The 132,066-nt window shown below is 40.2% G+C and overlaps 2 protein-coding genes across 2 annotated transcripts; one reads left to right on the top strand and one right to left on the bottom strand.

The window, feature by feature from the left end:
* Positions 1–20,420: 20,420 nt before the first annotated feature.
* PARM1 (prostate androgen-regulated mucin-like protein 1) lies at positions 20,421–67,379 on the bottom strand. The gene is made up of 4 exons (XM_083377940.1): positions 67,137–67,379; positions 26,620–27,285; positions 25,088–25,166; positions 20,421–22,077 (listed from the first exon to the last, which is right to left on the bottom strand). The coding sequence occupies exons 1-4, from the start codon at positions 67,192–67,194 to the stop codon at positions 21,993–21,995; spliced, it is 888 nt and encodes a 295-aa protein (XP_083234066.1). The 5' UTR covers positions 67,195–67,379; the 3' UTR covers positions 20,421–21,992.
* A 26,772-nt stretch (positions 67,380–94,151) lies between these two features.
* BTC (betacellulin) lies at positions 94,152–112,451 on the top strand (the record flags this gene model as incomplete). The annotated part of the gene is made up of 6 exons (XM_083378990.1): positions 94,152–94,197; positions 102,492–102,590; positions 106,028–106,145; positions 107,865–108,011; positions 111,083–111,190; positions 112,348–112,451. 5 exons carry the CDS (start codon positions 94,152–94,154, stop codon positions 111,186–111,188), a joined length of 516 nt encoding a protein of 171 aa, XP_083235116.1. The 3' UTR covers positions 111,189–111,190; positions 112,348–112,451.
* Between the last annotated feature and the right edge of the window lie 19,615 nt (positions 112,452–132,066).

Genomic DNA, 132,066 nt, shown 5'->3' on the forward strand with positions numbered 1-132,066 from the left:
AAGTCTGTTTGACTCCCACACCTGGGGTCAGAATTGTATAACTATGCAGGATTGTAGACTGAGGTTCAACCAGCTACCCATATAATCATGCCCTCCCTTCACAAAGTCTGCAAGAAATTTTCTGAGATGGAACAAGGTGGGGTAGAGGTGAAGTGCATGTATAAAGTCAAATCTAAACACACAAGCATTTTATATTATATTGGGAAGAGGGGCTGCATATAATTTTAATAAATAAATATTGAGGAAGGGGAGAATGCAGTTTCTTTCAAGCTGCTTTATTCTTTCTTTTCTTCGAAATGTCAAAATTATCTGTAAGGAGTCTAGGCCAGACAGCACTTGGTTAGTTTCTGGGCATATGGAATATGGTTTGGTTGGAGTGAATCATAGAATAATAGGGCTGGAAGTCTTCTAATCCAATTCCCTGCTCAAGGCACTAGCCCTTATACCATCCAGGTCAAATAGTCCAGTCTATTCTTGAAACTCTCCAATGATGGAGCACCACAACTCTGGGACACAAGTTGCTTCATTATTAATTGTTCTCAAAGTCAGGAAAATTTTCTTATTTCTAGGTTGGATCTTCCTTTAATGAGCGTCCATCCATTGCTTCTTGTCCTAGCCTTAGATGGAGAATAATGGTACTAATATACTATGTATCAGTCTCAACAACTTTAAGTCAGAGCCAGGGAATTCTGACAATTAAGGTCCACATGTGTTAAAGTACTTAGTTGACAAACACTGCCCTAATGTGGCGTGAGGATGTTTATTTACTGTATTTCCAACAGTTGAAAGATAATTTATACACTGTCTGTCTGTCTGTCTGTCTGTCTGTCTGTCTGTCTGTCTGTCTGTCTCTCTCTCTCTCTCTCTGTGTAGGCATGCAAATTTTGCCATACTATTATATTTTTAAATAAACAATATTTCTCCTTAGGCTGTCTGAATTATAGTTTTTGTTTATTAGAAATTGAATTCTTATAAAGGAAAAGCGAAGTGAATTCTATTCCTAATTATTATTTGTTCATCATTAGGGCTTTATTGTATGCATAGTTACAGTAAAAGTAAGCTTGCTTCATTGAAATTACTGGGATTTGAGAGTAAACCAGCATTCTACAATTTCTATCTACAAACCCTCAATCTTAGGATACTTGACATTTTGATTTGATGTAGCTGATCAATAATTGTTAATGATTATAAATACATTCATAACAATAGTTATTGTAAACTAAATGCAAGTAAAAACCCATTTCACAAAGAATAAGTTGGTGGTGCCACAAAACAACTTACCTGCTCAGAAATATTGTTTGATTATAGGCCAGATTCATGTATTCTACTAAGCCAGTGTTTAGTGTGATTTGTTGAGTACACTATAATCATTAGGTTTGCGTAAGATGCAGAGACAGCGACAAAGCACTCTCTCTCTCTCTCTCTCTTTCTCCCTCTCTCTCTCTCTCTCTCTCACACACACACACACACACACACACACACACACACACACGACAAAGCTTTACAAAATGCAGTGATATAACAGGGGTAGAATCTTTTGTTTTGTTTTTCTATGTGATTTTGCAGTGTAACAACCAGGGTGCTTAGATATGGGATATAAAGAATACCACTATAAGGATTTAAAGTCACTAGTAGATATACTAGGAAGTCTGTGAAACCCAAAGGTAGCACATTGTTTCCTCAATTTTTCAATCAAAAGCCAAACAGACCTTGGCAGAGGGCATGACATTTGATAGTTGCTCAGCACTTGGTCTATCTATCTAGGAAAATGTATAGCTCAACTTTCTCACTCATCAAGGTTCCTCTTTAAGCTGGTTGCATCATAGTGTTGATGACAAAGTATGACTGATGGTGGCGAGGAGTTGATTTGACTTACAAATCTGCACATATTTATCCCTGTGTTCTCTTTCTTTCATTTTGTTTTGTTAGAATGAGTACAGTATTCTTCATATTTTCTTTGGATTTTCCTCTTAGACCTTAAAATGAATGTAACTGCTATAATAAGAGGGTTTTCATTCTTGCTTCTAAACAGTACCTCAGACAATAATCACAGCTCAGTAGCATGTAATTTCCTAATTCTCCAGTTATCTCAACTGAGAAAATGCTGGATATGTCTGCTGGCCGATTGTGACTCAGCAATCCAATACTTAAATTCTTAAGCCAATGAATGATGTATGAGTATTATTTTCCACAATTTTGCTGCTACTGAATGTGATAGAATATTACAAAGAATGTAGAAAGCCAGGCTACAGGGCCACATTGCTTGAAAAGAACAGTGATATGAACAGCAGCTTTTTATAAAAGAAAACATAATGCTCAAAGTATGCTGAGTACTTGGAATTATCTTAATTCCCCTCATGATTTCTGAATTACAAATATGTTGGTTTATTTTCCAAGCCCTGAAATTCCTTTCCTTTCCACCCAACTCATTTTTCAAAACATCTGTAGCACTAATTAGCCCTGAAACTCCCTTTCCCTTGAACTATTATTTGGGGTAATAAAAGCTAGCCAGATAGTCATTTCATTACAGTTGTATACCAGTACAAGAAATGTGTTGATGAATGATCTGTGAGTACTTATACATCTACTTTAAGAAATCAGTAACTAAACCTTGACACAAAATTAAAAGACAAACAAAGAAGATTAGAGGGCTGCAATTTAAACACATGAAGAATGGTTGCGGGAATTGGGAATGTCTAGTGAAAAGAAGAACTAGGGGTTCCAATATCTGAGGGGCTGCCAGAAAGAAGAGGGCGTCAACCTATTTTCCAAAGTACCAGAAGGCAAGACAAGAAACAATGGATGGAAATAAATCATAGAGAGAAGTAGTTCCCCTAGAACTAAGGAGAAATTTCCTAACGGTGAGAACAACTAACTAGTGGAATTGTTTCCTTTCAGAAGTTGTGGGTAATCCATCACTGGAGGCTTTTAAAACGAGACTGGACAGCTACTAGTTTGGAAAGGTATAGGGTCCAATCCCTTGAGCAAGGGATTGGACTAGAAAACTTCCAAGGTCCCTCCAACTCTATTATTCTATTCTGTTCTGATGTGTCTGGTTTTATACGATTCAACACCTCTCTGGCTGCCCTGGTATTCGTAGTACACCAACACAACAGTTTAAAGGTGTCAATTCTTCTTCGATCAGCCATTCTTAATCTTGAAATCTCACATGCATACATCAATATAGGGAAAACTATTGCTGTAACTAGCCTGCATTTTGTATTTATATCAATATCTCTGCTTTTCCAGATCTTATTCATGTTATCTATTGCAGCACCACCTAAGGTTATCCTGCATTTAACTTCACAGGGTAGAACTGCCATTGTGAACAATTTTGGTTCCAAGGAAGATAAATTCTCAAATTAATTCAGGGTTGTCAAACTGCTGGCCAGCGGGCCGGATACATCACAAGGAAACCGCACTCACCTCATTGCCGGCAATGGGGGAAAAGTTCCGATATGTCACGCAACATCACATGACGTCGCAAGTTTGACATGTCTGGAACGGTAAGTATAGAATAAGAGCAAGGGGCAGGGTGGAATAAAGAAGAAGGTTGCCTTTTATTTGCACCTTTGTAATTAATTTACTTTCACTGTGGTGACCACCAGAAAAGCTGCAAAATGTGGTGTGGGAAAAAGAGGATCATTAGAGCAACTGACAAAATAATTATTCCAGAAAATATTACCCCCAAAAATGAATATGTCTAATGCCTTTTAAGTAAACTTTTTGCTTTTACTTCATCCCATTTTATTTTATTTTGTTTTGATCTCTTTTATTTTTCTGCTAGAGACCTGTATTTTTACTATTTTACCTGAGACTAATATTTTTATCATCTCTGCCATGGGGAAAAGGAAGAAGAGGCAGAGTTCACATTCTGCCTCTCTGATTTCACCCAAGCCTACTAAACATTTTAAAGTTGACAGATATCTAACACGTTAACAGCCATGTGCTATAAATAACAAACCATTTCTATTTTTCTTGATAGTGTCTCAAGCACATATGACCCCCTGGAATGGGAACTACAAGCAGAGATGAGAACTCCCAACTTTTATATTTTTCTGCTTCTATTGCTGAAGAAACTTTCCCTTCTCAGATCACAGTATTTTGTCCTTATGCAATAAGGGGATGAGGACTTAAAAAAACAAAATATTACTGACAATGCCTACTGACAGCACAAACATTCCTGTAAATTTGTTAGCTTCTGACCATAGTTAACAACAAATGCTCTAAAAGAGAGTGTATTAAGCTCATTAAACACTGCTACGTCAGTGAAAACAAACTCATGCAGAAACAAATGTGATTCAAAATCAGATAATACTGGTGGAAAGGTGAATCTTAATTTAGAACCTTAAAAGAGAATGAGGAATAAGCTAAGAGATTTAGCCCTACTAATAACTCATCTTGCCAATAAGAGTGCTTCTACTTTAAAGTACAATTGTAGCAACAGAAAAGCTAATAACTCCAAGGATCTTCTATCCCCATTGCCCTTGAAAAGAGAGAGTTTGAATAACAACCTGTGACTCCCACAGCAAGTCAAGTTCTCTGAAAAATAAACTTGATTAACTCTGCCAGATACTGAATAAAGGTATTATAAAAAGGCTTGATGATCTGTGGAACTTATTGGCAACAACATGCAAAGCTGCTAAACCTTTAATAGTGCTGATTATCCCCAAATACCCAAGAAAATGACGATTTTGAGAAACCATCTGCTGGTTCAACCCCTATTTCAGCATGGAATATATGCATGGAAGAGAAAAATAAAGAATCCTTGATAATAATGTCCATCTTATCTCTCTAAGGACTAACACCACATAAGGGTTTTAACTGGACCCCTTTCCCAATTTTGAACCAATCAGTGGTTCCATGTCCAGATTTTGATGCTTTTAAATCATTTTAATATTAATAATTAGGGATTTGGAACAGAAGACAGAATTTAAAACTGAGTTATGTATCAATGATGAACTTGTAATTGTCAGAATGTATGTAGTCTTTCTGAAATCTGATATAAAGCATGAACAAGTGAAATAGTTTATGATAAAACAGGCTAAGAATTTTAGATATAACTTATTATTGGAAAAGTGGGAAATCCTGTAGTTGAAAGGATTGAAATCACAGTTTTTATAAAAGGATGTACTGATATATAGATAAATTATCTAGAATATATAAAGGTATTTCAAATTAATGTCAGAAATGTGGACACCATGAAGTGTCTTTTATTATGCTTGAAGTGTCTTTTATTATGCTGAGAAGTGTCTTTTATTATGCTGAGAAAAGCCAGAAAATTTTTGGTTTGAATACATACAAGGATTTTTTAAAACACGAATTCAACTGAAATCAGAACATTTTTTGTTAGGTTCAATGGGCAGACAAATAGAAAAAAAAGGCAAAGCAGATTGTTTTATTATGATCATTGCTGCGATAGTTATATGCACAAAAATGGAAATACCCACAACAGAGGAATGAATGATTGGTGAAGATAATGTATCTAGTAGAGATGGTAAAACTAACTTCTTTGCTTAAAGAAAGTTCAGTTACTACATTTATTAGCGATTGGAATCTCCTAATGGACTTTTTGCTGAAAAAAATGAATTAATGATTTCTGGCAGCTTATGGAAAAAAAGAAATTTTGATGTAAAGTTGAGATACTGTAAATAGGGTAAAATATAAATGAGCTTAGAACTGTTATTAAGAGGACCAGAAACCACTTCTTTATTCTTCTTTTCTTTTTATTTTTTCTATACTTTTCACTTTTCTACTACTTTTCTCTGTTTCTGTTATCTCCAACACATTTTGTATTGTTTTACTCTGTGAAAAACTTTTTTAGCCCGCGCGCGCACACACACACACACACAAAATAGTAAGTCCCTCCTCCCTCTATGTATGATTTATTAATGCTGCCTCCACTTTGCAATGGAAGTATTTTTGTGGATTGGGATCAGATCCATTACTTTTGTCCTGAGATAGAGCAAGTTGTAGGAACAACTTATAAAACACTCATTCCTTTGTGATCTATTTACTGGAAAGTTGGGTGACTGTCAATGGATTTATTGATGTTTGAGTCCTATACTGTCCTGAGGATAAAATTGCATGATAAAGACTGGCATAGTTCAAGATAAAAGATTGGCAGTAGAACTCCAGTTGTTTTGTTTTGAGGTATTCCCACCTTAGACACAAAGCCAGCTGGGTGATTTCTGGCTACTCGCTTTTGCTCAGGAAGGAGGCAATGCCAAACCACTTCTGAAAAACCTTGCCAAAGAAACTACTGGGACTTTTTGAGGCAGTCCCTGAGAATTGAACATGATTGAATGTAAAGGGGAAAACCCTTCATCTAATAGTTGTAATATATACTGTAGAATATTTAAGAACATATTGTTTCTTAATCTACCTTAATGATTTGAGCCTCCTTTACCTTTTCTTTCTTGTTAAAAGATTGCTTTGCACTGCAGCTGTAATACCTTCAGTCATCAGCTGGTGTTGCTCAAGCACTGGTAACACATACCTAATAGGCTGCGCAATTGCAGTTTTCAGTCAGCTGCTTTCATTTGGCTATATACTTTTTAAATCTGCCCATGAATTTTGGGCATGTTCAGGATTGTACCCTATTGTTTTCAGCATTTTATTATCATAACTGGCATACTGTGAGCAAACCCCAAAGGTCTTACTCTGTGGTTAGCATTGCTTGTACCATCATGAAATATTTTTATAGAAGAAATATTCAGACATCATTGCCCTTTTATATTTGTAAACATCCCATGCTTTCCTTTGGCTTCTTCAATCTTTTTCTTATAATTCAAAGTGCATTAAAGTTGAAAAGATATGCTGATATGCTTGGTAAGACTAGCAGCTCTTGATCAGGAAGTATCTGATGTGGAAAAAATGAAAGAGTCATACCTCAAATCAGGCCATGATTTACCCTAATTTATTGACTGACTGGCCATATCCTTACCATAAGGTAAGCCATAAACAATGTCTCCTTTTAGAGAAATGCAACATGTCCATGTAGATTTCTTGACAAGACTGTGGTTTTGATTGTGGTTGTGGTCTTTGAGAATATCCTTGAGAGATAACAATAGGAGGAAGAGCCACAGACTAGGCAATGGTCAGATAAGAGGAAGTTTGGCCTGCAGAAGGAATAGGGATATGGCAGACATATCAGAAGGGACCCTCTATAGTTTCTTGGACTGTAAAGATGAAGGGGCAGAGATGTACTTAGGGACTTGCAAGATTGATGTCACTCCTTCAGGATAATTCAGACAAGAAGCACCAAACACGAGACCTTTCACTACTTTTACTGTAAAGACAGTAACACAAAAAACGTTTGAGAAAGTGGAGGTGGGATGGAAGAAGAAGGAAGGAAGATTTCCAATGTTCCCTACCAGCTTCCCACAAGGAAACTCAATGGGGGAAGCTGTAAGGGATGCAGTAATACCAAGACCTAATCTTAGCTTCTGAACCCTGGCAACATTAGCCAAAGGCTGCTGACTGCTAAGAAAGCATGAGCTATGAACCACAGTGATTACATTTCATAAATGTTAAAACAAAATTGAACCACATATTGGGTTAGCATGATGTACGAATCCAACTAGCATATCCTGCTCTTCTGATTGTTTTAATCTGTTTTTATTATGCTGGTTCCATTGATCATTTTTGCAATTGTCCAGAATTTTTATTAGTCACAGTCGCATCCTCTCCTTTTTTCTTTCTTTTAATGACCGTGTAATCCCTTGCATCAGGATGGAGTTGGGGCGGCTGATTGGAGGTGAGCATTTACTGGCCGGATGCCCTTCCTGACACCGATGCAGAGCTCATGGCAGATATTTTCTCTTTGTGTCCAGAGAGAGAAATATCTGCTGCTACCTTGGATTGAACTCACAGCCTCCTGATTGTGAGGCGATCACCTCTAGGCCACCATGCCAGTCAGTCACAGCCTCTCCATTTATTTATTTATTATTAGTAAGTATAACAATAAAGGATATGATGAAGTATAGCCAAAAATATAACCTCTAATAAAATCAGATAAGGATTTACAGAATGGTGATTACATGAATAACATTTGTAGAAACTAAAAATATATCCATAAAACTTTAATATAAAGCTACATTATAGCTCTAACATGTTATTAAATCTAACCATATAGACTAATGCTCCATCTTCTCAATTTTGGGGATCTTAGTAAGCCACAGTCTCCTTTTTATCCCCCTCCCACATATAATAGCCTTTAAGATAACTGATTTTTTCATAGTTTTGTATTTTAATAACTTACTTTGTACTATTCAGTGAAAGACTTGCAGCCTGTAATAGCAACAGCTGAGGTGTTATGTGTGGTCTGCTATTTTCTAAGAGCCATTGTTGATTTGTTCTGGTCTGCTCATGTAACAATATCCCCATGCTCAATCGCATTAGTCTCCATTCAGCTGCTTTTGGAAAAGTGCATTCCAGCCTATCTATCTACTATTTTTAGTTGCTTTTTTGTTGAAATCAATTTCGCTAGGAAGACATGTGTATGTATTCATAAAATATACCTAGCAATTTTTAAATTTTTATTTCTATATTTAAAGGTACTATTGAACTGTGGAAAGATATATGATTAGTCTGTTTGGAAAGAAAATGTAATATACCCACTTTTGAAACTTTGCTTTTGTTATTCAAATAGAATAGCAATAAGAAAGGTGTAGAATTCAGAAGATTACCCAGAACATTTGGAAAAGATAGTATTTTCGTCTGGTCCAAGCAAAGAAGCAATGTCATATAAAATGGCAGACCTCTTCCTTTATCTCTAGAATTAGGCTCGGTCCCATCCAGCTGTTTGTGTCTTTTATATCCTCCAAAGTTATGGCTGTGAATCTTTGAGAACTTAGAATTAATTTCAATCATTCTTGATAGCAGCCTATTATGAGGGGTTCCTGTTGGAACCCAAATTGGGGGAACAGGGAGTAATTCTTCAAAAATGAAAGTCAGCTGTCCCCATCAACCCCTGAGGAGAGCTTGGAAAGTATCCTTTTCAGCTGGCTGACAGCCAGTTTGCATATTTCAAGAACCAGCTGTATCCCCTCCAGCCTTATGAAAATCCTGAAACTATAGGTGGAACCTTATAATGGAGATTAGGTCAGTGTTTTCTAACCTCAACATTAAGATGCCAATTGTGAGGTTGAAGCCAATTCTCGGAGCTGAAGTCCACACATCTTAAAATTGCTGAGGTTAACAAACACTGATCTAGATTCCATCTTTGTAATTCTATATAACTATGGAAAGATAGTTCCATAGCACTATATTTAATGTGTGCAGGCCCCTATTTATTTATTTTTTTAAAAAAATCTAGTTTAGTGGCTCATAAAAGAAGAGTTCTCCACTTCCAGTTCAAACCTTTTGGTGACCTAGTTTGAAATAGTTTAATTATAAACTACAAACTCATAGTTAAGACTGAAATCCTATACATAGAGCTGTTCCTCGTAACATTCCTCTGGGGCTTCAGTCAGCAGGAAAATATAGCAGTGTAATTTGTGCTACTCTGTTGACAAAACTTCATTCATCTGTTTCATTAACAAAGTCCACAGTAGTTCTTCTCTCTTGCTTGGTTATTATGCAAATTTAAAGATGGCGATTATCTATCTATCCCCTGGCTTTCTATCCCCTCTAGTTGTAGAGTGAGAAAAGATGAAGGCTATTGTCATTTTTCAAGGTGCCTAAATCACTGCTACTCACTGGTAATCTGTCATTTGGGGTATTTCTGAAGATGAGCAAATGGGAGAAAGACCAGTACAACGGGGTCCAAAAATAACCCATGTGACAGGTAGTTAGGGTAGAAGAGGGTGTGGGAAGGAACTTATGGGATGTATTGAGGGGCTTTCTGGCATTATCAGAACCTCTCCTTCAACCCATCCACATATCAGTTGGACTAACTGGGGTGCAGAAATGTATGAGTCTTCCAGAAGACTGATGAACAGATCTGCCAGTTTTCCTATCATTTGGATAGGAAAGAAAATATCAACTTGCCATTAAGACCTGATAGAAGCCAGTCTCTGAATGCTTTATTATCAAGACTTTGAATGACGTGACTACAAATTATTCTACCAGATTTTTATCAGTAGAAAATGGAAAACACTATGTTAAAACTAAAACAGCTAAAGATGAATTTAGACTGCCACTATGGCAGCTTGAGATCAGATAAAGGCTGTCTCTTGAAGCTGTGCCCTTCAAAAACAGCTTGTGGAGATTTTCCAACTACTGAAGTATCTCTAGTTATTTAAGCTTAGATTCCAATAAACTCAGTGGGATTCCTATATGTCGGATGTATTGAATATATTACAAATTCACTAGGAAATTATATTAGAATATTCCATTGTATGGTAGGCATTTAATGTGAAGATATTTGGGGTACTAGCAGCAAAACCTCACAGACTGCTTTTTTATGGAATATTATCTCACATTTATTCACTGAACATCTGAGAACTGTACCAAGATTAAATAAATAATGGGTAATGGTAGTCATAGTTTGGTAATGTGTAGACTCATTTAATGTAATCAAAGTGCCAAATTCAGTTTTTAAAATTAAGGAAATACTGAAATAGTATAAGTTTAGCTGCCTAAATACTAACGGGAAAGAACATTTTCCAGATAGTTCCCTTAAATACTTATTTCTAAATACTAATATGATCACTGATGTAATTGTAAAACATATTGGTGTCCTAGCCAATTTTTATTTCGGAGTGACTGCAATTCAATTGTGCCTGAGGCACTTAGCTTGATAGGTGCAGCATGTGGATTGAATCCATAGCTCGGTACTCGGCTGCACAGGCCTTCCGGAGACTGCAAAATGCAGGCTGGAGCTCCATTCCCAGCTGCAGAATAAAGCTGCCACTTTGGCCGCAGAAGTGGGCTGGCCGGGCAGGGCTGTCAATGCCAGAGGTGAGTGGAAAAGACACCTCCCCAAAATAAGACCTGGTGCTTCTTTTGGAGACAAAAAGACTGGGTAGGTAGTCCTCCACTTATGACCACAATTGAGCCCAAAATTTCTGTTGTTATACAAGACATTTCAAGTGAGTTTTGCCCTATTTTATGACTTTTCTTGCCAGTTAAGTGAATCACTGCTGCTGTTAATTTAGTTACACAATTGTTAAGTGAATCTGGCTTCGCTATAGACTTTGTCAGGTCGCCAAAGGTGATCACATGGGACAGTGAAACTAAAAAATATGAGCCAAATTGCCAAGCATCCATATGGCCATGGGGATGCTGCAATGGTTGTTAAATATAAAAAATGGTCATAAGTCACTTTTTTCAATGATGAAAGTTTGAATGGTCACTAAACAAACTGCTGTAAGTTGAGGACTACACATACAGGCTATTTTGTGGCTGCTAAGAACTCTTTTAGGTAACAATTCTTCTGGGAAGGAGCTGATTTTGTGCTGAACTTTTCTGGAAGGTTCATGTGAAATCTGTTGTATTTAATGTGTTTTGTTTTCTTATAGGTTTTTAATGTAGTCCAAAAGCACTTGATTACATGTCTACTAGATTATATGACACAGTGTACTTACCAGCAAACATACAGGTAACCATTGTCTGTTAATTAGACAATGAAACTTTATGGATACAATGGAATCATGAATTGAATCAGTTTAAGAAATCCAGTGGAAGTATTGTATATTATCTTTGGGGAATACTCTATTGGACTAGTTTACAAATAGTTGAATGTACTACCTTATCAAAATGAGATACATGTCCTATGTAAGGCTGTTCCATTGGTCGTTGACGAAAAAAGCTAGTGTCTATTTGGCAATCTCCCAGTGACGGATCCCATCAGAACAGATGCAAGACCAAGAGATAAACAATGGCCTCAATTACAATTCTCCAAAGTTACTTTGATATACTATGCTTCTTTATGCATTTCAGAGTCCTGCTTCCGATTTTTCATGTAAAACATTCTGGTAAGTGGCTAGAACTAAAACTGCAGCAGTTGTTAGTAAGTACATATATTTTTAAATCTTGTAAGGTAAAGGTAAAGGTTCCCCCGCACATGCGTGCTAGTCGTTTTCCAACTCTAGGGGCCGGTGCTCATCTCCGTTTCAAAGCCGAAGAGCCAGCGCTCGTCCAAGGACGTCTCCGTGGTCATGTGGCCGGCATGACTAGACGCCAAAGGCGCACGGAACGCTGTTACCTTCCCACCATAGCGGTCCCTATTTTTCTACTTGCATTTTTACGTGCTTTCGAACTGCTAGGTTGGCAGAAGCTGGGACGAGTAACAGGCGCTCACTCTGTTACGCGGCACTCGGGATTCGACCCGCCAAACTGCCAACCTTCTGATCGACAAGCTCAGCGTCCTAACCCACTGAGCCACCGCGTCCCTAAATCTTGTAGTGATGATCAATAGGCTAGGTTTTCCAAATGTGAAGAGTTAGGAAATTCAACATCAGTTTAATTACTTAATGGACCCAATATATAAGAAGAGTTAGGTTAAATACAGTAAGATAAAGTTACAAGAGTAAACAAGAAAAAAAGAGAAAAATATCACATAACAAATTAGGATAAAAATAAAATAAGTCTTTAGTGCTTTATGCAATAATCTACATAGTACAGTAAAAAATCAGTCCAAAATTAAAGTAGAAAATGGTATTTATTTATTGAGCGGTGGTGACATGAGCTTTATGTGGCACTGAATTCAGAATTCCCCAATAACAACATTCCTTCCTTCTTCCCACCCACCCTTTCCTTCTTTCCTTCCTTCCTTCCTCCCTCCCTTCCCTATTTTATCTGGTTTAATCAGAAGAGCAAAATATTCAAAACAAGACCTAATTAAATGAAAACAAAACAGGCAAAACTACAAAATTTAGCTCCATAACCACTTTCTCCTTAAGTCCTGGGAAAATAACCAGATCCAATATTTTGTTCAATGACTAAAGATGGGAGCCACATGAATCTCTGGTGGGGCCAGGAATTGCAGCAGAGTAGGTGCAGCATGTCATGGGTCTCTTGAGATGATAACTGATGGGACCCAGTGTGCATCCATCTTGGTAGTCTGTACCAGATAGGTAAAAAGAACTGGAGATAGGTAGTCCCTAGATAGCCAGGCTTTTCCCTTGAATGGCTTTAAAGATGATAACCAGTATCTTAAATTTCATTTGAAAACTAACTAGTTACTAATGCAGTTTGCAAAACAGCAAGGTGATAATAATGTGCAGCATGTAGTTTCTGGATAATCTTCAAGGGCAGTCCCAAGTACAGTGCATTATAGTAATCCAGTTGTGAGGTAATTAAATTATGAGAAGGAACTCTTGATCCAGGAAAGGGTGCAATTTAGCAGAAGCTGAGAGTTCAAGAGGAACCACAGATTGTATGCAAGTCTCAAAAGAACACATGAATGAAATGTAGTAATGAAATACTATTGGATCCAAAAGATTCAAACAATCAGAGCCATTCAGTCTTGTCACAATTGAATATGAGTCTGTTCTTCCTCAGCTAGACCTATACAGACTCCAGGTGCTAGACAGGTATTTCAACTTTCCGGGCCAACCAAGGACATCCATTGGCAAATGACATCATCCAGTGGTTTCATGTAGATGTTAAGTAAAAATGTTGAGCCTTGCAGCAGTCCACACATAAAAAACTGTGGGCAAGATCTTTCTTCACTTGTCAATACTAATTGAACCAAAAATGTAGAAAGGAGGAGAATTGACTTCTGGTTTGCTGATGCGGCTGCAATGGACGTCTGGAATGCGAACTCTGTCTTCTGCGTCCAGTTTCGCTTCACTGGGGGACCCTGGAAAGGGTCGAAAGTCGCCCTGTAGGGGCGACCAGCCAGGAGGGGACCATGCTGGATCATGGGAGAGCAGTAGCTCTTCTGCTAGATCTGGTGCAGCCCTCCAAACTGGGAGACAAAAGACCAGCCATAGTAATATGGCTTGACACTAGGCTGCAGACAGCCAAAGTCACAATTACCACCAGGCTCCTACAAAGCAGCACAGATGAGACTGGGTGAGATCTACCTCTCTTAAATCCCATTATCTTTTTTTACCTGCATAAGCTGCCTAAAGTACTTTCCCCCCTGTGGAGAGAGGGAAGGGGAATCCTATCCCACCCTCTAATAACAGCAGCAACTGACTATCCAGGGGAGTTTAAAACATTGAAAGAATAACCTGATTTTAACTGGACTTTTATTTTCCTAAATTTGAGGACTAAAAGATTCCTTACTTTTTATTCTATTTTTATTGAAGATTTGGGTTTTTATCAATAAAAAAGAAGTAAAATTCCTAAATGGTATGGGTGACACACTGTGGCTAACCCTGATATTACAATTTGTTATTGCCTAATAGAGACTTGGCTCATAGCTCAGACTATAGATAAGACTCCTGTAACCTTGGCAGATATTAGCTCTGAGAAGCCCAGCTGTGTTCTATACTCAGTGACAAAACTACTCTTATTCTCTGACTGTAAAGCTTTTAGTTTTACGCACTATTAAGAAAACAGAGCCTTGGTGAGCAGTGGGCTAATGCCTCCTTAAGTAACACCAGCTGCCTGCAATTAGTGCAGGTTCGCATCCCACCAGGCTCAAGGTTGACTCAGCCTTCCATCCTTCCGAGGTAGGTAAAATGAGGACCCAGATTGTTGGGGGCAATAAGCTGACTTTGTAATAATGCCGCTCGGGGTGTGTGTGAAAGCCCTAATAAGCAGGCATATACATAGAATGAAGGCTACTGCTAAGCTTGTAAGCCACCCTGAGTCTTCGGAGAAGGGCGGGATATAAATGGAATTAAAATAAAAATAAATAAATAAAATAAAACATGAAGACTCTTTTTTTGATGAAAGCAATTATTAAAACTATACTTACAGCCACTGATCAAATAAGAGGCTACAGAAAAGAACAAGATGTCAGCCCAGATATACAAATTCAAACTCTGACTACAACTAAAGAATCAACTACACACAATATAATAGAAGTGGAACAATTAAACACTATTATAGAAGATTCAATTGATCAACAAATAAAGAGTTAATGGAAAATTCAGACAAGAGACTGACAATATGGAAAATGGAAAATACAAACCAGAAGAAACCTGAGGAAGAAGAGGAGCAGACTGAAGGGAAGATAAATATTTCAGGACAATTACATTAAGATGGAAAGAGAGAGAGATGATTTACTAGCATTTGTTCTAAAAAAGAGAGATGATTTGTTAGATTTGTCCTAAAAAATGTTGACTGGATGCCCTCTTTTGTTCCAAATAATATGTATAATAAAGAGAGATCCATCTGATGATTTGACAGCATGAAGATGGAAAGCGAGCTGGCCAAGAAAGCAAGCTAGAATAAGACTCTAGAATTGGGGTTTTGACATTAATGAAGATTAAAAGAGAATATACTTTAATAGATAAGATGTATACTTTGAATTCTATATTTTGTTATTTACTGAAATAAAGAAATTTTTGAGCATTTAAAACTGGAAAGTATAAATATTAAAAGTTAAAATTGAATATTGATTTGTCTACAAAGACTGAATGTAAAAGTAATTTAGACATATATAAAGTAAAAATCTATTGAAAAATGTAATGAACAGGATTTATTTAGCTGATAAAATAAGAATTGTACTAGCCTAATATGAGATAGTAAACATTAAGAGAAAAAGAGAGGAAGCATTTGATGTTGAAAAAAGAGAAATTCTGATTACTAAGGTTAAGATATTTGAAAATTAATAAAAAATAATATTATACTGTATTACTAATTAGATGATGTAAGATGGTGAGAAATAGAATATGTTTGAATACCGTAGATAAGATGTGTATCCTGAGTATTAGACTTTGTGATGAATTTGATAATGGGAATTTTGGTTACTAATGGGAAATTAAAAATTGGGAAAACTGATTAGGACACTGTCTATAAAGACTGAATGTTAAAATAACTAGGGTATGTATAAGTTAAAAATTATTAAAAACTGTAAGAATGTTGCTTTTATTCAGTTGGTATAATAAGAATTGCATTAATTTAAATATGAGACAGTAAATGCTAAGGGAAAAGATAGGAAATATTTAATGTGGTAATTTGAGATGTCTATCAAAGATATTTGTATTTTATTGAATTATCAGTTAACCCAGCCGCCATGTTGCTTTTTAAATATTTAAATGTAAAATTAGAAAATCAATAAAACTTAAAAAAAAAAAAACCACCACTCCCAGCACGTGGTCAGCCACCCCAGAAACATGCTGCTGTCACAGAAATTTCTGGCAACTAAATAAATAAGAACCTTCTTTCTAAAAAAAAAGAAAAGAAAAGAAAAGAAAGGAGAATCATTGTAAAATGGTCCCTCCCATGTTTTGCCAGTTATCTAAAGCTGCCAAGAGATTAAGGAACACAAGGATAGATGCAACAACAATCCAACAACCAACAATGCTGTATCCATATTAAACTTTGGTCTGAAGTTAATTGAATCAAGTCCCGATAATCCTTTTTTTACAAGGCCTTCTGGAGTTTTAGCTCAACTATCATCTCTACCATCTTCCCAAAAATGGGATGGTTGGAAACTGGACTGTAATCCTCCAGGGCCTTTCAGTCCAGTGATAGCTTGTTGAAGACAGGGTGTATTACAGTCTCTCTTATGGCCAATGAAATAACCCTTCACACAAAACAGTTGACTTCACTATTCGCAAAAGACAATTGGCAACCTCAAGTCAATCTCTGGGCATCATTAACCACCCGGGAGGATCTGAATCTAGAAAGCAGGTGGGCCAAACTGGAGAAACTCTCCACTTTCCAGGAAGTCATAGAATCAAACTCACTCCTTGGTGGAGCAGTGGGCTAATGCCTCCTTAAGTAACACCAGCTGCATGCAATTAGTGCAGGTTCGCATCCCACCAGGCTCAAGGTTGACTCAGCCTTCCATCCTTCCGAGGTAGGTAAAATGAGGACCCAGATTGTTGGGGGCAATTAAGCTGACTTTGTAATAATGCCGCTTGGGGTGTGTGTGAAAGCCCTAATAAGCAGGCATATACATAGAATGAAGGCTACTGCTAAGCTTGTAAGCCGCCCTGAGTCTTCGGAGAAGGGCGGGATATAAATGGAATTAAAATAAAAAAATAAAAATAAAAATAACAAAACAGGACACTATCCTGAGCATGTTAACTGGAAGTTAGCAGCTGGTGACCATCTTGGAATAGATCTGAATCTTTTCATCTGCCAAATAGCAAGAATACTCCTCAAAGAAAGTGTGAAGATGATCTTGTGGTCCATCACTTCCCAAATAAGGACCAGGTTGTCTCAAAACACCTGCTCTGCAGCTACCAGCACAATAAAGGCAGTTTTGCTACCCTTATCAACATGATGTAACCCTAATGTGGGTTCTCACAAATGCTTGTATGATCTACTTTTTGTCTTTCTTGAATATCTTCCAGATGCAGAGATAGTGAAAGAACAACAACTAGTTTTTACAAATGATTAGAAAACCTTTGTGGACTTTTTGGCGAAAATTAATAAAAATGAACTGATGATTTCTGGATTTGACAATTAAAAAGGGCTGTAAAGGGGCAGAAGGAAATAATGTTTTGTAATTATGAAATGAAGAAATGGCATTATGTATATTTATAACTGCTGTGATGAAGTCACTTTAAATATCTTTTTTTTGCTTTCAATAGTTTTTAATCTCCACCCCCCCTTTCTTCTATATTTTTATGCTTGTTTTTTAACTTTGCAAAAGTTTCTGCCTATCTACCTATGCATGTTCCTGGCCTCTGTTAACATACTTTATTTCCTACAACGCTCAAGGAACATTCTGGAATTGACACAGGGAGGGAGGGAGACTGCATAGGGGCAATCTTATTAATGCTTAGCCACATGCCCATCCCAGGTCATGATCAGCCTCAGCTGAACAGCTCTCCAGACCCTTGCGGCAAACCCTAAACTCTCTCTGGAATTCTACCAGCTCTATTGTCACCTGGGGTGAACTGCTCAACAGGCGAGGTGGATGCTTAGGAAAGTCATACATATATACCTGTTATCAAAGCACATTAGATTTGCAACTATTTAAAATAAACTAATCTACCATGCTTTTCCAAGAAGGCACAGACCAATACTTTATATCAGTCATAGAAAAAGATAAAGTAACAATGCCATCAGTTTCACCTTTTACAGCAAACAGCAATCTTTCACAGGAAATGCCCTTTCTACGTACATACATATATAACAAAAAGGATCACTCGGAGGCTTCTGTAGGAAAAAAAAAGGAGAGAGATTGATATCACCAGAACAGGCCAATCACATTTGAATGCCTCAAGAACCACAGTTCCCTGGTCTTGGACTACTGGCCAGAGGACATACTCTAAAGTGGCTATCTAGATAAATATTAACTTGATCTGATTTACATTTAACACATCTAACATCAAGCCAACACAGAGCTTGAACTGATGGCTCTAGTGAGACCCAAGTGAGACTCAGTTTAAAGTCCACCTTCAATCTCCGAGTGATTTTTGACCAATCACTCTCTTTCAAGCTAGGCTACCCGATAGGGGCATTGTAAGGAAAGGTGAGTAGACAGAGCATGCTGTATACCACCTTTAGTTCTTGAAGAAAAGGAAGAATGTAAAGCTAGAAATTTAATAGATAAATCAATAAAAGTTACATATAGTTCATGATTACTCTTCCATCATTATTTTCCCTATTCCCCCCATTCAAACTCATTTGGCGAAAACCCTGCAAAGATTTTGGGATCTATTGCCATGGCTTTCAGTGCACCCAGTGCACCCAGTGCAACAGTGCACTGTTGATGTATAGGTAGTCCTCGAGTTATGATCCTTAATGATTATTCAAAATTACAATAGACCTCCCCAGAGCTACTTACCACTTGCTTTCAAAGTTATGGCTGCACTCCCTCCCTGCAGTCACATGACTACATTTTAAGTGCTTGGTGACTGACTCACCTTTACAGTGTTTTTTTGCTAGTTTATGATGTTTACTTCAGGTTTCAGGCAAGAAACAGTGATTGCTTAATGTCTGTGGTGTTTGCGTAATGACTGCCTCTTTATCTTTAAAAAATTGGATTGACACATGATGCCTTGACTTATGACCATAATGACCTACCACCATAATTCTGGGCTCATTTATGGTCGTAAATGCCTGCATGGATAACTCAGAGCTGATTTAACAGGAAGTTGAAACATCAGGCATACTTGGCAAACATGACTGCACTTAATATAAGAAAACTCAGATGTTTGATTGGATCGTGTAGCTTAGGGCTTTCCAATCTTTTCACCCATTGTACCACTTTTAGGATATGGCAATATTCCTTCCTTCCTTCCCTCTCTCCTTGTCTTCCTTCCTTCCTTCCTTCTTTCCTTCCTTCCTTCTCTCCCTCCCTTCCTCCTTCCTTCCTCTCTCCCTTCCTCCCTTCTGTGCCCAGGAAGGGACAAGGGGAGGGGGACAGGCTGCAGCTGGTGGCTGTGCTGTGCAATTGCCATGGCTTGAAAGGCCACTGTAAATTGCTGGACAAGAGCCACACAATGTTAAGAGCAGAATGGCGGGAAGATATTTGTAAGGATGGAAGGAGAAAAACAGGCATCCCCTGAAGGAGATCAGCAAATGGTTCTTGCCCATTTCACACACCCATGGACTCCGGGGGAGGGGACACCGTGAGCAGCATGAAGTCCATGATACCTGTGCTACGCTGCCCAGACCCTGGCCTGGTTTTGGTAGGCAGCAGCGCTCTCTCACCGTGTGGAGCAGCTGGGCCAAGCAAGGCAAACTGGCAACATGCCAAACCTGCCTGGGCACACGCAGAGGCAGCAGCGAGCGCATGCGCCTGGCATCCCGGGTGACTGTTTTGCCACACAGGCTGACCATATTCTGAGTGCTTCCCTCTCACCCTCCCTCTGCTCTTAATGCTGTGCGGTTCTTGTTCAGCAATTTAACTTAAATTAAATAGGCTCCACCACGATGCCACAACATTCAATCTTCCATTTTTATCCTAAGATCAAACAAATCAGTCACCCTGTCTAATACTAACACTTTACCAACATAAATCTGCACTTGTAATGACCATTGTATTTTATATAATCAGTTTTAATGGTAAAATAGTAAGAAATAGCAGTCTTTAAAAACTTACTGTGAATATTGACAAAATTGAACCCAACTGACATTTTAGATAACAGCACAAAGCATGTACATAGAACGTCATGCAACCAAATGGTTTGTAGAACATTAAACAGAGCAATATAGTGATAAAATATGAAAGTAAACATTATGAATGCTGAGAAAATGTCAATTTTAAAATATTGCTATGCTGTTCAAACAACTATACCTCAAATATTGTTTATTGTATTATATTATGTAATAATTAGAGCATGGAAAGACACAAAAACCTTAAATTATCCTAAATATGTTCATATTTCTAACCTTATTTTTATATATGAAAGATATATTGAAGAATAGACGAGAAAGAAAAATCATAGAAATTCACAATCAAACCATTTTTTATTAATCCAAACTGGTAGCATATAAATTGGCAAAGGAAAATAGTAGTAGCTGTTATCTGAAGTAATGGACAATGCAAACAGATTAAAATCTTGAAGGGAAAACCTTGTAATGGTTTCATCTGATAATTTCTTAAATGAAGTTTTAAAAGATGACATTCATAGTTGTCACTGCAGATGTACTGCAGAGTAGGTCATGAGACAAGGACAAACTGTCTATTGAGAAGTACTTACTATCTGCTTAAAACAAGACTCATTACTTATTAGAGAGGGGAATGATCACCCACCTAAGTTGATGGTTTTAAAACTGATTAGATAATTAGATGTTAAATGAACGTATCAATGGAATCTAATTTATACCAAGGATCTGGACCAAAAAAGGGCTTTTGTGATAATGACTAGAAAGGAATAAATCTCATTTGGAATCCAACTGCACAAAGCTAGAGTTGATTCATTCATTCAATTGGACATCCATTTGTCTGGATGGTTTAAAACACTCCTACTTGTACAATAGGTTGGACTAAAAGAACTCAAAGGTCCCTTCCAGGCCTCTATAATTTCGATTCATTTTAGAGCTGCCTTTCTCCAAATTGGAATATAACTTTCTTAATTGCTTTCCAGCATAAAACATCAGTTATTGGCAAACATGACTACACTTGATATCACAGAGAACTCAGAGCAACGTTTGATTGGATCAACTAGCTACCAGAACATTCTCCTTTATGAACACATGAAAGGAAAATATGGAATAGTTAAAACATGGTACAAATCAGAGAGGTAATATTTTACTTTTACTGAATACCATTCCTTTTATATCAAATCTAGTAGTTTTTTTAGTGAGGGAGAATTATTCATTCCTTAAATGATATTTGTGTGATATCAGTGGACCAATAGAAGTTGCCTCTGTTAAAGAGCACTTAGGGTTTGCTGAATTGGTATGATGGAAAAAGAGGGAAGGCAATTGTTAAAGCAATTACTTAACAAAGTAGTTAACAAGAACTTCACTGAAGTATAAGATAGTATAATATTCAGTTGAAGGTTAATAAGAACACTCTTCTTACAGAAACAGCAGTGATGAAGGTAAATAAACAAGAGCAAGATTTGGTACCAATCTTCTTAGATTCCCATTAAGCAATTATTACCTTAAAGGTTTGTTGAGGGTCAGCTAAAGAGGCCATACTGCTTCTTCATACCAAGTCTGCCACTAAAAGTTCACCTGTCATAAGTTGCTAGGAATGCAAATTCCTAATAGCAAATCTGCCACTAATACTATCATGTTGTTAAAATTGCAGTTTTGTCAGAGTATTCCATATATCTTCATTTTTCCCCAGAAACTGTAGCAACTTATTAAATAAGACTTGAGTTATTTATTGTAAGTATTGATTGAATCTGATTCACGTTGTAGAGTTTGGTTTCTATTAAACTCCAAAAATTCATTGGGAAAAACAGCAAAAAAGAATAAAATATAGGAAATGCATGTCAAAAGATAGTGCTTTTGGTGAATTAGGTGCTTCATGACACAAGAACAGCTTTGGCTTGGATAATACTCTTAAATTAGGAATCATCATACAGAGGATTGTTGTAGTTTCCCCAGGATCCATAATCATTGTCATCAAAAAGTCTGCCATATGAGGAATGTCTAAGAATGAAAAAGAAACAGCATTTTACTCAAGTTAGCCATCCTTTTCACAGTGCCTTCATTACAGAAGTTTCTCTTTATCATACATAGAGTAAGACAGAAATCAATCAATATCCAAGTACATGAGGGTAGGTATGATATTGTTTCCAATAAACAAATTTGGTGGGAGGAGGTAGGTAGAGTTGTACTATATATAAGAAATAACTACATCTCTACAGAAATATAACAGAACCATATTGAAAACCACCTTGAATGCATTTGGGTCAATATAAAAGCAAAAAAGAATGACGTTGCCATAGGTGTACAATACAGGACACCTGACCAAGCAGTGGAAATAGATGAACTTTTTGATATTCAATTAACTAAGGTATGTAGGAAGCACATCATGATTGCAAGGGGGGTGGTCTTCACATGCCCTGGCATCCATTGGGAGACAAACTCTGTACCTAGTGGAAGATCAAACAGATTCCTGATAAACCAAGCAGTAAACCTGTCTCCCAAAAGGTAGAGGAGGGAACTACAGGGTCAACCGTACTGGACTTAATTCCAACAGAGATAAAATAGTAGAAGGCGTTGAAGGAACCTTGGGAGTGGCTGGGTAGTGATCATGCAATATTGGAATTCAACATTATGAAAGCACAAGCAATAAAACAAAATCAAAACAATCCAAGAAATTTGATAAACTTTTAAAAGTGAGATTATAAAAGTCTGATCTAGCACAATTCCAACAAAGAAGAACAATCTCAAAAGAAACCAACATGGCTGCACAAAGTACTCTCTGTTAAACTGAAAAACAAAAAGGACAAGTATAAAAAGTGAATAGAGGGGCATTTAACTAAAGCAGAATATCACCAGATAGCCCAAACCTGCAAAAATGAAATCAGCTAAGGTTCAAATAAATTAAGGCTTGCGACAAAAGTAAAAAAATAACAAAAATTCTTTCAACATGTAAAAAACAACAAAAAAGTCAAGGAAATGATTGGTCCATTAATTAGCGAAAATGGCAAGACAGGGAAGACAAGCAGGCAGAAAGCTGGCCTGCTTAATCATTTTATTGTATCCCTCTTTACATTAAAGGAAAAAATAGTCCAACCTATAAAAAAAAATACTGTAAAATGCAGATTAGAAATGCAAGTCGAAATAAGCAAGAAAATATTAACAGAATCCCTGTCCACTCTAGTTGAGTTCGAATTACCAGGACCATATAAGTTTTTGAAGGAATTGGCAGACATGATCTGTCGAAGTTCCTGGAGCACCGTGGAACTACTATAGGCCTGAAAAAGGGCTGATGTATTTGCCATCTTTAAAAAAAGAAGAAAAAAATGGATCTGGGAAACTACGCCCCTACCAGTCTGACTTCAATACCTGGGAAAATTATGGAAAAGATCATCAAGCAACAAATCTGCAAAAACCTAACCTGAAGCCAACATGGATATGTCAAAAACAGATCATGCAAGACAAATCTTACTGCATTCTTTGACAAAGTGACAAATTAGTGGATATAATTTACTTGAACCTCAATAAGGCATTTGATAAAATAAACTACAACCTACTACTTGATACGACAGAAACATGTGGGACAGCCAGTATCAGCACCAAATGGATTTATAAGTGGCTGATCAATCGCACTCAATGTGTAGTTCTTAATGGATGAGATGTATCAGAGGGAATATTTAAAAATTAAACATCTGTTTGAATGTGGTTAAAGAAATAGAAAGATTTTGGATATAATCCCTCTTATTTTAAGAGGGATGAACCCCCCCAAATAATACAGTATTTTTTTTCTTTATATGAGAAACGTAAAAATGTTTGAGATGGTTAATATAAAGGACATCTAAAGGTTAAACATATGCTTGTTTATGGTTAAAAAACAATAGAAAAAGTTTGGAAATAAATGTATATTAGTTTAAGTGGGATATGTATTTGAAGTAGTATACTATTTTCTTACTCTTTCTTCTTAATTTTCTTCTGTTGTTTTTTTAAAAAGATTTTAAGACATGAGATATGTAAAAGTGTTGGGATGGCTTGTATGAAGAAAATAGACTTAAATATTTAAATGTAATTAACTTTGAGAAAATCTTAACTAGTAAGAATGTTTTGAATACTATGGGGAAAACAAATTTAAATAATAATTATAAACAGGCTTTATGACGAAGCAACCAAGATGTCTAGATAGAAAAGAGGCATTATATGGATGTGATTATTATTTGTAGAAATGTTGGAAAAATCTTTATACTTAATTGTTACTTATCAAAATAATAAGAATTGTATTAGTTCAAGGTTGGCAAAGAGAATATTACTGGAAGAAGAGAAAATCAAGCAAAGATACTATGTGGATTATAGAAACTAATTGTCAGATTGTTTTGCAAATATAAACCCAGACAACACACTTTACCAAATATTAAGGTGACTATGTCAAAAAAATCAATAAAACATATTTAAAAAGAAAGAAGGAAGGAAGGAAGGAAGGAAGGAAGGAAGGAAGGAAGGAAGGAAGGAAGGAAGGAAGGAAGGAGAAGGCAGAAAGTTTTGCGGTTGTGCGGAAAAAATCATCACAATTAGGGTTGCAGAAAAATATCTTGGGTAGCACAATAGAACAGAGACAGAAAGAAGCAAGTGCCAGGAGTGCAACATGAGAAAAAGGTAAAGAGAAGGCAAGTAAACCTTCAAATGACCAGACAGCAGAGATATAGCTTCATAATAGTAATGGTGCAGCAAATAAAAGAGAGAGAGAGCGAGAGAAAAGGAAGGCTATGGACCATTGGGAAGTACAGTGAAGGAGTAATGTAAATGCAGAACAATGAAGGATTTAAAGTGAGAAACAGTTAATACTGTGACAATGTACAAATGGCTTTATAGTTATTTATACTGTATATAGAATGAGATAAAATCAGCAAGAGTATATGATATGGGAGAAACCCACTTTCAGTTCTAAAAACAATTACAAAGCCCATCTCAATCTTCCAAACAAATGATTGTTTCTCTTCTGAATAAGTTTGCCAAATCTTACCTGATTTTTAAAAATGCAGCTATGCCAAATACCAATAGAACCACAGCAATCACAGTTATAGTAATAGCTGCAATGCTTCCTACATAGAAAAAAAGAGTGCATAAATTGGATGAATTAATTATAATTTCAAGATATATTTTATTTTGGATTCATGTCGATACAATATATTTGCACAATGTGCTCTGAAATAGCACATTCTTGTTTTACTAAGCAATTTCCCTAAGCAATTTAACTAAAAAGGACTGTTTCTCTTAGTAATCATTTAAATCAATCAAAGAATAGTGCAATCCTAGCTGGGACCAGGGGGGCATGGCGCCGATGGGGATCTGGCTTTCCCTACTTGGGGTGGCTTTTGGCTTGCTGGGTGGGGCTGCCGCTCTGGGTGGCGGTGGCGGCCCACCACAGCCATGCCCACCCAGTGGGCCACCCCCCCATGCAGGCACCACAATGCTGATGCAGCCCTGGCACTTTGCGATAAATAAGTGGGTCTTGGGTTGCGGTTTGGGCACTCGGTCTCTAAAAGGTTTGCCAACACTGCAATAGAATAACTAGACTAATGTAGGGTTTAAATTGGGATGATGTACAGGAGGGAGAAGAATGGAAGGCAAAAACATAGTGGTTATGCAGATCATTATGCAAATTACATACAAAGCAAATTATAAGAACCTTAGGAATTAACAATGGTAATATGTTAAACACCTATTGTATTTCTTCTACTATCACCTGCAATCTTTTTATGAATGTGTGTTCAGCAATTTCTTGCTCAAGTGAGCTGATATTTTTTCCCACAAGTTTGACTACTTGTAGATCTAAAACAGAGCATCCTGAAATTTGCTGGTAATTATTGCTCACTATCTGAAAGTCTATTTTATAAAATAAAGTAGGATGTTAAAAATATTTTAAAATGAACATACTTTTAAATCCCTTTTCATATATGTGTAACTTTGTTTATATTAAACAACCAAAAAACTATTCTTTAAAAACCAAATTGGCTTTATTTTGGGATTAAGGAGTTCCTACTATATGCAAAAATTCAAATGAATTAAAAAAGCCATTCCATTTTCAAAAGATTGATTATCCATTATGTGTCCAAAGGTCGTCAATGAGTGATGGTTTCTATGTTGTTATTTTTTCTTGTTTATGAGCTGCCCATAGTTATGCTGTATGAGATGGAAGGCTACATAAATTTATAAAAAATAAAAAAGAATTGAAAAATACTTGCCCAGGTTCCCTTGAAAGTCTAAGTTATTTAAAGGGCATCTAATTGTGGAAAGCTAAATAATTGTCCACCTTACTCCTTCCATGGTTAGTGAGAAAATATGCTACAAGCAGGTCCAAATGACTCTGTATAGCAATATTATTATATTATGTCTTCTTTTCTTCCCATTACTTATCAGTGAGAAAGAACTTAAAAGATCTATCTATTATTCATATTTTATTTTTTATAAATTTATGGAGAGGGAGGGAGGGAGAGAGAGAGACAGAGAGAGAGAGAGAATGAATCTTTATAGTAGTTAAGTGTATTGGCTCACCTGAACTCAAACCCCGCTGAACCTCTTGCATGATTACCTCTGAGGATGTGGTTCTGCCAATAGCGGAGGTCTCAACAGCTGCTTTACTTGTTAAAGTACCTTCTGAATATGTAAACTTTTCCACAGAGCTTGATGGGGTGAGTGGCTTAGTAGTGACTCCAGAAGTGGCTCCTTCAACAGGGTGTTTCTTCGATGTCACAGGTACTGAGGACGCTTCTATGCTTGATAACTGGGTAACTGGAGAGCTGGTGTATTCCTCAGGAGCAAATGAACTGCTGCTGATGGATGATACACTCATAATACCTGAAGTGGTGGTGGCTACAGTTTTTGCAGGGGAAATATTAGCTGTTGTTGACATCACCGAGGCTGGCATGTGTTCTGTGCTTTGTAATCCAGTGCTTGACTGTGATAACAAATTAGTTGTTGATATGTGCATCTCTGATGTACTTGATATGTCATTAGGTGTAGACAATGGTATTGTAACCTTTTCAGTAGGTCTCAGTGTAGTTGTAAGGGAAAGAGTAACAGGACTTGTAGCTGTTTTAATAGCATCTACTGCTAAACTGTTGTTGAGTACAGGAGTCTGATTAGTTGATTCTACTTTTACAACGGAAGCATTGTTTGAGGTGGCAGGTATACTCATTGAAGAGGTGTAGATATTTAGCCCTGCATAGATGAATATGAACATTTATATTAGTAGCATTCAAGACAACAGATTTACTTACTTCATTGTCTTTTAGATATCTGGATTAACACAGGTACCATTATTAGTGGAGCGGCATGGTGACTTAGCGGTTAAGAAGTTGGGCTTATTATCTGGAAAGCTGGCAGCCCAGTTTGAACCTGAGTGCTATGTGATGGGGTGAGTTCCTGTCCTTACCCCAGCTCCTGCCAACCTAGCAGTTGAAAAGCATGCAATGCAAGTAGATAAATAGGTACCACTTTGGTGGGCAGGTAACAGCACTCCATGATGTCATGCTGGCCACATGATCACAGCTCAATGGCCTTGAAACAAGAGATGAGCACCAATCCTGATAGTTGGCCACGATTAGCTGAGTAAAATCTGCAGGGATTCCTTTACCTTTTTTACCACTATCAGTCTATTATAACTTTTTAAAATTGCCATGTGTTTTAATTTTATTTTCAGTAAGTTAATTATCATTATTAAACCTTGAATATTCAGTAAGTTAATTATCATTATTAAACCTTGAAGATAAACAAAGGACAGGAAAAAGATCTTTAAATAAAAGTTGCTATTTAGTCCTGTGGAGAAATAAAAGGGCAGTATTTGGATAAATTATTCAGATGAGAACTTTATCTTTTCATGTTAGTATTTACACTCATCAAAACAGGGGTTCAAAAATACTGAATACTGGATAAATACACTTAGCTATATTACTCGATGAAATAGGTGCATTCAGATGAAAAGCAGAGCTGCAATCTTATGAACTGTGTAGAACAAATGTTTCTCTAATTGGCATTAGAAAACAATTAGAATTTCTCCTATTTCCTTAAAAGACTAGCCAACTAGGAAATAAGATTTACAGCCAATAGCAATAATACAATTTCTGTTTCTCTTAAGCTTCTTTAGTGATAGTTTTTTTTGACTCTAACATGATTTGTCTGTTGCTGGAGCAATGCCTTCAGGTACCTCTGACTGCTATAAAATCCCAGTTCTTCTCTCTTCCCCAATTGAGGCTGAGAGTCATCTTCTCTATATAGCACCCCTGTAAACTCAAAGAATTACTGGAATTATTATCAGAGAATTAACCAATATATTCAGCATTTTCTCTCTCCTGCACCCCCCAAATTAAAAACAGAATTCACTTTCTTATCTAGGAGATTCTGGTAGGCTTTCATTCCTGTAGTTGCAAAACCAAGAGAATGTGAGCAGTGAGAAGTGACTCTGAAATTTAAGGAGTAAATAAATGAATCAGAGATGTTCTACCAGATGGTTATTAGAAGATCCAGAATCTATGGTAAAAAAATAAATAGCACCGCATATTTGCATCATTCAGGCAGATTTCAGCATTGCATTTTTCTCAGTGAAAAGGTTACATCTCTTTTTTTAGTAGAAACACCAGAATGGTTTCAATACTGGGGATGGATATATGTAGAGAGACGAAGCTGGAGAAGTTACTCAAAAACTGCTATAAAAACAAAATGCTCAAAAGCATGCCCTCTGATTTGGCTTTCATCCAAATTTGAAATATCCCAAATCATCTGGTTTTGCGTCTGTAAAATGGTGGCTGATCTAAAATGGTATGGCAAAATTTTTGGAATGTGATGATTTCTTTTACATTTGAGTCAAATCCCTATTTCATATGAACTTCTTGCGCCTTTTCATTTTCAGGCTGCCTTGTGTAACCCACAGTCCTATGAGTTGCTGCTTCCGAAGAATACAGGGAGATATAACCTCCCAACTCTGACATCTGCAGCACTTTTGCCTAGAGAGTGAGGTCAACTTCAGTCTGACTTTGCAATTTAATTGCATTATTACACTTGGCCTAACTGTGTGTTATTCCTCTTTTGATCTTGTCCCCTTACCTTTCTGCTTCAGGCAAACTGTTTTAAAAAATAAATTTAAAATGCATGCATGTCATAAGCTCACCTTCAGTCACTTCATTAAAACTAAACAAAACAAAACATAAAAGCTGATCTAACTAGACGATTGGAAGAGAAGCTGCATGAACCAAGTGGTCCCATTTTCATGGGCTTTTTTCATTGTGCTTAATTGTTACTTTATAAATTGATATATTTTTTGAAAAAGTATAAACAAAGGAAAGTACAAAGGGAAAAGAGGTAAAATACAGGTAATAAAAACATTTTGTGTTAAAAAGTCTATAAAACACTACTTCCAATTTATAATTAGCAATTTATAACATTGTAAATTATATCTATTTTTTGAATAAACTCAAGATCCCCTTCTTGATTTTCCAAATTGCTTCACTCAGTATAAAGGTAAAGGTAAAGGTACGTGCTAGTCGTTTCCAACTCGAGGGGCAGGTGCTCATCTCCATTTCAAAGCCGAAGAGCCAGCGCTTGTCTGAGGACGTCTCTGTGGTCATGTGGCCGGCATGACTAGACGCCAAATGCGCACAGAACGCTGTTACCTTCCCACCATAGTGGTCCCTATTTTTCTACTTGCATTTTTACGTGCTTTCGAACTGCTAGGTTGGCAGAAGCTGGGACAAGTAACAGGCGCTCACTCTGATACGCGGCACTCGGGATTCGACCCACCAAACTGTCAACCTTCTGATCAACAAGCTCAGCGTCCTAACAAAATTATATTTCACTTAAAACTATGAGCTACAATACATCAATACAATACTCAAAGATTATTCACCAAATTAAAAATATAAATCTATATTTAAGCTACTCTCCACTTCAATCATGGATGAAGAACAGATATACTTATATATATATAAGGTCTAACTACTTCGCTGCCCTCATCGCGTCCGCAGATAATCGCCCGGCCGCCCTGTTTAGGGTGACCCGCTCCCTCCTTAATCAGGAGGTGAGGGAGGAACCCTTGCAGGGTTGTGCCGAGGAATTTAGTCAACATCTGTCGGACAAAATCGCTCGGATTCGGACCGGTTTGGACTCCGACTGGGCAGTATCGGACGATCAGGACACGAGCGGTCTTGTCAATGTCACCTGGGAGGAGTTCGATCCTGTAACTCCAGAGGAAGTGGACAGGATCATGGGGAGGCTGAGCTCCACCACATGTTTATTGGACCCGTGCCCTTCCTGGCTGGTTTATGCAGCTCGGGAGGGGACACGAGGCTGGTTCCAGGCGGTTATATCTGCCACTCTGAGTGAGGGTAGTTTTCCCGCCGCCTTGAAAGAGGCGGTGGTAAGACCTCTCCTCAAGAAGCCTGCCTTGGACCCGGCTGTTTTGAATAACTTTCGTCCGGTCTCCAACCTTCGCTTTCTTGCGAAGGTTGTTGAGTGTGGTGGCGCATCAGCTCCCTCTGGTACTGGATGAAGCGGATTATCTAGACCCGTACCAATTGGGCTTCAGGCCCGGGTACAGCACGGAGACGGCATTGGTCGCGCTGGTGAATGATCTCTGGAGGGCTCGGGACAGGGGATATTCCTCTGTTCTAGTCCTATTAGACCTCTCAGCGGCTTTCGATACCATCGACCATGGTATCCTGCTGCGGCGTCTCAGGGGATTGGGAGTGGGAGGCACGGTTCTTCAGTGGTTCTCCTCCTATCTCCTGGGACGCTTGCAGTCGGTGTTGGCAGGGGGGCAGAGGTCGACCGCGAGGCCTCTCGCTTGTGGAGTTCCTCAGGGGTCGGTCCTCTCGCCTCTCCTGTTCAACATCTACATGAAACCGCTGGGTGAGATCATTCGTGGTTTTGGAGTTGGGTATCATCAGTATGCTGATGATACCCAACTTTTCATTTCGACCCCAAACCACCCCAGTGATGCCCTCGACGTGATGTCCCAGTGCCTGGAGGCGGTCCGGGTCTGGATGGGGAGGAACAGGCTTCGACTCAACCCTGACAAGACTGAGTGGCTGTGTGTACCGGCATCTCGGGATATTCAGGATATCCCACCCCTCATTATGGGGGGTGAGTCATTACCTCCTGTAGATAGGGCTCGCAACTTGGGAGTCCTCCTAGATTCACAACTCTCCTTAGAAGACCATATTGTAGCTGTGACTAGGGGGGCCTTCGCCCAGGTTCGCCTGGTGCGCCAGTTGCGGCCCTATCTAGACCGGGATGCCTTACGTACGGTCACTCATGCGCTCGTGACCTCTCGTCTTGATTACTGCAACACTCTCTACATGGGGCTACCCTTGAAGACCACTCGGAGGCTCCAACTGGTACAGAATGCAGCCGCGAGAGTTGTACTGGGAGTTTCCCGATACTCCCATGTCACACCTTTGCTCCGCGAGCTGCATTGGTTGCCAGTTGTCTTCCGGGTGAGGTTCAAGGTGTTGGTAATGACCTACAAAGCCCTTCATGGCATGGGTCCAGAATACCTTGGGGAGCACCTGCAGCCGGCGTCAACTTCCCTCCGCCCAGTACGCTCCCAGAGAGGGCCTCCTCAGGGTGCCACCGGTCAAAGAATGCCGACTGGTGGCCCCCAGGGAGAGAGCGTTCTCTGTGGGTGCACCGGATTTATGGAACCATCTTCCGGTTGAGCTCCGGATGGCGCCCGATCTCCGCTCCTTCCGGCGCGATCTTAAAACCCATCTCTTTAAACAAGCTGGCCTGGCCTGATGGGACGGGGTGGGATTTTTATAAACGACTTTAATTTTAAATTTGTATTAATTTTATGGGCATTGTTTAATCATGTTTTAATAATTTTAATTTTTGTACCTAGTTTTTATGTATTGCCCTGTTCACCGCCCTGAGTCCCCTGGGAGAAGGGTGGTATATAAATTAAATTAATAATAATAATAATAATAATAATAATAATAATAATAATAATAATAATAATAATAATATATGTTATAGTCCAATAATAGTTTCAAGTTAGAATTAAAATATACATTACATTTGTGTTTTAAATACAAAATTATTCTAGACATTGAAATATATTCCCACAATTAGGTTACTCATTTTCAAGGAAGAAATCAAATATTCTTTCCAGTAAAGGAATGTAAAATCCTTGCAACCATTAATGAGTACCCGAATCTAATTCAGTAATTTTAAATCAATATATAGTTTCATGAAATTCTATAAAGATATCTACTGTACAATGTTCAGTTCAGTTACAATACTCAAATTCTGTTTCATTCTACTATGGATAATTTTCCAGAATTGTTTGACTTTATAGTATTGGGACTACATTTGACAAAAGACACAAAAACAATCCAATCCATTCATTACCTTTCAAAACATTTTAAGGAAGGAATTGTTCATTTTAATAATTAAAACTGCAGTAATATGTCAATATCTTACCTTGAATTCCTACTGTCATATCTCTATTAGTGTATTCAAATTCTGCATCCATTTAATCATACAGACTTGGCCTTCTTCAGATTATGAACCAGAAAAGAACAGAAAAACAGAGTTGGAAGGGACCTTGAAGGTCCTCTAGTCCAACCCCCTGCTAAAGTAGAAGACCCTATAGCAGGGGTAGGCAACCTTGGCTCTTTTATGACTCGTGGACTTTAACTCCCGGCGCTTCCTGCCGCCCGGGAAACGCTGCGTGTCAAGGGCCAGCAGAAGCGCGGGAGCAGTGAGAGGGCCAGTCGGGCCTTCGCCTCCTCTGCGATGGACAGGGAGGGCAGGGCATGTAAGTATTTTCCAGCGTATAAGACAAAAAACCTTGAAAAACTTCTTAAAAGTAGGAGATCGTCTTATACGCCGGGTCATCTTATACGCCGGAAAATACGGTAATTGAAAAACCTGTGTGGGCAACCAGTAGTCCCAACATGCAGCCCTCAACTACTTTTTGCAGGTCTTAGACACCTATCTAAAAAGAAAGAAGAAACTTAAGTTTTTCCCCGGTAATTGATATGAAAACCAAATCACAATGTGATGCTAACTATAATATTTTAAATTGTACATTTTAAGTTCTAAAACTTACATATCACAGTGAAAAAAAATAAAAATCCACATTCTACCCCCTGAATGAATTGTCTCTACAGGCATTGAGTGGCCCTTTCCCCCTCTGTGGTTCCCAGGACCTTTAAAAATATTACGAGTGGCCTTCAGCTACTCAGTCTCTGTGAATGGAATTGTACTGTATATAAATTGTACCAATAAATAAAGGCCTTTTAAGAGGAAAGCCATGTTAATCTATGACAGAAATAAAAAAATCTAATAGCACCCTTTCAGTATAACAAATTTTATTAAAAGGTCTCAGCTTTCAGGATTCTTTCCAATAAGTCATAAATATTATTTGGATGGTACCTTTTCTTGTGACTTATAATAAATCCTCAGTGTTAAAAAATCTTATTTCCATTTTACTTGTGCATGTTTTCAATGTAAAATGTTCAATCTCCATATTTCTCTAAGCCCAGGGAAGCTGCCGATAGTCAATATGAACAATACTTAATATATTTCGGTTTCTTTGTTGTTAAGCTTTAATGTCTTTGCCATGGTTCAGCTCCTTTTAAATGCCAAAACCGTAATTAAGAATGTCTCTGACTAGAGTTATTCTGAAGCTGACATCTAAGAAGAAAATAAGTAGCGCCTACATTCAATCAGCCTAGCTTGCAGTTAGTTTTTTTTAAAAAAACACCAATGTTAATGATATTTATAAACAACCTTGTCTTTTTTAACCTGCTTTCTAGATACCTTTCAAGTTCGCTAAAATTCAATTTTAGCACATATCTGTTTTAATTGCAAGAAAGTGTAATGTTTTGCCCTGGGATTTATAATCAACTATAACCTCCAGGTCAGATTACTTCTAGGTCATTTTTGACAAGAGAGACTTTGAAACTGTTACCAGAGAAAAATAGTTTAATGCAACTTCAATTGCTTCTCATTTAGCAGTCTATATATGGTTTCTACTTTCATCCTGAGAAGCAGAATAACAGTTGGAAGAGTCCTGTCCAAGGCCCTGCTCAAGCAGAAGACCCTATTACATGGCTTTTCAAAAAGTGGTAAGGGTACCACCTGTGGTACATTGGCACCTGGCAGGTGGTACGTGACTCTCCTAGAATAGTAGTAGTGGGGGAGGGGAATGAGCTGAACCGGTGGCAGCACCGCACAAGCCTGAGCGAGAGATGGCTGGAGCTTCAGGGCTGTCAGGGCTCACTGGAAGCGCCAGGATCAGTGCCACTTTCCAGCTGATCGGCGCTTCTTTGGGGCTGTCAGGGCTCAGTGGAAGCACCAGGATCAGCGCCAGGTTCCAGCTGGAGCTCGGCGATGATCCTGGTGTTTCTGCTGAGCCTTGACGAAGCACCAATCAGCTGGAAAGCAGCACTGATCCTGGCACTTCTGCTGAGCCCAGAAGAAGCGTCGATCAGCTGAAATGTTGTAGCATCTCCAGGGTCTTGTGATTTACATTCAGATGCTTGGCAACTGATTCATATTTATGATGGCCACAGTGTCCCAAGATCATGTGAAGTGACCAAAACCTGCTGCAATCACCCAGCAGACAGGGAAATAAAACCAAACATCCCCACCCCACCCCACCCCTGCTGCCAATCCTCAACTGAAATGCTCACAACAATGAAAACCTCAGACAGGAGGAAGAGTGCCGCCGGGTGGGTGGGCAGGCAGGTGTCTTGCATGGATGTGGCCTGGGGGACACTTTTTTCAGTACCATTGTAACTTTGAACAGTCACTAAGCAAACTGTTGAAAGTCAAGGACTACCTGTACTTCATCACTCCCCCCCCTTTTTTTTTTGGTCTTCAGGTTTTTGACACCTTGCTAGGCAACTGGTGGTACTCGGGTGTTGCCATATCCTAAAAGTGGTACAATGGGTAAAAAGGTTGAAAAGCCCTGCCCTATTATACCATTTCAGACAAATGGCTGTCCATTCTCTTCTTAAAAACCTCTAGTGATGGAGCACCCACAATGTCTGGAGGCAACCTGTTCCACTGATTAACTGTTCTGTCAGGAAATTTCTCCTTAATTCTAAGTTAGACTTCTTGTTGATAAGTTTCCCTCTGTTACTTCTTTTCTTGCCTTCTGGTGCTTTGGAGAATAGGCTGATCCCCCTCTTCTTGTGGCAGCCTCTTGTTGATGTTGCTACCCAATTTGTGAAACTATTCTTCGTATGTTTTAGCCTCTAGTCCCCTAATCATGATTAATGATGATCATTTTTGTTGGTCTTCTTTGAACTCTTTCTAGAGTCTCAACATCTTTTTATATGGTGGTGAACAAAACTGGATGCAGTATTCCAAGTGTATTTTTCAGAGACATTATAAAGTGGTACCAATACTTCATGTGATGTTGATTCTATCCCTGTTAATCAATCTAGGATTGCATTGACTGATCACTAGGACTCCAAGATCCATGCATTCGAAACAATTTTCATCACTGTTCTGTTGTATTTCTGTAGAGATGTATTTATTTCTTATGTATAGTGCAATTCCATCTCCCCTTTTATTAGGCCTGTTTCATAATAATAATAATAATAATAATAATAATAATAATAATAATAATAATAATAATAATAGTAGTAGTAGTAGTAGTAGTAGTAGGAAGAAGAAGAAGAAGAAGAAGAAGAAGAAGAAGAAGAAGAAGAAGAAGAAGAAGAAGAAGAAGAAGAAGAAGAAGAAGAAGAAGAAGAAGTAGTAGTTGGAAGGGACCTTGGAGGTGATCTAGTCCAACCCCCTGCTCAGGCAGGAAACTCTATACCATTTCAGGCAAATGGCTGTCCAGTCTCTTCTTAAAAACTTCCAGTGTTGGAGCATTCACAGCTTCTGGAGGCAGGTTTATTTATTTATTTATTTATTCATTTGATTTATATACTGCCCTTCTCCCGAAGGACTCAGGGCGGTGTACAGGGCAATAAAAATAAGAATACAGAATATAAGATTTAAAATTAAATGATTGTGCAGTAAATTAGTTAAAAACGGTGTTAAAACCCCAAACCCATCAGACCAGGCCGGCTTGTTCGAATAGATAAGTTTTTAGATCACGCCGGAAGGAGCAAAGGTCGGGGGCCATCCGGAGTTCAGCCGGTAAGCGGTTCCAAAGGACTGGTGCGCCCGAGAACGCCCTCCCCCTGGGGGTCACCAGTTGACATTCTCTGACCGGTGGTACCTGAGGAGGCCCTCTCTGTGGGAGCGCACTGGACGGAGGGAAGTTGACGCCGGCAGCAGGTGCTCCCGTAGGTAATCCAGACCCATGCCATGTAGGGCTTTATATGTCATCACCAGCACCTTGAATCTCACCCGGAAGGCAACTGGAAGCCAATGCAGCTCACGGAGCAGAGGTGTAACATGGGAGTATCGGGAGACCCCCCAACAGAACTCGCGCGGCTGCACTCTGTACCAGCTGAAGCTTCTGAGTGGTCCTCAAGGGCAGCCCCATGTAGAGAGTATTGCAGTAGTCTAAACGAGAGGTCACAAGTGCATGAGTGACTGTACGCAAGGCATCCAGGTCCAGATAGGGTCGCAACTGGCGCACCAGACGAACCTGGGCAAAGGCCCCTCTAGTCACAGCTCCTATATGATCTTCCAGGTTGTTCCACTGGTTAATTGTTCTAACTGTCAGGAAGTTTCTCCTTAGTTCTAGATTGCTTCTCTCCTTGGTTAGTTTCCATCCGTTGCTTCTGGTCCCCACTTTGGGTGTTTTGGAGAATAGCTTGACTCCCTCTTATATCGCTCTAGCTGCACATTCCATTCATGGATTTCATCCCACCAAGTTTCAATAATGGCAACAATGCTGTATCTGCCCTCATTTGCAGATAAAATAGATGAACTTCCTGCTAATCAGTTAGCTAAGGTGTGCAGGAAGCACATTGCAATAGTAAAGGGACAATCTTGAAACTGTAATGGGTATTAATTCATTTACAATGAATTGATTGATTTAATCTCTATGAATGCTTGAAATGTTTCTTTCCAGATTCTTCATCTGGCTATGATAATTTGTTATTAATGAGGCAACTGACTTACTTGCTATCTCTCCATTGTTTGTGTCTGCATTGCTGAACCCCTAGCTTTCCATTGTGAGATTTTTTTCCCTTTAAATATTTTCTTAAAACATTTGTTATTTAACAGATGGAAGAGAATTCAGGCGTGTATCAATGCAAACTGAAGAATCAATCATACAAATGTAAAAGCATAAAAATTAGCATGACACATAGGTAATTAATATAATACAAATATATTAGAGAGATTGTGTAGCAATTTTCCAATCCCATTTTTGAATTATGGGGAAAAGCTGACGAAAGGATTTTTGCTGCCATGTGAAATGACATGGAACGCTGAATAAGAATTACTCTGACGTGCATTGTTAGTTTTCCCATGAAGGTTAAACTTCCTGGTATTTACTTCACCATTAAACAGGCACTCAAGGGTCAAGCAGACTTCTCCAGCCTGCACATCAGAGAATATAAGTGTCTGTCAGGAAACATATGTGCCTGTCATTCAGGAATGGTTGCATAGGTATTCCATTTACATTTGAATCTGGTATCTGAACTTTCTGAAAAACTGACACTGATGAGAGCACTCATGAAATTTATAACTCCTTTCCCTATGAAATCAATTTTGTCTGCTGGGAAACCTGGGTTCTGTAGTTTGCAAGGTGGAAACAAGGAACGATACAGTGAAGAGAGGAAAATATAGAAAATATATAGAGAAAAATTGCTTCCTTGCGGCTTTTCTGATTAAGTTTGTTGTTTCTCTGGTGTCTGACTTCACTTATGTTCATGCCTCTTTTCAGGCTTCAGCATGAAGATTTCAATCATTCACCAACATATTTGCTTTTGGGAAGTGGTATGCAAATCAAAGCTGGAAAGATGGCAACAGAAAGCTGTGATTCAAGTCCTGACTCTTTTTGTGTATATATCACTGCATGCGTGGCTAAAAGGGATGGTGTTTGCATCACAATGGTCCCTCTCCCTGGCATGCTGCTGTTCTATGACATTTTCTTTGGATGCCCCACTGTCAAAGTAAGACCCCCAGATCATTCCAAAATATTCTAGAAACTGTAAATGTAATCCAGATCGATTACATTCCAGAGTTTTGAAGGAGCTAGTAAACATGATCTTGGATCCACTGAACCATATCTTTCAAAGATCTGGAGCACTAGGGAACTACTAGAGCAGGGGTGTCAAACTCAATTTCATTGAGGGCTGCATCAGCATTGCGGTTGCCCTCAGGGGGCCGGGTGGGTATGGCCAGAGTGGGCATGGCCTACTGGGTGGGTGTGGCCAGCTCTACATCATTTGTATCAAGGGTGCCTATGGGGGCCTCGGCAGGAGTGGGACAGATCTGAGGGTCTCTGGCAGAAGGAGGGTCTTTGGGCCAGGGCCAAGGGAGTGGGGGCCATTCCCTCACTGTTTCCAGGATGGCTTCGCGGGCCACATGAAACCACTTCGTGGGCCGGATCCGGCCCCCGGGCCTTGTGTTTGACATGTCTGTACTAGAGGACTGGAAAAGAGCTGATGTGGTTACCATCTTCAAAATAGGAAAAAATGGATCCAAGTAACTATTGTATATAGACTAATCAGTCTGACATCAATACTTGTGAAGGTCAAGGAAAAAATATTCAAGCAACAGATGTGTGAACATTTAGAAACAAGCAAAGCTATTATTAGAAGCTAACATGAATTTCTCAAAAACAGACCATGCCAGACAAACTTTATTGTATTCTCTGACAAAGTGATTAAATTAGCGGAGCAGCGAAATACTGTGGACATAGTATACTTGGACTTCAGTAAGTCATTAGACAAAGTAAACCAAAGCCTACTTTTTGGTAGCACAGAAAACTATGGGATAACACCACTACCAGATGGATTTGTAACTGGCTGACCAACTGCACTCAGAGTATAGTCCTCAATAGAAATATATGGAGGGAAGCTTGCAGTGGGGTATCCTAACATTCTCTCTTGGATCCAGTACTCTTCAACATCTTCATAAATGATTTAGATGAGGGGATATAAGGGGAACTCATCAAATTTGAAGATCACACCAAGTTAGCAGGAATACTCCAGGCTCAAATCCAGAAAGATCATGACAGATTTGAACACTGCACTCTATCTAACAAAATGCAATTCAGTAGAAAATAAGGGCTTAGACAAGAAAAATCAAATGCCACAGGTACTGAAGGGGGAGGGGGAATCTATGAGTCCTTGTGGACAACCATTTAAATATGAGTCATCAATGTGTTGCAGTTGCCAAAAAAGCCAATGAAGTCTAAGCTGCATCAGCAAAGGGGTACTATCAAAATACTATCAAGATCATTTGAAGTGTTAGTGCAGCTTTATACTGCCTTGGCAAAATCATACTTGGAATATTGCATTCAGTTGTGGCCACCACCATATTAAAAAGATGTTGAGACTCTAGAAAGAGTGCAGAGAAAAGCAACAAAGATGATTATGAGGTTGGAGACTAAAACATATAAAGAATGGTTGCTGGAATTGGGTATGTCTAATCTAATCTAATCTAATGAAGAGAACAGCTTGAGCTGAGGGTTGGACTAGAAGACCTCCAATATCCCTTGCAATTCAGTTATTCTGTTAAATTCTTTTAAATCAAAACCAAGTTGTTCTGCATTCTGATTTGTAATGGAAGCAATGTAGAAAACAAATTGTTCTTCATTCGTAAAAATGGTCTTACTTGTAGAAAAGAGCAATTTCAGAAAGATAGCTTAGCAGAATTGATGGTAGAAAAAGGAGAGAATTGAAATATGAATCTTTTAATTTCAGGTAGAAGGAATTTTTAATGGTGTTGAATTGCCCTTCCCTATTAATTCCTGTCGACAAAAGTGCGTATAGTCAAGGCTATGGTCTTCCCAGTTGCAATGTATGGCAGTGAAAGTTGGACCATAAGAAAGGCTGAGCGCCAAAGAATTGAGGCCTTTGAACTGTGGTGCTGGAGAAGACTCCTGCGAGTCCCTTGGTCTGCAAGGCGATCAAACCTGTCAGTCCTAGAGGAGATCAATCCTGACTGCTCTTTAGAAGGCCAGATCTTGAAGCTAAAACTCAAATACTTTGGCCACCTAATGAGAAAGAAGGACTCACTGGAGAAGAGCCTAATGCTGGGAAAGATCGAGGGCAATAGAAGAAGGGGACGACAGAGAATGAGGTGGCTGGATGGAGTCACTGAAGCAGTAGGCGTGAGCTTAAATGGACTCCAGAAGATGGTGGAAGACAGGAAGGCCTGGAGGAATGTTGTCCATAGGGTCGCGATGAGTCGGACACGACTTCGCAGCTAACAACAACAACAACAAATTAATTCCTTTCAGAATACAAGAATTTGACAATCTTAAGTCTCGTTCATGACAATGGACTGCCACTGTTGCGGGACAACCTGTAAGGAATAGCACAAGTAGGAAAAGAAGCGCACATAGGATTATTTGTAGATATGTCCTTCTTCCATTGGAAATTTTATATATGTATGCCTAAGGTTCACCACTTATGATAGAAGCATCAGAATTATTATTAGATTGCAAGATTCAGAGGAAAAACCTCCAATCTGAGTGATCCATAATGCATTTAATCATAACTTTCATCAATCCAAGAGTTGGATTGTGTTGGCTGCACTAAATGTGGAGAATCCAACGGGCTGGGTAAGAATTGTGTATAGTAAATGAAAACAGTATTGGACAATCACAACACAAATTCTGACCCTTTTGCAGACACATCATGATGTTGCATGCACATATAAAAGAATCAGAGCTTATGTTGCAACACTGCTTTAATCAATTTGACAAAAACATTAGATCCTATGGATGTCTCCAAATGAAAGAGCTTGTTGGGAATTCTATCAGATTCTAACCTGAAAGAATCAAGGATTCTGGAATCAGGACCAAATTAAGCAAAGAAGCTAATCATATGTGATTATATTTAGCTTGCCAACACACCTGTAGAAACATTCTGTAGTTGACAGTACGTATGAAAAACTCAAGGTTGCAAAAAGAAAAAATAGCAGCTGTAGATCTGAAATGGAACAATTATGCAACTGTTGCTTGATGTGACTATTAGCACACACTTTCTGGTTTATATAGTAGAAACTAAAACATTCTTATCCTTCCAGCTTACAGAAGAAATATCAAGCAAAAAACTCCCAGTTATCTGTCTTAGCTGTATTTATGAAGGTCTTTGCCAGCAACTTGCTCAAGAAAATGTTTGTTGGAGGTAAGACTAAATTTGATCAGAGACTTGACATGCAGAGTGGGAATATTTAGTCCTTTACTCCTACACTGAATCCTAACCTAAAATTATCTTCCTAAAGTTATTACTTATTCCACAAGAAGGGAAGGGAAAAGTTTACCTGCATAATTTTCCTGCCAGCTTCTCTTGTAGGAAGGGATAGGAAGCAGATAAGTTTAGGAAAATACTGTAGCTTGGGAGAAAAAGTCTCACTCTTCTCACCATCCATGTCTTCTTAATCAAATTAATAATCTCAAACAATTTTTCTTAATTAAAAAAGGTAAGCAAACCAAGAATTTTGTTCTAGAACATTAAAACTAAGTACAAAACCCTAGGTTATAACCCCAAGTCACATATTCATCCACCCAGAAGAACAGTTAGGCATTGATTTGTGAGACCAAATGTTTTCTTTCCTTTATTGCTGTATATTTATGTATTCACCCATTGATATATTATCTCTTCAAGGCTTGACACCCACAAGCTTAGAATATTTTAAGAATATACTTTTTTCATGTATACATGGTTTTTCCTTTAAACCTCTGATGATCATTCCCATAAACAGTACTTAGGGTTTTAAATTCAATGACATCACTGCCTGTCATAATGCAGGAATCTAGTTTGGGAATCACAACCTTCTGTAGAATCTTGCAGTTTAACACTGCTGATTCCTATGGAAGCAAATAATGTTTTTTTACTAAAGATATTACCTGAAATTGTTAGATAAAGAAACTAATTTTCTTTTGGCAAAAGGATCTTATTTTGGTGGCTAACGATCTATTTCTTAGTCTAGGCCAGGCATGTCAAACTGCCAGCCCACAGGCCGAATGTATCATGCCCAAACCACCCCACCATATTGCTGGTAATGGGGGAAAAGTCGTGATATGTCACATGACATCGTGAGTTTGACATGCCTGGTCTAGGACCTTTTGTTGCAGTTATACAGGTAGTCCTTGACTTATCACACAATTGAGTCAAAAAATTCTACTGTTAAGTGAGACATTTGTTAAGTGAGCTTTGCCCCATTTTATTTATTCTTTCTTTCATTCATTCATTCATTCATTCATTCATTCATTCATTCATTCAATTTATTTGATTTACATACCGCCTTTCTCCCGAAGGACTCAGGGCGGTGTACAGGGCAATAAAAATAAGAATACAGGATACAAAATTTAAAATTAAATGATTGTGCCCGATGCAGTAAGTTAGTTAAAAACAATGTTAAAACCCCAAACCCATCAGACCAGGCTGGCTTGTTCGAATAGATAAGTTTTTAGATCACGCCAGAAGGAGCGAAGGTCGGGGGCCATCCGGAGTTCAGCCGGTAAGCGGTTCCAAAGGACTGGTGCGCCCACCGAGAACGCCCTCCCCCTGGGGGTCACCAGTCGACATTCTCTGACCAGTGCTACCCTGAGGAGGCCCTCTCTGTGGGAGCGCACTTGAATTTTGATCATGAGGTTGCTACAATGATGATGTGAAAAGCGATCAAAGTCACTTTTTTCAGTGCTGTTGTAACTGCAAGCGGTCACTAAAAGAACTGTTGTGTCGATGACTACCTGTATTAAGGGGGGAAAATAACAGTAAAACATATAAACTTTGAGAAGAGTCTTAGTAAAGAGAGAGATGCGGGAGAGAGGAGAGACTGGTATTGGCTCTTTCCTTTTTCTTCTTCCTCCCTTCTTCCTTCATACATAAATGAGTTTTAAGATTCTGTCTCAAACAAATTCTCTAAGGTTTAAAGTTCTTTTCCCTTTTAAAAAAAGATGATTGGTATAAATCATTACTATGAGTATTGTGGTTTGTAGCAGGTTATTTATTTTGTCATATTTATATAGACACCAATCTCACTAACAAGTGATTCTGGGAAGCACTGTAGTCAATGCAATGTTAATGCCAAAACATAGCTTATATGTTGCTTTTCTTATTCATTTCCTTTCATGTTTGTATGCTTTGCTTGCAGACAAAGATCTGTAGCTTATTTTGCATCCTTTACTGTCTTCAGTTTTTTTCATATTTCCCCACTGCCATATGCTATGGCAGTCTTTACCACTTGGGGTCCACCACCTACTGTAAGGAAATTAGTAGCCTCAGTGTTCCAAATCATTGACTGAATGCTGTTAATCTTGGCCTATATTAATGAAGCTTTTAAAACAAATTAGGAGTGAAATTCAAATATTTTTGCCCTATGTTTGTGTTTCTCTTTTTATATCTGAGAACCGCATTGAGCACAATTTTTGTATATTAATAAAATATAATCTTCAGTGGAGAAATTTATACTAATAATTAGAAGAGTAACCTAATTAAACTGTCCAGAAGAATTTGTAGAGATAATAAAAATATTAGCAAAGATGTAAGCAAACTACTGCTAAGCTTGTAAGCTGCCCTGAGTCTTCGAAGAAGGGCGGGATATAAATGGAATTAAAATAAAATAAATAAAAAATAAAATACCTTATATCTTCTTGGAGCAAAAGAAGACAAATTATTTCCCATTTTTACAAAATACAATATTAAACTATAACCGTCTTTATCTAGAACCTAATAGTACATAACCCACCACCTCATACATGGACTCAAAATAATAACTCTTGGTTAATTTCCCATATCATTAGTTAGTCAAGAAACATGGCCCTTACACAATAACACCACAATATCAGTTGCTTATTTTGAATTAATGTGGGCTGATCAGTTTCTATCAATCTAGAGAAACCTGCTTCTTGAATAGCTTAATTCAATGTTTCTTAAATATGGTTGTAGGACCCCTGGGAGTCTCACAACAGTTCTCAAGAATCCCCTTATAATCAAGATCATTTGCCATTCTCTGCTGAAAAATAATATAATCTTAAATATCCCATCAAACAATCATGAGAACTAGTAGCAGAAAACAATACATTAATTTTAATTTCAACAGGGCAAATATCAATAAATAAAACCTTTACAAAGAAAAGCTATTTGGGGTCCTCCATAATTTTTAAAAGTGGGTAGAGTTCTTGAGAGAAAAGACATTTAAGAAACACTGGCTTAATTCAAACTTACATCTCAGGCTGGGAGTAGTTCTACTGCTTTTCCATACACCATAAATTCATATATTTAGAAAGCTGGTTTTTATGGAGTAAAGATTTCATATTGATGTCCATTTGTTTTCTATAAGCACATTTTAAAAAACTTTCTTCAAGTCTGAGAAAGTATGGTCCAGACAGAAGATTACCACTTCACTGAGACATTGATCAGTGCCTCAAGAGTTTGATGGCCTTGAATGTTAGATGAAGGGATGTGGAGCATTTAAGATGCAGCCTGGGGATTTTGCTAAGTGATTCCGGTACAGAGCCATAAAAAGCCTGAACATGTTTCATTATACTGCAAGAGGTATGGGAGAAAAGTAGAGATTTCTAAGCTTCATTCTCCACAGTCTATTTGTTTATGATTTAAAACAGCCTGCATTCTCTCAAAGTAATTGGATTTCATCTACCAGGAGTCATACACATCTCTTTCTGCCTTGCATAAATCACCTCCTTCCAAGTTCTGCTGCTTGAGACAACATCCCTTCGCCAGATCCAAAGAACTGCCAGTCTAACAGGCTTCTCTGCCAGGCCTATTCTGTTGAGCAGAACAGTCTGCTTTGTGTCACTAAGTCATTCTGACAAGTCAGCTGACATTTCCACATGCAGTCCTTGGAGGTGACGAGGAATGACCTGTTGTTTTTTTTTTTTTACTATACCCGTCCTGTAAAACGGGTTAACATAAGCTATAGCAAAAGTGCTTTCAAATCCAATTGTGTTTTAAACATATTTAACAACCAATGTATTTTAATTATACTTTTGTAATTCATTATGGTCCTAGATCTCTATTCTACATAAAAGCAATAGTAAAATAGTATTGATCTGAGACTTGGATTATTGGATTGATTTTTTTTCTTTTCTTTTTATTTTTGAGCAAGCGAATGAAGAATTTTATTTCCTGGGATTTCAGAGAATACCAGAAACAAAAGTAAATGCTGAACAAGTCACCTAGTAGTCAGAGGAAGGAGTTTAGTTTGCTGCTCCATATAAGAAAACAGCAGAAATTATTCTAAATAACAATTGTTCCATAAAATAAATAATTAAATAAAACAAGCAAGGGTGATTCTACAGATTTGCATAGCTAGCTTAACTTCTATGGGTTACAAAAAGCAGATCTTTACTCTGTAATGAATAAGTGTAAATAACTTGTTATAGTTACTCTGACTGATAATTGCAGTATTGTAGATGTTAAATGTAACCTTGAGAGTACTGAAGCTTCTTTCCTGTGCAACAGCAACATTTCAAACAAAAAGACTGTTAATAATAATAATAAAAAGCTATCATGACTAGTTGTGTTTCCCAGTTGTGAGTATACAATGTGGAATCAACTTCAGTAAAATTAAGATTATGATCTTTGCAAAAAGACCTGAATTGCAATTCAGTCTTTTAATTTTTCCATAGAACAATATATTCCAGTAGCACTGAAGTTATATTCATCTAAGGCTCATGCACAACTACTCTTTGATGCTTAGCTGGGACCTTACTCCTCTTTTACTCCTCTGGAAAGTGTGCAATCCAAATTCCTAACAGCTACTGTATATTTCAGGTAGCGTGCTGTATCCCAAGTGTAGTAGTAGTAGTAGTACTAAGGAGGGAGACAGGATTATTTAAAGTAGAAACAGGTGTATGATTAAAATTACTCTTTCCCCCCTACAGGTTTGAGACAATTATGAATATAGAAGACAATTACAAATCAGTATGGTTTAGAACCATTTTACAAAAACTAGTATCTTAGCTTCTTCAAGGAAGTGCTTCTAATGATGGGGTATGAGCGTGTACTTAATGCATTCAAACAACACATCAAAGATATGGAAATCCAACAAGATCAGGCTGCTCTTTCCAAGAATGTTTTTCTGAGCAAACTCCCCTTTTAAAGCAGTGAGATACTGGGATTCAGCCAGTTCATACCAGTTCGGTAGAACTGGTAGCTAATTTTTTGTTGCCCAGGCCCTGAATGGATTTCCAGAAGCAGCATCCGCACAGAGAACCGGTTGTTCCCATATCTGTATCCCACCACTGCTTATATCACATAACATCTCAAAAATCTGAAGGGTATTAGCCTCTTATTCTTCTGAATAATGCCTCTGGATATCAATGCAATTTCAACCACCATTTCAGTGTGCTCAAAAGCCCTTAATTCTAATTTTCTGATGCAGAAAATACACACACACACACACACACACACACACACACACTCTAACCATTTAAAAAGGGAGTTTGCTCAGAAAAACATTCTTGGAAAGAGCAGCAGGAAAGACCAAAGCAAAGGCCTATCTCCTTTTACCTCTTAGAAAAAATGTCATTAACAAGGATTAGTCTTGTACAACCTGATACCCTCCAAAAGTGCTGGGATTACAACTCTCTGAATTCTCCAATTAGCATGGTTTTAGAACTCCTGGTTGGGGAATCTGGGGAAGACAATAGATTGGGGAAAGCTGAATGGGCTATGATATTTAATTTGTGTCTACACGACCACAGTTAGAAATAAAATTAAATTTATGCCTATCTGTGACTGAGGTACTCAGAAAAGAGAGAAAACCGTTTGAGAGTACAAAGTGGCTTTCTACAGGTCTTCATTGTAACTTGCTTCCTTTGCTTCTGAATTTTCTGCTATGTTGATGGACCAAAGATCTCATGGTGAAGCATACATTTTTCCTTTGCAAATGAAATATGGGGAATAAAGAGAGGAAAGTAACTGAAATGATTCCTACTCTATTCTGACTCTTGTTAAATTTTATATATATCCTATGGAAAGAGAGGAAAAAGAGAAAGAACAGGCCTGAACACTATTTCTCACTTGATTGTTTTGTAATGCACTTCCCCAGCCTCCTAATTCTCCAGATGTGCTGGAGTATAATTCCCATAATTTCTTGTTCTTTGTGGAATTAAGGCTGCTGCAAAGCTTCAAACAGAATTAAGCACAAGACTTAATTTATTTCATGTCTGAATAAAATTAATAACAACAATTCTGTCCTATGATCAGTGCACATAACTGGACTGGAAGATTTATTCTGAAACTATGTACAGTTGTATATCCAGTTTATCAGATCTAATTACCCACAGATTTAATTAGTCATAGTCCCTAAAATAACCATTTTCTTTGTATATTTCCCAAACTGCCAAGACACATGACTTTCTATCTTAAATAAATAAAAAGTGATATCAGTTCCATGATGGGTCTTTCTGTAGCACATTTAAAATTTAAAGTCAAGATCTCATTTCTCTATTAATTTTGAGGTAAATTGTGTCGGTTGAGGCAAGTTGCCTCAATGTTTGCCTTATCCTGCTAATTTTACACAAAAGAAGTATTGTGTCTATGCTGGCCTGAACAATTCCTCAAGAAATGTACATTAACAGAAAGTAATGAAATAATATCAAGATTAAAAATCGGGCTACATGTCAGCCTGCTGTACTACCTTAATTCCAACCATTTCTTATATTTATACTAAGGGTAGCACCATCTAAACTCACTTATCTTCTTCTCCTCTACTGCCATTTCAAAAGCTGGTCCTGCCATATGTTATCAAATAGGGTAATAAAGTTTACCTACTTACTGTTGCTATCACAACTTCCTCTTTAGCAGCATAGCTTTTTTAAGTAACCCAGACCCACAATTTCTGTGGCTGCCACTGCTGCCCCCTATCCTGGCTTTACTCATGCTGCCCCAATTTCTGGAACAGCCACAGCTTTAAGAGAACAGAATGGTCAATATCCAAAAAGTGAATAAATAATCCATCTACTTTTTTTCAAGAAGTAGGGCTGCAACCAAAACCACAGTTATGGCACTGCAGCAACTAGAGAAGCAGAAGTGGGAATGCCTCAGCAGTGCAATTCAAGGTCCAGAATGTGAGAGCACCAATCTGCTGTTTTCATATTGATGCTTGTGGGTAAGAACTTGACAGACTGGGACTTAAACAGATTTGAAGCATTTAAAGTAGATGATCTACCTGGGCCTGTGGAGTTATTATTCACCTGATTTCTGAAGCTGATGGAATCCTCTGATCCCAACCATTCTAAAGGAAAGTAGGAATGGATATTTTCAGAGCAATGCCCTAAGTTTGGAATTGTCTCCCCAAAAAGGCTAACTGTGTTCTACTAGGCAAAGTAATTTCTATTCCTTTCACTTTTGAGATTGAACTATTCCTTCAATGTGTTTTAGCCTAGAGGTCATGTGCAAACTACGAATTAAAATATTCTTAATACAGAAAGCAGAATCATACCAGTTAAAGGTTCCTTAATGGATAAAACAGGCGTCCCAATAATGAACTAAATACTTTCTAGAAAGTTATTTATCACAACCTAATTACAGCTAGGTAATTAGTGGGTTAAGAATGAGCCTCATTCCTGAACTCAAATTTGTATTTAAGTCAGCAATTGTACTTGCAAACAGACTGCCTATTATTAAAACTGGTGGTCATCATTAAAATGTGTGGCTTCAGGGATTCCTGAAACCATTGACAGCTTTAGCGCTCTGTCAGCTTGAAGAACACTGTCTGTCATTTTTAGTAATACTGTAGGCCAGGGGTAGGCAACCTCGGCTCTTTTATGACTCATGGACTTCAACTCCCAGAATTAGCTGACTCAGGAATTCTGGGAGTTGAAGTCCATGAGTCATAAAAGAGCAGACGTTGCCTACCCCTGCTGTAGGCAGTCCATTTGTATTTGGGGGTTGTTCTTAAGTCAGATGTTCTTAATCAGAAAACTGCATTTATATTATCCCTATGGCTATAAAATACTTTAACCCTTTGGGAGATAGCATTTTTTTCTAACCCTTCTGCAAAGTCCAGCAATTTTTTAAGCTGACATCAGTTGATAAGTCCCTATAAGGAACATTTGATGTACAGTTTGAAGCCATTTCAACATTATTTGAAAGTTTATGCTGTATATTGTGAAATCTTTGATGTCTTTGGTTTCTTCACAGTATCTCTAGACAATAAAAAGAATAACAAAGCTCCTAAAGAGAGCGGGGCCTAGAGAGCGGTTGGAGATCCAGCCGATCCGAATCCGATCGATTGCGACTAAGAACCTACACTAGGTCTTATCTCGCTGCGATAAGGGAGGCGAGGTCTAACCACTTCGCCACCCTTATCGCGTCCGCAGATAATCGCCCGGCCGCCCTGTTTAGGGTGACTCGCTCCCTCCTGAATCAGGAGGTGAGGGAGGATCCCTTGCAGGGTCGTGCCGAGGAGTTTAACCAGCATCTGTCGGACAAAATCGCTCGGATTCGGATCGGTCTGGACTCTGACTGGGCAGAGTCTGTCGAGCAGGACACGGGTGGTCTTGTCGATATCACCTGGGAGGAGTTTGATTCTGTGACTCCGGAGGAAGTGGACAGGATCATGGGGAGGCTGAGCACCACCACATGTTTATTGGACCCGTGCCCTTCCTGGCTGGTCTATGCAGCCCGGGAGAGGACACGCAGCTGGTTCCAGGCAGTTATATCGGCTTCTTTGAGTGAGGGTAGCTTCCCCGCCGTCTTGAAAGAGGCGGTGGTGAGGCCTCTCCTCAAGAAGCCTGCCTTGGACCCAGCTGTATTGAACAACTTTCGTCCTGTCTCCAACCTTCGCTTTCTTGCGAAGGTTGTTGAGAGTGTGGTGGCACATCAGCTCCCTCTGGTCCTGGATGAAGCGGATTATCTAGACCCGTACCAATCGGGTTTCAGGCCCGGGTACAGCACGGAGACGGCATTGGTCGCGCTGGTGAATGATCTCTGGAGGGCCCGGGACAGGGGGCATTCCTCTGTTCTGGTCCTATTAGACCTCTCAGCGGCTTTCGATACCATCGACCATGGTATCTTGCTGCGGCGTCTTAGGGGATTGAGAGTGGGAGGCACGGTTTTACAGTGGCTCTCCTCCTATCTCCAGGGACGCTCGCAGTCGGTGTTGGCAGGAGGGCAGAGGTCGACCGCGAGGTCTCTCATTTGTGGAGTTCCTCAGGGGTCAGTCCTCTCGCCTCTCCTGTTCAACATCTATATGAAACCGCTGGGTGAGATCATTCGTGGTTTTGGAGTTGGGTATCATCAGTATGCTGATGATACCCAGCTTTTCTTTTCGACCCCAAACCACCCCAGTGATGCCCTCACCGTGATGTCCCGTTGCCTGGAGGCGGTTCGGGTCTGGATGGGGAGGAACAGACTTCAACTCAACCCCGACAAGACCGAGTGGCTTTGCATACCTTCATCCCGGGTTTATTCGGACATTCCATCTCTTTCTATGGGGGGCGAATTATTACCCCCCGTAGATAGGGCTCGCAACTTGGGAGTCCTCCTAGATTCACGGCTCACTCTGGAAGACCACATAGGAGCTGTGACTAGGGGGGCTTTCGCCCAGGTTCGCCTGGTGTGCCAGTTGCGGCCCTATCTAAGCCGGGATGATCTATGCACAGTCACTCACGCGCTCGTGACCTCTCGACTAGACTACTGCAACGCTCTCTACATGGGGCTGCCCTTGAGGACCACCTGGAAGCTCCAACTGGCACAGAATGCAGCCGCGAGAGTTGTGTTGGGAGTTTCCCGATACTCCCATGTTACACCTCTGCTCCGTGAGCTGCATTGGTTGCCAGTTGTCTTCCGGGTGAGATTCAAGGTACTAGTCATGGTGTTTAAAGCCCTACATGGCAGGGGTCCGGAGTACCTCAGGGAACACCTGCTGCCGGCGTCAACTTCCCTTCGCCCTGTGCGTTCCCACAGAGAGGGCCTCCTCAGGGTGCCACCGGTCAGAGAATGTAGATTGGTGGCCCCCAGGGGGAGGTCTTTCTCTGTGGGCGCCCCGGAGCTATGGAACCAGTTACCGGTTGAGCTCCGGACGGCGCCCGATCTTCGCTCCTTTCGCCGCGATCTGAAAACATACCTGTTCGAACAAGCCGGCGTGGCCTGAGGGGGGATTGGTGGGGTTTTTACTATCATTTTATTGGGGTTTTATTAATGTATTTATTGTTGGGCATGTATTTAATTACTTTTTAATTTTTGTAGCTTTGTGTTTTATTCTTGCCCTGTACACCGCCCTGAGTCCTTCGGGAGAAGGGCGGTATAGAAATATTAATAAATTAAATTAAATTAATTAAATTAAATTAAAAGGTTATGAACCATTGCTTATAAACGTATAACTTCTAATGTAAAAGGATCTGCTGATAAAAAAAACAGCTTTAGCTAAAAAGACATTGCAATCTTTTAAAACCAGCTATTTAATTGTCAGGCCGTTCACTGAGTTTGATACACTCCAAGTTTTATCAGTAATGTTCTCTTAGCCAACCTTCAAACAGGGTACGTGAAAAAGAAAGGATAAAACTTTTCCTTTGTATATTTCTAAAATGGGAGGAATCAATTTTAATATCTTTGTGACTGAAAAAGTAAAATTCCATTTACAATCCTTGCCAAAGATCATATGACTTGTTTCACAATCTAAGGGCTCAGCTGGCATAAGAAATGGCTCCAAAATTTCAATCCATTCTCCAGCTTGATTCTTTTGGTCATATGTTCTGTTTGGAAGGACGTTATCATGGCTCTTGACAGGTGAATTCCCAGTTTCTCTGCCTCTCCCATTTGTGTCTGAAAAACAAGCCCCAATTGCTTTTCTTTCCCAGTTTCAGGACTGGTTTCCATGGAGAAACCTTCTGTCTCAGTCCCTCTTCATTGATTTCCCTTCAACTTTGACACCTTTTCGTTTGGCATACCCAACAGAACCTGAAAAACAACAGGGTTACCTTGCTCCCTGTCTCCAAAGAGAAAACTGGCAAAATTCTTAATAAAGTTAACTTGTTTTTTCAAAGATACCATTTCATAGGCCTATCAGTGAACAATGAAAAAAAAGCTCTCTAGAATTTACTAGTCCACAGATGGCAGGAAAAATGTCTAATGATAATATATTATTCCTTTCTGATTATTTATTACTTCCCTATGTTGCATGACTTGTGACTAGCAAACAGGAGCATTTTACTACATCACTTATCAAACATCTAGAAGGACTCATGTAATAAGCTGAGACTTGCCTCATAAAGCATAGCAGACTTCAGGTTTTACGTGGGATATTCTTCTCAGATAATGCATATACCTTGAAAATAGCTGTGATGTCAGCATGTAGAGGAGGGAGTGTGCTGGCAATTTCATAAACAACATTTAAGGCATGTTTTCTTTCAATGTTTATATTTTTCTGCTTCTTAAATGAATGGACTTCTTTGGTTCACCCTGCCTTTCTGAAGCCTAAACTTTTTTTTAAAAAAAAAGTACTTAAAACCTACCCATACTTGTTCTTTTGCTGTGTGGATTCTTAATATACTGTAAATATTATTTTAAGTGTATTTATCAACAAGATGTACCCTGACAGGTATGATTCTGCCCATCCAGCCTGATGTCCTAGAAAATAGTCTTGACCCCACATGCAATACAAGATATAGATTATGCATTAGGCTTTTTCTCCAACAGCATTTGTATTTTGAAATCCACCCAACCAAGTTAAATTTGACCTTGACTCTCCTTTCATTCCAAATGTTTCTAAAACTATTTTTATTTTGAGAGTCCTTCAGTTCCTGTTATGACTGTGGACAACAACCACGTTAGTTTTTGATCGTTTTATTGTGTTAAAAAAATCTGGGTGTTTTTTTTTAAAGAGTCACTTTGGTCTAGTGGTTAAGACACCAGGCTAGAAGCCAGGAGACTACAAGTTTTAGTCCTGCCTTAGGCATGAAAACTGGATGGGCCAGGCATTCTCAGCCCAGTTCATCTCACAGGGTTGTTGTGGGGAAAGGAAGAGGAAGAACATTAGGTATGTATATCACCTTGAGTTGTTTATAAAAATAGGAACAATGGGATACACAAATCTAAAAATGTTTTTGGTTTGCAAATATTTTTTCTCCATACCTGTTTGTGTTTGTGGAAATTGTAATTTGGTAGCATGGGTCAAAATGCTTAGACCTCTCCAAATTAACTACTAGGCTTAAAGATCTCCTGGAATTCCCAGTTAGCACAGGAGAAGGCATTTTCTTCTTTGGACCTTGTTCATATGACTTGGGGAGGAAGGTGTTAACACAATACAAGCTAAAAGAAGTAATTGCTGCATCACTTACTATTGCCTAGTTGGGTGGGGCAGATCTGCTGAAAGAAAAAGTTCATTTGAAAGGGCAAAGGACAGAAACATACCCAAGACAGGAAATGTCTGTTGCTGGATAAGAAATGAAACTATACATGCCTAGAAGAGAAACAATAATCTACAGCCCAAACCCTTCTATAAAATTAAGTCTGAATATTCTTGGATCACATTTACAGGTACTCAGAAATATCCTGATGACTGACAAATGCAGCATGTAAGAAAGCAATAAAAGATCTGGAATACTGTTAATAATATAATTTGGAGTAAATGATAAGTTGATAATCAATCAATCCACAGTTTTCTAATGTATTTAATAGTCACATACTACTTGCCTGGGAACTGATAAGATTTATGAACCTATAATTATCACAATTGGGGTATCTGTGGTGTGTCAAAAAAATTCAAGAGGGTGGTTGTAATTATATAACTGAAGCCCCACCCTCATTTATGTGTGACATGTAGCACACACGGAAGCCCTGATTTCAATGTTCACTTTTGCTACAGACTATTTTTGCAGAACTCCACTATTGCAAGAAATTACACTGATCTATCAGTTTAAAAGTATGAGATTAATGCCAGAATTAAATTATTGAGGTTGATTCTATTTTTTGTTTTGTTTTAAATATTACATTTTATTTGAGATGTTGTAAAATAGCCTTGAAAACTGACATTCTAGAAAATGGGTCTGTATTTAAAAGATAACAGTAATCAGGGATTTGTGAACTAGTCCTCTCTTTTCAGCTAAATAAGAAATGTAAGTGGACTGATTAGATATGTCCAGAGTTAGCTTCCTTAAATCATCTAGGAAACATATTTTATCTATTTTTATTAAAAATCAGATCTAAGCCCCAAAGAAGTGACAGTAACAGCAAGAAAGGAGCAAATAGTGATCCTTGACTTATAACCATAACAAACCCAGAAATTTTGATTACAAGTCAAAATACCATGTGACCAGACTCAATTTTATGACCATTTTTGCACTCTGTAAAGCCAATCACTGCAGTTAGTTGTAAAGTGAATTACAAGGTCATTAAGAAAACCTATTGTTCAAAATGGAAGGTTTTTGCTGTCCCAAAGATGCTTTTTTCATGAGGCAACTGGACTTTCTTGTTTTTCTTTGAAGACATTTCACTTCTCATCCAAGAAGCTTCTTCATATGGCCCAAGGGCTACTTAATCTCAATCAATCAATCAATCAATCAATCAATCAATCAATCAATCAAAACCTTCTTCAGATCTGACTGGATGGTAGAATGGAAGGATTTATACTACTTGCAGACAGCTGGTCATTTGCATTCTTTAGAGTCATTGATGCCATCTGGAGTTCATCTGTGTTGTCAGGGTCACCTGAGTATTGCAAATAGCTGTGGAGCCTTTTTGGAACTGTTGAAAAGTATCCACAGCCATTTGCACTGCTCAGGTAACCCTGTGGACACAGGTAAACCTCCAAATGGCCTCAATGACTCTCTTAAAGAATACAAATAACCAGCTGTTTGTAAGGAGTATAAATCCTTCCATTCCTCCTTCAGAGCTGAAGAAGCTTCTTGTTTCCAACCTGGCGGAAATGGCAAAGATCTCAGCGTACTTGAAAGACCATTCGCAACAGAGATATATTGTGGAGTGGAAAAAATGGATTGATTATATCCAGAATAAATATGGGACTAAAAAGTTTCACTTAGCATTTGAATAAGTATTGATGTGATATTTATATTGCTTGTAGTTATTTTATAAGAGTTAACGTGCGATAGATTTAATAGTTTATTGTTGTTTGCATATGGTAGACTATGATTGTTTGTACTTTTATACCTTGTATTTAGCTCTGGGAAGTCGGGGAGGGGGGAGGGGGAGGGAGGGAGGTGTTGGGGAGGGTTGGGAAGAGGGGAGGGGGTTGGGAGGGGTTTTGTTTTGTTTTGTTAAAAATAAAATGTACTGTTATAACTTTTCAATAAAAAAGAAGCTTCTTGGATGAGAAGCAAAACATCTTCAAAAGACAAATAAGAAAGTCCAGTTGCCTTGGGAAAAAAGCATCTTTGGGCTAACTTATGACTTGGATGACTGAGAATCTCCATAGGCAAGATTTTTGCTGGAAACTGGCAAAAAAATAGCAAATCATGGTCACATGACCAAAGGATGGTGCAAAAAATTACAAATGTGAGCCAGTTGCAAAACACCTGAAATGCAATAATTTGATCACAGGGTGGGGAATGGCAGCTGTAAGTTTGAGGATGGGTCATAAGCTTTTTAAAAGTCATTATAACTTTGCCCAGTAGTTAGAAAACTGGCTGTAAGTCAAGGGCTACCTTTAAGGAGTGAATAAACTGATTGTCCACTGCCATGGCCACTTACCCAAAGGTCTGTTTCTATATCTTTTTAAAATGGGACACATGAAGAGATTTAAGCAAGACTCACCAGCACCTACTTTCTCCCTAATGAACCTCGATCATAAACATATAGCAAATGTATTGGATGAAAAAAACCAAACACAGCAGGTTACAAAGTTAGCCAGCAAAAATTAAAACTACTGCATTATGTAAGTGCTGCATTTGAGTTGAAGCAAGATTCAGAACAAAAACCAAAGTGCCACTTTAAGTCTTTTGAAGCCTGGAACAAATGAATTTAAGGCAATAGTTCCATTCCTAAAGGCAGAATGGTTCATGTTTTCTCTTCTATGAGTTTTTGTTTCCCTCCTAAGAGAAAATATTATACAGAAACTTTTATGCAAGACAATGCATCAGGTCATTGTACTTCCTATACAGAAGACAAACTGTACAACTCTCAGATGCAAGGCTTTCCCCCTGCTTCTGAGGGCTCTTCGAACAATGAGGATAAAATATCAAAGAAACTTAAGGATGAATTATTATTTAAACTTCCATGAACTGCATATCTGAAAAAGCAAACTTCTATTAATTTTTTTTTGTCTGAAATCCCATCACATTTTCCAATTGCTTCAGAATTACCAGAGATGCAACCTTCTTCTACCTGATTATTTTGTAGATGCATTAGGGCTTCAAATGGTTCAGAATTATGGGAACTGCATTCATAATCTCTCTTTAGTGTGCCGCCTGTCATATTATTTAAATTATATTCCATCTTTTTATAAACAACTTTTTAATTTTCTTCTTTTCTCCGCAGCCACCCAGTATTATAATACTCAGTATTATTATAATATTCAGTTGGCAGATGGACACACGTACTTATCATAGTACAGATATAAACAATCTTTGGCAAGAGGCAATAAAATGCAGGCATTGCTAGATTAAACTCCATGCCATTCCTATGTTGAATCCAAATGTATGCAAGATAAGAACTGAGTGACAAAAGCAGATTATTTGAGAAGTATAACTAGTTATCTGTACTATTCTGTTACCTTATATAGCAGACTGGAGAGAAAGCAACCAGCCTTAAGCAAGCATGAACAATTTTTGGGGGGGGGGGTTCAAACACTGTTACACTCTTCATCAAATATGCCTTATCTCAAGCCTTCCTTGTTTACCAAGAATGCTTTATATACAAAACAGCAATATTGTCATAACATAGCAAAGGACCAATTAACCCAAATTATGGCAACAAGCAAAAAAGCTTCTTTTCCCAGGCAACCACAACATCTTTATAAATTTTAGCATAAACCCTGGAAGGATATAAAGCAATACCATTTGAAGTTTATTTTTCAGTTAATTCTCTCTTGCCTAGTTTTTCTTTGCTTAGTGCAAAAGCCAGACCTGGTGTAAAGGTTTCACAGATATATTTTCTAATCTTGTTTCAACCTTAAGTATTGAAAAGGTCTCTGTTTGTTTTAGAAGCACAAAGATGAGAAGGGGAATGGGATGCCTAACCTTGGTGTCCTTTCCTTGCTCCTAATCCTGGATTGAGTCTGAGGCACAGAAAAAGCCAGCATCCCCTTTTCAATTTATCTGTAAAAGCCACCTAAGCAAACAGATGGGAAGGCAGCAGGGCCAGATACATGTGCCCAGCTTTCTATTACAACTGTTTCTTGCCAACTGTCATCTGAGGCAACAACCACCTTAATGGCAAAATTGTTCCTCTCTCCACCTTTGCCTTATAGGCTGGAATACAAAAAATCCTAGGTAATAAACAACATTGGCATAATATAGCAAAAAACCAAAAACCAGAATCTGCTAACAGTAAACTCACAATTAAGACAATTGAAACCAGGAAAATGGTAGAGAGGAAATATTAAAAAATATTAAAAATGAAGAGAGATTAATTTCCTTGAACTGTTGCTCTAATAAAAACTTGCATACACCCTATCTTTTTTAAATAAACTGAACATCTGAAAGTGACTGAAGTGATAAAGTTATTACCCCCCCCCCCCGTAGATAAGGCTCGCAATTTGGGTGTCCTCTTAGATTCACAGCTCTCCTTAGAAGATCATATTGGAGCTGTGACTAGAGGGGCCTTCGCCCAGGTTCGTCTGGTGCGCCAGTTGCGACCCTATCTGGACCTGGATGCCTTGCGTACAGTCACCCATGCACTTGTGACCTCTTGTCTAGACTACTGCAACGCTCTTTACATGGGGCTGCCCTTGAGAACCACTCAGAAACTTCAGCTGGTACAGAATGCAGCTGCATGAGTTCTTTTGGGGGTCTCCCGATACTCCCATATTACACCTCTGCTCCGTGAGCTGCACTGGCTTCCAGTTGCCTTCCGGGTGAAATTCAAGGTGCTGGTGATGACATACAAAGCCCTACATGGCATGGGTCCGGATTACCTACGGGAGCACCTACTGCCGGCGTCAACTTCCCTCCGTCCTGTACGTTCCCACAGAGAGGGCCTCCTCAGGGTACCACCGGTCAGAGAATGTCGGCTGGTGACCCCCAGGGGGAGAGCATTCTCGGTGGGTGCACCAATCCTTTGGAACCGCTTACCGGCTGAACTCCGGATGGCCCCCGACCTTCGCTCCTTCCGGCGTGATCTAAAAACTTATCTATTCGAACAAGCCGGCCTGGCCTGATGGGTTTGGGTTTTAACATTATTTTAACTAACCTACTACATTGGGCAGAATCATTCAACTTTAAATCTTGTAACCTGTATTCTTATTTTTATTGCCCTGTACACCGCCCTGAGTCCTTCAGGAGAAGGGCGGTATATAAATCAAATAAATAAATAAATAAATAAATAAATAAATAAATAAATAACTGATTAAAAGGTTAGAGAATTATATGGCACGCCATGCATAGTGCATGCTATACAGCCACTTGCCATGAATTTTAAAAGTGCCAATTCTCAGCATCAAGAAAACTGTAATAATTCTTTTCTTACTTAGATGAACATTTTGATTCACTGCTATATTATTAGCAATTTTCCAATACTTACTGAATATTTTAAGTAAAACACATTGACAATCTATTCTTCAGGGGGAAGGAAAAACTTTCAAAGTATTGGGTAGTTTAATCCATTATTGACTATTAAGTTAATTGTACTTACCGTATATACTTGAGTATAAGCCGAATTTTTCAGCCCACTTTTTGGGCTGAAAAATTCCACTTCGGCTTATACTCCAGTCAACAAAAAAAACTTACCGAGGACTTGTGCGCGGCCGAGGCTTTGGTGCTTCCGGGATCGCCCGCACCTCTCCCAAGCCACCGCCGTCCGAGACCTGCCGAAGTTTGGGGAGGTTTGGGGAGGTGCGCGCGCACCTCCCCAAACTCCGCGCCTTGCCTGCCTGCTTCTTTCCGCAGCGGAAAGAAGCAGGCAGGCAGGGCGCGGAGGAACGGAGACTTGCCGACGTTTGGGGAGGTTTGGGCGTCTCCCCAAACCTCGGCAGGTCTCCGTTCCTCCGCGCAGACCTGCCGACGTTTGGGGAGGTTTGGGCGCCTCCCCAAACCTCCCCAAACCTCGGCAGGTCTCCGTTCCTCCTGCCGACCTTTGGGGAGGTTTGGGCGCCTCCCCAAACCTCCCCAAACCTCGGCAGGTCTCCGTTCCTCCTGCCGACCTTTGGGGAGGTTTGGGCGCCTCCCCAAACCTCGGCAGGTCTCCGTTCCTCCGCGCAGACCTGCCGACGTTTGGGAAGGTTTGGGCGCCTCCCCAAACCTCCCCAGGTCTCCGTTCCTGTTTGGGGAGGTTTGGGCGCCTCCCCAAACCTCCCCAAACCTCGGCAGGTCTCCGTTCCTGTTTGGGGAGGTTTGGGCGCCTCCCCAAACCTCCCCAAACCTCGGCAGGTCTCCGTTCCTCCGCGCAGACCTGCCGACCTTTGGGGAGGTTTGGGCGCCTCCCCAAACGTCCCCAAACCTCGGCAGGTCTCCGTTCCTGTTTGGGGAGGTTTGGGCGCCTCCCCAAACGTCCCCAAACCTCGGCAGGTCTCCGTTCCTCCGCGCAGACCTGCCGACCTTTGGGGAGGTTTGGGCGCCTCCCCAAACGTCCCCAAACCTCGGCAGGTCTCCGTTCCTGTTTGGGGAGGTTTGGGCGCCTCCCCAAACGTCCCCAAACCTCGGCAGGTCTCCGTTCCTCCGCGCAGACCTGCCGACCTTTGGGGAGGTTTGGGCGCCTCCCCAAACGTCCCCAAACCTCGGCAGGTCTCCGTTCCTGTTTGGGGAGCTTTGGGCGCCTCCCCAAACCTCCCCAAACCTCGGCAGGTCTCCGTTCCTCCGCGCAGACCTGCCGACCTTTGGGGAGGTTTGGGCGCCTCCCCAAACGTCCCCAAACCTCGGCAGGTCTCCGTTCCTGTTTGGGGAGGTTTGGGCGCCTCCCCAAACGTCCCCAAACCTCGGCAGGTCTCCGTTCCTCCGCGCAGACCTGCCGACCTTTGGGGAGGTTTGGGCGCCTCCCCAAACGTCCCCAAACCTCGGCAGGTCTCCGTTCCTGTTTGGGGAGGTTTGGGCGCCTCCCCAAACGTCCCCAAACCTCGGCAGGTCTCCGTTCCTGTTTGGGGAGGTTTGGGCGCCTCCCCAAACCTCGGCAGGTCTCCGTTCCTCCGCGCAGACCTGCCGACCTTTGGGGAGGTTTGGGCGCCTCCCCAAACGTCCCCAAACCTCGGCAGGTCTCCGTTCCTGTTTGGGGAGGTTTGGGCGCCTCCCCAAACGTCCCCAAACCTCGGCAGGTCTCCGTTCCTGTTTGGGGAGGTTTGGGCGCCTCCCCAAACGTCCCCAAACCTCGGCAGGTCTCCGTTCCTGTTTGGGGAGGTTTGGGCGCCTCCCCAAACCTCCCCAAACCTCGGCAGGTCTCCGTTCCTGTTTGGGGAGGTTTGGGCGCCTCCCCAAACCTCGGCAGGTCTCCGTTCCTCCGCGCAGACCTGCCGACCTTTGGGGAGGTTTGGGCGCCTCCCCAAACGTCCCCAAACCTCGGCAGGTCTCCGTTCCTGTTTGGGGAGGTTTGGGCGCCTCCCCAAACGTCCCCAAACCTCGGCAGGTCTCCGTTCCTGTTTGGGGAGGTTTGGGCGCCTCCCCAAACGTCCCCAAACCTCGGCAGGTCTCCGTTCCTCCGCGCAGACCTGCCGACCTTTGGGGAGGTTTGGGCGCCTCCCCAAACGTCCCCAAACCTCGGCAGGTCTCCGTTCCTGTTTGGGGAGGTTTGGGCACCTCCCCAAACGTCCCCAAACCTCGGCAGGTCTCCGTTCCTCCGCGCAGACCTGCCGACCTTTGGGGAGGTTTGGGCGCCTCCCCAAACGTCCCCAAACCTCGGCAGGTCTCCGTTCCTGTTTGGGGAGGTTTGGGCGCCTCCCCAAACCTCCCCAAACCTCGGCAGGTCTCCGTTCCTCCGCGCAGACCTGCCGACCTTTGGGGAGGTTTGGGCGCCTCCCCAAACCTCCCCAAACCTCGGCAGGTCTCCGTTCTTCCTGCCGACCTTTGGGGAGGTTTGGGCGCCTCCCCAAACCTCCCCAAACCTCGGCAGGTCTGCGCGGAGGAACGGAGACCTGCCGAGGTTTGGGGAGGTTTGGGGAGGTTTGGGGAGGCGCCCAAACCTCCCCAAACAGGAACGGAGACCTGCCGAGGTTTGGGGACGTTTGGGGAGGCGCCCAAACCTCCCCAAAGGTCGGCAGGTCTGCGCGGAGGAACGGAGACCTGCCGAGGTTTGGGGACGTTTGGGGAGGCGCCCAAACCTCCCCAAACAGGAACGGAGACCTGCCGAGGTTTGGGGACGTTTGGGGAGGCGCCCAAACCTCCCCAAAGGTCGGCAGGTCTGCGCGGAGGAACGGAGACCTGCCGAGGCTTGGGGAGGTTTGGGGAGGCGCCCAAACCTCCCCAAACAGGAACGGAGACCTGCCGAGGTTTGGGGACGTTTGGGGAGGCGCCCAAACCTCCCCAAAGGTCGGCAGGTCTGCGCGGAGGAACGGAGACCTGCCGAGGCTTGGGGAGGTTTGGGGAGGCGCCCAAACCTCCCCAAACAGGAACGGAGACCTGCCGAGGTTTGGGGACGTTTGGGGAGGCGCCCAAACCTCCCCAAAGGTCGGCAGGTCTGCGCGGAGGAACGGAGACCTGCCGAGGTTTGGGGACGTTTGGGGAGGCGCCCAAACCTCCCCAAACAGGAACGGAGACCTGCCGAGGTTTGGGGACGTTTGGGGAGGCGCCCAAACCTCCCCAAAGGTCGGCAGGTCTGCGCGGAGGAACGGAGACCTGCCGAGGTTTGGGGACGTTTGGGGAGGCGCCCAAACCTCCCCAAACAGGAACGGAGACCTGCCGAGGTTTGGGGACGTTTGGGGAGGCTCCCAAACCTCCCCAAAGGTCGGCAGGTCTGCGCGGAGGAACGGAGACCTGCCGAGGCTTGGGGAGGTTTGGGGAGGCGCCCAAACCTCCCCAAACAGGAACGGAGACCTGCCGAGGTTTGGGGACGTTTGGGGAGGCGCCCAAACCTCCCCAAACAGGAACGGAGACCTGCCGAGGTTTGGGGACGTTTGGGGAGGCGCCCAAACCTCCCCAAAGGTCGGCAGGTCTGCGCGGAGGAACGGAGACCTGCCGAGGTTTGGGGACGTTTGGGGAGGCGCCCAAACCTCCCCAAACAGGAACGGAGACCTGCCGAGGTTTGGGGACGTTTGGGGAGGCGCCCAAACCTCCCCAAAGGTCGGCAGGTCTGCGCGGAGGAACGGAGACCTGCCGAGGCTTGGGGAGGTTTGGGGAGGCGCCCAAACCTCCCCAAACAGGAACGGAGACCTGCCGAGGTTTGGGGAGGTTTGGGGAGGCGCCCAAACCTCCCCAAACAGGAACGGAGACCTGCCGAGGTTTGGGGACGTTTGGGGAGGCGCCCAAACCTCCCCAAAGGTCGGCAGGTCTGCGCGGAGGAACGGAGACCTGCCGAGGTTTGGGGACGTTTGGGGAGGCGCCCAAACCTCCCCAAACAGGAACGGAGACCTGCCGAGGTTTGGGGACGTTTGGGGAGGCGCCCAAACCTCCCCAAAGGTCGGCAGGTCTGCGCGGAGGAACGGAGACCTGCCGAGGTTTGGGGACGTTTGGGGAGGCGCCCAAACCTCCCCAAACAGGAACGGAGACCTGCCGAGGTTTGGGGACGTTTGGGGAGGCTCCCAAACCTCCCCAAAGGTCGGCAGGTCTGCGCGGAGGAACGGAGACCTGCCGAGGCATGGGGAGGTTTGGGGAGGCGCCCAAACCTCCCCAAACAGGAACGGAGACCTGCCGAGGTTTGGGGAGGTTTGGGGAGGCGCCCAAACCTCCCCAAACAGGAACGGAGACCTGCCGAGGTTTGGGGAGGTTTGGGGAGGCGCCCAAACCTCCCCAAAGGTCGGCAGGTCTGCGCGGAGGAACGGAGACCTGCCGAGGCTTGGGGAGGTTTGGGGAGGCGCCCAAACCTCCCCAAACAGGAACGGAGACCTGCCGAGGTTTGGGGACGTTTGGGGAGGCGCCCAAACGTCCCCAAACAGGAACGGAGACCTGCCGAGGTTTGGGGACGTTTGGGGAGGCGCCCAAACCTCCCCAAAGGTCGGCAGGTCTGCGCGGAGGAACGGAGACCTGCCGAGGTTTGGGGACGTTTGGGGAGGCGCCCAAACCTCCCCAAAGGTCGGCAGGTCTGCGCGGAGGAACGGAGACCTGCCGAGGTTTGGGGAGGTTTGGGGAGGCGCCCAAACCTCCCCAAAGGTCGGCAGGAGGAACGGAGACCTGCCGAGGTTTGGGGAGGTTTGGGGAGGCGCCCAAACCTCCCCAAAGGTCGGCAGGAGGAACGGAGACCTGCCGACGAGCCGCGGCTACACAGGGTATTCCTGTGTATTCAGGCTTGCAAAATGGCGGATCGAGCCTCTGCTGGCGGCAGAGGCTTGCAGAACGGCGGATCGGCTTATACTCGAGTCAATAACTTTTTCCAGTTTTTGGGGGTGAAATTGGGGGTCTCGGCTTATACTCGAGTCGGCTTATACTCAAGTATATACGGTACTTAACATCCAAGAGTAATTCTTCTAGCATTGCTCAAGGATCTGAGGAAAGTTCTGTTTCCAGATCAAAAATCACAATTATGGGAGTTACATTCTGGATAATTTCCACACACAGGTTGTATAAAACTCATTTTACAACTGCCTCGTTTAACAATTGTTGGCAGTTACAATGGTGATGATGAAAAGGTAACTTTACAGACAATAGTCACACTTACAATTTTCGCAAGTCTATAAAAAGCAAAGGAAAGCTGAAATAAGATCATAAGCATAGCTGAAGGTTTACTTAGTGATTGCTTCGCTTAACAACCAAATTGCCTTTCCCAATTGGAATCTCTAAATGAGGGTATGTACAGTACTTATCTTCTGCCAACCTAGCAGTTCGAAAGCATGTAAAAATGCAAGTAGAAAAATAGGGACCACTACGGTGGGAAGGTAACAGCGTTCCGTGCGCGTTTGGCGTCCAGTCATGCCGGCCACATGACCACGGAGACGTCCTCGGACAAGCACAGGCTCTTCGGCTTTGAAACGGAGATGAGCACCGGCCCCTAGAGTCGGAAACGACTAGCACGCATGTGCGGGGGAACCTTTACCTTTACCTTTACAGTACTTATGCTACCTGTAACTTCTCTTTCCCACTTCATTACTGTTTATTAAAGCAGTATGAGTGAGCAAAAGTAACACTTTGGGATTCTTAGTTGTTATTTGCATTCTTTTTTTTAAAACCAAATACTTTTCTAATGTTTCAGCACTTGCTGAAATCAAAGTTACTGAACAAGCTTTCTTTAAAGCCAGGACAGCTCCTTTGGTTGTTCATGATAAACAAAAACTCAAATTATGCAAATTCACTAAAAAACAAGGAAAGGTAGGCCAAGTTGTTCAAGCACAATCAAGTGGTGAAGACTGATGGTTGCCTATTTCTAGAGGCCCAAGTCCCTAGTACAACCCAATTAAGAAAAGCTTAAGCAATTAGATAGGTGATTAATGCTCACACAAGATAATGTTGTGCTCTCATAGATGTGATCTCTCCAGCCAAACTTGCTAACTATAGGATGGGGAGAGCTTTTCTACCTCTGTTACATACAATTCCATGCATATCAGCCTGATTAGCTAGCTACTCTTTATCCACTGATATAGCTTTCTCCAGATATTTTGCTCTTCAACTCTTCAAATTGTAGGAATATATGGGGAATTTGTCAAGTAGAAGAAAGGTGTGTTTCACATACAGGTAGTCATCTACTTACAACCATTTGTTTAACAACTGTTTGCAGTTACTATTGTGATGAAAAAAGTGACTTATAACCAGTCCTTGCACTTATGACCATCACAGTGTCTTACGACCATCACATTTCCCCATAGCCACACAATCAAAATTTGGGCACTTGGCAATCAGGAGGTATTTATGACAGTTGCAGTGCCTCAGGGTCATGTGATTGTTATTTGTGACCTTTCCAAGGGGCTTCTAACGAACAAGTCACAAGAAGCCAGATTCACTTAACAACCATGTAATTTGTTTAGCAACCATAGCAAAACAGTTGTAAAATTAGATATGATTCACTTAATGATAATTTCCTTAGCAACGTAAGTTCCGATCCCAATTGAGTACTAGCTGTATGTGCACATCAGTGTATTGATTGCAAAAAATGCTAGTGGAAATATAAGTGACACAACTGTTGTGCCGTAGTAGAATGGCACACATACACACATTCAGAAGTTTACACATATTTTCACAATTATGTTAGACTATACATATGCATTGTTTTATTATATAAAACTTTTAAATTGCTACAAACTAATCTGGATTTATAAAGAATAGATTATAATATATGCCTACAGTAACACACCTATTAGACAAAGCCATTCATATTAGTCAGTTCTCAGCAATTATTTATCTTAAATGGAGACCAAACAGAATCCTTGTACTTATTCTTCAAGTCATCATCTAGATCTGTTTTCTACCTCACTACTTGCCTGTCTCATTATGAAAGTAGTTTGGAATGGTTAAGTTTTGGTTTCTCCAATTTTATTTTTTCCACTTTCTTGTATATTTGTGTTGTTTCTTTGAAGATCTTGGCTCTCAATGCTCTGCCTCCTCCCTCACATCACACACACTCTTTGAAGACACTTGAAGTGGCATATTCATTTTATATTATCTCTTTAGTTCTAGCATTTCCATTAGGAAAGCATATTCTATTTGCTTGGTATTTCTAACCAACTATTTCAATGCCTCATACCACTATAGTATTTATGACGCTTAGGACCACAACTCATTTTGAAGGGCAGATCTCAATCACTGCACTTGAAAAATCTATACTTGCAGGCTTAAAAATGAAAACAGTGGGAGTATTTTCAGTTTTTTTAGAAGATAAATCAACTGAAAGGACCTTCAGATGACCCATGTCAGCTTCAAAAAAATCATTTATGTTATACAACCAGAGAATGGATGAGAATTTTCCAGGTCATCAAATCTATAGTACTCTATTTAATGTAAGAAATCCAGAAATACAACTTTTCCAACAGATGGCTGTTTTATTGAGCGGGAGGCAGAGAGATGCATCTCCTGTGGTAATTGGCGGCATCGCTTAACAGTTGCTACCACTATAAAGTGATTTTCCCCCTAACGGTCTATCTTGCCTTCTTTGCCCAGATCTGCGTAAGAGGCTTCGAATATTGGCAGAATATCTGCCATCCAGCCTCATCTTTCTACTTCTTCTCTCCCCGGACTTGATGAAGGCCACTTCACTTTCACCTTATAGGCTTTGTCCTAGCGGCTGATCATCTTTACGCTTTCTTCTCATTTGTTTTGTTTGTTTGCACAATCTTCTCTCATGGCACTGCACCCACTCGGTGCGGCAGGAGTCTTCAGGGGAGCTATTATTTCTAAAATAAGTTGGTCATAATTCAAACTAAATATTAGCTTTCCTTTTTTTTCGCCTGCATCGAACTGCTGACTCACGTTCAGCTTCTGATCAACTCTATTTATATCCCGACTTGGCCAGAATTGATGCCTCTGATCTTACTAATAGGCTGCAACTTAACACTGACACGCTAGTTGCGTTTACATGACGGCCTAAACCACAAATTAGCAAACGGTATTTAAGAACAGCTGATGTGCACTAAGCCAGCCGGTAATTTATGGCTCGTCGCCGGGTTGTGAAAATGCAGAAAACTAGTTGAAGCAAAATACGAATAAGTTAACATTAAGCGAGTCCTGCGAACATAGGCCACTTGCTATTGGTTAAATATAAGACTATGCGCGCGAGCGGCTAAGCCGATAAACTTTCTTTAACGAACTGCACTTCCCGCTTCCTTACCGGCCGCTATGACAATCAGGCAAAGGAGGGAGGGTGCCCGGCAACCTTCAGGAGACATGGTCGTGCCAACCCACTGGCTGGAGCCGAAGTCCTGGAACGGCAAGACGGTCTTGCTGGTTTCCCAGTCGCTTTCTTGCGTGGTTTTGAGAGGCGGGCAAAAATCCTATCACCCGAATTGTGAACACTTCCTCTAATCACTTCAAGAACCGCGTTTTTTTCTTTCCTCCAGGACTGCGGCAACGAAACGCCTCCCTCGCTGGGTCTCCGTCCACCGCCCACAGCCACTTACCGCCCTTCGTGGCTGCCGCCCGCGCTCTATTCCAGGGCGGCCCCTGCTGGACGGTGCGAACATATTTAGCAAGTGTCTGCAAGTCGAACCGGGCATTGGCAGGATAGTTGGTCGTTACAACGCCCTGCTACCTGCTCCGGCCGATTATCTCCTGGCATCTTTCATCCCCCGCCCCCTTCAGCCGGCTTCCCAATACATAGCAATATAATTGTCTGGCCTAGCGTTGAAAATATTTTTGAAAAACGAATCGTCAGTTGTCCCAACTGTTCATTCTTACAAATAAATGAATTAAATTTAGTATATACAGTTTATTAAGTCTATGCAAATCAAAATAACACGTCAGCATTTGTAATGTGAAATCGAAGACTTTGTCCCCAATTTGCAAGATTCAGCCTGCAAATGATGTTTGCAACAGGTTTCTCATCCTTTGCTGAAAGAGGGGTTGATTTTATGCATAGCATTGATTGCTCCAAATTTCTATAATATCAAATTTATTTTGCAAGTTGATACAAAAAGATTACTGTCTTCCCATATAAGTTTACAAATTATAACTAATATCCAGACTTGTAAAGCATAAGCATATAACATGCATATATCAGTATTGTCCCACAATATAATTTGGATAAATAGCAATACTTCAGTGCTACTTAATTTTTTTAAACAGAATAACAGAGTTGGAAGGGATCTTGGAAATCTTCTAGTCCAATCATCTTTTTAAGCAGAAAGCCCAATACGATTTCAAACAAATCGTTGTCCAATCTCTTCTTAACAACCTCCAGCGTTGGAGCACCCACAAGTAAGACATTCCGTTGATAAATTGTTCTGTCAGGAATTTCTCCTTAATTCTAATTTGATTTTCTCCTTGACTGGTTACCATCCATTGCTTTTTGTCTTGCTTTCAGGTGCTTTACAGCAGGGTTTTTCAACTGGTGGTACGCGTATGAGTTGAAAACCACTGTAAAAAAAAGGTGTTAAAAAAGTGTAAAAGTGTAGCATGGGGATGAGCTGAAGCAATGGCAATGCTGCACAGGCCTGTGGGAGAATTAGATGGAGCCGCAATATTGCTGGGGCTCTGCTGAGAACCCAGGATCCGTGCCAGACACCAGCTGACTGGCGCTTCTGGAAGCACATAGCCTAGGGTGCCCATGGGTGTTTACATTTGGCCTGGGGCCACCCTGGAGACAGCAAGAGACCAGCCCATTCCAGCCCCCAATCAAGGGAAAAACCTGAATCTAGCGGGCCAGAAGGCAGCCCACCCACCACGCCCCTCTGGTTCCTTCTCAGCCCCAGGGCCCAGAACCAGTTGCTGCTCCGCTCCATAGCTGGGGCTGGACTTGCAAGTACGTCTGCCTGTCCCACAGGTACCTCCTTCGGAACCTTCCTGATTCCGATGGGCCTGCCAGCATAGGTCTGCCAGCACTCCTGCTTGCTGCCATGCTGGCAAGCTCTGAAGGAGGTAGCTGCGGGGTGGGGGTGGGGGAGCAGAAGTCTTTCCAGCAGGTGCCGCCATGCCTGCAAACATAGCACTGCCCCTCCACTTTTCAACCCTGAAATTCCAGAGTAAAGTTGGGCAGCCTTTGAGCACCCGTGACAAACTGCAAATTGGACATAGCTTCAGCTGCTGTACCCTTCCTTGGCAGGGCAAGGCTGGAGCATGCAGCCTTTAGTTGGGGCTGCTGGCATGGCGGCAGGCGGGAGTGCCAGGTGAATGCTGCTTTGCAGGACGAAATGGGCAGACGTACTGACAAGTCCAGCCCCAGCTATGGTGAGGAGCAGTGACTGCGTCTGGCCCAGGAGCCGAGAAGAAACCAGTGGGTCATGGTGGCTGGGCTGCCTTCTGGGCTGCTGAATTCATTTTTCCTTTGATTGGGGGCGTATGGCCTGACCCTGGCCGAAATACAAATCCCTCTCTAAGCAGAGATTGGGAGGCTAAAGGCCTCTACCTTTGTGGCCATGCAGTTCTAAAATCGATGGGCTGCTGCTGCAGAGGAGAATCAAAATAGGGGAAAAGAAGCCTAATCCATCATGATTTATTGGTTGCAAAGTTTTTCCTGAGTTTTCCTATCCCTTTCTGGGCTATTAAAATCACATTGGCAAGGTTTGTACTGAACACCTGGCTGCAAATTACTCAACTGGATTTTAGCCTAGCCCCTTGTGCAGTTACAGGCCACATTCTGGAGTAAGAGGATGTAGTAACAGGAGAGAGCTGCAAAACTGATTTGTTAGTTATTCTTGCCTTTAGCAGAAATAACTGCATTCTTTGATGACTCTGCTAGGAACCTGCAGGCTGTGAAATTTCCTTTCCCCCTTGGGGAAAAAATTCAGAAATGCTAGATTTATTTTTCCTGCTAATTACAGTATATCATGTGGGTTTTTTAAGGAGCTGTGAGAAAAAGATGTGTCTGAAAATTAAAGGTTGTATGGATGGTAAGACAGAAAAGAGAAGTACATGGACTCATGCACTTCCAGTTGCTGACAGGTGTGCCACTAATATTCTGACTTGGCATTGGCGTGCTCTCAGGGCCCAAAGATTATCTTCATTCTTCATAGGGCGGTATTGTGGATTAACAAAATTTTTCTGGGTTCTGATTTTAAGATGAGTATCCTGAACTACGGAGGCCTTTGATCTTCTTCTTAAATGTATAATACAAAATAATGACAACTAAAGGCTCAAAGGGAAGGCAGATTAGAAAGAATGAGACCTTTTGGGGTCTTCAATTCCCTTCCTGTTAAGAGTTCCTTAATAAGGTTTGTTCTTCCTTCTTAACATCAATAAAGGTGATTTTCCAGAAAATATGTGAAGAGCTGTAATTAGCAATTTAATTGTTTTCTTTTTGGCTGTGTTTTAATTTAGAAATGTAAGGTCCCAGTCCCTTACTTAAACTTGAGATACTATATCAATCTAATCAGATAAGCCAAGTGGAGACCTCTTGATCAAGCAGCACTTTATTTGATCAAATTAAGCAGCTGGATGGCCAACAATCTGGAATGCTGGCAGTGACATCCAGAAGTGCCATGCCTTAGAAAGTTGGTAGCATTGCTTTATAAACTTTGTTAGCCAATGAAAATCAGATCACAGAGCCATTACATCATAAGGAAGACATCAATCATTCCTGTACACTCCCTTATTCCCTCCTTCAGTATATCCCATCCATGTACATGTTTCCCACACTTGTGTGAGATTTCTCTGATGCAAAAGCTGATTACAAAAAGCAAGAAAGCAACAGTTAGACTAAACAATTTCCCTTTGTTCTAAAACCTTTCATATATAATATATGTTTAATTGAGAAGGGCTTGGAGAGTTAAAAATGGCCAATATGGAGGCAGCACCTTGTCCTCCAGATCTCTCTCCCCTCCAGATCTCTGGAGAGGAGGAGGGGGTGGCAGGGAAGCTGTGTGAGGGAAGGCTGCCCCAACAAGCCAGCATTCTTACCACACATGATTGGAAATGGGAATTTCCTTTTGAGAAGGGCCAGCCACCCTTGTGCAGGACCCTGGAGTGCTGCTCCCATGCCGCCTCCTCTTGCTCTCCAGAGATCTGTCAAGACAGAAGTTGGATTTGGAGGAAACTGCTTCCTGCAATTTTTCTCCTCCATGCTTCCACATGCAGCAGTGTCATCCTCCACCTCCTACTTTGCTGAGTGGGGTGGGCACTAGACAGGGAAACACTAACGATGTCTGGGATTCGGAGAAGAACATCTCCTTTAGCGTGCTATGTGAGCGTGCACACATACACACAAACAAACATTCCAAGCTTGGAGACTTGTATCCACATCTGAGTTAGCAAACTGCGAATCATGCACGGGCTTGGGGAGAAGGCCCTCTCCTTCCTATGTGGATAAAAGTCTCCAAACCTGGAATGTAGTGTGTGTGTGTGTGTGTGTGTGTGTGTGTGTGTCTGTGTGTGTGTGTTCAAGTCCATGTGCTTGGCTGCTAGCAGTTTGGGGAGGTGAGTTTGTGTGACACCGAGTTGTCCCCACATCGAGTTAGCCAGTGTGATTTGTTCCATTCCGAGCCAGCTGGCTCCAGTCAACTGTGTCCATTGAGTGGCATCGAGCAGGCCATGCCCACTTGCTAGGTGACTGGTGGTACTCGAATATTGCCATATCCTAAAATTGGTACAATCTCTGAAAAGGTTGAAAAGCACTGCTTTAGAGAATTTGTGGCAGCTCCTCAGATACTGGAACACTGCTATAATGTCATCTTTCATTTCCTTTCATTAAATTAGTAAAGGTAAAGGTTCCCCTGCACATGCGTGCTAGTCGTTTCCAACTCTAGAGGCCGGTGCTCATCTCCGTTTCAAAGCCGAAGAGCCAGCGCTTGTCTGAGGATGACTCCGTGGTCATGTGGCCAGCATGACTAGATGCCAAAGGTGCACAGAACACTGTTACCTTCCCACCGTAGTGGTCCCTATTTTTCTACTTGCATTTTTACGTACTTTCGAACTGCTTGGTTGTCAGAAGCTGGGACGAGTAACAGGTGCTCACTCTGCTACGTGGCACTCAGGATTCGACCTGCCAAACTGCTGACCTTCTGATCGACAAGCTCAGCGTCTTAACCCACTAAGCCACCGCGTCCCATTCATTAAATTAGACCAGGGTTCGGCAACCTGAAAAAGCAAAAGAGCCACTGGAAACCGGTTCCATCACACATAAAAAAAGTGGGAGCCTCATGTGTGCATCCACGCACGCGCATGCACATAAAACAAAATGTTTTGCGCATGCACAAATGTTTTCTTTTTTGCGCATGTGCGTGCGTGGATACATGCGCGTGGTTCCACTTTTTTTATGTGGACACACCTGCACGCTAGCGGCAACGGATCTCTGTGGTGACGGGCGCTGGGTTGCGGCGCCGCCTTCAGCCCGGGTGTCGCCGGAGCCACCCCCGGGACCTCCAAACTGCCGCCCGAACACCCGTTTGGAGACCTGCTGGTGCAACACCAGCAGGTCTCCAAACGGGTGTTCGGGCGGAGGTGCACACGCACACACCTCTCCAAAGCTTACAACATCATAAAATAACAATATAAAACAATTTGAATGTTAAAAAAGTATTAAAACATCAAGCATTACAAGTGAAAACAACCGTATATAAATAAATAATAATAACTGAAGCTGGTCCAACTTTTTTTGTGGTCAGCCAGTCAAGCTAGACCAGGGGTTTACTTTACTCCAAAGGTTTGGAGAGGTGCGCGCGCACCTCCGCCTGAACAGCGGTTTGGAGACCTGCTGGTGTCGGTTTAGAAAGCTGCTGCGGGCCGCGGCAGCTTTCTAAACCGGCACCAGCAGGTCTCCAAACCGCACCTCCACTCGAACACCAGCAGGTCTCCAAACGGGTGTTCGGGCGGAGGTGCGCACACACCTCTCCAAAGGTTTGGAGAGGTGCGTGCGCACCTCCGCCCGAATAGCAGTTTGGAGACCTGCTGGTGCCGGTTTAGAAAGCTGCTGCGGGCCGCGGCAGCTTTCTAAACCGGCACCAGCAGGTCTCCAAACCGCACATCCACCCGAACACCAGCAGGTCTCAAAACGGGTGTTCGGGCGGAGGTGCGAGAGAGGTGCGCGCTCAGCTCTCCAAACCTTTGGAGTGGTGCGCACGCACCTCCGCCCGTTCGGAGAGGTGCGTGCGCACCGGGCGACTGGGAGCCGCAGTAGACGGCTCAAAGAGCCGCATGCGGCTCCGGAGCTGCGGGTTGCCGACCCGTGAATTAGACATACCCAATTCCTGCAACTGTTCTTTGTATGTTTTAGCCTCCATTCACCTAATCATCTTTGTCATTTTTCTCTGCACTCTTTCTAGAGTCTTAACATCTTTTTTATATTCTGGCGACCAAAACTAGATGCAATACCATTTTAAAGTGGTATTAACACTTCATGCAATCGTAATTCTATTCCTCTGTTAATGCAGTCTAGAACTACATTGGGTTTTTTTGGCAGTTGCAGCACACTGTGAGTTCATATTTAAGTGATTGTCCACTAGAACACCAAGATCATTCTCGTAGTTACAACTATTGTGCCAGGTACCACCTATTCCAGTGGTCCCCAATCTTTCTGGCTGCACATGTGTGCGCCACTTATGCAAATGGAGCTGCATGTACATTTGCTGCTTGCACAAATGGAGTTGTGTGCTTGCCCACCACTTGTGCAGTCAGTACCGGGCTGCAGCCTGGGGTTTGGGGACCCCTGACCTGTTCTATACTTGTGCAATTGGTTTTTTTCTTTTCTAAATGAAACTCACCACTGAATTTCATTTTGTTAGATAAGGCCCAGTGTTCAAATCTGTCGAGTTCCTTCTGTATCTTGAACTGATCTTCTGGAGTGTTGGTTATTCTTGCCAGTTTGGTGTTATCTGCAAATGTAATGAGTTCCTACCCCCTTGTCTAAATCACTGACTGGCCTAAATCCCCTTGTCTAAATCATCAAGTGGCCTAAGCAAGAGTCTTGGGGTACTCCACTGCATACTTCCCTCCATGTAGATGCAGTTCCATTAAGGACTACATGTTAAATGTGGTTGGTCAGCCAGTTACAAATCCATCTGGTATTGATGTTATCTAACCCACATTTTTCTATCTTATCAAATAGTAAGTAGTTTGTAGTCAACTTTACCAAATGCCTTATTGACATCCAAGCAAATTATATCCACAGGATAAGGATTTTCTTATTTTTCAAAACTGTCCTTTTGCATTTATGTACACAGACTTGTGTCTTTATGGAATTCACATTGACTCCTGTGTCCACACACAACATGTTGGACATTGGGAAAATTCAGCAACTGAGTGTCTTATTTTAGTTGCTGCTTGAAAAGAAATGCTGCAAAAATAGTATGTTTCATATTGTGAGCCTAGCTGCAGGTTAAATGTCTTGCCTTATCTATTTATTTAGAAGTTTATGGAATCAAAAAGACTCTGGCTCATAAGACGTAAATATAAATATAAATATAAATATAAAGCAACATTTATATATTTATAAATTTTATATGGCTGTCAACTCAAAGACTGCAACACCGGGTAGTGTACCATAAATCAAAAACAGAACAAGATAAAATCCAACCAGAACTCACATTCCTATCCTCCCCAGGATGGGGATCCCAGTCATCCTGATTATAACAGTAGAGGAAAAATGATTTTCAGAAGGGCCTACTCCCAGCTTGGAATTGTACCTGATGATGATTTTTCCTTCAACAGTTCATTTTAATAACAACAGGGTGGCGTCTGCATAAATCTCTGGAGAAGATGCTATCCAAGAGAGTAGACACTGTTGTATCCCATCAACTGGCATTATTTAATTGATGGGTTCCAGAGCATACTGATTCTGCTGGATCATACAGGATTGGTAGCACCGATGGAAGACAGGAGGTCCTCAAGTAACCAGGTCCTATACCATAAAGGGCTTTATACAGAGTGGATAACCTTTGAATTTTATTTATTTATTAAATTTATAGTCACCCATCTCACTATCCAAAGTGACCCTGGAAAGTTGTAGATGTTATGTGAGAATGGGGTGTGCTTTTGCATGTTTTTTTGGAGGCTCTGGAGGCTGTGCAAGAGTGGCAGATCATTGGCAGTTCCCTCCCCTCCATCCAGTACATAGCACAGAAGCATTGCTTGAACATGGTCCATAAGATTATCTGGGACAATACACATACTCTTCACGACTTGTTTTCCTTGTTACCTTCTGGGAGGAGGCTTCGTGGTATCCGCAGCAGAACATCCTGATTCAGCCATAGTTTCATTGCATCCCTTGACGCCACTGGATGACATCACCAGGGCTCGTTGCCTTGGAAGAGTGAGGAAAATTCTCAGGGATAACTCACACCCTGGTCAGTATCTCTTTACTCTCCTACCATCGGGTAGGAGATATAGGAGTATAGCCAGCCGTACCAACAGGCTGAGGAACAGCTTTTACCCATGGGCTGTTAGGCTCTTGATTGGGAAATAATTTTATAAACTTTATGTATGATTGACTTGCGAGGCCGGTGTGTTGTGCAATTAGCTCACATGGTGTAATAAGATGGAGGGTTTGTTGTCACTGTGAGATGGGGGTGGGGGCACGAAGGGAGGCTCAGCTAATCTCGATGTATACATGGTTGTACTTTGACAATAAAGGTTCATTCACATATTCATTCACATATTTACAGGGCAGGCTTTTGCAGCTGCAGAAGAGTATTCTCTGAAGCCACTTCAAAAACAAAGGTCTTGTGCAACCAGGAACAGCCTTGGGTAGGCCACAGAGTCTTGTCAATGGAAAGAGAACACTACCTGAAGGTAAGTGGCGTGCAGGTCCTGGAGAGCACTATGCCATTAGGAGGTAATAATACCATTCCCCAAGGTTTCTATGTTTTGAGGAGTGACATAAGATGACCTTTTTGAATGACAGCTGTGGCTTTAGGGCTGAAGTTGTGGCCTGAGCCCCTACTTCAGGCTCAGCCTTAGTGCTACCACTGAGTGCTGCTGTTCAGGGTGCCTAAATGGGGGTTACATAAAGAATTGTTTCTATTTTGTTTGGGGATGGAAGCTGTGACAAGTCAGCAGAGTCAAGTTTTTTCCAAAGATTTTTCCATATTTTTTTATCCAAAAGTTCAGCATCACAACAGATTCAGATGCTGCCTTTCATAGCATCTCCCAATGTCCTGAGAGAAAGGTGTGTAACTGAATATCTCACTTTTATTAGATATTATGCCTATCTAATTCCTCAGTAATTGGTCCTGTTGCATTACATAAATGTATTAGGCAGCATTATACCACAAGAATATAAAATGCAATAAAATCTATAATATAAAATAGCTATCATGAATGTTGCTGCTAGTCATATAGTTGAATCATATGGATTCCATGAGTGTCACCTTAAAAAAAACCCAAGGACATTTCAGGATAAAAGCACTTTTTTTACTTTTTTGTAACCCAGCCTTTCTCAACCTCATGAACTTTAAGATGCAAGGACTTTAACTTCCAGAATTCTCCATTCCATCATTGGCTGAGGAATTCTGGGAGTTGAAGTCCATGCATCTTCAAGTTGCTGAGGTTGAGAAATACCGAAAGGATCATTGGAAAGAAACCATCTAAGAAACTCTGGGAGTCTGTCTCTCTATCAGTCAGCAAAAAAGAAATATATATGGGATATGTGTAATTTGGATAAGACACTTAAGTGGCATAAAAGCACTTTATAATGAAAATAAATAAAGCACTGTAAGTGAAAGATCAAAACAGAAATACTGTGACTGCTTCAAACACTGTAGTAGGCTCTTCTCTTCATGTTAGCACTTTAGGGCTTTACTTGGTGAAGCAGCAGTTAGAGAAGTCCCAGCAAAAAGAAACTAAACACAGCTGTAGAGCTGTGTAAAAAATTCTGAAAGTTGAAATCCACACATCTTAAAATTATCAAATCTGAGAAATACTGCTCTAGAGGGCTTCAAGCTTGGCTACAGTTTGTGAACAGATGAATGTTTTTTTCACTGGTCCATCTGGTCTCCTGGCTACACAGACTATCTACAAGCACTCTCTCAGCTCTCAATAAGTCAATCCCCCTCTTTGTGGCACCTCAAGTACTGGAACAGTTATCATGTCACCCCTAATCTTCTCTTCAATAAGTTAGACATAGCTAAAATAAGGTAAAATAAAAGGGCATTAAATTGTGATTGTTTTTATATTTGTCTTCTAGCAGAAAGGCATTGCTCCTTCTGTGATGTTAACATACTTGGCCAATCTTGGAATCAGCACTTTGAAGTAGGGAATTCATTTAAGTTATTAAAAAAATAGGTAAGTGACTTTGGGATGTTACCATGCAAGCCACATGCTGAATTGCTCAATGCTGGTAACATTTACCCCTCAGTTCTCTTTACTGTTGACACAGTTTGAATCCCATCTAGAGCAGGATGACTCAACACCATCTTATCCATGGTGACCTTCAATTATTGGGGTTTATCAAGTCTGTTGTATCACCCAAATATTGATTCCAGTATTGCTTGCCCATGGCACCTTACTCTCTAAGTGATTTCACCCAATGCTTTTATGTAGGTGTTGATTAGCTGAGAGATAAATAGAACTTGTTTTTTCTGCAAAATATGAAAATATGAAAACTTGAAAGTGACCTGGTTAGTTGAGGTGCAAAGGAGGAGACAGTGGTGGCTGTGCTAGAAGAGGACTAAGGGCCCTGAAGCTCTGATTATATCCTGGAACCAAAGGATAATGAAGCTTTGGATAATGTATATGATGATAGTGAAAACAATATCATATTGCATTTATTTTCCTAATTTCAAGAAATTGATCTGGTTAATTAATTGTCTGATATTGCAACTAATCAGTGCAGTACTTAGGAAGTGGGTGCTTGCTACTATCTACTGTTTAAATTTTTAGAAATTATAGGTTTCCATAGAGCAGTGATGGTGAATCTTTTAGACACAGTGCCCAAACTGCAACCCAAAACCCACTTACCGTATATACTTGAGTATAAGCCGAATTTTTCAGCCCACTTTTTGGGCTGAAAAATTCCACTTCGGCTTATACTCCAGTCAACAAAAAAACTTACCGAGGACTTGTGCGCGGCCGAGGCTTTGGTGCTACTTTCAGAGCCTTCTCCGCTAATCAGCTGTCTGCCCATCAGCTGTCCATAGGGATGCTGCAAAGCTCTCCTTCTCTAGGCCTTGGACTCCCTCCTGGCTGAAGAGTAGATGAACCAAGCCAGCAAGGAGACAAAATGTTTCTGCAGCTGTTTTTCCTCTGAAGTTTTTTTTTTTTTAAAGTAATCTCCGAAGGTTATGCCAGAAAATGGAGGACGCTGGGTCTTTGCAAGCTTTAGCTGTCCGCCTGGCTGCCTGAAGGCCGCCCTTTTCAGGCAGTCTGACAGACAGCTAAAACTTGCAAAGACCCAGCGTCCTCCATTTTCTGGCACAACTTTTAGGTCTTTGCAAGCTTTAGCTGTCCGCCTGGCTGCCTGAAGGCCGCCCTTTTCAGGCAGTCTGACAGACAGCTAAAACTTGCAAAGACCCAGCGTCCTCCATTTTCTGGCACAACTTTTAGGTCTTTGCAAGCTTTAGCTGTCCGCCTGGCTGCCTGAAGGCCGCCCTTTTCAGGCAGTCTGACAGACAGCTAAAACTTGCAAAGACCCAGCGTCCTCCATTTTCTGGCACAACTTTTAGGTCTTTGCAAGCTTTAGCTGTCCGCCTGGCTGCCTGAAGGCCGCCCTTTTCAGGCAGTCTGACAGACAGCTAAAACTTGCAAAGACCCAGCGTCCTCCATTTTCTGGCACAACTTTTAGGGATTTATTATTATTCCTACTAGTACTATTACTACTACTACTACTTCAGGAGTAAAAAGTTGCAGAAAAAAATTCTCTCCTTACTAGCTTAGTTCCTCTACTCTTCCATCTGGAGCCAAGGTAAGATTTTAAAAAGGGATATTGGTTGGAAGCCCCTTCATGGATTACTGCCTTGTCGTGGCGAAGGGGCTTGCGTAATTCAATGAAGCTATGAGCTATGCCGTGCAGGGCCACCCAAGACGGACAGGTCATAGCAGAGAGTTCTGACAAAACGTGATCCACTGGAGAAGGAAATGGCAACCCTCCCCAGTATCTTTGCCATGAAAACCCTATGGACAGTACCAAAAGGCAAAACGATATGACACTGGAAGATGAGCCCCTCAGGTCGGAAGGCGTCCAATATGCTACTGGGGAAGAGCAGAGGGCTAGTACTAGTAGCGCCAGAAAGAATGAAGCGACTGGGCCAAAGCCAAAAGGATGCTCAGCTGTGGATGTGTCTGGTGGTGAAAGGAAAGTCCGATGCTGTAAAGATTTTTTCTCCATAGGAACCTGGAATGTAAGATCCATGAATCAAGGAAAACTGGACGTGGTCAAACAAGAGATGACAAGACTGAACATTGACATCTTAGGTATCAGCGAACTAAAATGGACAGGAATGGGTGAATTTAATTCAGATGACCATCAGGTATACTACTGTGGGCAAGAATCCTTCAGAAGAAATGGAGTAGCCTTCATAGTCAATAAAAGAGTAGGAAAAGCAATACTGGGATACAATCCTCAAAATGACAGAATGATCTCAGTTCGAATCCAAGGCAAACCATTCAATATCACAGTAGTCCAAGTCTATGCCCCAACCACCAGTGCTGAAGAGGATGAAATTGACCAGTTCTATGAAGCACTACAGCACCTTATAGAACTAACACCAAAGAATGATGTTCTTATCATCATGGGGGATTGGAATGCTAAAGTAGGAAGCCAAAAGATAACTGGAATAACAGGCAAGTTTGGCCTTGGAGTGCAAAATGAAGCAGGGCACAGGCTGATAGAATTCTGTCAAGAGAATACGATGGTCATAGCAAACACTCTTTTCCAACAACCCAAGAGACGGCTCTACACATGGACATCACCAGATGGTCAACACAGAAATCAGATTGACTATATGCTCTGCAGCCAAAGATGGAGAAGCTCTATACAGTCAGTAAAAACAAGACCAGGAGCTGACTGTGGCTCAGACCATGAGCTTCTCCTTGCAAAGTTTAGGCTTAAACTGAAGAAAGTAGGGAAAAGCACTAGGCCAGTCAGGTATGAATTAAATCATATCCCTGTTGAATATACAGTAGAGGTGACAAATAGATTTAAGGAATTAGATCTGATAGACAGAGTGCCTGAAGAACTATGGACAGAGGTTCGTGACATTGTACAACAGGTAGCAACCAAAACCATCCCAAAGAAAAAGAAATGCAAGAAAGCAAAATGGCTGTCTGAGGAAGCTTTGCAAATAGCTGAGGAAAGGAGGGAAGCGAAAGGCAAGGGAGAAAAAGAAAGATACACCCAATTGAATGCAGAATTCCAGAGAATAGCTAGAAGAGATAAGAATGCCTTCTTAAATGAACAGTGCAAAGAAATAGAAGAAAACAATAGAATAGGGAGGACCAGAGATCTTTTCAAGAAAATTGGAGAAATGAAGGGAACGTTTAATGCAAAAATGGGCATGATAAAGGACCAAAATGGCAGGGACCTAACAGAGGCAGAAGAGATTAAGAAGAGGTGGCAAAATTACACAGAAGAACTATACAAGAATGAGCTTAACGTCCCTGATAATCACAATGAGGTGGTCACTGACCTCGAGCCAGACATCCTAGAATGTGAAGTGAAGTGGGCCTTAGAAAAGCTGAGCAACAACAAAGCTAGTGGAGGTGACAGTATTCCAGCTGAGCTATTCAAAATCTTAAAAGACAATGCAGTAAAAGTGCTACACTCAATTTGCCAGCAAATTTGGAAAACTCAACAGTGGCCACAGGATTGGAAAAGATCAGTTTACATTCCAATTCCTAAGAAAGGCAGTGCCAAAGAATGTTCAAACTATCGCACCATTGCACTCATTTCTCATGCTAGTAAAGTCATGCTTAAAATCCTACAAGCTAGACTTCAGCAGTATGTGGATCGAGAACTACCAGAAGTGCAGGCAGGATTTCGAAGAGGCAGAGGAACTAGAGATCAAATTGCCAACATACGCTGGATCATGGAGAAAGCTAGGGAGTTCCAGAAAAACATCTACTTCTGCTTCATTGACTATGCTAAAGCCTTTGTTTGTGTGGATCATAACAAACTGTGGCAAGTTCTTAAAGAGATGGGAGTACCAGACCATCTTATTGGGCTCTTGAGAAACCTATATGCGGGTCAAGAAGCAACAGTGAGAACTGGACACGGAACCACTGATTGGTTCAAAATTGGGAAAGGAGTCCGGCAAGGCTGTATACTGTCACCCTGCCTATTTAACTTATATGCAGAGCACATCATGAGAAAGGCAGGGCTAGATGAATCAAAAGTTGGAATTAAGATTGCCGGAAGAAATATCAACAACCTAAGATACGCAGATGATACCACTCTAATGGCAGAAAGTGAAGAAGAACTAAAGAGCCTCTTGTTGCAGGTGAAGAAGGAGAGTGCAAAACTTGGGTTGAAACTTAACATTAAGAAAACCAAGATCATGGCATCTGGCCCTCTCAATTCCTGGCAAATAGATGGGGAAGAAATGGAGGTAGTGACAGATTTTATTTTCCTGGGCTCCAAGATCACTGCAGATGGGGACTGTAGCCAAGAAATTAAAAGACGCTTGCTCCTGGGGAGGAAAGCCATGGCAAATCTAGACAGCACACTAAAAAGCAGAGACATCACCCTGTCAACAAAAGTGCGTATAGTCAAGGCTATGGTCTTTCCAGTTGCAATGTATGGTAGTGAAAGTTGGACCATAAGAAAGGCTGAGCGCCAAAGAATTGAGGCCTTTGAACTGTGGTGCTGGAGAAGACTCCTGCGAGTCCCTTGGACTGCAAGGCGATCAAACCGGTCAGTCCTAGAGGAGATCAATCCTGACTGCTCTTTAGAAGGCCAGATCCTGAAGCTAAAACTCAAGTACTTTGGCCACCTAATGAGAAGGAAGGACTCCCTGGAGAAGAGCCTAATGCTGGGGAAGATCGAGGGCAATAGAAGAAGGGGACGACAGAGAATGAGGTGGCTGGATGGAGTCACTGAAGCAGTAGGCGTGAGCTTAAATGGACTCCAGAAGATGGTAGAGGACAGGAAGGCCTGGAGGAATGTTGTCCATAGGGTCGCGATGGGTCGGACACGACTTCGCAGCTAACAACAACAACAACAACATTGGTTGGAAGGCAGAGGGAGAGTTTAGTTTTAGCATCTAAAAAAAAGGGGGGGGGAAATCAGCGAGTACATCCCAACCAGCTTTTTATGTTTTTGTTATTGAAGAAATATGGGGGAGGGGGAGGGGTTCTGGGGTGGGTTGGGGAGGGGATAATATTGTAACTTCAATAAAAATTTTCAATAAAAAAAAAGAAATATGGCTTTCTGGGGGAAGGTGGGGAGGGCGTTAAGGAAGGAAAGGGTTTTTGGAAGCTCGTCCTGAAGCTGCCTTTTGTGCAAGGGGCCTTTTCTCAAAGCCTAGAGAGGCAGCTTTGTTGCCTCCCCGTAGACAGCTGATGGGCGAACACCAAAAGCTCCAAAAGGCTAGGGAACTAGTCCCAGAACAAAACGGAGACCTGCCTGGCGGCAGAGGCTTGCAGAGCGCGGATCCAGCCTCCGAGGCATGCAGAACGGCGGATCGGCTTATACTCGAGTCAACAACTTTTCCCAGTTTTTGGGGGTGAAATTGGGGGTCTCGGCTTATACTCGAGTCGGCTTATACTCAAGTATATACGGGTATTTATCACAAAGTGCCAGGGGTGCATCTGCATTGTGGTGCCCATGGGGGTGGTGGTGTATGGCCCACTGGGTGACCGTGGCTGCGATGGTCATGGCAGCCAGGGTGGGTGTGGCCACCTCGATGTTCATATTTTTAATAAGAAGGTGGTATTGACTGATATTAACATATCCTGATGGGCCAAGCTATACCATGCAGAACAATTCTTTTGAACACAGCCTGTATTATTTATTCAGTGCTTATAATATTTCCACAGAAAAAGTTTGAAATTTTGCTTTCTGTGTTCCTTCCATGAACAAATTCTAATTTATTGTTTTGCTGTTTCTGGTTAACCAGGGAATCGAGAGTGCTGTTAAAGTGAACAGAGTCCTTTCAAAGTTATCAGCAACCAGAGTCATAAATATGTTGTACATATAACACAGAAGTAATGTGGTATTAAAACAGGTAATGTCATGGTTTTGACTTAAACATACAGTAATAGATTCAACAATTTTTAAAAAGTGCTAATATTAGTTTATTTTAAATGCTTCTTCAAATGTACCACTTGTAAAACAAATTCATAGATTACCAGTGAACAGCACAATTTTCTGAATTTTAAAATAGTTGTACAACTGGGGTTCATTTTTGACCATACTGATTTTCTAAGGTTATATAATATGCATACAAAGTAAATCTGTATTTGTCTGGATCTCATGACAAATTTTGGATGCCACCTACTGGTCAAAGAACCTCACTAGTGTCCCATCATTAGGAATATTCAAAACTCAATACAATTATTTTATTTGAAAAGATTATTAATATAGTTACCTAGGAAAAATGCCTTAATTAAGAAATTCTATCTTAAGATAAGATGACCTGGCATCATTTTTTAATGTTTTCATATCAGAAGAATTAATCCTTTTATCCTGTTTTTTTCTCATGATGTTTCAAATTTATTTAAAATGTTTCTGCTACTTCCATCTGCTATTTAATCTGGTATATTTGTTCATTTTTTATTTTGTAAATAAAATCAGCTTCTATCTTAAAGCATTTTGATAGCTTTCAAATGAAAAAGTGGTCTTGAAGAGTTGGTCAGAATATTCTTATGAAAGTTATCAATTGTAATCCTGGATAGGAAGATGGGAAGCATATAAATTTAATAAATCAATAAACCCAATGACAATACTAACTCTACAAAATTTGTTAACATTGTAGAGAATAGTAGCATTCTCAGCTTCTGACACACCTGAGATACTAGAATAACTTATTAAATCCTCTACTGTCAGTTTCTATAGATATTTTATAGCAAATTAATTTGATTGCAGATATTAAGAAATGATAGGAATAAAGAAGTAGAGGTTCCTATATTTTCTAGACAATGGGGGAGTGTCTTAATTTCTAACAACAATAGTGTCAGTGGACTTCAAATTACAACATATACAAAAATATTGGACTCCATATTATATTTGTATAAAAAAGGACTGTTGTGAAAAATAGCATTTTGTTGGAGATGTAATAAGATTAATGCAGTTTGAATTTTTCCCCTTTTATGTTGTTATTTTTTAATTTCTTTTTTCTTGATATTTAATAAAATTGCATTAAAAATAAAGTGGAGGGGCATGCCATACTTTTACGTGCATATTATGACAATTTTTTTCTGTTGGACTAGGGAAGATTTAGTTTCTGCATGTTATTGTGTAAAACAATTGCAGAAGAATTAAAATGTAGCTGAATCACAATAATAGCTAAATTAAAGTTAATAGATCCAACAAGTGCCGTGGCTCCAAATTTCTACACATTCTTAATTTTAATAGAATAACAGAGTTGGAAGGGACCTTGAAGTTTATGTAGTCCAAGCGCCTGCTCAAGGAGGAGACCCTATAATATATGTCAGACATGTCAAACACAAGGCTCGGGGGCCGGATCTGGCCCGTGAAGTGGTTTCATGTGGCCCACGAAGCCATCCTGGAAACAGTGAGGGAACGGCCCCCACTGCCTTGGCCCTGGCCCAGAGACCCTCCTTCTGCCAGAGACCCTCAGATTTGTCCCACTCCTGCCCAGGCCCCCATAGGCACCCTTGATGCGAACGATGTAGAGCTGGCCACACCCACCCAGTAGGCCATACGGACTCTAGCCACGCCCACCCAGTAGGCCATGCACACCCTGGCCACACCCACCCGGCCCCCTGAGGGCAACCGCAATGCTGATGCGGCCCTCAATGAAATTGAGTTTGACACCCCTGGCCCTATATCATGTCAGACAAATGGACATCCAATTCTTCTTAAAACCTCCAATGATGGAGCACCCACAATTTGTAAAGGCAAGCCATTGTTAGGAAATTTCTCCTTTTTTCTAAATTTCCAGCTGTTGTGAAGATTTGCATTTTCAGAAAGATTCAGAAGGAAGGAGGTGTTGATTCCCTCTGAGCTTTGGCTCCTTAGGCCAATGCCTACTTAACCTTAATATAAAGCTGCTCCTAGGACCTTTTCTTGTGGTGCCCATCCCTTGTATATTAAGTATATCATCATTAAGAATAATACTCAGAAATATGGAGATAATTCTTGGTCTGGGGAAGCTAGGCAAGTGTCACTGTGAGGCTCAATTAATATCTCAAACAGTTCAGTGGTTTAAGGAGCAGAGCTGCTTAAAGAGAGAGATACTGGGGTGGGCAAGCAAAATTAGTTTGCTATTCTGTGTCCAATGTAGGGGAATTATTGTTTCAGTTATTATTCAGTTATTCAGTTCAACAGCTCTGGCTGAGGTTAGCAGATAAAGGCCGTTCCAAAGCAGGCCTAGTGAATGAACTACTTTTTCCATCATTGTGCTCCAGTGTATATAATGGACTCATTGCCCAATCAGTTCAGGTGGGCAAAACCTTTCGTAAAGACCAAATAAGAAGAAGACTTGGCTTATAGGTTTTAGTAGACTGGTTTGCATTCAAAAAGTTACATGCAGGTCATTTCAGGAGACTTGGAATATTTTTCACAAAAATATTTATTGAACTATCTCTAAAGAGGCAGAATTATAGTGCAATCCTGCTTGGGTTCCATGTAATAATGTAGATTACTTTGACCAAATAGTTTTATATCTCCTGGAATGAAAAAAGGACCATTATTTTAAAGGAAGGTAATTATGGTTAAAACATTTTCTACAATTAATTTAATTTAATTTATTAATATTTCTATACCGCCCTTCTCCCTGAGGACTCAGGGCGGTGTACAGGGCAAGAATAAAACACAGAAATGTACAAAAATTAAAAGATAATTAAATGCATGCCCGATTAAAATACAATAGATACATAGTAAAAATCCCAATAAAAATGATAAAAAACCCCCCAACCAATCCCCCCTCAGGCCAGGCCGGCTTGCTCGAACAAGTATGTTTTCAGATCGCGGCGAAAGGAGTGCATATCAGGCGCCGTCCGGAGCTCAACCGGTAACTGGTTCCATAGCTCCGGGCGCCCACAGAGAAGGATCTCCCCCTGGGGGCCACGAGACGGCATTCTCTGACCGGTGGCACCCTGAGGAGGCCCTCTCTGTGGGAACGCACAGGGCGCAGGGAGCTTGATGCCGGCAGCAGATGTTCCCTGAGGTACTCCGGCCCCATGCCATGGAGGGCTTTGAACACCATTGAATTTTTGATAGGCTACAGAGTTGCTGAATGCTTAATGAATGACGGCTAGGCATTTAAACATTTTTCTTTGTTCAATGTCTTGTCTGCTTACTGGGCATTTATGAAAAAAATCTAACGCTTTAATTTTAGATTAATTTATCAGCAGGTTTCTACCTTGCAGAATTCCACAAGGGATCATAATGTTCACCTTAGCCCTAATGAGACAACACATTAACTCAGGATTTTTCCCCCCACTGCTCCAAAATAATGAGCAGACCAAATGCAAATGGATGCAGACTTTTGGCAAAACAACCATCCAAATTCCAGTTTTTCCAGTTGTTATCTTTGGTGGGTTAATGCTGCCATGGTTCCTGGTATGTTTGACAGATGACTTTGTCACATGTTTCATCTGGTAGTACTTCTCTAAACTTTTAAGGTAAGCATCTTTCACGCCAAGCCACATCCTAATCTAACAGCTCAACCTAGTAGAATGGGCAGAATGGGCAGTCACTGGTTTGACCAGATCTCTAAGTTAGCCTTCAGCTGTGCCATAAAACCAGTGTAGTTGTTCAAGTCTGAGCAGCTCACAAAGAAAGGCACTTTACCCTATTATAGCTCCCTCAGTCATTAGGCAAATTATATATCTTTTATAAACTTAGATGTTAGGGAAGTTATTCTCAGGGAGACAGTTCATACTGAGTAAAGAAAGCAGTATAATTTGCTTGGATTCCAATCTTAATTGTTCTTAAAGGAGCTGTAACTTTTCTTTGGATGGCAGTCCCAGGAAAATACATATTTTACTTAAGAAGATGCCAACAGAATCAGGGAGAATGTAATTTCTTTAAATGAACGTCAGCAGGTTCAGCAAGCCAGCACATTAGTACAGTATCTTCTCTGAAGCACCTTCAGATCTAAAAGCTGCATATGTTATTTTAGATACATAGAAACAAAAATTAAAATAAGCAAGAAAATGATAAGAGAACACCTATCTGACCTTGACAAATATAAATCACCAGGATCCGACAGATTATATCCCAGAGTTCCGAAGGAGCTGGCAGATGTTATCTCAGAATTGTTGCACCACATATTTCACAAATCCTAGAGCACCAGAGAAGTACCTGAGGATTGGAAAGGGGCTGATATGGTTCCCATCTTCAAGAAAGGGAAAAAAAACAGACCTAGGAAACTAGTAAAGACCAATCAGTCTAATATCCAGTACTTGAGTGGCTGCTACAAAGAAGAGGGGGTCATCTTATTCTCCAAAGCACTAGAGGGTAGGACAAGAAATAATGATTGCAAACTGATCAAAGGGAGAAGCAGCCTGGAATTAAGGAGAAACTTCCTGACAGTGAGGACAATTAATCAGTGGAACAGCTTGCCTTCAGAAATTGTGGGCACTTGAAAATCACTGGAGATTTTAAGAAGAGGCTAGACAGTCACTTGTCTGAAATGGTATAGGTTCTCCTGCTTGAGCAGGGGGCTGGACTAGAAGACCTCCAAGGTCCCTTCCAGATTCTATTCTATTCTATTCTATTCTATTCTATTCTATTCTATTCTATTCTATTCTATTCTATTCTATTCTATTCTATTCTATTCTATTCTATTCTATTCTATTCTATTCTATTCTATTCTATTCTAGGGATTTTATATAACAATGATAGGATTACATTTCTATTAAATGAAATATGTGGTCTTGTTTATTATTTATTAAATTTGTTGTGCTTTATTAAATGTAGTATGTCAGTGGTCCCCAACCTTTTGGGCACCAGGGACCGGTTTCATCGGAGAGAGGTTTTTCCATGAACATGAAGGGGCATGGTTTCGTGTGCTGCCTGCATCCCACATTTATTTATTTATTTATTTGCTTGTTTGCACAGACTGGTTTTTCGCATGCCACGGCCTGGTGCTAGTCCACAGACCGGGGGTTGGGGAACCCTGTAGTATGTGGTCTCATGTTTAAAAAAGACCAAACATTTATAATGTATAGTAATGTTTTAGATATTGGACAAAGATTTAAGTCAAGGGTGTCAAACTCAATTTCATTGAGGGCCACATCAGCATTGTGGTTGCCCTTGGGGGGCTGGGTGGGCATGGCCAGGGTGGGCGTGGCCTACTAGGTGGGCGTGGCTGGAGTGCGTATGGCCTACTGGGTGGGCATGGCCAGCTCTACATCATTTGTGTCAAGGGTGCCTATGGGGGCCTGGGCAGGAGTGGGACAGATCTGAGGGACTCTGGCAGGAGGAGATGGGACCAGGGAAGTGCCAAGGCATGGTCCACCGGAGGAGCTTCACTGTTCCTCTCAGGCCATTGGGGGGGGGCTGGACGGTGGCGTGGAGGTCAAATGCCTAGCCCAGCCCTCAAGCACCCATGGCATAAGCCCAGCCCCACTTCCCCAAGGGGGTGCCCACCTGCATTTACCTCCTCCTCAAGGCTGCTGCTGCTGTGCTTGCTCTCCTTAGCCAGGTTGCTCATGATGGGTACGAGGGCAAAATCAAGAGGGAGGCCCATTCCCTCTCCATGTGAGGAGACCTGGCTTTGTATCCAAAGCTTCCTTAGCAATAGGGAGACCCCCCAGCGTAGGCCAGGAGGAGGGGGCAAGGGGATGGTGAAAGGGCAGCTGGGCAGGACTAAGGTAGGACATCCCTCAGACCTTCCCTCTCCTTCCTTCCTTCCAAAGAACAGAGTGGTGGGAAAATATTTGAGATGGGGGAGGGAGAAAAACAGGCAAGAAACACAGCTGGGGAAGTGTCATCCTTCGTGAGGAATGAAGAAATGCACCATTGCCTGGAAATGGCCAGCACATGGCCCTCGCCTACTTCACATACCCGGCTTGGTGGGCTCTATGGAAGGGGATGCCATGAGCAGCGTGAGAGTTGATGTTACCTGCGCAATGCTGCCCAGCCTCTAGCCTGCCCGGTTTTGGCAGGTAGCGGGGTGCTCTATTCACAGTGCCGAGAGGCTGAGCCGGTTGGCATGAATCTGAAGAGAAGCACAATGCTGCCCAACCCCTAGCCTGCCCAAAGTAGGCAGGGCCATGTGCTGGCCACTTCCAGGCGATGGTGCATTTCTTCATTCCTCACAAAGGGTGATACCTCCCCAGCATGTGCCGAGGGGGCAGTGCCGACACGGCAAGGGCCAGTCCCTCGCTGCTTCCAGATGGGCTTGTGGAGCTAAGACTGAATGTATTTCAGCATAGATGACCAACACGAAATTGTACATTGGCTTCTGGCCAGCCTGGGCCAGGGCCAAGACAGCGGGGGCCGTTCCCTTACTGTTTCCAGGATGGCTTCTTGGGCCACATGAAACCACTTTGCGGGCCGCATCTGCCCCCCCCGGGCCTTGTGTTTGACATGTCTGATTTAAGGGATCATGATTCAAGTCAGCCTTCAGTGAATGACTTTCAGCTAGTCATGCTTCCTCAGCCCATATTACATCACAGGGCTGTTGTAGAGTTAAAATGAAGAGAAATCTCTATCTAAATTACCGGTACTTCAAACTCCTGGAGAAAAGATGGGATTTAAATCTAACAAGTATAAATAATTAAACAACAGATGTAGACTACTGTACTCAGTTAATGGTATTATTTTTTTTAAGTTTTATTTTCTTCCAGCTCTGCAAGATTAGTGTTGCCAACAATCAGAGATCAAGTTATAATACAAGTAAATAGTATCTATTTACAAATTATAGGACTGTAAATTTATTTCTCACAAAATATAGTACAAAAGTTATATATTAATAAATGAAGTCTTACAATCTGGATTCATTATAAGCAAAAGCTTAAAAATTTGCACTTCGGCGTTTACTCAGAGATCTTCTGAATCTTCTGCACTGTCACCATCAATACACAGGAACAGAACATCGTCTCTTACAGAGCAAAATGATGACAGTACTTCAACTCCTAATAGAGAGATAATACATAAACAAAATTCTAGCAATAATGAAAACGAACCATCTTCTCCAGTGGAAGTTAAAATGGATAAGAAAACAAAGAGGCATCTTGAAGAAGAATTTGCTGCACTTCGGCGTTTACTCAGAGATCTTCTGAATCTTCTGCACTGTCACCATCAATACACAGGAACAGAACATCGTCTCTTACAGAGCAAAATGATGACAGTACTTCAACTCCTAATAGAGAGATAATACATAAACAAAATTCTAGCAATAATGAAAACGAACCATCTTCTCCAGTGGAAGTTAAAATGGATAAGAAAACAAAGAGGCATCTTGAAGAAGAATTTGCTGCATCCTTAGAGGAAAAGGACCAAATTATCAGCGTCCTGCAGACACAGGTATCATTACTGAAGCAACGATTACATAGTAATGAGACAAACATTGAACTACCGAATCCAAATGTTCAAACTCAGTCACAAGTTCAGAGTCCGGTAAAAGATCAGAATACGGAAAATACTTTGCAGTCAGTGGGTCCTGTTGGTAATGAGAATGCTGATAAAACAATAGAAACACTAACTCAGCGAGTAAAACATCAAGAAAACTTGCTTCATCAATGTAAACAAAGAATTAATGGTATTATTTTAAGTGATGAGATATAAGTCTTTTACCAAAAGAAAAAGATTTTAAATGTATATTTTTAGCAAAACGTATTCAGTAATATTTATCCTCATACTTAAAAGGAGGACCATCAAGAAATAGGGGAAGTAAAAGACTGGGAGTGAAAAATTATTTCTATCCATGATGCAGAATGCAGGGGTGCAGTCAATTACAGTATGTGTGCTCTGTATCACACCTCTGATTCACGAGTTGCAGAGATAAACAAAGAAGCAAACATAAATAAATAAATAAAGTTATTTGAGGAACCACCTCTCTCTGATTACATCAGCCCATCCCATTAGATCTGGCAGGCATGCTCTGAGTACCATTTGCTAGGGATCTAAATTTGGTGGGTCCTAGGAGATAGGCCTTCTCTGCCCTGGAGCAGCCTATCTATTATTTATATCCCCAAACCATGTTGCCATTGTTTAACTGCTGTTGTCCTTTAAGTCCTAATAGTCACCTAGAGGGTCTTTTAGAAAAGCTTGCCTATAATTCCAGTGTGAAGAGTTAAGGTACTCTGTTCACCAGAACAAAAATAAAGTATTTGAACGAAAATGAAGTATCCTTGGGATTATTCTTGACTCCTGATGATTTCATGCATATAGTGTATTTTGCAATAATAGAGGAAGTGGTTTTCCACTGGCTCTTCCACTGTGATTTTTTGTTTTCCTAATCCAATTTACAGCTATGATATATTTGGTAGTCTTCCATCAAAGTACTGATTAGGCCCAAATCTGCTTAGTTTCTGAGCTTAGGCAAGTTCACCCTGAAAAACAAAAAACAAAACCTTTTACTAAAACAAACAAGATCTCCTCTTACTTGCTCTGGCTCTCTGAGTTAAGCCTAAGGCAGGCTTTTGCTCCCAAAAGAAACCCAGAAATGAAGCATTAACTCTTTCATTCTCTTCTGTAGGGATCACATGCATTTTGAGTGCAGAATGCTATCCCAATTTTTCCCCTCCTGTTCCCCCCCAAAAAAATCTGTCAGATATAAGATCTACAACCCTTGCAAACTGCAGTAGAAAGTTTTATATATTGTAATATTTATATGTATATAATTAATATATAAAATACATACTATAAAAAATTATTAAATCTTTTTAAAAGGAAAATAAAAACATACAATCTAATAAAATATAAAGAAAAGGAAAAAAAGAAAGGAATCAAAGATGCAATGTAAGAAAGGGAAAAAAGTGAAAGAATAGAAGGGAAAGAAAAAGATACGGCTTCTAATATTCTTCACAGCAGTTGTAAGTACAATTATATCTGAATCTTTCTCTTTATTTATTCACTTCTTTCTAAAATGTGTCCTGTCTAATCATTTTTATGCAAAAAAGTCTATAAGGGATTTCTAGTCACCAGTAAATGTAGACATTGTCTTTTTCTGTAAGCAAATAAACTAGTTTACCTATCTCAGCAAAATCTTTAATTTTTTTTCAGCTATTCCTCCATAGTGGGTTGTATTCAATCTTTCCATCTTTGTGGATATGCAATAATTTTGCCTCAGTAATAATATACTGAAATAATCTTCTGGGATTTCTTTTGTTTATTCATTAGTCCTAAAAGTAAAAATTCTGGCTTCAACAATATTACTATCTGAAAACTTCTATATGAAAATATGTATTTGAATCCAAAACTTTTTACATATTCACCAAGGATGATAAAATGTCCCTTCATGCTGCTCACATTTAACTTTAACTTTAACTTTATTGTCACTTTGAATGTACACCAATCGGCATACATCAAAATGAAATTTCGTTGCATACAGCTCTCAAAGGGTCACCACCTCCGATATATACTCCTTGTTCGGGGCCCGCTCAAATTTCACATTGTCCATTTTAGTCTCTAGGGAGTAAACGATGGCAAACAGGACAGATGGAAATGGGGCTCCATGTGGATTAGCCCTCAAATTTGCTTGTATTCTGATAACCTCGCCTTCTTTCCTTTTTCTGATCCTGACTCTTCCACCTTTTCCTTAAAGAGGCCTTGCTTCTTTTCGCCCCTGGAGCCTCTCTCTCTTCCTCTGGGCCTGCCAACAGCCTCATCCAGTTCCTTCGCTCCATAAGCTCCAGGTCCTCTCCTACTCTGCCTCCTCTGGAAACAGCCCTGATTTGCAGTAGAATCCATCACTGGGCCAGCAGTCAGATCTTGCTGCTGGTAGAACAAATTCAAATAGCGCCAACGACTTTTAACGGTCTCACCAACAGTTCCAAAACAACAAAAAAACTTCAAATAGATTTGAAGTGCCTTTATACATTCTAATTTCTATGGTGTCATATACCAGTTACACATCATTTTATAAAAATTCTCTTTGAGGTTATAACATAATTAAAATTTCAGCCCCTTTCACCACATATTTTCCCATTGATCCATGGGTATATTATAACCAAATTTTTTAGTCCACTTTATCATACATTCTTTAACCTGGTCTTTCTCTGTATCTATATCAAATTTCAACAAAAATGTACAGTTTTTAACATCGGTGCACAATTATACTTCAAATTCTCCACTTTGAATCTTTTTGATAACTGCAAATGGGGAAACCATTGACAACTATACCCTTCTGTGATTAATTGCTCTCTTTATTTAATTAAAAATTCCCCTTGATGATCTTCTAATAATTTCCTATAGGTCGACCATTTGTCTTTGCCATTTCTCTTCTACAATATGCTTCTTGAGCTGAGATCCACAAAGGTGTTTTCGGGAGGATGGAGTCACAGCTGAGATTCATGGTTTTTTATTAAAGCTCCTCAGTTTAAATAATCTGAACAATCACAGTCATTCAGACAAAGGATTGACTTGCTCTTTCGGGCACGATATGACCTTTCGATCCCATCGCTTTGGTCTCCCGCCATCACAGTCAGGGCTGGACCCTCCCCCTGCCAGCTGAGCGCATCCTTAGGTCTGTTCTTTCAGTTTTCCTCCCCCGTCTTTTCTTGCGCCTGATACGATCGCTACGGAAGTCTTCAGGAATCCTCTGACTGGTGGCGTAAATACTTGAAGAGCAAGAAGTAATAGTCTTCTTCTTCTGGGACTGGGAAACATTTCCCTATATTCTTGAAGGAAAGAGGGTGATGCCAACCTCCGCCCCGTCCGTGCCAGGAGGAGTAAGATCAGCAAGGGTTGCCAGGTGTTCAGGCAATACCGGAGCGGTCGAAGTGGCTGAGGCTTCTTTTCACGCATGGGCGTTAAAGCGCACACGGACGGCGAACAATCAGCCCGGTGCCTTCCAGCCACGAGAAGCAGGAGGCGCGCGCGGGGGGGGGAACCCCTGTCTCAGGTTGCCGGAGAGGCTGCGCCTTTCCGTCTCAGCGGCGCCTCCTGATTTTTTCAGGTTGTGGGGCGGTGGCTGTTTCGTGTAAGTTGCTGTAGTCCGCTGGCTAGTGGAGGTGAAGTCCGGCTTTGATGACCCCAGACGCGCTTCTAGGCTCTGGCCCTCTGCTTCTCCTGGGTGAGGATTGACGTTTCCTTTCTACCTACCACGGTTGTCGGGTGGGTTCCTGGCTACTTGATGCTGCTCTTGCATAGAACACTCTTCGATAGCTTCACGGCAGGCAGACGTTCAACAGGTGCGTCCTTTTTTGACATACATGCAACTATTTTGCCCGGGGAACCTTGCCGGAAAAGAGAATGACATTTGTAACTCAATCCCGCTGTCAGTATTTTCTTCTCTGGCGGGAATTTCCAAGCAATTTATAAGGTTATAAGAGTCATCTTATAGGTGAGAGGGGCAGCATATAAATTAAATCAATCAATCATCAACAGCATATAAATTTAATAGTAAGTAAGTTGATAAGCAAAACCCCAGCAGGTTCAGCTTCACTTGCAGTGTTGTTGCTTGTCCTGGATAGGAACTCTGCTAGGAAAAGGGGAAAAAAAGAAATCAACTTATTAATGTCTTCTATCTACTTGAACAGCAAAGTGCTTGCAGTTATGACTCTTTGTGATTTTGTGGTACAACGAAAGATCAATTTATTTTAGAGAGGAAGCTCTGTGGAAAGATAGCTTAGGCTGCTGTTAAAAAGACTTCATCCCTCTTGGAATATGGTCAAATCTATTTCAGCAACTGGAAAGCCTTAATCTTTAATGATAAAGTTAGACTCCTTTCTTTCTTTCTTTCTTTCTTTCTTTCTTTCTTTCTTTCTTTCTTTCTTTCTTTCTTTCTTTCTTTCTTTCTTTCTCTTTCTCTCTCTCTCTCTTTCTCCCTTCCTTCCTTCCTTCCTTCCTTCCTTCCTTCCTTCCTTCCTTCCTTCCTTCCTTCCTTCCTTCCTTCCTTCCTTCCTTCCTTTCTCTTAATACAAAAGTACCTTGGGCATGTTTAGTTGAAAAATCTTAATTAATTCATTCTATACCCCTACCATGGTGCAAAATTCAGGTCTTTCTACTGAAACCAAGTACCCACTTTTTTATTTTTATTTTAAAGGCTGGGGAAATCAGAAGTAGGAGGATTTTTTGCTGTGCCAAGTATATCATCAATTAGACTAGATGCCTTTGCTAGAGCATTGCTTGGCAGGACACCCATTAAATAGAGTACCCAAGTGCCTATTTTTATCCTGTGTGTTTATTTTAAGGGGCCTTAGAATCCAGGACAGTTTGAAATAGTTAAAAGGTAAAGAAAGACTGCTCTGGTCTAATCACAAACCAGCCTAAATAGTTTGTAACATTTCTTATTTAAGTGTTTTTGCTATAATGTGGGCTTGTATGTTTATTAAATTATATTGTTTGTTAACTAAGTTTTAAAATACAGTTTTCCTTATTTTAAAACTTTTCAATAAAAAAAATGAAAAACATATAACTAAGTTTTGCAATCATATCACTACATATCACTAACAATCTATTACATTATAGAGAACTGAAAATAATTAATGGGTTAATTTGCATTGCATTGCAGTGTAACTTTGCATTATAAACTCATAACATTTCCTAGTATCTGTTTTTCAGCAAAAGAGAATCAGTGCAATTTTTAATCCACAATACAGTAATTAATGGGGGTATTTGAAAATATTGGCATTACAGAGCATATGTCTGGATTTGTTTATCTGACAGTAATAATGCCAATTAATTTTACTAAACATTACATTATTTATATTGATATCAATTTAAATGTTGGAATATTTTCTAGTTCTCTGGCACTTGCCTTGAAATATTGCAAGTGGTTTAACTGGATTACACGTTTTTCTGGAACTCCTGGAATGTTTTAATGCCAGTAGTCAAAACTTAGTGATGAAACACATGTTTAAAAAACATCCATGCCTTTCTTTTCATACTTACTTCCTTTATTGGGACATTCTTGTGTCGTTGCTTTGCCTGGAAATGAAATGTACTTTCTGGGCTAAGATCTGTTCTTAAATCTGGTGAGAATAATGCCCATTGTATAAGCATTCCAAGATAAAGTGCCCTTCAAGTTAAGTTCAACTCCTGGAGACAAAATTGAGAGATTCATATTGCTTCTTTGACAATAGAAGTGGTTTGCTGTATTCTAGAATATTTTTTTCCAGAATGCCAGAGTCGCAATCAAGGGTGAGGCCACACTAGCCGTTAAATTAAGGGTTTTTCTGGGCACCTGAACATTGTCGTAGTAGGGTGTCAGTGAACGAGCCTGATTGGGCTCAACTGGTTTGATGCACTAGGCATCCAAGTAACCGGAATCAACCGGACGCAAGTCATGAGTCTAGCAACAGTATGTGAGGAATTCGCAGATGTGTTTGACTCAGCCCTGGGGATGTACACACGCCCGCCAATAACATTTAAACTAGATCCTACTGTAATGCTGGTCAGGATTAAACCTCGTAGAGTGCCATTTGCTCTTAAACACAAGATAGACACTGAGTTAGATAAACTTGTAGAACAGGGAGTACTGCAGCCAGTAGATAGGGGTGAATGGGAGACCCCAATTGTAACGCCACTAAAAGCCAATGGGGAGGTCAGAATCTGTGCCGATTACAAATGCACAATCAATCGTGCACTCAAACAGCATGCATACCCGGTACCAGTAGTAAGCCACATCCTGGTGTCCTTGCAAGGCAGTACAATTTTTGCAAAATTAGATTTGGCTCAGGCCTACCAACAGTTTCCTGTTGACAAGGCCACAGCCGTGGCACAGACAATTGTAACCCACAGGGGGGCATTTAAAATTAAACACCTGCAATTCAGGGTCAGCGTAGCCCCTGGCATTTTTCAAGGCATTATGGAGTGGACGCTCAAGGGCATTCTAGGGGTTTGCCTCTATTTTGATGTTGTGCTCATTGCCGGTGAGTCCACCGAGGTACTAGCAAGGAGGCTCAGAGCTGTCCTTCAAAGGCTGCGCGAAGCAGGCCTCAAGCTTAAAAAGAATAAGTGTAGTATTGGAGTCCCCTCAACTGAGTTCTTGGGGTTCTGTACAGATGCCAATGGCATCCACCCTGCTGAGTCAAAGGTTAAAGCCATTCAGATGGCACTTAGCCCCAAAAGGGAGAGCTTCAGGCATTCCTAGGCCTCCTAAATTTTTACCACATGTCCCTTCCTAACAAGGCCACAGTGGCAGAGCCATTACATCGGCTCTTGGACAAAAATACTGTGTGGAAGTGGACTAGTGTTCATGAAGAAAATTTTCAGAAACTGAAGGCTCTTCTGTTGGTCAGTTCCACGATCACTCATTTCAAGGAATCAGTGCCTGTATGCCTAGCGTGTGACATGTCTCCATACGGGGTGGGGGCTGTCCTAAGTCACTTGGAGAGCGATGGAACTCAAGTTCTGATTGCCTTTTATTCCAGGACACTGTCCTCTGGAGAGCGTAATTACGTACAAATTGACAAGGAAGCATGGCCATAGTAGCTGGAGTAAAAAAATTCCACGACTACTTATACGGCAGGGACTTCACGGTCTTCACAGACCATAAACCGCTATTGGGGTTATTCACTACAGACAGACAGGCATCCCACATCTTATCTCCTAGAATGCTAAGATGGTCCATTTTTTTAATCGGTTTACAGTTTTAAGCTAATTCACAAACCCGGCAAGGGCCATGCAGATGGCCTGAGCAGGCTTCCACTGCCTCAAATTGAGCTAGATCCGGCCCCAGCAGCCCACATTTTGTCCATTCAGGACTTGCTGGAGTTTCCCCTCCATGTAGGGGACATAACTGCAGAAACAGCAGCAGACAAGACTCTAAGCAGAGTGCTATCTTGGATCCACACAGGGTGGCTAGAGAAAATCCCGGGTCCTGAGTTCCAGAGCTACTTCACAAGGAGACATGAGCTCTCAGCTCATAAGGGTTGTATTCTTTGGGGGAACAGGGTCATTGTTCCCACCTCATTAAGGGACAGGGTACTGCAATCACTTCATGAAGGTCATCTGGGTATTGTTCGCATGAAAGCTTTGGCACGAAGCTATTTATGGTGGCCAGGATTAGATAAAGCCAAGTTCATGGGTGTTACACATGCCAGCAGCCTAGGCCTGAAATGCCGTATGCGCCAGTCCACAGGTGGGAGGAGACACACACACCCTGGTTGAGGATTCATATAGACTTTGCTAGGTCCTTTCAGGGACAGCTCTTTCTTATAGTGATTGACAGCCACTCTAAATGGCTGGAAGTTATGCCAATCGCAAATACGACTACTGCTAGCACCATCCATGTGCTTAGGAAACTCTTTGCAATACCTGGGCTACCGGACATCGTAGTGTCCAATAACAGGGCCCAATTTACTGTGGCAGAGTTTCAGGCTTTTCTGATGGCAAACCTCATTAGGCATGCGACATCGGCTCCATTTCACCCATCTAGTAATGGTCAAGCCAAACAAATGGTACGCACCATGAAAGAATCATTGAGATGCATAGTGATTGGGGACTGGCACCACAGACTGGCCGATTTTTTGCTCTGCCAACATTCCACACTGTGCACAGCAATGGGTAAAAACTCAGCAGAGCTGCACTGGGGTGGGCGACTAATTACGAAACTGGACAGGTTGCACCCAGACCGGGTGGAAGCTGAGGCCTCTCGCCCAAAACCTCCAAGGGGGCTGCAAGTGGACGACGTGGGCCCGGAACTATAGGCATGGGAACTTGTGGGTGCCACGGAAAATCACCAAAACATCAGGCCCCCTCTCATATGAAGTGGGCCTAGAGGGCAGGCGAGTCGTTCATCGCGATATCGATCAGCTTAGAAAGCATTTTCCAGAACGGCCACAAAGCGAGAACTTCATCCCAGGTCCCATCCATGGACCGCAAACCGGCAGCCAGGCCGATCAGTCCATATGCTCTGAGGTCCCAAGCAGTCAGAGCAATGGGGAAGTGGCTGTAGGTGGGCAAAGTCCAGGAGTGCAACATGGGGCTTCTGATGGAGAAAGCCAACCAAAACACTACAGCTGCTGTGCTAACTCTGCGGAGCGATTGGACTCTGGGGTGGGCTGACCTGAAATGGCCAGTCAGAGAATTCCGAGTCAGCCAGACTCACTTGAACATATGGACCCTGGTCTATCCAGCCCGGTGGGCAAGCTGGTAGGGCAGGGAGTGCCTGGCTCTCCCAGGCATTCCACAAGGGTTCGCAAGCCTCCTGCATATTTACAAGATTTTGTTCCAAAATAACTGAGCTATAATGTTGTATGTGTCATTGATTTGCTGATAGCCAGGAGATCCTCTGTATTAGCAAGTATGGAAAAATGTGTACATTGCATATTACTTTTGCATCTCTGTAAAACTTGTAATTGCTGTAATCATCTCCTTTGTTGTTATAATGTGTGTACATTCTAGGATGTGTGTGTGTGTAATGTATTGGGCTTTGTCTTGCTTAGGAATATCACGTAGGGTTAATTGCTGGAAGGTTGCTTAAGCAGGGAAGCTGGCTAACACTTCCAGCTCTTCAGACAACCCGTCTCCAGCACCGCCATTGGCTGCCTCTAGGGCACCAATATGTTGCTTTAAAACTATTGGCCACCACCTAGAGGCCAGGGTATAAATTGCTGCATTTGCAGCCCTGTTTCTCAGTTCAGTTCCTGCAACCAAATAAACAATGATTTTTGCTGAACTCATTCTCCTCATCTCATCAATCAAGCAATGAACCCAGTATCTAACAATATCCTTCCTCAAAAAGATACCTGTTTTGAAATTTTAATGTGGATAAGTTTATTTAAACAATAGATCATATTTCTGGTTTTTGTGTTTTACACATATTTAGTTCAATATTTCCCCCTCATTATCTTACTTTCAAAATTGAATTAATTATCTATATTTTCTAGTTATTATTTTGAATAGTATATCCATTCTATATTTTAAAAATCAAATAAACCTTTCGTATTTAATAAGTCAGATGTATGAGCAGAATTATGCTCCTTTCTGAAGGTTGCAGTCCTTGCTTAGTTAAATACCTGCAGAACTCATTGGCTTTACCAGTAAATAAATATATTATTAGACTGTTTCCTTTACATAAGTCAAATTTAAGAAATTTAGTGATATCTAATATTTTAATCAATCCTTTAGAAACTTAATGGTAAAGGTAAAGGTTCCCCCAACATGCGTGCTAGTCGTTTCCAACTCTAGGGGCCGGTGCTCATCTCCATTTCAAAGCCGAAGAGCCAGCGTTTGTCTGAGGACGTCTCCGTGGTCATGTGGCCGGCATGACTAGATGCCAAAGGTGCACGGAACGCTGTTACCTTCCCACCATAGTGGTCCCTATTTTTCTACTTGCATTTTTATGTGCTTTCGAACTGCTAGGTTGGCAGAAGCTGGGACGAGTAACAGGCGCTCACTCTGTTACGCGGCACTCGGGATTTGACCCGCCAAACTGATGACCTTCTGATCGACAAGCTCAGCGTCCTAACCCACTGAGCCACCGCGTCCCTATTAGAATCTTACCAAGTTACTATTTTTTTGCACAAAATTTGGGACAAATTTTACATTTTTCTTACAGCACTTTGTAAGTATGCATAAGAGTATTCTCATTTTAAGTTACCAAATTATAACACCTCCCATAATCTAATATAGTTTTCCTTAAATATGCTGGCTAAGGATTCTAGAAGTTGTGATCCCAATGTGTCTGAAACAAGAAGGTGGAGAAGGTCAGACTATTGCAAACATTAATTATCTTTTGGTGCTATGTGTTCTTTTTATTACAGTGTTCTTATATGAGGCAGAATTCATGGCTTAAATAATTCTTGCTGACATTTAATATTTATATTATATTAAATATTCTTTATATTTGGCAGTTTTTATTTATTGAAGTTTGTATGGTGTTCTAATCTAGAAGGACCAAGCATTAAAAAGAGGTAGAGGGATACTCCTGAAATTGCCACCAATTTATCATTTTGCCCAATGGGAGTGGGAACATTGCTGCCAGGAATTCCCCCCCCCCTGCAGTAGCCATCTTTTTTACTTTTAGTGGCTTCTTCACACATGCAAATTTGTGGAAGAGCATGCAGGTGTGCAAAACTGGAAGTATTTGCACCCTGTAGGCAAGAATAAGGAGGAAAAAATTAATTTATAAACATCATTATCCAATCTAAGAAAGTTTTAGTAAGAGGGACTTGGTTTGTACAGTAGATATATATGTCTGAGCCTAGCAGTGGTTTTTTTTTTAAAAAAACAAGCTCTTTTGGAAAGAGCTAATAAAGGGGATTGAGGATTAATTCCAGGTCACCAGCTGAAGAAACTCTAACAAATCTTTACTTGAGGCCTCCTGTGATGAAAATATTATTTACTAATAGTGATTGTAGGTTTATATCCATGAAAAAGGTATCTTTGTGATTAATCTTAGGCATGCTTGTTTAGAAATTTAAGTGATCCAATGTAATTTGCTGTTCTATGTTGGAACTTTCAGCAGTGAAAATAGTTAAAGTTAGGTAATTTATACATAGTAACACAGTCTATTTTCTGTGGGAAAATGTAAGTTTGATAAATATTAATTTATTCAGCTGTAAACAAAACTCTAGTATATCTGACAATTTCATAGATTTTGGAAAATCAGCCTCAAGCATAAAAACCTACTTGTAGAGGAAAGGTAGGTAGTTCTAGTAATTTTAAATTGGACATAAAAAGGTAAAGGAGACCCTGCAGATTTTATTCCACTAGTTGCCTGACATCATGGAGCGCTGTTATCCCTATTTATTTGCATTTGCATATTTTCAAACTGCTTGGTTTGCAGGATCTGGGGCAAGGATGGGAGCTCACCCCGTTGCGTGGAACTCAGGTCTCAAACCTGGGCTGCCAGCTTTCCAGCTGACAAGCCTAGCATCTTAACCACTGACCCACTGCACCACCAGATAGATCAGAGTGAAAAAGGGAACTAATAATTTACAACAATCTAAATGGAACCTTAACAGAACCTAAGTGGAATAAATTATTGATATATCTTATTCTTTCTCCTTCTAAAATGTATTAGTTTATTGAACATAGGTAATGTAAATACTTGTCTAGAGTAGGAGTGTTAAACTGCTGCCCTGCAGGCCAGATGCGTCATGTGGAAGCCACGCCCATCCCATTGCCAGTAATGGCAAAACTGTCCCAATACGTTGCGTAGTCACGTGACGTCATGAGCTTGACATGTCTGGTCTAGAGTATTACAGTATGCCATTCAGAAATTTTTCAAACTGAAAATTTTCTTAAGGCATAGCAAAACTCACATTAGTTGTTAAAATTAAGATAACAAAACAGGAATTGTATCTTTAGAAAGAAGAAACAAGCGGTACACTTAGTAGAAGTATTATTGCAATTTGAATCTAGCTACTTGAAATATACTTTTAAAATGATTTGCCTTCTTCTCCTCCCTAACTAAAGGCATAGTCATTTTCAGCTCTGTGACTAGCAGTGAAAATGCAACAGCTGGCCCAGAAACCAGGAAGCCTCCCTGTGATTACATGAATGGAACTTGTACAGGTAACAGACGGATTGCAATTCCTAACAATGGCATTTTTTTCAATAATGGCCAGGAAGACTGTTCAATTGATTAACTGATGTAAGTAAGATGATAAACTGGAAACTAAGAGACTGGGACTTCTATCTGTTGTTTGAGCATGGTTGGTTGGGTGACTATGTGCCCATCATACTTCACAGATTTGTTATGGGGAAAATAAGCAGAGCTAGCATTATCTATGCCATCTTGAGTTGTATAGAAAATAAAGGCAGGAGAGAAATCTAATGAATAAATAATTTCCATTCTAATTACATGTAGCAATGTACAACATTTTAGGAAACTGGCAATCACAATTAGTAAGCTTTTATTTTGCAATATGTTAATTATAAATATATACTGTTTTAATGATTCTTTAAAGAAATATAGATGCATACATTCTGTTACTGACCATCAGTAACTTTTTATTTATTATGAAATTTGTTTGCCTCCCATTTCATGTCCGGTTATTAATAATCCCTTAATAAACAGAATCTATATTAATGTTACATGAATACAGTAGTGCAGTTTTTAACCCAAACCAGGGGACAGTTGTCAAGAATTGGAAAATATCTGGATTTGGAAGTACTATCCTTGGGTCTGAGGATGCAAATGTTTTTGAATTTTCAGATGTGTCAGGGTAGATGTAACACATGGAAAAAAAACAAAATCAAAATGTCAAAGACATGTAATTATTGCTATCCAGAGACTGACAGAGAAAGAAATATGTTCATGTTCTGTATATTCTCTTGCTGATAAGACCTCTAAGAACCAGTTCAGACTCTTTGCATAATGTAAGATCTAAATCTCTCTCAAGTTTTGCCTTGCCTAATCTCTCACTAAGTTCAGAGTTTCACTAGGCTTATTTCCCATCTTGATAAATCTCTTTTATTTTACCAGGTGTTTTTAAATTGCTCTTGTTGCACCTTGTCAATCTTCTTAATTGAACATAAAGCCGTTTCTCTCCCCTTCTTCTGCCCTGCTTTTCTCTGTTCCAGTTATTTATATTTCATTCTCTGCAGCTTGGACTCATCAGCTGTCTATGCTGTAACACCTTCCTCCAATTCTCCATATTGTAAGTTCTTTCAGCTTGGTTGTTGGATTGCAGATTTTAAAAAGCCCAGCCAAAAACCATCAAGCCCACTCCCATTCCCACCTGACAGGACAACCCACAAGAATATAAAATTGGAGCAAACCCTACTAGCACTGATGATGTTACATAATTTGGGTAATGAAATGACCTCATTTCAACCCTGATTAGCAAATGTTCTCTTCTGCAGATGCCCTGTTGCATAATATCTCACGGAGTTTGGAGGAGTGAGGATTGTTAGTTAGCCATTCTAAGCTTAAATCAGACAGGTGATGGTCATCAAGTTGCATAAAATGCATAAAAACAAGGATGAAAGCATCCTAGAATACATATAGATTAATAAAAAAGGGAAAAATGATGCCATAGATGCATACTATAGGCCATCCAACCAAGCAGAAGAAATAGATGAATGTTTTGCTAATCAGTTAACAAGTGTATGTACTACAGCAGTAATGGGGGATTTTAACTACACTGACATCAACTGGGAGACAAACTGCATTAGGTAGGAGATTTAACAGATTCCTGACCAACATAACTGATAACTTTGTCATCCAAAAGGTAGAGGAGGGACCTGGACCTAATTTTTACTAACAGAGAAGAAATGATAGAGTGGGGTTGAAGTTGTAAGAACTTTGGGGGAGATTGACCATACTGAATTCATATTAGAATTCAACACAATGCAGATACAATAGAATATAATCAAACCAGTGTCTTAGACTTTAAAGGAGTTGATTTTAGCAAACTTAGAGAGAACTTGGAAAGGATTACATGGATGAAAGTCTTAAAGGGGAAAACAACTCAAGCTTGGGAAACTTTGAAAAATATGATTATAAAAGCCCAGTCTAGCACAATATCACTGAAAAGGGAAAAAAAGAAAACCAAGAAGAAATCAGCATAGTTGCACAAAGAATTATATGATAAACTGAAAGACAAGAAGGATAAGTATAAAAATGGAAAGAGGGACACATACCTAAGGTAGAATACTAGCATATAACCTGAATCTGCAAAGATGAAGTTAGGAAAGCTAAGCTTACAATGAACTAAAACTTGCAACAAGTGTCAAAAATAGTAAGAAAAGTTTATTTCAACATATAAATACTAAAAAAGTCAAATAAACAATTAGTCAATTAATTGGAGAAAATGGCAAGGAAGTGACAGGCAGCAGGGAGGAATCAGAGCTGCTTAATTCCTTCTCTGCATCTGTCTTCACACAAAAAGAAAAAATAGTCCAACCTACCCAAAAATAGAACAGTAAAAGACAGTCTAGGAATTCAAATTAAAATAGGCAAAAAATGATAAGAGATTACGTGTTCTCTCTAGATCAGGGCTTTTCAACTTTTTCACCCATTGTACCACTTTTAGGATATGGCAACATCCGAGTACCACCAGTCACCTAGCAAGGTGTCAAAAACTTGATGACCACCCCAAAACAAGGAAAAAAGTGATGAAGTACAGGTAGTCCTCGACTTACAACAGGCAGGCAAGTTTGCTTAGTGACCATTCGAAGTTACAATGGCACTGAAAAAAGTGCCCCCCAAGTCACAGCTGAGCAAGACACCTGCCTGCCCACCCGGCAACACTCTTCCTCCTGTCTGAGGTTTTCATTGTTGTGAGAATTTCTGTTGAGGATTAGCAGCAGCTTAATGTTTTTCATCAAGTTTTCGGTTTTCAAAAACATTTTTTTTTCAATCCATGCATTCTTTCCCTTTCTATAATAGATGAGATTAAAGTAAATGCAAGAAATTGCTATACCTGTTATGTTTCAGGTTCGGACGAGCAGGAAAGATGCCAGGCAGATGAGTACAGAAGAATAGTTGCTTTATTCATAACTATAACTGTACTGAGGGTTAAGGGTATCCATGCAGTCTTTATATAGTCTCCCATAGTCTGAACAACCAATCAGATTGAACCCATTCATTCCCGCCAAGTTGACTGCAGCCTGGACTGGAAAGTCCTATCTGTGTTGCTGGAGAACCGTTAGCTTTCCAGCATACACGTGATAAGGAATTCCCAAAAGCTCAATACATAACAATACCTCTAAAGACCATTGCTCTTTCTAAGTTCCCCTCAAATCTGTAAGTGAACATTGCTTCTGAAAACCCTTTGGGCAATCCTTGAATGGGACACAGGATTGGAATGAAGACAGAATGCTCATGTGAAATTTTCCACTCAGAGTGACATTCAAAGAATTAAGAATACGATTACCGAAAACATTTTTCAAATGATGAAACTATTAAAAATAGCACAGGAAAAAGTTAGTCACAAGTAATCCAAGTGACTAAGTATTTTAAGTAGAACCTAATATAGTTGTTTTTTTTACTTTCTTATTTCTAGATGGTACCACCGATTTGAGACTGAGTGGACATTTTTCTGAGTGTCCTGAGGAATACAAGTACTTCTGTGTCAAAGGAAGATGTCGCTATGTTGATGCAGTACAAACTCCATCCTGCATGTAAGTTCCAAATCCAAACATGCCTTTTCCCAAGAGTTAAACCTGAGTATGACTCAAATATCTCCAAAGTATCTGTCATGCTTAGGCCAAGTATGTACTTATTTGAATCTGTTATCTACTAATGGCCAAATATCTTACTTATTTGAATCTGTTCTTTTCAGCTGTTCTTTCAATTCTGGAGGGAATATTGTAAAAACTCTTTAAAAATCATAATGCAATCTTCCAGTTATGGATTTCTCTCCAGGTTCTCTTTAATGTTGATGAGTAGACAAAATCTTATCTATGCAAGGTTGATTGCTAAAACCTTATTTATTCTTTATTAAGAAATCCATAAAATTTCTTAGGCAGTCTTTACATTGCATGAAGAATGCCCTTGAGGGAATCTCCCTAGTTTAGATGTTCACCTTGAATAGGACGAATCTGTGAGATTGAAGAAGAGGTGGAGCATCCTGATTTTTTTTTAACCTTTTAAATTTATGAGGTATAACTTTTAAAATTACTTTTCTTCTCAGATTAAAAAAGCCAATATCTTAGATTTGGTATTGCAAAATTCTGGACTTAATCCTATATATATTACAATCTTTATTTTATACGTACCCTCAACTACTGAACTGGAAAATGCAAGATTTTTTTAAAAAGATTTAAAGTTAGTATAACTTTATTAATGAATTTTTATATACCATCTTAAAGGATAATGTGGGTAATTGAATCTATCATGATCTTATAATTATGATATACGTTCTCCATTATTTATTAGTTGTGGTCATCGTAGTTCTTCAAGGATTGTTGACTGACAGAAAGTAAAGATTGTTGACTGACAGAAAATTTTAAAATATTAACAGGGATCCTCAATAATGCCAACCATACTACAGGAAAAATAGTTCTGGGTGTCCTTGTTGTTAATTTATTATTGTTTATCCTTATTTTTAAGATTCTGACAACAAAAAAACTCAGTTTGGATAGGATTTAAATTGGAACTGTTTTCTTCTGTGATGTGTTGTTCTGGTGCAATGTTTCTCAATTTTGGCACCTTGAAGGTGTATGGACTTCAAATTCCTTAGCCAGCATGCTTTCTGGGTAATTCTAGGAGTTGAAGTTCACATACCTTCAAACTGCTTAGATTGAGAAATACTGATCTGAAAATACTGATTTAGTCCAACTGATGGGGTGCTCAGCCACAGACTTCCTTAATTGAACAAGTGTGGAAAACTGGCATATATACCAATCTTCCACTGTGTGTTTATTTCCAAAACTTTTCCTAATAAACCCCAAGCATAAAGGGAGGCACAGAGCATGCTGGCTAGGGAATTCTGGAAGCTGAAGCCCACACATTATTTAAATTGAAAAACACTATCACGTTCAGGTGATATTTCCCTGAATGCATCTGCTGCCCTTCTAGATCAGGAATTCCATTGGATGGCAGTTTTCAAGCCCTAAATTTCATTTGCATGTGCAGTTTGTTTACAGATCTGTCCTAGGATTCCCCAATCTGTACCTTTCAACTGTGTCATGTTATGGTTCTCATAAACACCACTTGGCATGGCTAATGGTAATGGAGTTGTGATCCAACTCATCTAGAAGGAACCAGGCTAGGAAAGATTGCTTTAGTCATGAGTGTGTACTCTACCTGGGATAGGTGCTAGTTTGTAGAAGTAGACTTTAATCCTGAAGGGGGAAAAAACTGACTTGTAAAACATTTTTTAAAAATATTTTTTACAGCTGTGAGAGAGGCTACACTGGGGAAAGATGTGAGCGGTTGGACTTATTTCATCTAAGAGGAGATCAAAGTCAAATTGTTGTGGTTTCTTTGATAGCTGTTATGGTAATGCTTATCATCCTGATTGCGTGTATCTGCAGTTGCACTCAGTGAGTACACTGAAATGAAAGTTTGGCTTCTATATGGATTTTCATGAAACTACAAATGTAGTTATTAAGTTAATAAGTCTTTAGCAATTACAACTTTTGGAAGTTTCTTTTTTTAAAAAACATTTTTATTAGTTTTTTCAATTTATAACCTATTTCCCTCAACATTCAATACAACATATTTAAAATAACAGATTTATAAGAATAGCATGGTCAATTAAAAAAGATTTTATCAGTCCAATTTCAATGAAGTATATCTACGTATATCCTGTTGTTAGATTTTATCTAATTTTGATTTTAATTGTAGTTTTCAAGTTTAACCTTTGACATCTCAAATAGTATTCAGAACCCAAAATTCCCTTATTTTATTACACCAAAGATTGTATCATCTAACATACACCCAATAGTTAAATACATAGCTAACTTCTACCTAATAAACATTGTTTGTTTCCTATCCTGATACGTCACAAGTTACCAGTCAGAGAGCCTATATTTATTAATCTACTACTACTTATACATAACCAAAATTTTAACATCAAAGATAGGATCCATGCCAATTTTCTATTATGTCAATATATAAATTTATAATATTTAGAATAAGCCTAATAAGTACTTAAACACATTTTAATTCTATCTCACAAATATTTTCTATTTCAGATCCTAATAAGTCACTAACTACTAACAAAATGACCTACAATAGTTCTCTAGGAATTCATTTTTTTAACTCTAGGTTTCTTTTTTTGCCAGTGGGGTTTCCAGACAAAGGGATTTAAATTGCCAAGTAGGTCTTCCTTTGCTCGCATGCATATTATTTGCATCAGAGGAGGCCATCCAACCATCAGCGATATACAAAGGTTGAACCATTTATAGTCATTATATTGTTGCCATGTTAATTCCACTCTCTTTATTTGCTCTGACATCTCTGTCTGCAGTTCAGTCTGGCTTCTTCTTCCATCTGGGTTGATTTGTTTTAAGGAAAAAAATCTTATCCAGTATTATAGTTAGTAGTTGACTGTCCAGGCTTTCCACAAGTTGTCTTAGTTGGTCTTCGGCGTCCTCTATGTTGGCATCACTATCTTGCCTGTAGTATACTTCTGAAGTTATAGGCTCTTTAGAAAGGATCAAAACTTGGGTATTAAGTTTTTCTTTAGTTTGTTCTTGATCTTTAGGATTGTCTGTCATAATAATTGTAGGTTCTTTGAGTAAAGTCAGGTTTTGGATAATAGTTTTTTCATTATTTTGTTGTTTTTGCTTATATTCCTCTGTCTCAATAGTAGTATCTTCCAAATTTGTTATATTCTGAAGTGTAAATTCTTTATTTGCAGTCAGGGTTTTAGTTCGTAAATTAAAGTTGGCATGTAAATTATTTAATCTGGAAATAGACATCTCAGTGACGTGACTCTATAGATTGTTTCAAATATAAGATTACAGTCAAGCAAGGTTTGTGGCTTATCGTTCTCCATTTTGTAGTAATTATAAATAGTTCTTAGTGGAGGCTATTTTTCAAATAAAAATCAGTAAGTGTCCACCTCCACAAGTCTAATCCAAATTCATACCCAGCTGTTTCAGGTTTTTATCTCAATGCCAAGGTCAGTCCAAAATGTAAGCAAGCTTGTTTGCCAGTGGTATTCACTTGCTGTAACATATTTTTCTTTTTTGTCTCCTTTTTTAGATTGATAGGTAGAATAGTCCATTTCTATTAATATAAGAATTAGAAAGTAGAAAGGCAGTTATAGCCAAGATTGTGTCTAATATCAATTTGTAGTTAAGTGGTGGGATATAGTCATCCATTTCGTTGGTGTTTACAGCTAAGTCTTCCATGGAGGCTATTTTAATAAGAGTCAATAATTTTCCACCTCCAATGCTCCTAAAAGTTGTTTTCAGTGCCAGGTGTTCCCACACTTATCTTTGAGGATAGTATCAAGAACAACTCTGTTATTCAGTCAGCTCTCACAATAAGCAAAAGGTTTACTTGCAATTCCAGGTTTAGCCACAAGATGTCATCAATAGCATATAGAATAAGTTGTAAAGTTCTTTTTTTCCAAATTAATATAAACCTTTTGTATAATTAGTCCATTTTTTCCTTAATTCACATCTTAAACAGAAAATAGGGTAGTAGATCCCCACAAAAATAGGAGCTTTTTAATGAATAGAAATAATATTGCTTAATTTCTTTGCTTAATCAGATGATTTTTCCCCTTCCACACTTTAAGGCTTAAAATGTTATTCCCCACGTATACAAATGCTGCTGTTTCAAAAAAAAAGGGGGAGAAAATTTTCAGAAAAGTCCCACAGGCAGGCAGTTAGGGGGATAAGAAAGGTAAGGTCTCACCCAGGTCCTCCAGATTGCTTCGTTGTGCTAGGTAGTGCTTTTGGCTTTTGGCAGGGAATGGCTTAATGGTTGGCCATCTTGATGGCCGGTCTCTTCTTCGGGCCAAAAGGAGCTGCTCTGGATTCAAGCAGAGGGTTGCCACTCTTCCACGATCACAGGAGGGCCTCCTTGTGGTGGTCGCCCTTCCAGGGTGACTTTCGACCCTTTTCAGGGTCCTCCAATGAAGAAGGATCAGATGGCAGGGAGAGAGCTCTTCCTGTGCATCCAAAAGCGCTGTGCGCGCAAACTGGAAGCCCTTTTTTATCATCAAGTTTTTGACACCTTGCTAGGCGACTGGTGGTACTCAGATGTTGCCATATCCTAAAAGTGATACAATGGGTAAAAAGGTTGAGAAGCCCTGGCCTAAAGGTTAAAACAACTGCCTAACATGCAGACAGCTCAAGTTCAAATCTCAGAAGGGTGTGGCTGACTGATGAGAGCAAAAAATCTTGAAATAGCTATATCATTCTCCCTTTAATTCTTTGTTGGCAAAATCCAAATTTGATACAAAAAGTTTGTGGCAGTTGCGACTGCCGCTGTGGACAGCCCTAGTTTGGGGGCTGATACAGGCAAAAGAAGAAAAAAGACTCATACTTGGGTCAAAACAGAGTGTTTTTATATATTGATTTTAACTTAGTTTTACAACGTCAATATATTGGTTTATAAACTTATAAACTTAATTTTTTTTAACTTCCTTTCAAAGTTATTGTCGGAAAAAACGTAGAAAGAGGAAGCAGGAGAAAACCAGGACTTATGATAATCGGCAGCGAATGAAAACTGATGATATACTTGAGATGGATATTGAATGAAGGTAAAGAAGGTTCTGGAAATGTGAAAATGTAGGGATAATTTATTTTATTTCCAAAATTAATTACATTATTTTAATTTGAATTCATAATGCTTTTCTTTAATGCAAGTTTGTTTTAATTTAATGGATTACTATACTGAATGATACTCACCAAATGAATGTTTTATGGTCATGTAATGAGAAAGCAGTATTTCTCTATGTGGACAGGCAAGTCATTCATAGTTAACTGATTTTTTTCACAGGTATCTTAACTTATTGACATAGTGGCTATAATCTCCTTTTTACTAGCCAATACTGATGAAGACCTAAACAGGACATGGCTTCATTTTGTTTCTTAAGATATTTTTCTAGATTGAGGGTTGCTTTTCTTCCTAAATATTACCTTCTTTCACATAGGAGAAAGCAAGTCATCACAGACCAAATGGATTATGTTTATATACATTACACACATATGTTCCATGGAGAAAGTACACCATGAAATTAAATGAGAAAATGAGGAATATTTTTTTGTTATGATGGCAGAAAAAAAGACCCCTGAGAAAGAGTCCATCAGGGTTGTTTCAATTTCAGTATTCAGGGGAGGGGGGCTCACATAAAGAGAAACCTGTATTACCTCTCCCTTTTGTGAACCATACCAAGGGATTTTGCACATATGCCCTCTGCTCAGCTTAATTTGTAAAGGCTCATGAAAGCAACTGAGAAGTTATTCTTCCAATATACGCAAAAGCTCTGGAAAAGTGAGTAGTCAAAGTGGATGTAAAAAAAAGGGATATTTTTTTCCCTCTTTGAGCTTATGACAAACACTTTAAAAAAACAAGCATGTGGATGACAGTATCACGTTCAGCCTGAATTCACCTGAATTCACCTTGCCACTGGTTTTTGACTTTTTCTTCATCAGAGGTTGAAAAAAAGAGTAGTTCTTATGAGCCCAATGATTTGCTGAAAAATTACACTATCGTGCTTCCACTTTTTTTGTTATAGGATAATTTTCAGAAACCTTTTCATCTTATCATACATTATATTGCACCAGTATGATGAGAAATGTCTTAGTTCTCTGTATAACTTACCCATAATAAGCAACTGCAAAGAACAGAGGGATTTACATATGCTGAGTATCTGAACTCCACAATAATAATTCTAACAACTGCTTTCTTTCTTAGGTTAAGAAAGGCGCCTGCTGGCAGATTCCAAAGACTTGTGCCCTTTTCCTTTTGATGACTTTCCTGAGGACTAGTGATATGAAAATAAATAAAGATAAATAAACATGGGTATACAACGTCCAGTCATGTGCGATATCTGACATAATAATATCTTAATATTATGGGAATAATAGTAATAATATTGGGAATCCAGGAATTTTATTATATGACAGAAAGATTTTAGAAGCATGGTATTTGACATTTAACTCATGTTGAATTGTTGAACTGTGGAGTCCCTGATACTCTCTGAGCTAGGTGTTTGCTTTCAGGTAACATTCTACTGTATATAAACAGAGATCAAAACCCCGCTCTCTTCTGGCAATGAAGAAGTTACATATTTGAATAACAAAATGTCTGCAAGCAAACAAACAAGCTCAGAGAGTACCAAGGATTCCACAGCTATAATTTTAATGGATGATTTAATGTTTTATGTGGCTTTTTTAACTACCTATTTCCTTTTACATTTAGCTTTGCTGTCATCTTTACTGAGAAGTGGAATATAACCATATTAATGTGGCTTTGCAAAATTTCACTGCTCTGAGTCTATGCTTTAGATTGGACTTAGGATATCATCATGCAGATGAGGTGATACATAGCCTAATGGTAAATTGGTTGCACATTAGTAATGTACTTTACTCTCCATATTGCACTCTAAAGGTCTAGGTGCCTACTCTTTCTGCCCCAGTTAATTGGGGAAGGGAGTATCTTTGTAGCCCCTCTATGAACTCTAGGATTTAGACTTCAATAAGCTAAAAGCTTACTAAGCAATGGCAAATGGGCCTATCAGGCCTGAGGCCAGCCCTAATCTAGGTTTTGTCTCATTAGGGCTTAGACCTCTCCCAGACAACCTTTGCCTGGCTTGCAGCTGCACCTTTGCAATGGCTCACAGTTGTGATGACTGCTTTCAGCAGCTTCTGCCACAGGCCACATTGGCAGATCTCAGTTGCCACAGTTGACCACCACTTCCCCATTGACCTGCCACTGGGCTTCTTTGTTGGACTTTGATTGCTGCACTATGGGCAGAGACTCAGTCCATAGACTTTTTAATCAGAATGGTTCCTTCCCAGGCACGGGACCCCTGCTGAACTGCAAGTAGGATTCTTTCTGGCCTTGACAGGTCTTATCCTTGTTACAACAGCTTTAGGCCAGCTCAGCTGGGTTGCAGTTTTCCTTTTGGCTCTCAGCTGCTCAGCTTGTATCTCTGTTCAAGTGTTGGCTGAAACAAAAAACTTCCAGCTCTCTTTACATCTCATTTCAACCAGCTGTAATCTAAATCATCATCATCATCATCATCATCATCATCATCATCATCATCTTCCCTGGTCTCTCTTCTGGGGTATAAATTTTTGCTCTTCTCTTGGTTGATGTTCTCAATCTTGCTGTATAGCAGGGCTGCTTAAAAGAAACATAGGGAGGGGCTGCAGGATACTCATTTCTCTGCACCAAACAGAATGAGAATACAGAATAACAGAGTTGGAAGGGACATTGGAGGTCCTCTAGTCCAATTCTCTGCTCAAGCAGGAGTCCCTATACCATTCTAGACAAATGATTGTCCATTCTCTTCTTAAAAACCTCCAGGGATGGAACATCAACAACCTCTGAAGGCAAGTTGGCCCACTGATTAATTGTTCTCACCGATGGACCATTTCTACTTTGTTCTAGGTCGGATCTCTCCTTAATAAGTTTCCATCTGTTACTTCTTGTTCTGCCCTCAGGTGTTTTGGAGAATAGTTTGACCCTCCCTTCCCTCTGTGACAGCCCTTCAAATACACTGCTAACATGTCATCCCTAATCCTTCTTTTCGTTAAACAAGACATACCCAATTCCTACAACTATTTTTCATATGCTTTAGCCTCCAATCCCCTAATCATCTTTGTTGCTCTTCTCTTTCTGCACTCTTTCTAAAGTCTCAGAATCTTTTTTTGTATCATGACCAAACCTAGATGCAGTATTCCATGCGTGGTCTTACCAGTACTGTATAAAGTGGTAAAAAGCATAAATAAATTTGTATAAAGTACACTTTTATGCAGATTTGTATGCAGTATAAAGTATAAACATATTTGTGCAGCTTAACATTTTTGCACCTGAAAGTGGAAGTGTGGAGTATTTTTATTTTTAGTCTGATTGAGAAATATAAGGATCTAAAAAGTTGTGGTCTTATTTGATGTTGGGAGTTAAATTTGTAACTTTGGACTATTTGTTGTGACTGGTTAAAATCTGATTTTAATGAATTCTGATTGGCCAGGAAATACCAGTTGATTTATAAAAGTCTATTCTTTAACTATAAGAGGGAACTAAAAAATAGAAAATGAAGAAATATTGAATGCATCAGGTCGCCAAAGTTATATTCAAGAAATATTTAAATAAAAAAATCAGTTTATAGATCAGTTATGTTCTAAAGAGGAGCAAGAGAAATAAATTACTCAAGTAATTGGAAGAAAGTTGAATAATCCAGAGATGCAATTATATGCAGAAAGTTAACCAAATTTTCGAGGATATTCCACAAGTATTTAACAATGCAAGAGGACTTAATTGTAATTTTGGAATACAAATCTGGCACCAATTATGCTTATTATGAGATGGTTTAAATATAAGCTTTCCAATGCAAATAAAAGAAAAGTTCCAAGTAAATCAAGAATCCTCAAGAGAAGAAGTGTGGGACTTCTTCGTTATGAATACTAACAAGGTTAAGAATCTCCTGAGCAAAAGTTTATATTAATATAAAAAAGTTTATATTAATTTGATAGACATTCCAGAGAAAAAAAGATTTTAATTTATGAGAACAAGTTGGAAGGAGCAACTTAATAAGCTAACTGGAGTTAGGATGGATTTTTACTGGTCTGATATATGTAACTGAAAAAAATTCCAATGTTTGGTTTCATGTTTATAAAGTGAATTTGATTTTTTTTCTTTTTCTTATATGTAGTGCTTAAGTAATTTCTAAATGTAGTTAAATTTTATTGAAAGAGAATTTGAAAGTAGGTATGTTAAGAGGAAGTTAAAGAAAAGATGCATTAGAATTTGTTGAACTTAGAAATATTTTTAAAGAAACGTTTGGAGTTTTAAAATGGATATAAAATAAGTTTAAGGTTAAAGAAATTGGAAGAGTATAGTGAATTTTGTTAATATGAATGAAAATAATCTACAAAGATTAATAAGCCTAAATAGAAATATATATTACTTTTCACAATAAGGAAAAAAAAGAAAGAAAAAATGGATTGGTTAAGATTGTGATGTAAATTGTTCTAAACCAGGGGTGTCAAACTGCCAGCCTGCAGGCCGGATGCCAAAACTGCACCCACCCTATTGCCGGGAATGGAGAAAAAGTCACAATAAGTTGTGACACATCATGTGACGTTTCGAGTTTGACACCCCTGTTCTAAACAAAGAAAATTTATTTGGTCGTGTTTCTATTGGGATCCTGCTTCTGGTTTTTTTATCCTCTATATAGGGAAAAATGATATTTATAATTTTAGTTTGAAGATTTGATAATTGTATAAATGATAGAATTGGTTTGCAATAATTATAATTTCAGCCTTACATTATCCATAACTGTATTAGTATTTTACTGTGCTGGAAAGAGTCGGAGTCAGCCCCCTTTTTTTCTTTTTTCTTTTTCTTTTCCTTACAGATTGTATTCCCTCCATTTTTTTTCCTTAACTTTTATTTTCCAACTTCATTTTATGTTATAATAAACTTCAATAAAATAGTAAAAAAAGAATTGTACGGTGTCTACATCCAGAAGAAGAGCAGAGATACTACGCATGTAAAGGGCTCTTCTGAAGATGATTGCTTTGACTTTTGTAAAGGAGGAAATTGTATATATAACTTCCTGCAACACAAATTTAGTCTGGCAATGGCAGAAAAGTAGCCATTTTCATATACACTGAATAATCTACAAGGGAAGAATTCACTTCATTCATTTAGAGGCTGGAGCATTATAGAAGCAGAACTTGATAAACAAAAAGATAGGTCAGCATGGATGTTCTATAAATATGGAAATGTGAGATAAGTGAGGGGAATATGTTGGAAACAGAAATACAATAAAAAAACCTCTTGGGGCTGTGGAGAACTGAAATAATACATGCAGTTGAAAAATGTCTGTATTCTTCTATGACATGATGTTTGTATGGAACCAGTTATATACCAATATATTTCCTGTAAATTGATAGGTATGAGCCACCTTGCCTTCTACAAGATAATAATCTTGGGTAAGAAGCCAAGCTCTCCATGTTTCTGTTTTTTATCACAGAATTTCTCTTTCATTGGCTAGTTTAAATCTCATCAGAGGTATTCCCATTTCCTTCCTTAATATCACCAACAAATTTGTGGGAAAAACTTGAGCTTCTATTTGGCAATTGGCTCAGTTTAAATCAGTCTTCTCCAATATAAAATGAACATGTTTAAAAGAATGCGTAGTATAATGCAATTCAATAAAGTACAGCACATTATAATACATTATATATATATATTATGGCCAGTTTGGTTAGTAGTGAAGGCACCAGGCTAGAAACTGGGAGACTGTAAGTTCTAGTTCTTAGGCACAAAGCCAGCTGGGTGAGCTTGGGCCATCACTTTCTCTCAGCCCTAGGAAGAAGACAATGGTAAACTAATTCCAAAAAGCCTTGCCAAGAAAACTGCAGGGACTTGTCCACACAGTCTCTGAGAACCGGACACGATTGAACAGAAGAAAAATAATATGCCAAGAAAACTCTTACATGTTCAACCATCAGTATAATATTTTTGATGAAAGGGTTGGCATGATATACGATGAAAAGTGGCCCTTTGGGAGGATAAACTTCTTTACATTTTACATTCAAATACCATTCAGCAAACTGAAAAAAAACCTCTTCTTTGTTACAAACTCATGACAAAAAATTTAATGTAGTTTACATAGTATTCTTAAAAATTACCAGATAACCTGTTAACTAAGTTGACAGTAATCAACTTACTTGGATAGTAGGATTTTTCAGTAATCTGTATAATGGTCTGTAATCTTTAGTAACTTTTTTCTTTAAAAAATGTGATGCATTAGTAGATTTAAGCTCTTCATCATTTAGAAGGAACTCTGGCCCTTCAAAGAGCTTTATCTGTGGCCAACATATTCAATTCTAATTGGAGAAATTCTTGGTGTTCTGATATATAACTAAAGAAGGGGATCCATTGGAACCCTCTTGCACTGTACATTACAGATTTAGCATTGATGTTTCCATCACTTTCATTCCTGAAGGTGACAACGTTCTTGCCAACCAGCTCAGCCAGCCATAGCAGAAGAGACACCATGAATAGAAACTGCATGTGTTGATGAAGGCAATAAATCATATAGAGACAATCCCAAGGTTAGTTTATTTTTATTACGGGACAGCAACCAATCCCTCATATTTAGCAATATGTAATAGAATATCATTTTGGTGAAGACCACTATTTCTCTTGGCATAGATTCCTATTTTATATATTTCTACCCATTCTCCTACTGGCCACAATTCTGGCGGCCAGGATCTACATTTTTTCGCATCTTGACTGCTATGATATTCCAATTAATTTATTCTCTTTGCATCAGGGGAAGCCCTTTGACAGGACTGTAGGCATTATGTTTTGACTACAATTTCCCAGAGTAGTAATGTAATTATATCAGGATCAACTGCTATGTAGCATCAAACATGACAAGCATGTCCATTAAGTCATGGGGAAAGTATAAAAAAGAAATGGCCAGTTTAAACTCTGGTGGGCATAAGAGAGAACTGCACTCCAATATTGTCAGCCCCACAGTGTAGATAAGACCTCCAAAGGAAGATTAAAATTACTTTTATTGAGATTGGCTGTAATAACACAATTCTGCAAATCTGATTGTACTGTACACTCACCCCCTTTATACTTTAGTGAATTAAGAGAGTTATATCTTTGTTGATTTAAAGTATTCTTCTCTCTTCATTGCTTGAGCAACAGATAACTTTCTTCTATACACATGATAAGAAAAGGTCATCAGCTGCTTAAAGTGGCTTCATTCTAATATAATACAGTGATACTTTGGTACTCATCGTTAATTGATTCCGGAAGGTGCCACAAGTACACATTTGACAAAACCATTCAAGCCCACAACTTCTGCCCTTTTGGACTCACAAATGATCGTTCTTATTTGATTTAATGGTGCAATAAACATAATCAAAATGATAAGTTCAGTCAACATTTTTAATTAAAACTCATCAAAACTGAAAGCTTTTAAAAAAATCAGCAAGAGAAAGAATCAGAAGATAAACTAATTGTCATGGTTCCGACAGACAGAGATAAATAAAGTAGAACTCCGAGGCTTGCATTGATACAAAGTATCGGCACATCAGAAGTGAAACCAAGTCTGAATAGACATGTACCCAATACAAAGTTAAGAAATCCTACCCCTAAAGATATGCAAGCTACTAAATTCCCCAATACATCTTCTTGGCAGGCTTTTCACGAAACGCCCAAGCTGCAGTCCCAGAAGCAGCTGATGACCTTGGTTCCCATGGGAGAAATCTCTTTAGTCTAGCAAAGCACCTAGTAATCCCCCCCTCCCTCCATGCTATATGTCAACCGAAAATGAGTAGGGAAAATGGCTGCAGCCATGCTCATTTTCAAAGTTGACACTAATCCTTTTAGGAAAATGATTTGACAACCAGTTCTTGCCATTCTAGTTGCTTTGCTATGCCAAAGTTCCTCCTTAAATACCAGCAGTTTCCAACCCTGCCCAAACACAGTTGATCTTGATCAGGTGTGGTTGAACATGCCTATGCATGTTCAAAGAGCATGCGTTGCTGCTCTTTCTTGAGACAACTTAACAAATTTCCTGAGGGCTGGGTGGAGAAGGCTTCTGCATTTGCTGGCTCCAGATTAGGAGTGATGGGGCTGATTGATGGCTCAGAATCATTGCTAAAGCTTTGCCACATAAGTTCTGCTTCTGAGGCTGCCTTCTCATTAAGCTCTTAGGCATTTGAGAGGAACTATTGAAACTAAAATATGGCACACCCAAATTTTGCTCCTATTATTGAGTGTAATCTTTTTCTGTAGTGATGTTGTCATCTTATCAAACTGGGAATTGCATATCTTCTTGCCTTCATTGTTTATAGCAGGGGTGTCAAACTCAATTTTATTGAGGGCCACATCAGCATTGTGGTTGCCCTCAGGGGGCCGGGTGGGTATGGCCAGGGTGGGTGTGGCCAACTAGGTGGGCGTGGCTAGAGTGCATATGGCCTACTGGGTGGGCATGGCCAGTTCTACATCATTCACATCAAGGGTGCCTATGGGGGCCTGGGCAGGAGTGGGACAGATCTGAGGGTCTCTGGCAGAAGGAGGGTCTCTGGGCCAGGGCCAAGGCAGTGGGGGCCGTTCCCTCACTGTTTCCAGGATGGCTTTGCGGGCCACTTTGCGGGCCAGATCTGGCCCCTGGGCCTTGTGTTTGACATATCTGGTTTATAGAGACAAAGCACTCCTTTATTTATATTTCCTGCTTTTTTCTCCCAAATGGTTGGAAACATTGCTTCATCCTTTGGATGACTTTCACACTCATCACTGGACAGTGCAACCCATTTTTCTTGGATCATTGTGTAGCCTTGGCCTTCTAAAGCTCATCTAAGGGGCATTATCTTTTACTCAGTGTTGGGATTCAGCCAGTTCGCACCAGTTTGGCAGAACTGGAAGCTATTTTTTTGTTGCCCAGGCCCAGAATGGATTTCCGGAAGCAGCATCCACACAGAGAACCGGTTGTTCACATATTTGAATCTCATCAGTGCTTTTACTTCAGTGTTTCTTAAATGGAAACATAAAAACTATCATATTTTACTCTTAACTATGTTCCTTCTGATGTATTCACTTTAAAAGATAGCTGATGATGCCGATGCCTATTATTATTATTATTATTATTATTATTATTATTATTATTATTATTATTATTATTATTATTATTATTAATTTCCTCCAAGATTTTCATTTCAGGAGCTATGCTGAGTAAGGGTGGAAAGTTGAGCGGATTCCTAACAATTCTGTAAAGTCTAGAAAATTCTGAATGGGACACTGCACAGATACATAACTCATGTGTCCTCATTGAAAGATGACTACTCAAAGAACTGCAGATATAAGTATATTGTCAAGTAATTTGATAGATAATTAGGAAAAAAATTGCATGAAGATAGAGCATAAAAATTAACCTTCAAAAATTATCTAACATCTTAGAATTTTTCCATTGCATTTTTTTCAGTCAAATGAAAGATACTGTTTGATGTTTTTAATTAAATAGGAACGTTGAAGTCACCAACCACTAGGAGGGTGTAGGTTGGATTCCACAGCTTAAGTGGGTCCTTCCAGTTCTGTAATTCTTTAAATCAGTAATATTTCAACTTTCATAAAAATAAAATGTTTTTAATTCTTGTAAATTCATAAATAGAAAGTTTTTAAAAAGCTAGTAATGAAGTTGCATGATGGATCATTTATCGGTCCTAAACCCCAGTCCCACTTACCATTGTTAACCAAGAGCTATCTAAATTCAGAGAATTTTAGAATAAAAACTGAAGTGAAACTGCAATTCTTACTAGACCTAATTCTAAAACATATTAACAAAAATTGTCACCATTTACTAACATTCATGTCTGTGAGAATAAATTTAGCACAACATTGGAAAAGAGAAACATTATCAATAACATCACACTCAGAACTTAATCTTGGGGAATGTGCCATAGTGGCAAAATTAACAGTATATATTCACAACAGAAAGTTAATTTAAGCCAGAATACACACACACACAGAGCAGTTGGCTACATATTCATTTCTACATATCACAGAATTCAGCTATATTTAAAATAAGCGAATCGTGTATATATAAAAGTGTAAATAATATTTATCAGAACATTCAAGACACTTCCTGAAAGACACTTCGATTCAGATCATATGCCTGTATAGAGCTGGCATTATAAGGAAATGTATTTCACGATATTGATAGCTTCTTTGTCACATGTGCAAAACTTTGTCTAAAACTGCAGTAGGAAAGGTATCAAATGAAGCCTATTAGAAATGTTTTGAAGAACTTTTAAATGTAAAAATGTAGATCCTATTTTTATTTATGGCAATTTCAATTGAAAATATTTTTTCTAGAAAATCTTTGGCATTTTACAATGTAACAAACACAAACAAAATGTCTTTGAGACTTCTAATATGAATCTATTGCTATCTTTTGCACACTATCACATTCTGTTTGGATTTTAGATATCAGACCAATTTTTAAACTGAAAGCCAATTTGGTCTACCCACTTGAATGACATTGGGCCAATTCCTCTCTCTCAGCCCATGACATCAGGTGATAAGCCAGTTGGTCAATTCCTATTCAACCAATAGGTCAACAATTGATTGATCTGAAAAAGCAGATTCTGCACTTCTGGGAAAATGCTAGGATGAAAAAAAAAAGATGAATTTATAAAATAGTGTCCTCAATCTGATACCCTACAGATGTATTAAAACTATTGGGTTTGCCATTTAATCTGTAGACTTTGGGGAACTGTGATGGTATTTCTAGAGGGCAACAGGTTGAGAAATAGTACAGGTAGTCCTCACTCCAGAACTTTTTCAACTGTATCCACATTGAAGAACACCTTCTTGCTGAAGTTTCGACCTCCTTTTTAATCTTCATGTACATTATTAAGACATTTTCAATTTTATAAACTTGTAGTAAGGGATGAAGCTTCATTTCATGCAAGTCAAAAAAAGCAAACATGATAAATTATGATGAATTGTTTTGTGCTAGTCTGCTTACCATTCTTTTATTGATTTCAGTTGTGTTCTTTATGATTCATACATTGTATGACATTTGTTAAGTGAATTTTGCCCCATTTTATGACCTTTCTTGCCACAGCAACTCAGTGGCGTAGCGTGGGTTGTCAGCACCCGGGGCAAGGCAAGTAATTTGCACCCCCTAACCCATGGAGTGCAGGAAGATAGTGGAAGGAGAAGAGACTCACCGCATGGAAGCTCCCTCCCCCAGATAGTCCCTCGCTCTCTCTCCGCACCGCACCGCACCGCACGCCTGAGAGCTGCGAGTGCGAGCGTGCCCCCCCAGATGTTGCGCCCGGTGCGGCCGGCCCCCCCTGCACCCCCCATGCTACGCCACTGCAGCAACTGTGTTGCTAAGTTAGTAACATTGTTGTTAAGTGAATCTGGCTTCCCCATTGACTTTGTTTGTCAGAAGGTCACAAAAGGTGATCCCTTTTTCAGTGCCATTGTAACTTTGAAAGGTCACTAGATGAACTGTTGTAAGTCAAGGATTACCTGCATTTTCCATAGACCTGTAAATATTGGAGCTATACATTTCACTTACTCACCAAATTAGTCAGACTATTTTGTATGGTAGTTTGGCATTTGCATTTCTCATTGGCCCTGTTTGAGGAAAAAGAACACCATGAAGTCAGTGTGCCAATAAAATAAGTATCAATCTTTGAACAATCTTGTTTCCTTTAGAGGGAAAAATGTACAGATATTCTACATAATTATATTAAGAAGTGTAGTTAATAGCAATCACTGAATGCAGTGAGATTTGAATTAAATTAATTTAACTTTTTTGTTTTGTTTTAGTAATCTCAACTGGCACTGTTTTATTATTGTGGTTATTGTTACAATTCATTATTTTTGACTGCAGTAAAATCAAATAATCCTTATTAATATTTATTTTAAAATATTGTAGGAGAAGAGTCATGTTAGTCTACGTAGCAAAAAATCAGGAGTCTGATTTTCCAATTAACATTCCTTTTCCATCTAACATTATTAAAAATGTGACCTTCAGTGACTTCATCAGATTTAAAATACAGCAATGATTGATGTTGTGCCACATGATGGGGCTATATTATCAATTTTTTAGGGCTTGTGTGAGTTGTCTCCATGTAATCTTGGCAACTTTTGCAAATATATGTAGTAAATGGTAGTTTGCTTAGAATTATTTATTCACATATTTTATTGGATTAATAAGCTCTCATTACTGGGAATCTGAGATGAAATTTTTCTTCCATTTCAAGCAGGCTTACTTTCCAATGCACTTTTTGGTTGCAATTCTTATAGCAAACCTGAGAGCAATTCTTCTGGGGGGCTTTCTTGCATTCAAGGTTGAAACTGGAGTCAGAAATTTCAAATTAATCCACAACAGTGCTAACATCAAGTGGACCTCTTATGGCTTAACCCCATGAAGGGAAGTCCAACATTAAACCCAGAAGAAGAATGTAGCAGATATTTGTACTGTTGCCAAGAAAACTGAATGGACATGGCTGTAACATTTAAATTTAGGGATGGGATTGGAAGACATTTCTTTAAACAGTGGAGAATAACATAGAACTTTTACCAGTATATCTAGAATGTTAGTGTAATATTTGGACTGGAGAGGCATGTTGAATTTCAGATCTGCTTGCAATGCTGAACTTGCAATCAGTTGCCTCCCATAGATGCTTTCTCATGAGGCAAGTGAACTTCTAGTTTGTTTGTTTTTTAAAGACATTTTGTTTCTCATCCAAGAAGCTCTAACTCAAGGGTGGGGAATGGTAGGATTTATACTCCTTGCAGAGAGCTGGTCATTTGCATTCTTTTAGAGAGTCGTTGAGGCCACCTGGAGGTTTATTTCTGTCATCAGGGTCACCTGAGTATTGCAAATGAGTGTGGAGCCTTCTTGGAGCTGATAAAAGGACTGTGTTGTAGACTGGAGATAGATGATGTCGTATCCCTCCCCCTCTGTTGAGAGAGGGCTGTTTTGACATAGATGGCCTCTTTGACCCCTCTTTCAAACCAGCAGTCCTCTCTGTCCAAAATATGGACTTTGCTGTCTTCGAAAGAGTGGCCTTTGTCTTTAAACCTTCACCATCAAGTCAGAGCTGAAGAAGCTCCTTGGATTAGAAGAAAAACGTATTCAAATAAAAACAAGAAAGTCCAGTTGCTTCATGAAAAAGCATCTTTGGAATAACTATGACTTGGATGACTGAGAATCTCCATAGACAATCAGTTGCCTCATTTGTCAAATTCCTGTCTGTTTTATCCAATGCAATTAATTAAAGAAGTCTATTAGAAAATGTAGTCAAGCTTAATTACAAAGCATAACATACTGTTTATTGAACTCCAACTGGAAATAGAGAATTTTACTTGTAGTGGATAAAATCTGAGAAGAAACAATTGAAATAAGATGTAATTTAGTTGATTACGTCCCCTCTCTTATATAGTGTAGATCAGGGGTGTCAAACTCAATTTCATTGAGGGCTGCATCAGCACTGTGGTTGCCCTCAGGGGGCTGGGTGGGTATGGCCAAGGTGGGCGTGGCCTACTGGGTGGGCATGGCTGGAGTGCGTATGGCCTACTGGGTGGGCATGGCCAGCTCTACATCGTTCGCATCAAGGGTGCCTATGGAGGCCTGGGCAGGAGTGGGACAGATCTGAGGGTCTCTGGCAGAAGGAGGGTCTCTGGGCCAGGGCCAAGGCAGTGGGGGCTGTTCCCTCACTGTTTACAGGATGGCTTCGTGGGCCACATGAAACCACTTTGCGGGCCGGATTTGGCCCCCGGGCCTTGTGTTTGACATGTCTGGTGTAGATCCAAGGCAATGTAGGTTACAGCATATAGCTATCACAACATGAAATGTTTCCACTTTGCATTGGCAGTACGATGGGCAACATATTTAGGGCTCAGATGATACCTTGGTAATAATTTTTGTAAAAATTCAAGACAGTGACAATTTTATTTATTTTCCTTATTTAAAAACTCAGAATAACTTATCAAATATACATAAAGCACAATAGAAGGAGCCCAAATTTACAGAATCTAATTTCATGTAATAAAGGAAGAATAGGATCAAACATTTTATTCCTGAAACAGGAATAAAACTCAAAGCCAATAAAATAAAATGTCTTAAGTTGGAGCTCAACTGAGGGGAAGCAGATTGAACTTCTGTAGGATTGGAATTCCATAAATGAAAGGTACCAAACAAGGCCCTTCCTTGCATTATGATCTGATGCATCTCTAGAATAGAGCAATGACAGATACAGGATAAATACGAGGGCAATTTGGAAATAAACCTCTGTTTGTTTATCAATGACAGACACTATCAGATACAGAACTTTAATTATACACATTAGAAAGCGACAACATTATATTACTTTTCGACATGATTGCCATTCAAACTGAGGCACTTGTCATAAAGTCTTACCAAGTTTGAAATTCCTTCTGCAAAAAACCCCTCCTGCCTGAGAATGAAGCCACCTTGTAACAGCATCGTGAAGCACATTGAAGGAGTTTTGGTACCCAACAAGCACAAAATTTGCCGTATCCCAAATTTTCTGTCATTACCTTGTACAAAACAGTCTGAGAAATTTGGGGAATATCTAAAGAAAGTGCAGTTATCATGAACCGACGGACTTCATGGACCTTTTTGTCAATTTCCTGCATGAGTTCATCGCTGACTACAAATGGGTAGCCACTCCTTGCCTCATTGTGCACATCAGTTCGTCCATCTTTAAACATGCAACACCATTGACGTATGACACCTTCACTCATCACATTTAGTTGGTAAACATTACACAGTTCACGATGAATTGCAGCTGCCGAGAAAGTTTTTTCACACACAAGAATCATATTACTGCATGCACTTCATTTGGAGGGATTTTCTATGGCAGGGTTCATTTTTAATTGATCTAGTGGATGAGACAACTGCAACACAACTTTCTCCTTCCACTACTCACTGCCTACTGCGCATGGTGCCATAGGGCAGGCATCGCTATTCCCACCTACTTCTCACACATGCTCAAATGGAGGTATATTTCCAAATTACTCTGGTACATCAGGAAATGCAGGGTAGGTGGCTTAATCTCAAATTGCTTTAGGCTTAGTAGCTAAACAATGGATATACTTTAAAAAAAAGTTGAACTATGAAAGATGAAAAGAAATACTTCACATCTCATTTTTTTAAGCATTGAACTGATCAAATAGAATAATAGTGATGTCTTTGCATTTCATCAATAAAGAGCTCATAGTGGTTCTTTGTTACTGATGAATTCCACATTTCATTACATAGCTCAAACGTATTCACACCTTTACATTTCTCAAAACTATAGATTTACAGAAAAACTACAATGGAACAATAGTGGGAGTAGGACAACACTTATATGTGTTCATTTCATCATTTTACACATCCAGCTTAATGAAGTTGACAGTCAATTCCTTTTTGACATTTTTCTGAGATGGTCAATAAACATGAAAAAGTGTTGAAATAATGTAGTCTTTAAAATGGTATAAGCATATAACATTCTTTTTAAATCCTTAAACATTTCTTTGCTTTTGGGGCATTCTAACTTTTTTTATAACAAAATCCTTGCAAGAGTTGACACTCTCTAACTGTCTATAGAAAATTCTGTAGATTTTATACATAGTCTGTGGCTTGCCACTGTTTTATAAAGCCAGACTGCAGCAGATGGACAATCAAATGTCTGTGCTCTATAGGCTGACCTTTTTAAATGTAGTCAAACAGAACCTGGATTGCAGAGTAGATGGTTTAATATTAGAGTACAGGTAGTCCTCAACTTACAACAGTTCACTTAGTGACTGTTCAAAGTTACAGTGGCACTGAAAAAACTGACTTACAGTATGACCATTTTTCACAGTTACAACCTTTGTAGCATTCCCATGATCATGCGATCAAAATTCAGATGCTTGGTAACTAGTTCATACTTATGACCATTGCTGTATTCCAAGGTCAGGTGATCACCTTTTGCAACCTTTTGACAAGCAAAGTCAATGGGGAAACCAGTTTCACTTAACAACCAGGTTACTAACTTATCAACTGCAGTAATTCACTTAACAACTGTGGCAAGAAAGGTTGTAAAATGGAGCAAAACTCACTTAAATATCTCACTTAATAACATAAATTTTGGGCTCAATTGTGGTCATAAGTTGAGGACTACCTGTAATGTGATTGGGAAACCAGTAATACAATTAGAAAGAAAATAATCTTTATACACATTCTATGCTTGCAAAGACTTTTAAATGTTAGTGCATTGCTAATCAGGATATTAGCATGATGTAAAATAATGTGGAACAGGAAAGACATAAGAAAATCTGCAGATTTGTGAAATGCTATTTCATATTGTCAGTCCATTTTGTAGTCATATTTTCAATTCGTTATTTACCAATATCCCCAATGCATTAGATTAAGATTTTTTAATATTATTAAGAATTAAATTATTAACCCTAGTAACATCATCATCATCAAGTTGGAAGAGACCTTGGAGGTCATCTAGTCCTATACCATTTCAGACAAATGGCTGTCCAGTCTCTTCTTAAAAACTTCTAGTGTTGGAACATTCACAACTTCTGGAGGCAGCTTATTCCACTGATTAATTGTTCTGACTGTCTGGAAATTTCTCCTTAGTTCTAGGTTGCTTCTCTCTTTGATTAGTTTCCATCCATTGCTTCTTGTCCTGCTTTCATTTGCTTTGGAGAATAGCTTGACTCCCTCTTCTTTGTGGGAGTCCCCAAGATATTAGAACACTGCTATCATGTCACCCCTCACCCTTCTCTTCATTAAACTAACCTCCAGTCTTCTAATTGTCTTAGTTGCTTTTCTCTGTACTCTTTCTAGTCTCAACATCTTTTTTACATCGTGGTGACCAAAACTGGATGCAGTATTCCAAGTGTGGCCTTACCAAGGCATTGTAAAGTGGTATTAACACTTCACGTGATCTTGATTCTATCTCTCTATTAATGCAGCCTAGCACTCTGTTGGCTTTTTTTAAATCCCATTTATATCCCGCCCTTCTCCGAAGACTCAGGGTGGCTTACAATCTAAAGCACAAATCAATGTGCTTAGCAATAGCCTTCATTCTATGTATATGCCTGCTTATTAGGGCTTTCGCCACCCCCCCCCAAGCGGCATTATTACAAAGTCAGCTTATTGCCCCCAACAATCTGGGTCCTCATTTTACCTACCTCGGAAGGATGGAAGGCTGAATCAACCTTGAGCCTGGTGGGACTCGAACCTGCACTAATTGCAGGCAGCTGCTGTTACTTAAGGAGGCATTAGCCCACTGCTCCACCAAGGCTCTTTTTTTGGCAGTTGCAGCACACTGTTGGCACATATTTAGGTGATTGTCCACTAGAACTCTGAGATCCCTCTCACAGTTACTACTATTGAGCAAGATACCACCTATACTGTACCTGTGCATTTGGTTTTTCTTGCCTAAATGTAGAACCTTACTTTTTTCACCATTGAATTTCATTTTGTTACATATGCCCAATGTTCAAGTCTGTCCAGATCCTTCTGTATCTTAAGCCTATCTTTTGGATTGTTGGCTATTCCTGCCAGCTTGGTGTCGTCTGCAAATTGGATGAGTTCCTCATCTATCCCCTCATCCAAATAATTGATGAAGATGTTGAAGAGCACTGGGCCCAAAACAGAGCCCTGGGGCACCCCACTACTCACTTCCCTCCATGTAGATGCAGTTCATTGAGGACCACATGCTGAGTACAGCTGGTCAGCCAGCTACGAATCCATCTGGTGGTGATTCTGTCTAACCGACATTTTTCTGTTTTAGCAAGTGATAGGTTGTGGTCTACTTTATCTAATGCCTTACTGAAGTCCAAGTAAATTATATCCACTGCATTCCTCTGGTCTAACAAATAAGTAATGGATTATCTCACAGTAAGCCAGATGTTCAGACTGAATTTGGCATTTTTATCCATCTATCAGTCCTTCTCAATGATCTGGGATAGGCAGATGTTGGTATTTTGTGGTATTAGAGGTATCATCATAGAATGTAAGCTGTTCCTAGTAAAACTGACTTTTGCAATTGACTGATAGTGAATATATCAATGCTGATGGTATTCAAGTGTGCTCCAGTTGTTTTGGGTTGCACCCAAGGCGTCTATGACTATTGGTACAACCTTTGCTTTCTTTTGCCACAGTCTTTCTATTTTTATTTGCAGGTGTTTGTTTTTTATTATCTTCTCCAGTTTTTTTCTCTTTTATTCTGCTGTTTTCAGGTACTGCCTCGACCACCAGCCTTGTCCAATAAATGTCCTTTTTATTGGTATTTATTAAGACTGGAATGTTATATGGAAAGTGTCTGTCTGTTTGTCTTCTAAAGTCTCAGAGCACTTTCGTTTCTTCATTTTCTATTACTTTTTCTATTTTATGATTCAACTGGTTCTTGCTTGTAGCCAAATGATATTTCTTGCAGATCCTCCAATGCACCATTGTTGTCATGCTGTTGTCAATCAGTGCAATCCTCTTGTAGCAGCTAACCAGAAGACTTACTGTTTCTTCAGCTTCTTTGCAGAAGTAGCATTTGCTATCTGTTGCTGTCTTCTCAATTATGGCGTTCTATGCATTTGTTCTTGTGCAACCAGAATTAGCCCATCTGTCTCTGTCTTCAACCTTCCTGCTCTTAGCCATTGCCAGGTCTTGTTATTATCTGTTTTCCCTGCTATTTTTTTATGTACTAGCTGTGTAATTCTTTGCCTTCCCATGCCTCCTTTCTGTTCTTCATTTGGTCTTTCTTGTAGGCTAGTCAGGCCTTCCTGAAATACTATCTTCAGTCAGTGGTGGAATTCAAATACCCGAACAACCAGTTCTATTATGTGATGCAGGCCTGGATGTCTGATGCCTAGAATGACTTCCGGAAGTTGCATCATGCATTTCTGGTGGCCCATTCTAGGCCTGGGAGGCCTCCTCCAGGCCTTTGATGCCTAGAACGGACTTCTGGAAGTGGTATCTGGAAGTAAACTTCTGGTGGCCCATTCTAGGCCTGGGAGGCTTCCGAGGCCTAGATTGGATGTCCAGAAGCCAAACAGAATGCTGATCCGAGGATTCCAAGGTGCTACAGGTAGTCCTTGACCTCAATTGAGCCCAAACATTTTGTTGATAAGTGAGACATTTGTTAAGTGTATTTTGCCCCATTTTATGACTTTTTGCTGGAGTTATTAAGTAAATCACTGTGATTGATCAGTCAGTAACATGGTTGTTAAGTGAATCTGGCATCCCCACTGACTTTGCTTGTCAAAAGATTGCAAAAAGTAATAACATGACCCTGGGATGCTGCAAGCATCATAAGTATAAACAGTTGCCAAGCATCTGAATTTTGATTGCATGATCATGGGGATGCTGCAAAGGTCATAACTGTGAAAAACAGTCATAAGTCACTTCTTTCAGTGCTGTTGTAACTTTGAATGATCATTAAATGAACTGTTGTAAGTCGAAGACTACCTGTATTCAATGCAAGAAAAGAAGGAAGTTGTACATGGAAAGAATGTTTAATCCAATCTGGGGTGGTCTTTGGGACCACATGTTTAGTATTCTGTGCTAGAGCCCACCCTCAGGGAACTGCTGTCTAATAGAATGTGTTAGATTTTTATTTATTTTATTTATTTTAATTCCATTTATATCCCGCCCTTCTCCGAAGACTCAGGGCGGCTTACATCCCTGAGGATGGGATCCAGCATGAATCCGAAAGCTCAGAAAACTAAGCCCCTAGTCCCGGTGACCGACTCAGATTGGATTCTGCAACATTATGCTGTGAAATGTATATTTGCCTTCATTCATGAGAATGTTTAATATTCTGTTTAAAACATACCAATATTCCTTATTTATTGTGTATAAGTATGAACTCTGTGTAGGAGTCAGGAAGGACATCCAGAAGCAAGGGATTGCAGGGTCTTAAAAAGAAAAAAAAGTGTATAAGTACCAGTTTAGCAGAAAAGGTAGCATGCGCATATATGAAATAAGTAAACAAATATTTTTAGATGCTAAAATAGGCAATTTTTAGCAAGATTGTTACTTGCTAAAATTCCTACTAAAATATTTTTCTTTTTTAGGTAATTTATGTGTGTCTCACCACTGGACGTGTTCCAAATAACTAGGATAGCCTGGTTGTTACTGCAGTTGTTCCTTTAAGTTACCACAGCAAACTATTGCCTACAAGATAAAAAAAAAAAAAGGAAAACTACTACCCCACCTGCTGTTTGAGAAAAGATAGGACAATGTAAAACCAGTATCTTAGTAGTCAATCAAAAATGGCCTACTAGGCATTCACAGGTATGTTACCAGATTACAACTCTCCAACAGAGTTGTAAACTGAGATAATTAATGTCTGTTTAAACTGGAATTTAAATTCTTAGAAACACACAAGAACATACAAAATAAAGATGAGAGTTAGGCTCAGAGACAAAAGAATTCAAAAGCATTCAAAGAGCAGCTATGAAAAAAGTAGGTAGGGTGTAAAGAGTGTAGATTAAACCAGAATGAAAAAAAAATAGCTGCAAAAGAAATTTGGCAATGTGTGAGTACGCTTAGAATTACAAGAGCCATGGTGGCGCAGTGATTAGAATGCAGTATTTCAGGCTAATTCTGCCCATAGCCTGGAATTGGATCCTGATTAGTTCAAAGTTGACTCAGCCTTCCATCCTTCTGAGGTTGGTAAAATGAGGTCCCAGATTGTTGGGAGCATTATTCTGATGTTGTAAACATCAGAGAGAGAGCGTGCTGTAAAGCAGGAGTCCCCAGCCCACTGGGAACTGGGCTGCATGAACGGCAGACAAGCATGCGAAAGTTCATGTGTGCATGGGTGGGATTAAGTTGTATGTATGAAACCATCCCCATCACCACTGATCCATGCACCTAAAAAAGTTGGGGCCCACTTCTGTAAAGCACTA

This window comes from Vipera ursinii (assembly GCF_947247035.1).
Source record: "Vipera ursinii genome assembly, chromosome: Z".
NCBI classification, from domain to species: Eukaryota; Metazoa; Chordata; class Lepidosauria; order Squamata; family Viperidae; genus Vipera; species Vipera ursinii.

What these genes read in the sequence shown, in the direction of transcription:
- PARM1 (XM_083377940.1), bottom strand. Translation starts at nt 67,194, where the DNA reads ATGTCTCCTGAAGGTTGCCGGGCACCCTCCCTCCTTTGCCTGATTGTC. An exon ending in CCTGATTGTCATAGCGGCCG is followed by an intron (nt 27,286 to 67,136) that starts GTAAGGAAGCGG and finishes TCATCTATGCAG; the next exon opens with GGCTAAATATCTACACCTCT. An exon ending in TCAGCGGGGTTTGAGTTCAG is followed by an intron (nt 25,167 to 26,619) that starts GTGAGCCAATAC and finishes TTTTCTATGTAG; the next exon opens with GAAGCATTGCAGCTATTACT.